Below are 140,652 nucleotides of genomic sequence, written 5' to 3' on the forward strand. Positions count from 1 at the left end.
GTCCTGTGATATTAATTATTGTCTTTTACCAATAAAAAAAACACTTATAATCATACTGGGCATCTCTGTGAGAACGTTTTATACTATTTACTCAAACTTTGACTGTTATTTTCTCCACGTTATTTGTAATTTATCACGTCTGTGTGAGTATTATAATAATTTAAAATGTTTTTGTGCTAATTTGAGTTTTTTTGGTTTCTGTTTTTGTCTTCTGTATTTAGTGCATATTTGTTAGTGGTTGAATTTATTTTCATTTTAGATGATACATATATAATTTTGTGTTCATTTTTTAGTGTGTGCTCATGTCTCTTGTAGCTGTTGCATGTGTGTTACTGGTTGATTTTATTTATTTGTTTTATGTTAATTTTACATGTTTTAGTATTTCATTTTACATTTGTATAAAGCCATTTAATATCTTAGCTGTATTTTGCATGCCTTCTTGTAAATAGCTTGTGCCTTATTCTCTTACATATTTTTATTTATTTAGATTATCCATTTATTTGTGTTTTTTACATATTTATTGTAGTTTGTATCTACGTGTTGTCTTACTTTTACTTTTAGTCATTTTGAATTCATCTGAGGTTCATTTGAGGTGATCTGAGCATCACTTTCAAGTCATTTTAATTATTGAATGATTTTCTTTTTTATCTTTAGGATTTTTGACATTTTTCTTCATTTGCAGTTATTTTTTATTGTCTGATTATTTTACATCACGGTGCCTGTAATCATCTCATTTTCTACATGTTTATTAAATTCGTTATTTTACGTGTGTTTGAGGTATTTCAGCATTTCTTTGTGATTCTTGTGGGATTTCGTTTCTTTTGACATTCTTGTTTTTCCTCGAAGTATTTCTTGTTTACCATATTTTTGTGTCATTTAACATTCCTATTAGGCTCATTTAATAATTCTTAGATTTATTTTAAATTAATTTTCCTCTTTTTTACCTTACTGAGGGCAGTACAGACGCTCATCCTGACAGTCAGAACCCAGGGCAGCATAACGCTTACCTCATCCCGCGTGGTGCATTGTGGGACTTATGTAAAATCAAGATGTCAGCCGCCTGCGCGAGAACGCTCAGTAAGGTCGGTTTGTTTTTAATGGAGGCTCCAGCCGCCCGCCGGTCCGGTACCGTCTCCTACCTGCTGGGGAATGTGGGCGCACACGGGTCCAGGAGGGCCTACGGTACCGGCGGGGCGGAGTTCCGGTCCAAACTGTTCTCCTCTGTGCGTACAGGAGGAGGCAGGGTGCTCGGCTGCGCCTTTCTCCTCGGTGGAGGTTTGGGTTTATATCAGACACTGAAGCTGTCTGTGCAGCAGCAGCAGCACCTGGCTGAGGAGCACAGGAAGGTGAGTCCGGGACAGGTAAACCGGGTCATGGTGGTTCTCACCGTCTGCAGACGGGTCACCTGTCTGAGCTGCTGCAGCTTTAATGTGTAGAAACATTAGTTTTCCAGGCTGCTTGAAGTACTTTCCAAAGCTCTTCTTTGTTCCGTTCTCCGTCCAGATGATCCCACACTGTTTCAGTAATGCTGAGGTCCGGGTTCTGGGAAAGACCCAGCCCTCCATCAGACCTGTTACCACTGGTCCTCAGTCCAGTTCTTGTGTCATGTGGCATTCCTCAGCCTTTTCTCCCCGTTTCCCTCCCTAAGAATGGCGTGATAGATGATAGAAAGACAACAGAAAAAATCAGCACTGGTTCCTACCAAAGATCTGCAGAACAACATCTCTGAACACACAACACGTCCAGCCTGGAAGCAGATGGGCTACAGCAGCAGAAGACACACCGGGTGCCTCCTGCCAGCTAAGAACAGGAAACTGAGGCTACAATTCACACACACTCACCAACACTGGACAATAGAAGATGGAGAAACGTTGCTGGTCTGATGAGTCTCCATTTCAGCTCCACATTCAGATGCTCGGCTCAGAATCTGCTGGAAACATCATGAAAACATGGATCCATCCTGCCTTGGATCAACGCTTCAGGCTGCTGCTGGTGTAATGGTGGGGGGAGATTTTCTTGGTCCACTTTGGGCCCCTTAGTACCAACGTGGCCTGGTTTAACCAGCACAGCCTACCTGAGTATTGTTGCTGACCATGTCCATCCCTTTATGACCACAGTGGAGCATCTTCTGATGCTACTTCCAGCAGGATAATGCACCATGTCACAAAGCTCAGATCATCTCCACCTGCTTTCTAGAACATGACGATGAGTTCACTGGACTCCAACGGCCTCCACAGTCACCAGATCTCAGTCCATCACACCAAGGATTAAAAAGGGGGTTCAACCCAGTACTAGAAAGTGGACTGACTGTATCTTCTGTGGTTTGTTGCAGGTTTCAGGAGGTGGTCTGAATTTGACTTTGTACCAGTACAAGACCTGCCCGTTCTGCAGCAAAGTCCGAGCCTTTCTGGACTACCATGGTCTGCCGTATGAGATTGTGGAGGTGAACCCGGTGATGAGGCAGGAGATCAAGTGGTCCACCTACAGAAAAGTGCCCATCCTGATGGTGGATAATGAGCTGGTGAGACTGGACTGCAAAATCTTCACTTACCAAACATCCAAATCTGAGTGAGAAACATTTCAAATCAGACTGTAAACGTTTTCTTGTCATTATCTTTGTTTTCTTTTTGTTCTTCATCTTTCAGCAACTAAACGACTCATCCGTCATCATCAGCTCCCTCAAGACTTTCCTCATCAGTCAGTAAGTTGAAGATTCTTTTGCACGTTGTTTAAGGCAGAATTAATTCAGTCCTTCAGTGAAATGTCTTTATTTGTGTTAAAATGATTTTTTAAAGAAGATCAAAGCAGAAATTCCTAAAAAGTATCTTGTCCATGAAACTCGCAGCATTAAAAAAATCTAGCTAAAATGTACTGTAATTACAGAATCTTTTAATAAAAGTCTTTCATAAACGACAAATTATGAAGAAAAATAAACATTAAATGACACGTTTCAAGCAAAACAAAACAGATAACGCAGTGAAAAACACACACACCTAAAACCCGAACAAACCAAAGCAGGATTTAATAAAAGCGGTGATTCTTTGTCCAGGAAGAAAAGCATGGCCGACATCCTTCCCTGCTACCCGGAGATGAAGTCCAAAAACGAACGGGGGAAGGAGGTGACGGAGTACAACAACAAGTACTGGCTGATGCTGAGTGAGGCCGAGACTGCTGAGATTTACCCCAAGAAGGACACGCAGAAGTAAGTTAAACCTGTTTTCATTGCTGTCGCCTGTTAAACCTCAATGTAAAAGAAAGAAATCAGGGCTTATACACACAACCACGCATACATGTACAAAGCAGAGTTAGATTCAAACATTTCTAATTAATAATGTTAGGAAGTTAATTAAGACAAGCTGAGTGTGTCTTAACACCTAAACACTTAATGTAAAAATAATTGTGGGCCAAACATTAAACCCTGAGGAACTCCACATGAACACACATGTAACAGAGGTGATTCCTTATGAAGTCCGGCTTTAGTGATGAGTTCTGAATCCCTGTTCTGACAGTGGAAATGAGTCCAGACCAGCATTCGTTTCCCTGCACGCAGCGAACAACTGATATCCGTTTGACAGTCTGAGCCTCTGCTACTAGTTTCCTCTACAACGTTCTCAGAAGACGTCCATGTCAGATATACGCAGTCATGTGGACGGATCCTGAGGTTTCCACAGAATCGCAGGATTTGACGTTAAAAATGGAATCAGTTGTAAAACTTTTTCCCCGCCAGTTTAACCCTCGCGTCCTCCTCAAATCTACACCCTCTAATGACCTTAACGGCCAAAAATGTCCACAAACAAAAACTGCGATCAAATGATCAAACATAAATATTTTATCTGCCTCCTTTTTTTTCCCCATAAATCACTTAAACCTGCTCACAGCTACAAAACATTTTTAGGATTTTTTTCCATTTAAATGCCTCATTAATTGAATTGTTGCTTAATGTGTTACAAAAATGAATTATTTTCCATATAATAAATATCAGGGGGGTAGGTCTTTGGTTGGGATTGGAGTCTTGGATATTTTAAAGATAAGCAGAAAAATCTATTTGATTTCATTCATATTGTTTATGTAATGTTAATATTCCCTTTGGGGCCAAAAATGTCCCATTGACTTCTATTAAAATAAAAATTTTAACCTCACTATCTTTCCAGTTTAAAACAATTTTTTAATCTCAGAATTTCATTTGGAAGAAAAATTGTGATATTTTTACTAAATTCCACCAGATTCAACTGGTTTGTCACTGAAGGCAGAAGAAGAAAATTCTTGTGTTTTAACTGGTTATGTCATGGAGCCATGTGACCTGCAGGGGCCCCAGCAGCAGTGTGTGTTGGTGAGATCATTTCTGACTATTAAAATGTCAGAAATAAAACGATCTTAAAAACATGAAATCTTGGGTTGTATGTCCTCCCCTCTCCCTCTGAACACCTCTCCTGTCCACCAAAGGCCTGTAAGCCCCCAAAAAACTTAAAATATAAATCTAAACAGGATATTTTCCTATTAAACAGCAGAAATCTTATACACCTACCACACGATTAAACACATTCCCTTGAAAAAATGAAGTCACATAATAAAAACCAAGAATTCTGGGGGAAATGGAAAACACAGAATTTGGGAAAATTGAAAAAGATTTGATTTGGTCTTAATGTGGTTTTGGTGCAACAATCTGAACGAGACATAAACTGGACCATTAGGAAAATCCCTGGATTCTGGTCTTGTTCTTCACCACCCATGTTTGTGGAATGAAGAAACCAGGACTTGGCTCGCAGACGACAGGTTAGTGAGACCAGGCATGGAGGGACGGTTTGCACCGGGACTCTATAAAAACGCATTAAAAGCTTCAAAGGATTTTTTTGTCATTTTCAGAGAGGAGATGAAGTGGCGACAGTGGGCTGATGATTGGCTTGTTCACCTCATATCTCCTAATGTGTACCGAACCACCGGTGAAGCCCTGGCCTCCTTTGACTACATCGTCCGCGAGGGCAAGTTTGGCACCGTGGAGGGCTTCTTTGCCAAATATGTAGGCGCTGCGGCCATGTACGTTATCTCAAAAAGACTGAAAAACCGGTGAGTTGATCATCTTTAAATTGTGGTGACTGTAAGTCCACGTCTGAATGTGAAGCGCTGATTTTTCATCTCTGACCCAACAGACACAACCTGCAAGACGACGTCAGGGAGGATCTCTACAAGGCTGTCAACGACTGGGTGGCGGCCATCGGCAGGAACAGGAAGTTTATGGGTGGAGATCAGCCCAACCTGGCAGATCTGGTGAGGAAGGAAGCCGGTTTCCTTGATTCCTATTGATAGTCACCAGGAATCTCTCAACTAGTTTTCAGTTCTGAGAGAACGACACATTACACCAGAGTGTCAAACGTACATTTCTGACCCTGTGGGGTCAAATATACATAAAATATACATAAAATATACATAAAATATACATAAAAATGACGCAGAACATATGAGCTGTAATTGCTTTAATAAAAGCAGCCGTTATTCCTAATTTCTCAACGTGAGGTTTAATTTTTTAGATCTTAGATGTTAGATCTTGAAAATTACTCAGACCATGATGTGAAATACTTATTTTTTTTTAGATACCTGGGATTAAATGAGCCCGTTTACGTGACCATAAAATCTGATAAGGGGGAGTAATCAGATTACTCTAATAATCTGATCTGACTTGCACATCTGAAATACAATATTTGAAAAATCTGTGTCTACGTCTACTTGTCCATTACTGGACTGATTTCAGAGTACAGGCAGGTGGCGTTAGCTGGCGTTAGCTGGCGTTAGCTGGCGTTAGCTGGCGTTAGCTGGCGTTAGCTGGCGTTAGCTAGCGTTAGCTGCTAATGTAAGCTGCTCTCTGCACATGCAGATGTAAAAGGACAAAACAAATCAGATAAACATGTTTCCATGGATAAAAACTTCAGGTTATTGGGGAGAAATCTGCATCCATTAATCCAATAATGGCCGTTGTCTGGTGAAGCATAATCAGATTTTTCTGTTTACACGATCCCTTCGGTTACCTGATAACTCCAGAAATCAGGTGATGATGTAAACGAGCTCAGTGTTTGGTGATTATTTAGATTCATTTTGATCTGTAATTAAGTAATACACGTGTAAATGAGTAATTATGTTAAATAAATAAAATATAGAAATATAAATTAAATTAAAAAATATATAAATGAAAAATGTAACAAAAAAATTAAACATATTTATAGTTGAATTTAAGCAATATATAATATTGCCTTACTATTTTAATAGCAAAGTCATGAAGGTATATCTCTATAGATACAAATTTAAATATAAAAATAGATATTTTATATATAAATATAGAACAAATATATTGCATATATAAAATATATAAAATATTAAATGAAAATGAAGTAAAATCATTTTAAATAATTAGAGTAAAATCTGCAAATAAATAAATATAGAACAGAAGTAAAATCTCGTTTAAATTTTTTATTTTTCTGAATAAATTTCAGGTTTATTAAAAACATGTAGATGATATACATGGAATTCTTTGCAGTAAAACAATAATTTAGAGTTTTTATTATTTATAGGTTATTATGCTGTTATTTTACTGGTCTGACCCACTGAAGACCAACCTGTCCTGGATGTGGAACCTGGACTAAAATGAGTTTGACACCCCGGGTTGGACGGATGAAAATCTGAGTAAAATTGAACTTTAACCTCCTTCCTTTCGTCTGTTGACCACAGGCTGTGTTTGGAGTCCTCAGAGTGATGGAGGGCCTTCAGGCTTTTGACGACATGATGGACAACACCAGAGTTAAATACTGGTACAGACGCATGGAGAGAGCAACCCTCAATCACGAGGGTCAGTCACAGAGCTCTTCCAAACACTGACCGCTGGACCTCAACGTGCACGGTGACCCGCATCAGGAACCAAGGAGGCTGCTTAGCAACAGTCATCAAGGCTCTGATTGGCTTCTTTTGAGGCACCTGCAGACATTTGTGCTGATTTTAAAAAACAGAAAAGAATATGAAAATGTCATTAGTGACAAAGCTGCTTTGTGGGACGTCATCAGGTTGTCTCTGGTGTGGAGGGACCTCTAGTGGCAAAGGCTGGGAACTGCATCCATTTCAACACGGCTGATCCTTTTAGGAACATGTAAGTCTGATTGAATAAATGGGTCAGGAGCTTTTTGATTTATTGTTACTGGGGAAGGAAAACGTACTTATTTGTCCCTTCTAATAAACACTGTACAGAATTTTATTTGTCAATAGGAATAAATACATCTTTGACCGTGCTGTATATTAGAAGCTGCATCCTGTTGCTTGTTTAAAGTACAAAGGAAGAGTTTATGTCCACATTTCCCAGCGACAGTTTGGATGTTGATGTAGAAAACAAACACTTCTTACACAGTTTTACATTTGCTTAATATTCCCCTAAAACAACGGTTTAAATAAAAATGCTGTTGGCTTCGTCTAAGAATTAAAACGGTTCATTTTTGCTCTGCGGGGCAAAAGCAGTTTAAAAACTTACATTTTTTTTCACATCTTCTGTTTCATGTTTATTCTGAGAACAATTTTTCTCCAAACACAAGTATCCTTAGTTTCTGTGCAGGAACCACGAGATCAGTGTGTTTGTATTTATGTCGGTGGTTGCTTCACTGTGTAACTGATGTAGGATCAGTCTGGCAGTGAAGACGAAGCAGAAGCTGCTGGAATGTAATTATTAATATATGCAATCTGTCATATGCAGATTTATCGAATTAACTATTAAAACATCTGGGTGCGTAGTTTTAAAAAAAGGAAAAATAAAAAACAGAACAAAACTGGACTTCTGGGTTTTATTTCAGACGATGTTCTCTAAAGTTTTTCATTTAACTTCATGGGATGACGTTTAAGATGCTGTTCATCAGCCTGGAAGCAAATGTGAATTTTAATGAATTAAAGAGAATTTATCATCAGAAATTCATCAAAAGGCAAAAAAAAAAAATCTGAAATTTGCACTGACATTTTTCAGGTTCAGTTTTGCTTCCCAATATACCTTAAAGAGATGTAATAATTCAAGAATTAAGACACACAGACCGCCAACGCTCATATTTATTTTTAGAAGAGAATCTTCTCCCTACGCTGATGTCGGGCTCTGAACTTTGCCCCTCACAAAATGTCCAGAACAAACTTGTTTGAAGTGTGTTCTGTACACAAATTATACACCAAAACGTACGTATTTCTCTCTTCTTTCGCCCAACGTGACCCTCATTTCATCAGTCAACTTCCATTGTTCATTTTTTGTTTCTGTTCATTTCCAGGCAGGTGGGGGTCAGCTCGCCATGAAGCTACACAAAGAATCATAAAGATAAAACGTGTTCAGCAGACGTTTCCACTGCGCACAGTTCAAGAATGTTTTTCATTCGATTTGTAGCTTTTGAACAGTTTTTTCCTTCTGGATGTTATTCAGATGGACCTAATGCTTGTTGCCCCTCCTCCATCCTCCTCATCACCATAGCAACCAGATGCTCCTTCTTTCTAGCTGACAAATTTCAACATGGCTGCCCCCATAAAATATGCACTACGGTAAACATTGTGTCATCAGAACTCGTAGAACATGAGAATTATTAAAGATTTTTAGCCCCAGATCATCGACGGGGGAAACAGGAAGAACATTTATGACAGATTTGAGTTTATTGGAAGTTACAACTACTTGAACTCTGTTGCATTGGAAAAATCCCATCATGGCTACCCTTCTGGGGCTTGAATTTAATCCGGTTTGTCTTCCTATTTTCATATCGTCTTATCTCTGGGTGTCTCACATGGATTCATTGTTGAGCGATATGTCAGAAAATGATGCTCAGTAGACTTTTAATACAAGTTAAGGTAAAAAAGCCGTAACAGAGAAAAGCAGCGATCTGAATTTCAGTTGGGATAAAGTTTTAGATTTAACCAAAGCCTGACATTCAGTTTGGAAACTTCCAGAAAAAGATGACGCTTATTAATCCAACATCAGCATAAAGCAGAACTTTATTAATGTGCTACACTTTCCTTCAGCATGACTCAGTTTGCTCCTCCGTGTCCTCCACTCTTCGCTGACACGGACATAAAGTTAAACCGTGGCTGAATCATTTTAATGGAAACCAGAAAAAATAACAGATTCATTTAATTTGATCTAAACCTTCACATCAGCTGGAACAATTTTCATGTGTGATTTTAACAAAATGAACAGATTTTATTCCACCAAGCAAAACTAACACCTCATCACGGCCTCTTAACCGGCAGATCCCAGTTTATTTAGCTTCACACACACTTAAGATGCAGAAGAGGCTTCACACACAGCTGGATAACGACCACCAGGTCCCTGTCCAACAGGATGGCTGCGCTGGAGAGACGACGTGTCCAACATCATGCTTTAATGGACATGTTAGTGTCAGACCCTGGACATGTCAGAAAAAACTTGATCCTTCTGTACCCATGAAAACATCTTTTTGCCTTCACCTGAAGGAAGGTGCATAAATAAAAAGTTAAGCGAGGCCTCCAGTCCATCACGAGGTCATCTCTTTGAGATGAGAATAAAAATGAGGAGCAGCGCTGCGTCCTCCTTCCCAGCATCGTCCTCCTCCCCCGGCATCCTCCTCCTCCCCCGGCATCCTCCTCCTTCCCCGGCATCCTCCTCCTTCCCCGGCATCCTCCTCCTCCCCCCAGCATCACCCTCCTTCCCCAGCATCGTCCAGCGGTGTTGCCAGCCGACGCAGCCGCTCCCTCATCACGACCTCCAGAACGTGGAGCTCAGCTGGCCTTTGGGTGGACTGATCTGTCGGCTCTGCAGTGACGTCTGGAGAAGGAATAAAAATGATAATTATACATTTAAAACGTTCCAGATTTTCTCTTTCCAGGCTCCCGTTAGTGCAGCGATCGTGTCCAGGACAACGTTGTTCTGCTAGTTCCTACGTAACTTATAGTATTTGTAATTTAAATATAAACTAAAAATGTTTTTTAAAAAGTCCAAATCTCCATCTGGTTCTTATAAGCTTGAATTTTTAAACTTTGTTTTAATACTGTTTTTTTTTTTCCCTTTTCTTTGGTTTTTAATGTTAAACGCTGCTTCTGTAAAGCTCCTCCAGTCGTTTGCTACAAATAAACTTTTAGTTGTGAACTAATACTGAAGCCATTCATTTAATTTTATTTATTTACTTTAACGTATTTATTCATTTTTATTAGTAACTAATTATTTAATATCCAACAGTTTATTTTATTTCAGTTTTTTTCTTGTTTTCATCAAACACCTGATAAAATAAATATATGTATCTCGATGGGGAGAAATGTGCGATGACTTCATCACAAAATTACAAAAAAGTGAAATTTTCCCGTTGAAATGAATGAAATTCTGTTTAAATGTGTGGAAAAGCCCACCGAGCTGTAACTCAGGCATATTCATACTTCACTACAAAAATTTAATTCAAAGTTTTTATGCGTCACAAAAGATAAAACTTTTAGACAAAGTGCATTTTTATATCCATCAAATTAATTTTTGCAAACATTTGAGATTTTTTACGGCAGGACGTCACTAGTGAGGGAAATTTAAATTTTGGGCCCTAAAAATCATCCAGACGAATTCTTTCACACCCGTTTCTCCACATGAGAAGAATAATCAGGTTTCTCTGCATTTTTCTCCTCTTTCATCCAATATTACAACATTACAACCGGCCGCATTTCTCACGTCGCCTCCGAGCCCGGATCGCCTCCGAGCCCGGATCGCCTCCGAGCCCGGATCGCCTCAGAGCCCGGACCGCCTCCGAGCCCGGATCGCCTCAGAGCCCGGACCGCCTCCGAGCCCGGATCGCCTCCGAGCCCGGATCGCCTCCGAGCCCGGATCGCCTCCGAGCCCGGATCACCTCCCCCCAACGCCCGCTGAGTCGGGGCGACGTATGTTTGAGCTCACCTGCTCAGGTGGAGAGGACTTTTTTTAACCCACTAAACAAACCTATCTAGAAGACTGTAGAAGCATAAAAATGGTTTGTGTGTTTTCTGGGTCTTTCAGGACGCTGCCGTCTTGTTTAAATGGAACATCAGTGAGAAACATTTCAGCTGCGCAGCAAAGCGACTACAGGCTGCTGGATTCTTAAAAGGCTGCTCGGTTCGGAGGGTCGTACCTCCAGAAACTGCTTGAGCCTGATGACTGAGCCCATCTGCCCGCTGGCGGTCACCGCTTCGATTCTGGAGGAACAAACATGTAAGAGGCGAGTTAGATTTCTTACCACGGCGGATCTCACAGGCTGGCTCTGCCTTGAGTTTGTACCTGGGGAAGTACTCGTCCTTCAGCAGCAGGATGAGCTTCCAGAACTGGACCTGATACTGCTTCATCAGAGCATTCCCACAAACCTGAAGGAGACACGAACGCTGTTAAATCTGTAGCTTTGGCTGATTAGAAACACCTTTCTGCACCGCTGCAGTCGTCGGGGGGGACGGCACAAGGCAGAGCCCCTCTGTGGACTGCACCGCTGCACACTCACCTCCAGAAAGTCAAACAGAAGCGTTGCTGTGATGTCGGCCAGAGGCTCCATGTTGAGCATCTGAGCCAGCCACCGCCAGCCGTGGTTCAGGCCGTGAGGAACAGGCTGAACAGAGGAGAAGTTTAACAGGAGCATCAACCTGTGAGTCTTATCAGCAGGCGGAAGAACAGGAAGGAGATTTCTTACCCCTTGCTTTGAGCCGTAGGGCCACCTCAGCTGGATCACAGCAGCGTAGAGTCGGATCATCCCCGACATCCTCTTCAGAAAACTGTCCTGACCTTCAACTCCGCCGTCGTCCACACGGTAACCAAGAATCCTGCAGAACCGAGCACAAAACACTGTGACGACTGTCCTGCCCGTCGGAGCTGAAACGAGGCTGCAGCAACACATCGCTGAGCCAGTCACCTCTGGTATTCCTCCACGGGCGTGCCGTCTTTCATCGGGGGGTAGTGTGGGACGGCGTACGGGCATTTCTTGTGCAAATGAGCGAGGATGAGGTCTCCCACTCGAGGGTGCAGCTCCCAGATGCCCGAGGCCACCACGGCGATGGGGAAGGCGGCCTCATGGTGAGACGCCACCTCCTCCTCACCTTGTTTCTACAAGGAAAACAAAAAAGAAGAAAAAAAACTCGTAAAACACACTTTTAAATATTAGTTTTGTAGGCAATAATACTTGTAAACCACTTTGATTTGACTTTTAAACCCAAAAATATTTATATTTCTGTCTAGAACAGTAGAAAAGCTACAGGGATTAATAACTGAAATGAACAAATATTCCCCATGAAATAAATAAATTTACCTGAAAACCCTGAAAAAAGCCCAGAACCAGACGGACTCACCACGAACTTTTCAGCCAGCTTGTAGCCGACGAAGTCCAGACCCTGTGGATGCTGGGACGTGGAGACCGACCTCCCCCCGGACACCACCGCCCGTCCCGACAGCAGCTTGTCGATCTTGTCGAAGATTTCTCGGAGCTGCGAGCCCGAGTTGCTGGAGATCTGGCTGACGGGGATGGTGGCGGCTTTCTGGAGCTCCAGCTTCAGTTTCTTGGTCTGAGTCCAGAGAAAAGACGTTACGAGGCCCCGAAGTACCGAGAGTCATCGTTAACTACAGAAAGGTTTTTGGTATTTTTGGTATCTGTCTGTAACTTTTCTTCACACAGAATTAAATCCAAAATCAAATTTTCTTTCTTTAAAAAAAAAACTGACTTCATATGAACTTCATGTCTGTTTTAGCCTGAAATGAACGTTGAGTTTCACCAAACTGAATTTCTATGACTGAACAGCCTCACTGAGGAAGACGGAGAATAAACATCAATAATTATTTACCAGCTACATAATAAATAATAATAATTAATAATAATAATAAATGAATAAAAGAACATCACAGTGTGTGATCGGGGAGGAGAAATAAGATTATATTTACCTCCTCAAATTTGTATATTTATAAGTAGGATTATTTTTTTTAAAAAGTAGACATAATCTGGATTCTACGAACTGGGCTGTGTTCAAATGTAAAAGAGGAAATAAAATAAAATAAAAGTACTTTTTTCCTGATATAACAAGATGATTTAACATGATTGACATGGTTTAAGTATTTCCCAATTTTCTGAAGTGAGATAAAATAAAATAAAATAAAACCCTCACTGAAAATCATCTGTATATTAAATAATTTAAAAAAAATATAAAAATCTGCTGTATTCAGAAAAAGAAATTTATCTTTATTGAAAACAAAACTGAGAAAAACAAAGCCTTTTAAAAGATGTTTGAAAATGATTTTCAAGGGAAAACAGGAAACTTCCATAGAATCCGGAGATGAATGTGGGAATCTCTTATTGTGGTTTGGTGGAGAAGAGAGATTCCCAGACCAGATTCCCACCAGACGGATCGGAGGTTGGGGTTTGTAAAGAAGTCGGGATGAAAGAAGTTTATACATAATTAATCTGATCTGAACTGCAATCAACAAAAAAAGAAGAAAGAATTTCCAGTTTTTCTGCATTGAGACACTTTTTAAAATAAAAAATAAAGAAATAAAATAAGGAGTAAACATCCATCCATCTCTCATCTGCACCGCTTAGTCTAATCCAGGGCTGGAAGCTGGAGCCTATCCCAGCTTTCAGCGGCGAGAGGCAGGCGCACCTGGACCGGTCAGTCCAGCGCAGGACCAGCAGGACCAGCAGGACCAGCAGACACCAAATATTAAACACTACACATGAAAAAGTTTGCTAAATTCAGTGTGTGTTAAAAAACATGTCATTAATTCAGACAAAGAGCTTTTTATCTTTTTTAAAGACTTTTTCTCACGACAATTCAGGACACGGCTGTAGGATCTGGGATTCTGGGATCTGGGAATTTCTTATCCGGTCTTGGTGGAGTTATGATTGTTTGTGATCACTGAGCGCGCAGACGAAGGAGAAACCTGCTAAATGTGGATGGAGGCGAGTTGAAACTGCAGCCCGGATGTTGGTGGAAGAAGTTTTTTCTGAGCTCTCTGGTTATTTCGTTCCAGGAACCAGGCCAGTGGCAGAAAGCCGAGGACTGGTTAGAAAAACTAGTTCTGCTCTAACAAACACATCTTTCCATAGACTCTTTCTATAAAACTTCTGCTTTTACCTGGAAGATTTTCTTCTACAGATCAAATAAACTAAAGCCAGAATAATTGTCTTTTCTTCGTGACGTGCATTCACCCACCTGTGAATCTGCTGGAGAGTTGAGCTGTTCGAAGGCCTGAGCGCACTGAGAGGCCGACTCCTGCAGCTCCTTGAACCATTTCAGCGTACCGTCTTCAGCGCTGTTCTGCAGACCTGTTGGAGGGTGTAGAACCAGCACTTTAACCTCCTAACACCTCATACCACGAGGCAGCTCGCTGCTGCTTTCATTCTTATGTTTCTCAAAGGTTTCCTCCAGCGTGGCTGGAAGCTGACGCTCCTCAGCTCGTCACCTTTTCTCTGGACTTTTTCTTTGGCTGACTTCTCAGCCGCCTTCTGCGCCTCCTGTTGAGCCTGCAGCTCCTCCTTCTTCCTGCACTCCTCTTCCTCCTCCTGCTCCTTCTTCTTCTTCTCTTGGGCCTTAGCCACCTCCTCCTGCATCTGCTGGATCAGTGCTCTCATCTCATGGAGGGCTCTCTCTGCCACGCTCATGTCCTCCACGCTGGGAAACTCCCCCTGGTTAGAGATCACGTTCAGGCCGAGGTTCTTACAGCTAGACAATCATTTAATCCGACCAAGGAACTAGAAAGTTCTGCTGACCTCTGCCGTCTTTCTCACCACCTCCGACACCTGGGAGCAGAGCTGGTTCCCGCGGACGCTGTAGGAGCTGAGGCTGGCCGGCGGGAGGTCGGTGCCGCTCGGGGTGGACGGCTCCAGCAGCTGGTTGAGCTGCAGGATCTCCTCCTGGATGCTGTTCAGGTTCCGAAGCCTCTCCCGGCCCTCCGTCTGTCTCTGCCGCTCCAGCTCCGCCTCCCGGAGGCGCTGCTGCTCCGCCTCCCTCAGACGCAGGTTCAGGATCTGGCGGACGAATAAAAACCATAAAACTGCTAAAGAAACTGGTTCAGACACAGACAGTAAAATCAGAAAGACTAATTACATTTCAGGAAAATGTTAAAAGATGATGGAACACCGGCAGGACCCGGATGTTCTCCGTAGAGCATTCAGTACGGTGTTTTTGTTAATGGGACCTTCGGCTGATCATACCTTCAGTCTGTGCCGCTGTTCTTCTTTCAGCTTCTCCTGACGCCCCATGCTCTCCTTAGTTCTGTCCAAACCGGAGAATTCTGATGATGCCCATGATTTCAGAAAGAAAAATATCATTTTTCTTTTCAAGCATGTTTGGGTTCTTACTCTCTGTCCATCATGTCCCTCATACTCTGGAACTCCTGTCTCTGCTTCAGCTCCATGAGCTCCTCGAAGCGCTTCAGCTGCTCCGACTCGGCGCTCGCCACCGCCACCACCATCTGCTCCTGTGTCTCCTGCCGAAGCCTGAGCGCCAGCTGAGGCAACAGATTTACAATGTAGGTCAGTTAAACTGTAGAGCTTTTAGGCCACGTGTCAACATTTTCACTCATTAATCAAGAAATTCTTAGGAAAACATGAAACTTTAAGCAGGCCGACTACTGAGTTCCTGATAATCATGAACACTGAAGTAAACAAACCAACAAGAGAAACTGTTTTAAAGAAGATAAACTGAGTGTTCGAGGATGTGGCATTTAGGAAACTGAGCTGGACCTTAGCCTTTTCTCGCTGGTCCTCCTTGAACCGGATGATGCAACCTGTCGTCTCCATGGCTCTGGGCGAGAGCAGGGAAATGGCGCGTGGTGATGTGGGACTGGAAACTTTGCTGAGGTCATTCTCTGGGGTTTCATCTTCTGCCTTGTCATTAACAGCCTGCAGCACGTCCAAGTGAGACAAGAGACAGAATGAACTTAAAGCTGAAGAGTTTATCATGAACTTTATTGAATAATTCCTGAACCTAAACACACAGAAAAGTCTCTTTAGGGAGATGAGTTTGTATTCAGGATAGCAAACTTGCCTGATCGAGCTGATTCTTTAGAGATGAAGTTGCAGAAAGTGCAGCATGCCTCCTGTTGAGGTCAGTGATGGATCCTGTGGAGGACAATGAGGCTGGAGTCTCCTCTGAGAAAACGGGGCTGGAGTCCCTGGAGCTGGAGTCCACAAAGGAGGACTTCTGAAGGGACAGTGAGCTGAGACGCTCCAATACGGCCACAGACTGAGGAGACAAGCTGAGGGCCTCTTTACAACCTGCCAAAATATGCTGCGATGACACAGAAAGGTTTAAACGATGGCGTCATTGTTTGTGTCAGTGTGTGCGGCTGGAACCTCTAATGTCCCTGCTTCAGGATCAGTTCACAAATATCTTTCTTTCTTTCTTAAATCACACCTTTGAGTCTGGGATTATTTTAAAAGTTAGAGGAGTTTCAAACTCATTTTATTTTTCAAAGTCAGGTTTAATCTTACATTTGCCACAAAAATCATATTCTCTACTAACATTTATTATTTGTATATTTACATTTAGTGGCTACTTTATCAGGTCCACCTGTTTAACGGACGTTAACACAAATATGTAATCAGCCAGTCACATGGCAGCCACTCAGTGCATTAAGGCATTTCCATCTGCTTCCAGGCTGGACGTGTTGTGTGTTCAGAGATGATGTTCTACAGATCTTGGTAGGAATCAGTGCTGATTGGACTTCCTGTTGTCTTTCTATCATCTCCAACCGGTCTGTCCATTCTCCTCTGACCTCTGACATCAACCAGACTTTCTAGTCCAGACAACTGCTGCTCTGGATATTTTCTCTTCTTCAGACCGTTCTCTGGAAACCCTGGAGATGGTTGTGGGTGAAAATCCCAGTGGATCAGCAGATCAACTTCCGCAAGTCATCTTGACCACGTCTACATGACTATATGCATTGAGCTGCTGCCCTGTGATTGGCTGGTTAGATTTTAGGTGGACCTGATCGAGTGGATGGTCAGTTCATGTTCAAAGTCAGGCTTTGGATTTGGCAGATCCATCCTGCTCTTCTTTTTTTGTTCCTCACTGCTTGAGAAGAGTGGATCTAATAAAACACCGACAAAAATCAAACGTGAAAAAAAAAAACAACAACACTGCAGACCACATGAGGATATCTTATAGAAGAGGACGGTTTCCTAAACACACCTTCAACTCCAACCCCTAACAAATCCTATATTTGTGTAATGCTCTAAAAAGACACCAAACATCCCCAAAAAAGTACTGAAAAATAATCTTTGATGAGGTTGATGATGCTAAACTTTAAAAATTATATAAAAGTTTTTTTTTTTTTTTTAATGTAACAGACATGCAACAGTTTTAAATGCTTTGTCTGTGGGAAACCAGATCATCATTAACTCATGTTTTAACTTGTTTATTTATGTCATTAGATATTCTGACCAGGGGTGTTATAGAAAAATCAATTGAATCACTCGAGCTGGTTGATAAATTCACAGAAGTTTCTAGCTGGAGTAAAAAAACAACTCTAATCTTTAAACTACAACTTTCTTTTTTAGCTTTTTATAGACTCGTTAGAAAATACAATCAAAAATAGAAATAACAGCAAATACAGAAATTAACAAGACATTCTGATAACATTCATAAAAAGAAAGAAAATTATGTGTCCTCAAATATTGTTAAAGTTCTTTTTTCAAAAGGTTTTCAGGTTTTCTGTTGAGAAATTTGCTTTTGTGTTTTTTTTTTACTGAAAATAAAAACATTTATAAAAATGGAGGCATCACCATCTTTGTGATTAAAATTATGGAAACCAAATATAACATTTTTGTAGTAAAGGAGAAAACCAGAAAATACAGAATCAACAATAAACTTGTGGCGGTCCCTCTGGAATTTATTTAAACTACAGCTTTGGGTTGTTTATGCCGACGATTAATGACGTGTTATAGCTGCGACTCATAAGTTGTTGTTTTTTTTTAACATGAACAACATATACAACAAAAGTGGCATAATAAAATAATGTCTTATAGATTAGAGCCCAGACAAGACATGTATAAACATGCTTATAAAAAGGAACAAATATAAATAAAAGGACAAGTAAATAAAATAAAATTCTGCTAGGGTTTTTCATATGGATTTAGGTCCAGAGCCAAGTTTTTAAGTTCGACTCATAACAAGTAAATGTAGCCGTCTAATACACGCAGTTAGTAAAGTTAAACTATAACACGGCCCACCGGTGTGTACTACGCAGCTTAATGTAACAAAGAGATATATTCTAAGTATTTTAAAATGTGAGGAGCAGGCACTTTTTTCGCATGTTTAACTGATATTTTCCACCACTGCTAACATCTCAGTACCTTTAATGTAGCACAAACCGTGGTGCTAACCAACACGCAAGGCATTCCCTGCGGCTTGATATTATTAATTACACAGTTGCCTAAATTGTTAGCTGAGCTCTGGTTTATTTATCGAGGTAAACTAACCCAGTAACAGCAGTCTGGCTGATGGTAACTATCCACCGGGTTAGCTAGCTAAGGTTTGGGTTAACTGGCGCCGACTCACCTCGCCACGTTCCGACCAGAATGGATCAAACGTGATTTTTGCTTTTGGGGAATTTTTTAAGGCCTGTAAAGTTTCCCATCGTAGACTTTCAGAAGGCATCACGAGTAAAACGTTGACTGCTGACCACTGCTAGAAATCGTTGAGCTAAATTTCAAATCGCCATACGACGTTACACAAAATATAGTCCGATGAGAAACTGCCTTCTGCCTTTGTAGTTCCGACCTTTTCTGAGCCAAACACTCGTCGCCTTGTTTCTTTGTTGTTTTCAACAGGATTCACACAGATGTTGCTCCCTTGGCTTCATAATTGGAAAACTGAACTTTTACCAAAAACTATGCAAGCAAGGTGAAACACTGACAACCCACCCCCGCCAAAAAAAAAGTCAGAAGTCAGAATGAGAAACGAGACTCTTTAAATCTAAAACTGTTTGTATGAATCCTGCCTTAGTGTCAAGGTATAGATACGAATTTAGCAAATATTAGAGCAAAAGAAAAAAAGAAAAAAATTTCTCACTTTCTGCTTTACAGATGAGTTTTCAAATTCAACTACGTGAAGAATCAGTTATGTGTTAAACGGTTTAATACAAAGATTATTAATACTATCATTTGAGAATTCTGTTTTATTTACTCTATAGACAGCATAATGAATAAATGTAAAGCATACAATGTGATCTGAGTCTGCCACAGAGCTTTAATGATGGTAAACGCCAGTCAGCTTGCAAGTAAAGAGTCACCAAACACATTTCCGTATGATGTTTTGAGAAAGTGGACGTAGTTCTGCAGACTGCGGTTTGTAGAGTCCGACTGCTCCAGCCTCTCCTTCATGTTCTGCAGCTGACTCTGGAAACGCCGCTCCATCTAGAAAAGGAAAACATACTGTTTTTGGCATCTATAACCACTTTGTTGTTAAGGATTTAACAGAGATGTATTGCATTCACTTAAAAAAAAAGTTTTTTCTAAATTGATGAGATAATGAAAAATAGAAGCAGGGCTGAAGCACGGAGGATTTCATGTGAATTCACGCTGCTTCTGTAGTCCGTGTCTAACAAACACAGACTTCTCATGACAGAAAGCAGCTTGATGAGAGTTCTACCTCTTCTTTGTTTCGTTGTAGTTGGCTCAGCTCTGTTTTGGCCTGACTCAGCTGACTCTGCAGGTCCAGCGCTTTGGACTGGGACACTCGCTCTTTGGCCAAGACTCTCTGCATGCTGTCATCAACCTGTAGGAAAGTTATTTACAAGCTTTTCAATTCAGATGCATCTTAACAGAGTTTCAGACTCTGTGAAGTTTTAAAGCTGGTAGTTGTGGCTATGTAGTTTCAGACCTGTCTCTGCGCATCATCCAGAGTTTGCTGCAGCTGTCTGGACAAGACGCTGCACTCTCGAGACTTCTCCTCCAGCTGCTGCTGTAGGCTGCGGACACTGCCTTCCTTTAAGGTGAGATCACGGGACATCTCTTTGTTTTCCGTGTTTGTGTCCTCGAGCTTCCTACAAAAACAAAATTCAAATCAGCTACAGCAGGGTTTCCCACACACACACCGGTGTGGAGCACCACAGACTCCGCCCCCAACTCGATTTTAAAACAAAAACAAAGCGTTAATGGCGGTAACTAATTTATGTAATTAACTGCGTTTGTGATCCAACTCTAGTCCCCTTCCTGGGGGACCGGGGGGCGCACTCACCAGGAAACGCCTGCCACAAATTAGACCATAAATCTTTACAACTAAAGCGATCATCTAATGTAAAAAAAACAAACCAACAAGCAGCCAGTGATGTGCTTTACCAGCAGGTTTTACTTTGGGTGATGCTGCTGTAGGACTTTTATCACTGCTGCACACACACTCACACTTCAATGATAAAAGGAAAAAGCTGTTTTTATCCAGATCATCAGTTTTATCAGTTTCTTCATCAATTTCGGCTGTTTAGCTTCAGTCGTCACATCTGCTGCTTTTAGGACAGAAATTATCACCATGGTTACCTCTTGTTCTTCAGAGTCTGTGGTCAGCGAGCTGATGCTGTATGAATTCTGCCTTAAGATCTGAATCATGATCTAGAACAACATATAGAAGTACATTACATGCTGCATTTACTGACCTTTGGACATCTGATGTTTACCCAAGAGAAGGTCAGTTAACAGTAAATATTTGTAGCATCGGCTCTGTTAATACAACACATTAAAAACGGGCAAATTTCAGTCAGTCACAAATAGTGATTAATCATGATTAATTCATTTGAAAGCTGTGATTAACCATCTCTTAAAAATGTACTTTAAAGAATTAGGATAAGATAGCCTTAGATAGTCTTTATTGTGTGAGGGTAAAACGAAACTGAGGGTGCTCACACGGAGCTACTGTGCACCATCAGCAGCTGACTCTGAAGAACAACAGAGAAGTTATCATGGCAGCTCAGAAAGTGTGTTTTAACGTGGTCCGCTGCACACGCCTTCCACTGATCACCGCAACACCGTGACATGCGATTCCCTGACCGACGCCAGGGGAGCGCCACAGATTCCTGCCTGGTCCGTGGGAAACGCTGTGCAGCCTGGAGATAGATGCAGATGGATTCCTCTGCCAGCTAATCGAGCTGCATTTTACATTCAGGTCTGTTCAGATGTGAATTTTGACTCTTTTGATATGAAATGTCGCCTCTTAGCAGGAAGCTGGTTTGGTTTGTTGGAAGGTACAGAAACTGTCACCTCACCTTGAACATAAACCAAACAAAAGAGATGACTGGATTTTAGGCGTGAAGCAGGAGTAAATAAAGCACTATTTACATCCTGGAAGAAGAGGGGAAGGTGGTGGAGGAAAATACTGCTCAAAAAAATAAAGGAACACTAAAATAACACATCCTAGATCTGAATGAATGAAATATTCTTATTAAACACTTTGTTCTTTACATAGTAGAATGTGCTGACAACAAAATCACACAAAAATTAACAATGAAAATCAAATTTATTAACCCATGGAGGTCTGGATTCGGAGTCACACTGCAAATTAAAGTGGAAAAACAACTACAGGCTGATCCAACTTTGATGTAATGTCCTTAAAACAAGTCAAAATGAGGTTCAGTAGTGTGTGTGGCCTCCACGTGCCTGTAGGACCTCCCTACAACACCTGGCCATGCTCCTGATGAGGTGGCGGATGGTCTCCTGAGGGCTCTCTTCCTGGACCTGGACTAAAGCATCAGCCAACTCATGGACAGTCTGTGGTGCAACGTGGCGTTGGTGGATGGAGACATGGATTCAGGTCTGGGGAACAGGCGGCCAGTCCATAGCATCGATGCTTCGTCTTGCAGGAACTGCTGACACACTCCAGCCACATGAGGTCTAGCATGGTCTTGCATGGAGGAACCCAGGACCAACCGCACCAGCATATGGTCTCACAAGGGGTCTGAGGATCTCATCTCAGTACCTAATGGCAGTCAGGCTACCTCTGGCGAGCACATGGAGGGCTGTGCGGCCCCCAAAAGAAATGCCACCCCCCACCATTACTGACCCACTGCCAAACCGGTCATGCTGGAGGACGTTGCAGGCAGCAGAACGGTCTACACGGCGTCTCCAGACTCTGTCACGTCTGTCATATGTGCTCCATGTGAACCTGCTTTCATCTGTGAAGAACACAGGGCGCCAGTGGCCAGTTTTGGTGTTTTTCTCTGGTAAATGCCAAACGTCCTGCACGGTGTTGGGCTGTAAACACAACCCCCACCTGTGGACGTTGGGCCCTCATACCTCCCTCATGGAGTCTGTTTCTGACCGTTTGAGCAGACACATGCACATCTGTGGCCTGCTGGAGGTCATGCTGCAGCCAGAAAGCAGGAACTGAGAAGTGGTCTGTGGTCACCACCTGCAGAAACCTCCTTTAATGGGGTGTCTTGCTAATTGCCGATAATTTCCACCTGTTGTCTTTTCCATTTGCACAACAGCATGTGGAACTGATTGTCAATCAGTGTTGCTTCCTAAGTGGACAGTTTGATTTGTCAGAAGTGTGATTGACTTGTGTTGGTTAAATGTTTCCTTTACTTTTTTGAGCAGTGTATATCCCTGTTAGCTCAGCTGAACCACAGACTGGCATCCAGAAAAAGGGGCAGAGCAGACTCCTTCTACAGGAAGCTGGTGTCTGCACTAAGACGCTTCATTTTTCTACAAGTCTGTGGTGGAAAGTATCATTTTCTTTTCCAAGGCTACTTAAAAGGTGCATTAAAAAGCCTGGACTTCATCAGGTTTTACTTTCGGTACGGTAAAAATCAAGCTAACATGTTTTCTATTTAGCACAGCTTCTTTACTCCTGACTTGACTGAAGATCATCTCCAGGCGTTGAGATAAAGCAGATTAGAAACCAGTGGACAGATGAATGTATGAACACAGAGACAGTCCTTCTGCCACGTCTGTTGCAAGTGTGGAGCCATAGAAAGTTATTAGAGTAGTAAAAACTAGTTTTTTACCTTTCTAAGCTGTGAATTTTCTCTTTGAGGACGTTGTTTTCCTCCTGCAGCAGAAGGTTCCTCTGCTGCAGCATTTCCAGCTGAGTTCCTTGTTGTTCCACCTGAAGAGGAACAACATCAGTGTCAGAAATAAAAGAACTGATCCTGCTTTACTGCTGCTGACAGCATGCAGAGGCATTCCTCCAAACATCTGTCAAGTTAATGGACTTGCTCAAGGGTTCAAGTTCAAAACATTTTAACAAAACATTCAAATTTACAAAGAGAAATGAAGAAAGAGCAACAGATGCCTATTTGATATTGTTCAGAACAGCTATGCCAGAGGGAATGAAAGATTCATTTGTAGACATATCTCAGGTCAGTGGGACTTTGTAACGTCTGCCTGAAGGAAGCAACTGAAAGGAGGTGTAAAGCTGGTGGGGGGTCCTCTGTGATCAGGGCGGCTTTCCTGGTCACAGACAGCTCAGACAGAGGTGTTTGGGGTGGGCTGATGATTTCACTGGCCTGAATGATTTCATGGTTGAGATTTTATTGTGTTTGATGGTGAGGTGGTTGAATGTTTGCAGACACCAGGAAGCAGCGATGCTAACAGGTAGCATAGCAACACGATGGGAGAAACTCAGCTAAAAGACTCGACCAAGCACTGGCATCCAAACCAAACACAGTTCAAACTCCAAGCAGTTTTATGGGAATAAGAAAACCATGAGAACAGCTCTGTCCACTTTAGAGCTTCTGCTCATTTCTCCACACAAACAAGGAGACAGGTGACAGCAGAGACTCTGCTGGTTCCAGAGACATCCGTCTCATGACGGTGGGACAGAAACTCTGGAGCTAGCAGCCAGAACCAGAAACCAGGTCTTACTGTTGATGTTTTCTGGTGAAAAGTTTGATTCCAGCTCTAAAAACTCTGCTTATGTTTCTCCTACAACTCTGCCTTTGTTTGAAATGAACCATGAAGGTCCTGCTGGTTTCCATGGAGATGAAGGAGGTTTATAGTGAAGGATGCTCTTCCTATCATATCTTGGGCTTCACTTCTTTCTGGGTCCTCATGGTGTTTCTAAGGTGAATGTGGGGCTATCCCTGGATCCTCCTGACTCTGACCATTGATAGAGGCGTCCATCATCATCATCATCATCAGTATCATCAGCATCATCATCAGCATCATCATCGGCCAATGGCTTCCTGAGATATTTACCTGCGTAACACCTCAATTAAACACCTGGAAACCTGCTCAGGTTCACTTTTACCTTCTACTGATCTCACCAGATATTACTTTACTCATTCCTAGTACTACTTTACTCAGTCCTAGGATTACTTTTCTCATTCCTAGGGTTACTTTACTCATTCCTAGGATTACTTTTCTCATTCCTAGGGTTACTTTACTCATTCCTAGGATTACTTTTCTCATTCCTAGGGTTACTTTACTCATTCCTAGGGTTACTTTACTCATTCCTAGGATTACTTTTCTCATTCCTAGGGTTACTTTACTCATTCCTAGGATTACTTTACTCATTCCTAGGGTTACTTTACCACTTCTTTGGACAAGAAAGAAGGCAGAAAAAATCGGCCACATCGAGAACAAAGTGGTAAAGGAAACTAAATCACACATTTCCTTTGTTTTGTTTTTTTTACATATCAATCATCCTCTGGTTTTTCTGCTTTATTCTTTTTTGCTGCCATCTGGTGGTAGTGTTGGACACTGAGCATTTTTCAGAGCACTGAGCACGGTATGCCTCGTTGTTGTCGAAAGCTCAGATTCAGAAAACTTTATTGACATAAGAAAATTCACTTGCAGCTTAGCACAGACACCAGCATTCAAAGTGCCGTGTGGCAGACATAATCAGTACGCAGCACCCATGAGCTTGTTGGAGGACACATAAACTAGATTAAGTGCATTTATTTGTCAAGCACTTCACCTCTAAACCTAAACCTGAGAGTTTGAGTTTCTGATGCACCTTGTGTCTGACTTCGGACAAAGCGGCGCTATTCTCCATGTTCCTCCTTTCGTGGGTGTCGGCTTCCTGCTGGACATCTCGGAGCTGCTGCTCCGTCCTCCTCAGTCTGTTCGGCAGCGTCTCCAGCTCTCTGAGCCGACCCAGCAGCTCCCGCCTCACTTCCTCCTTCTCCCTCTCCAGGCTCACCTTCACCTCCTCTGCCTCCTTCTGGAAAACTTCCAGCTTCAGGCAGTATTCCTCCGCTTCCAGACGAGCCTGATGGACCTGCAATGAAACCTCCAACTTCAGTTTGTTCTCATGTTGAGATGTTTTCACACATCTTCCAGTCGAGGAAGCAGTTATGTGTGTGTGTGTGTTATCCAGAACTTCGGCATGAAAAAAGACCCCACGTCTCATTCAGGTTTTAAGTTGGACTTTACCTTCTTCTTGTTTTTCTCCACCAGGTTTTCATACTTTCTGATCAAGGATTTCAGCTGACGAGCTTCAGAGTGAAGTCCTCTGAACTTCTCCTCAGATGACGTCAGCTCACTCTAAACACATTGTACGAGTAAATGACATAAAAATAAATTGGAAACAAGGAGCTCTAAATGAGTATTTATTTTCCAAACATGCACAACGCGATGATTAAAATCACATTTTGTTTTTCTGGAGGTACCTGGAGTCTTTGGTTATCCAGCTTGGTGGAGGCGTTCTCAGCGCTGAGTTGGTGAAGCTGGTTTCTGAGCTCCTCCCTCTCCACCCGACTCTTCTCCCTCATGGACTGAAGCTGTGAGTTCAGTTCGGTCACCTGACTGTAACAGAAACTTGTGCGTTAGGTTGACGTTCGAAATCCTGAATTTATTACTCAAGACACTTTAAAGACCAAATTGTTTTTCCACCAACATCTAACATCTGATTTCCTTCCATCAACAACACAGTGACATTACAGACCCGCCTAATAGTACCAGGTCAGACCTCCTCTTTATTCCCGGTGTGATAGGTGGAACCAGGAGGTGGAAACCTTCCTCAGAGGTTTTCTCCATATTAACATGACAGCATCACACAGCTGCTGCAGGTTTGTCGGCTGCATCCATGATGAGAATCTCCCGTTCCACCACATCCCAAAGCTGCTCTACTGGACTGAGATCTGGTGGCTGTGGAGGTCGTTGGAGTCCAGTGAACTCATCGTCATGTTCTAGAAAGCAGGTGGAGATGATCTGAGCTTTGTGACATGGTGCATTATCCTGCTGGAAGTAGCATCAGAAGATGCTCCACTGTGGTCATAAAGGGATGGACATGGTCAGCAACAATACTCAGGTAGGCTGTGCTGGTTAAACCAGGCCACGTTGGTACTAAGGGGCCCAAAGTGGGACAAGAAAATCTCCCCCACCATTACACCAGCAGCAGCCTGAAGCGCTGATCCAAGGCAGGATGGATCCATGTTTTCATGATGTTTCCAGCAGATTCTGAGCCGAGCATCTGAATGTGGAGCTGAAATGGAGACTCATCAGACCAGCAACGTTTCTCCATCTTCTATTGTCCAGTGTTGGTGAGTGTGTGTGAATTGTAGCCTCAGTTTCCTGTTCTTAGCTGGCAGGAGGCACCCGGTGTGTCTTCTGCTGCTGGAGCCCATCTGCTTCAAGGATGGACATGTTCAGAGATGCTGTTCTGCAGATCTTGGTAGGAACCAGTGCTGATTGGACTTCCTGTTGTCTTTCTATCATCTCCACCCAGTCTGTCCATTCTCCTCTGACCTCTGACATCAGCCAGACATCCTGGTCCAGACACCTGCTGCTCTGGATATTTTCTCTTCTTCAGACCATCTCTGGAAACCCTGGAGATGGTTGTGTGTGAAAATCCCAGTAAATACTCAGTCCAACAACCATGATCAAAGTAACTTAAATCCTCCTTCTTCCTCATTCTGATGCTCAGCTTGAACTTCAGCAAGTCGTCTTCACCACGTCTGTGATTGGCTGGTTACATACTTGTGTTGAGGGAGTTGAACATGTGGACCTAATAAAGTGGCCGATAATTAGCTGCTTTGGTTTTGACTTAATTCATTAAATGATGGATTTAAATCAATGTTGAACATTCATTCAGTGGTTTATCAAAAAACACAAAAACATTGTAATTTGATTTGATTTGTCGCAGTGCAAGAGTAAAATTCTGGAAAAAAAAGGTTCATGTTTGTTTTTTTGTTGTTTTTAAAGTAAGACTCTGAACTAAATGCACTTACAGTCTGAGAGCAGAGATCTCCTCCTCCAGCTGACCTTTAGCAGCTGCTTCCTTGGAATGGCGGAGACACCAGTCACTGGATGTGGACAAAGCTTGACACAGCTTGGATTCCTTCAAGATAAAACATGCATTGTAGTATTTTCCATTATATTTCAGCCATGCCATTTTGAGAAACACCCGTTTGTCTGTGTGTTGGTTACTTCTTATAAACATGTCAACAAGCAGAAGCTAAAGAAGACCCAGAAAACAACCAGACAGGCAGTGTTGTGGGAGTCCTGATGTGCCCACAGAGGGAAGAGCAGGATGATAAGACAAGACACGGCCACAAGTGGTACTTGTTTGTATGCAGGATAAACACTGAACTACAAGTTTATTTCTACAGATTCTCTTCCACTTTTAAATGCATGGTTCAGCCAGCAGGCCCTTGCTGTGTGCTCAGACTTTAAGCTGAACCGTCTCAGAATGCTGACCTTCTCCTGAAGTTTCTGGGAGAGTTGCCTGGCGGACTCCTCGGCTTGCTCGGCCCGGTTTGTGAGCAGAGACAGAGTCTCCTGGTCCTGTCTCGCCTCCTCGTCCTTCCTTTGCTGCCTCAGATTCTGCAGCTCCTCCTGCAGAACCTGGAGCTCCTCCTGCTTCTGCTTGTGGCTCTGCTGCATGCTCTACCTCACACATGGAGAGAAGCAGTCAGTCAGGCTACCAAAGCTCCTTCATGCTGCTCACTTTTCACCAGTCTAACAATCAGAATCAGCTTTACTGAATCTGTACATGTAAACGAGCTGCTGTAAGACTGGAATCTCCCAGTCTGGGATCATACGCCCGATTCTGTCATGAGATTTGTCAAAGTTAAATTAAAGCTGCTGTGATTGGACAAAATTGCAAGAAAGTCCAAAATTCATGAGGATTGGCTGAACCTGTGTTAACTGATGCAACACTGTGAGCTCCTGGAGTCTGGGAAGAGGAACTCGGTCTGCTTTGCAGCCACATTTTGGAGCAGCAGCATCAGAACCAGACACTCAACAAACCAGAAGATGATAAAACAGGCAGGTTCTGTGCTGGGGACTGACCTGGAGTCTCTGGAGCTGAAGAAGAATGTTGCACAGGCTGCTAAATGTAAAGCACATCCTCTATAACAGTAACTAAACAAGGCTTCTTCAGTCAGAGGCTTCTTCACCTCTCCATTTATGCAACGTTGTTGTTGTGTGGATTGTTACTAACAATACAGCTGAATCTAGCAAAGCTCATGTTTTTTGTTTCTGGTATTTGTGTTGACAGACCTGAATCTGAGCAGCCAGCTGAGCCTTTTCCACCTCCTTGTGGTTCAGCTGGGACTTCAGGTGGCTGCAGGTGGACTCCAGGATTTGGGAAAGCTCCTCGGTTGTCTTAATGTTGTCCTGCCATGACAGAGAAAAGAAAGGATCTCACGTGGCTGCCTCGGAGTTATCAGTCTCTTTATGAGTATATGAAGCTGATGAACAAGTTGTTGAAACAAGTAGCTCCAATCAAACGGTAAATTACAAACCTTTTCAAAGTCCAGATGCACAGCAAGCTCAGAGACCTCCTTCTCTTTGTTGGCGAGTTTGGCCAAAAGCCTCTGTTAGAGAGGAAGAACGATTTTACCACTGAATGACCTCATGATGACTGCCAATGGTAATAACTCACAATGTTTTCTGCTTCACTGTCAGCCAGTCTCTTTCTGAAGGCCTCTTTCTGTCCCAAGGACACCAGCAATTCTCTCTGTGGATATCACAACAGTCAAAGTGAACCAGTAAAAAAAACAAGTCTTATGATCTCAAATTCAGCCAAAAAGTCTTTCTGATCTTGTTTTGAGATGATTTATTTGGCCGCAGCAGAATGTGTGAGGTTATTACCATGTCTTTTGTTTCTTACTTAGTTACTAAAATAAGTTTATTACATGGCTATAGAATTAAATCATCTTACTGACCATCTGTTTGAGATAACTTTGTATCTTTCACACCTAATTTTAGCTGTAAAACCTTCTTTTAGACCTCCCTGTACCCATTCACACACGGCATAAAAAGGAGCTGTATTAATATGAGGAAAGAACAAACACTTGGTAAGAAATGATGAAAATATCTAGACTTTAGACAGATGAGAAAAAGTGGAAAAACACTCATTTCAAGTCTTTATTAAGTAAAATTGACTTATTATTATTTAAAAATCAAAATCTTTTTGAGATTTTTTCTCTCAGAGTGAGAAAGTGTGTGAAAGAAGCATTGATGGGTTAGTTTTGAGGGATTTTCACTTAATGACGGACTTGAAATGAACTTATTTTAAGATGTTTTTAACATGTCTTCATGTTTCAGAAAATTATACCAAGTGTAATTATTTTACTGCACTAGCAGATTATTTTGCTTAATTATAGGTTATCTTCTCAGTTGAAGTGTTTTTGTAAAACTCATATTAAGACAGCTGATTTTAGCGGTGAATAACTGCATGTTGACGTTTCTCCGGCTGGTGTTCTGCTCTCCTCTACCTCCAGCTCACTCCACTCTCTGAGGAGGTCTCGCAGGCTGTGATTTGAGTTGACAAACATCTCAATCTTCTCCATCAGCAGCTCCTGCTGTCGTCCCAGCGAGGCTGCGTGCAAGCTCGACGTCCGTTTACCCTGGAAAATAAAAACACGATCATGTTCTCCACTTAGTCATCTTCACTGTCTATTTATCATCCTATAAATTGATCATTTAAAGCAAAATTTACTTTAGAGAGGCTGTCGATTGCTTCCTTCAGGGCTGTCAGCTGATTAGATACAGCTACGCCATCTATTTCTGCTTCTACTAGCGCCCTCAGGAGCACGTCTGTATCTCTGTGTTGGTCTCGAGCATCCAATCTATAAATACAGAAAAATAATTCAACTAGAAAATTAACATTTGCATTCAGTCTTTAAAAGGGGGACATATTTTTTAAGACTGCACAGAAGGGTTAGTATCTCAATAGTGATGATGATGGCCCTTAACATATTCAAAGCAAAATTCTGAGACAAAAACTTTGAAGTATATAAAATTCGGGAACAGAGACGAGTTTTTAAGTGAATAAAAGCTGCTGTTTAGGACTTAAAGAGCATCAGTGTATTTTACTACGGTGGGAATCTGGTAGGTTTTTATCTCTCTGTAGAAGAAGCTCTTACATCTTTGAGCGACGGAGGTTTTCTTGCTCTCTTAGCAGGATACTGAGGTTCTGAGATACTCCAGCCAGCTCTTCCTCCTGCTCCTCTGCATCTCTCTGATGTCTGCTCCTTCGGTCTGACTGATGCATCACTCTGCTTGTCTAAAAAAAACATTGTTGTGAGAATTCTTCATTTAGCAATTGGTGAGAAATAAATACACAAAGCTCCAGCTGCCTTTTGCATCTTTATTATGCTGCAGCAGGAGATCTGGTTCCACAGAACGCCAGAGAGTCTGTAGAATCTGTTTACTTCTCATTCGTCTCCAAGTGCATTTTACTTTTTTTCTTTTGCCAGCCAACCAAGAGTTTTGGGAACATGGACAGTGGATGCATGTAAACAGTTCAAAAATAGTCTAAACCAGGGCTTCTCAATTTGGTCCTATGAGAGCTGCAATCTGGCTGGTTTTCAATGTATCCCTGCCCCAACACACTTGACTCAAATTAACTAGTCATTGAGCAGAGCTAAACTGACCCATTTGATCCAGGTGTGTTGAAGAAGGAATTCATTGAAAACCTGCTGGATTGTGGCCCTCGTATGACCGAATCAAGTAGCCCTGGTCTAACCTAACGCTCACATCAATAAAACTGCCCCTGGAATCGGATTATAGCCTAAACAAACCTTCATCTGGAGTCAGACTGGGTTCTGCAGCGTCTTCAACACAAGTGCTATCTCTCTGGCACTACTTGCAAATAAACTTAACCTTAGTATTGGTATACAACATTGAATTAATATGAAGATGTACATAAAATGATCTGAAACAAAGTAAAAACGGAACATATGTTCAAGGAATATGCGCAAAGAAATGCACTGTGTCTGATTTCTGGAATAAAAGTTAAATATTTAATGTATGTATTGCTGCCTAATATACATGCTGCATATCTTATATTCCAACTGAGTCACTGCAATATTTGCTCGAATATATAAAGCTGTCTTGCAGTTTTAGAGACATACTTTCTTTAACTATGCATGACAGTAAGACATAAAGCAATACAAGGAGACCTGAGGTGTGTAGGAGCCCACGTCTCTTCTGCAGGACAGTCTTCCCGGAGGAATCCAAGGCGTCCGGGACTTTGGCCTCCCTCCATCTCTTCTTGCATCATCTTTCGCCTGATTCTAAATCGAAAACAAATCCTCATGTATAACTTTTAGGCTTTCTTTTGCAGCTTTTGCCTTCTGATATTTTCATATATTTATCCACAAAAAAGTACCTTAAAAGGCATGAAAGTAAATTATGATAAACCAATCCCTCCAAGTTAATGCAGTTTGGTATTACTGGAAACGACACTGTAGTGGGGATTATGTTTATTTAGATTCTGATAACAATTTATCTGCTTTCAAAAGTAACACCAAAACACAGAATTTTTTTAAAGGGCATTTACCTGCGGAGGTTTGCTAGGACTCCTCCTCATATGAACATGTACAGGTGTTGTCTCCGGTACGTGAACGTGAACGGGTGGCGAATCCCGAGTTTTCATTATTCTTTTCTGAGATCTAACAGCAGCGTTTAAAGCATGTTACGGCTCAGTTAAAACCTAGCCAAGCAAATACGAAAAGGATTTGGGTCATTTTTGCAGTGCCACACGATGTGTCCCCAAGACAAATCTCGACTTTTGTCTGTGGAACAGGACGGTTGTTTAGCTCGAAAAACGAGTTCTTTGATTGGCTGGTTTGCAATATCTTCATTCGTGATTGGAAGAGCGGGTTTTCATTAAGCGTTGCCCCTGGTAACCATGGCAAGTAACGGATAAGGCTGATGCGGCTTTCAAGTACCTCGTAAAGAGAGGAAATTTAGGTTATTTGGAATGTCCACCATTGGGTCCAAGTGCAAACCTTATTAGTAAACATAACAAAAATGTATGTTTTTTTTATTGTGATGAACGTCTTTAGCCACCGTATATCAAAATGACAACACAAAACCGGACTGATATAACAAACTGATAAGTGAGTGTTGGATGTTTCTGTTACGTCTGTCGGTGTATATGGAATTTCCTGACTCCCTCCGGCTGAAATTTAAGTTATTTTTGCTGTTCTCAAAATGTTAGATTATCAAGTTTTCAATATTAAATAATATTAATAAAACAAAAGAAATATTCGATTGTACTAAACATTCGCCGTAATGTAAATTACGTTTAAACCTTTGTACCATATTGTGCGCACTTTGGGTAACGGATGGTTGAGATGACTGGCCTGAATTTCCGGTTTCATTAAGGGCATTTCCCAGCGTTGGCTAACATTAGCAGCATGCTAACTATTATAATAATGATGTTTTATTTTTGTGACGAAAGTTATTACATGTGTTTACACTTAACATCAGTGCATTGAATTACACTATGTGATTAATCTGGCACGTTTAAATTTTCAACTCCCTCGAGCTCATGCAGTGCACTGCGTCAGCTAAAAACAAAGCTGTTAGCCGTTTAAGCTAGATAGTGTGATTACATTTCCGCGTGCATGCAGTGCAGCGATGAGGTACACAAGGAGCCTGCTGGTGTTCGTAACGCAGCTGGAGATTTTAATACTAAATGATGTTTTCTTAATGCTGGTCTTCTACCCAGCCACAAACCACCTCGCCCAGTCGTGTGCAGCCGTGGAACCAGAGCACGGAACCAGCACCGACACGTTGATACTATGCAGAGCATGTGGACACGAGCTCGCGTCCGGGACTGACATTCACTTCGTTCCCAGCCGACTGGCGCTCTCCAGCCGCAACGATACGTTAGTCAGTGGTCGACGAGTTAACGTTCAGCTTTTTGAAAACCCCCACGGACTCCAGTTTGAAGTTATTACATTCAGAAAAGCAGACGTAACCAAGCACTGGCCGGCAGACACTCACTTCTCCTGGTTCCCAGGGTTCTCGTGGACCATGGCTACCTGTCCCAGGTGTAAGTCTCATTTAGGTGGGTATGGTCGAAATGAGGCAAGGTGCGAATGGTTGCATTTAAAAGCTGTCTCAACGTTTAAAAGCCAACGTTCAAAAGAGACAATTCTGTTTAATAAGAACTGGCAGTGCTCGAGGCGTTTACCTGTAGACTTAAATTTAAAATGTTTCAGCTTCCAAAGACACAAATGGATGCTGCAATTTAACAAAGTTTTTACCTTCTGACGTAAGACAAATAAATATAGCAGGTTGCCCAACAATTCAAGTTGTTTTTAAAAACATAATTGCAATTCGTGTCCTCCCTCCCATTGTTGCAGTTTGCCCCATTGGAGACAAAGGGAATTAAGGATTTAATAATCAGGAATCAAGCATGTGAACAGTGATCACCTTTAAGTTGCATTTGATTTAATGCATCTGAATAAGTTCCCATTTCCATTAACTGACTTCCTATTCCTCCAGGTTGGGCCTTCCAGCCCAGTGACTGGCCAGACACCATCACGAAAACCATGTTTGATGAGTCGGAGAACACCTTCTTGGCTTTAATCACCCACCAACTACTAAGAGAAGACTTTGCATCGAGCCTGCTGATGACTCCAAAATCCTTTGTGAGCTGATGGACTGTGTGGTTAAACCCAGGTGCCTTTGCCTTTACTACTAACAGTTTATTTTTTAAATAAAAATGTCCATGCACCCACTTTTAAGACTCATTGTGTATACACAGTTAAGTTTTATTATTATAACAAAGCAAGTTGTACACCTCAAATTTAAAACAGTCCCCACCCCACCCTAGCGGAAAAAGGAACGGGTGATTAAATGTAAATTCTGAGATAACACTTCTTTAACTTATGAAGCGGTGGGGGTCAAAATTTACAAGTTTTTTTGTTTTTTCTCTTTATTAAAAACGTCATTTCAAATCTTGTGGATATCTGTAAAACAATGCAATGAAAAAAAAAAAACCCCATAGAAATGGTGTCAAAATAATCACTCTCCCCGATAACCAACAGACTCCTGCCCCCTCCCCAGCTTACCCTATATTACCCCCCCTTCTAAACATTACAAGTCAAAGGAACGAGCAGATATTCGTTAACCACAATACATTTTAAGGGCACAGTGTCCCACTGAGGGGTGAAAGGGGAGGAGCAAAAAATAAAATAAAAAAATTGGGAAGAAAATATTGAAAGGTTTGCTAGAGCTAGGTCACTACACCATGGCTTTAGTTGATTTACCACACAACCTTGAAAAAAGGAGGACATGTGCGAGTTGTCTTCAGATTCTACTCAGGATACCGTGCTTTCTATTTTTTTTTTATTTTTCTTAACATTTTTTTGTTTTTAAATTCTGAGATGACTTCAGGGATGGTACTCACAATTCAAGGCAAGTGTCACTGGCCTTGGATGAGTCAAAGGAGAACATAACATGGCACCAACAGGCGGAGAGGCTTCAGAATGTAAAGTGAAGCACATACAGATATATATAAAAAAAATAATAAAAAAAAAAATATTGGAAGAGAGAAAAAAAGTAAAATCTTTGCTCCCAAACATGAATGGAAAAACAAACGGGGAATAGAAGGTGAAGGTCTGTGTCTTAGTCATCTTCTCCCTCATCATCCTGAAAGAGTGTTGGGAGAAAAAAAAAAAAAAGTTAATTTCAATTCAGTTTAGCTTTATTCGTCAAGCACAAAATTACAACACATCTCTAAACAATTGTTCATTCAGCTTACCTCTCCATCTTCTCCCTCATCTTCTTCCTCTTCCTCTCCATCTTCATCTCCCTCCTCATCTATATCCTCCAAGCCCTCCTCATCCTCTTCATCTTCCTCTCCTTCACCCTCCTCATCATCCATGTCAGGAACCTAGGGGATGAGGACTATCTTGAGAACACTTCTTGCCTTTAATTAAACTAAGTCTAACAAAGTTTGCTAATCTGGTTTAACAATGTTTACGTCACAAACACTTAAACCTGTTTAATGTTGGTCTTAAAAACACACCAAGTAGTACTGCAGGGGGTTTGGCCAGATGTCATCTTTGATGACCTCCCCGAGCTCGTCGGCGCCAGCATCGGCATGATCGGTGAACCAAGTGAAGAAGCTCTCTGGTTCTTCATGTTGCCTCTTTCTTCCTGCTTTGTTCTGTGTCTGGCCGGAGCGTTTGGTCAGGTCCTAGAAAAAAGAAAACCGCTCTGAACTTATTCATCGTTCACACGGGTGAGGTCAGAAAGAATCTGCAAACGGGATCTTAGTCCAGGAGAGAAAATTCTCACACCTTTCCTGATTTCCATTTGATTTCTGTTGACTTTGAAGATGGGTCTCCGCTTTCGTTCAGATGGAATTCTTTGGAAAGTACTTTGTTTTCAAAGTACGGATTTTCATCGAAATACTAAAAAAAGAAAAACAATTAGATTGAAAACAAATAAACAAACCCATACTGTGTGAACACATTACTACAACACTTACAAAATCTATTCTGTAGCCCGACTTGATGTCCTCAAACTCTGTCACCTCCACTCGGCTCAGGTAATGAAGCGCTTCCTCGTCTTCCTCCCCCAGTAGGGCAGATACTGTGAAGATGCAGATTAGAAAATTAATTAAATTGACTTTCTATACAACACACACTGGCGATCACAACCTGGCACTGAACCGCTCACCTTGCGGATGGTTGACAAACGTGGTGACCCAGAAGTTGGGGATTTTGGCGATCAGTTCTGACCTCTTCTGAAAGAACGGCTGACGGAGTTTGTTGTATTTCTGTTCTACTTTCAAGATCTCCTCACTGGCTTGCTCATTCAACCTTGAGAAGGGAGAACAAAATATGCTTTACATGAAGAGTTTGTCAAATGACTCCCTCTCAGATGGCATCAATACTTTAGAAACAGAGATACCCCAAAGTTAACCATGGTTAGCTGAAATTCAAACCAAAATATCAGCTTTAAATGAAGACTTGACATTATAATAAAAAAAAAAAGGGGGGGGGGGGGGGGGGGGGGGATTGGACCTCAGGTGAGATTTTTCCCAATATATGCCCATTTACTTGAGTTATGATTTATTTGCATGATTATAAAAACAAAGATAACTTACTATATTAAATATGCCTAGTGTGTTTCTAACTTATGGAGTCAATGTTTACCTCTACCCACCCTTATATGGCAATAAAATATTTAGCTTTCTCTTGAAATGTATCCCAACAGGCACATATTGATAGGCAATACCCACAATTCACGTTAAAATTACAATACAAATAATAAACTTAACTGTTACATATTAGGACATGTCTTACCTGTCAATTTCATTTTGAACTTCATCGATGTGTTCAATAGCTTCTTGCTGCTCTTTCTCTGTGAAAGGGGGAAAAAAGTGAGACCAAAACCCCAAGGACATGACGGAAAACTTTGCATATTCAATTGTGAATCAGTTCTCCATCACAAAGTTACTTGAATCTATAACTACTACTTTCAAAACTTAAATTTTTTTTTATATATATATGCGCAAGCAAATATAGTTTGATAAAGTCAGCCGTTTGTATGCTTGTTTTCAACTATTAGTAAAACCATGATATTTATTTAAGATTACCCCGGAGGTTAAGGTAATATAAACGGCCAATGGCTGCAGCGCTAGCGGTTCAGACGCTCACCGTTTCCTGCCGGCTGCTACCTACAAGGCCGCGTGGTTTAAATGTGGGACAGCAGACTGCACACTGAGCTATGATAACGTGAGACCCCCACGCTAGGACACTTGACAGGAAATACCTCCAAGATGTAAAACCACCAATACATGCTGTTATCGGCATGCAATAATTAGCAGCCATAGTTTATTCAGGAGCTGGCTGGTTTAAATTCAGTAATAAGTAACAACATGTCGTCAGCTAGTGTTAGGTAACATTACAATAACAACACTAGCAGGCTAACTGTTATTGCCCAATTTAACTGCTGCAACATTTATGGATACAAAATGTGAATATTAATACTAATTTGACCGGTTTGGAATATTTGTAAGAGCACACACAGAACAGGAACCCTCCAGAACCACAAACGGTCACTCAAAATCAATCGACATAACTGGCCACGCTGATGATGCTAAATGGCTAACATGGCCTCTCAGCACTAAACAACAGAAGGCAAGAGTAGCGGCATGCTAATAAACGCGTTAGCTACAGAGCTAGCGGCTATTAGCGAAATGTGAAAATACGCAGCAGCAAAACACGCACCGGGAACGTGAAGCAAAGGCAGAGCAAATTACACAATACGCTTCAAGTGAAATGCATCTAACGGCAATATAACAAATGTTAGAGAAGAAAGTGAAAATGGCGCTGAACAGGAGGCCGCCATTCCCTTACCGGAGGTCTCGTCCGCACCGTCATGGTTCGAGTTCAGCTCCTTTTTACTCACTTTTGCCGCCGAGGCAGACATGTTTTCGTAAGCTGGGAGAACTTAAAGATGTCTGAGAGAATAGCTGGTAGTTTTTTAATCTCCTTGAACAGGAGAGCGTTAATTCGCTGTAAAGTTCAGCGTGGAGAAGCCAACAACGTGCTGCTTTCCACACAATGTAGCTGCCGATGAGCGAGGAAGTCACAGCAAACCTTGCTCACGCGCTCCTTTCATTACGAACGCGCCTCGCCGAATGGGGCAGAGGCGAGCTCCGCCTCTCAAAATAGGTCTCGCTTTCTTGCTTCCAATTTGCTCATTTAGCACCCTTTCCTCTCTTAAAATCACCCCCAAGGTAAATAAAACCTCAAATTAATACGCATATCAATATAACATGCGATGAAGAAATTCTGTCCGATGAAAAAATTTGATTTGATCAGGCCAGACCAAATCTTCAGTTGGACCGACTCGCACTTGCGCACTTATAAAAAAAAAAAAAAAAAAGCTGAACGTCAGTTTAAATCGGAGCCTTTTCTGTGGCCAGTAGCTACTAATTAGCTTGTAAATGTTTTAAAGGACGAATAATTATTACATTTTGGTCAATGTTTTATCCATTATCGGTCTCAGTTCAGTTTATGTTTACAATCTGTCATTTGGTGAGGAACTAACCTCACAGTTACTGGTCGTGATACAGCCCACAAACAGATTTTGAAATAGGATTTTGACCTAAAATCTTTTTTCAGATTAGTGTAAATTACAAAATTTAGATTAAAAATTGTGTTTGGGCTACAGCACTTTGTCTTTTTGACAACTATGAAACCAAATGCATCTATAATTATGTATTAGTCTAAAATCTTAGTATTAAACATAAGCATTTTCATATTTTTTATTTAAAAGTATTCATATAAATAATTGAAAATAAACTAAATAATTAAAAACTCTTCAATTTAATTGATTAGACTGAATTGAAATAGAAAATTACAAACCATTTATTGTGCTTTCCAATAGAAATGTATGGTATAAATTTTTTATTCATTAAATGTTTGCTTTACTAGCATTTAACTTTTCAGTATTAATTTAAGTACTTTTTTTTATCTATTTTTATTTTTATTTACCTGTGTTTATATGTAATTATTACCCTAATTCACACCCCCAATGATTTTTTAGTTTGCCTTGTTGAGGGGATTTATTATTTTATTTTATTTTATTGATATATATTGTTAACTTATTTTTATAAAATTATTTTCACTTCATTCTTGTTTTTACTTTACATTGTTTTTCTTTATGTATCTATGTATGTATGTTTCTTATCTATCTATCTATCTATCTATCTATCTATCTATCTATCTATCTATCTATCTATCTATCTATCTATCTATCTATCTATCTATCTATCTATCTATCTAAAGATAAATCATAAATCCCCTCTGTAAAAACCTATATCTCGTGCGTTCGTCACACTGACATCATATCCTCTAATGTTGCGGTTACGCTGTCCTCACAAGACCTCAGACGGTGGAGGTTTCAAACTTATCCACCTTGGTACCTGGTTTTGATCGGTTTCATGGAGGCTAATCCCTGGCTTCATGGGGATAAAAGGGTGGCTTGTTAAAATACTTTTGCGGTTTTACTGTAATTTGGCGTTGTGGAGACAGAGACAGCTTCTAACCCAGAGCTATGAAGCAAAGCCCCCCTGTTGTTCAGCACTTACCCCCCGTCCAAAGAACCTTGAATTATATTTTATATTGCCTCATTTAGATATCTGTTACACAAACCAAAGAAAATTTGTGCCCATTGTCAAAGAGAAAACTTAGTTTCCTTATTTAATGAAGATTTTCTAAATGCAAATTCACAACATCTGCAATGCAAAAATTCTTTTGATGTAGGACTAATCAGCAAGGTGGGCTTCATTGGGTTTTATTTATTAGTTATAATTTTACACTCTACCTTTTTTGTCTCCTCTGAAGTGTGTCCCCGTGTCTATTTATATTAATTCCTTTCTGTTTGTCTGTCTCCTCTGTCCTCTGGCAGGGCAATAGAGAGCGGGAGGACCACAACAACCACAGAGCTTTTGCGTGTCCTTGTCAACAGTCACAGTGGGAATTCACAGTGCTGTCAGTAAACCTAGCCAGCGTTCTGCTCAGGATAACAGGCAGGAAGAGCAGCTACTGCTACGTTCCCACCTCCTGGATGTATATCAATTGCAGCTGATATTAATATCTCCTAGACCCTATTTGTGTATGAGCCAGTGAAACAAATCTCTCAAACACTGCAGGCTGGTCTCTGCTTTGTCCCGAAGGAAGCAGCAGCAGCTCTGTGTTTGTCTTTTGGTTGGTGGCAGAACAGGAACATGTGGTCACGCAGCAGCCAATGCCGAGCTGAGAGCAGATGATCAGAGCTGTCAGATCAGCAGCAGCAGCAGGACTGGCAGCGAGGAGTTCTGCTGCCCCTCTGCAGAAAGAAATCCCCCCTAAAAAAGACAGGACAGAAAAGAGGAGGTGGAGAGGCGGGGGGAGTTGTTTGGTTCTGGAGTAGAAGATGAGGATGCGGTGGGAAGGGGATGTTGCAGAAGTGGCTGCAGAGAAGCAAAAACAAACAACAGGACATGCTGTGAGATTCAAGTCTCAGGATGTAGGCACTGTATCCGAAGAGTCCTCAGTCAAAGTGTGTCTGTAAACGCACCATAACATCAGAGGACTTGTTGTGTTTCAAGGAGAGCGAAGGTGGAGAGGTGGCCCCATCACTTCCACTTAGGATGACAAATTAGTCTTTATTCAGCAAGGAGCGAAGGATCACCTCGAGGTTGGTAAAGTGCTAAGTCATACTGTTTTCTTCCTGGCTTGAACATGTTGTTCTCACTTGTTCCATGTCTGCTTTCACACTTGTTCTCATGGGTTTGGATTCGTTTTGCTGAACTGTGCCAGTGTTAAGTGGCTGTGTTGTTTGTGAGTGTGCTCCCGTCCCAGCTGAGCTGTCAGTGTTGAAGTGAGACTTCCTGCTTCTCAATGTGATGTTGTTATCCAGGATCAGATGTTGTCCACAGCTCAGCAGATGCTGCAAGATAGCCGCTCCAAGATCGAGCTGATCCGACTGCAGATTATCAAAGTCACCCAGGCTGGCAGCGGCATCGGTGGGGATGGTGGCGGGAACCAAAACAGCCCCACTCATAGAGGTCAGTCTTGGGATAAGTAAATTATAAGCTGCCTTCAGAGGGTCACAGAAGGATATTTAACCCATAACCTCTGTTTCTGGTTAATTTTAGTCAAATAAATTACCTTGACAGGTGCATGTTACAGGAAGCAGCCACCCGGGCTCATTAAAACATAAAAATAAGTGAAAATGTAATACAACAACACGGCCTTATGATCTTTAAAGTTCAAATCTCTGACTTAGCCATAACAAATGTGACAGGTTCCGGCACAAATGTGCTGAGTAGATCACCCATCACCCGTCATGCCCTGCAGGCACAGTTTGCTATTTTTTCCATGTGGCAGGAAAAAATTGATTTGTCTCTTCAAGATATCAGTGTTTATTAAACATATTAGAACAACATGTTTGATTATTGGAGAATCTGTTATAGATTAAAAATATGTGAATTTTCTGCTGTTAATCCTTTTAATGAGTTTTCTCAAACTTGTGCTCAAACTTGTGCTCGAGATTTGTTAAACCCACCCCCCACTGATTATCAGTGGAAGCTATATTCATATATTATTTGTGACTATAGCCCTAACCAGTGTCTTTGAATCTTATTTCCTGCCAGCTGTCAAGTGCAGAAAGCAAAACCACTAACAGCATTTATTGAAGAAGATAGTAAAAATGACATTTACTTCTAAACTAACAAAATTAATTCCTAGCATGTGAAATATGACTTAGGTACCACGGACCAGTCTGTCCCCTGATTGATTCCTTATTAGGTTACAATTTCCTGGGGAAAATGCAACTTTAGTTTCAGCAGGCAGTTTAATCAGACGGACCGTTAAATGTGAAAATGCAAATGTTGTGGCAGGTGTGGAGCCAAGGGGTGGGCAGGGGTGGCCATGGTCCCTGCCCATGTTTTTATTCATTGCTTGAAAGTATCCGACACAGCATAAAGGTAATATTTAGACCACTGTCTGGCATGTGATAGCATCTCAGATAAAATGGCTCAGTAGGCGCTAGAATTATTGATCACAGGAATGAAAAGAGGAGCTGTCTGAAATGATTCCTTCATACTGAAAATTTCCTGTTTCCTCTTCCACTTTTTCTCAGAGATCTCTGCTGTCAGTGTCAGTCCTGCGGACGCTCATTTGGCCGAGTTGCAGCACTACATGCAAAGAGAAACAGATGCATTGATTCTGGCCAAAGATGTGGTCAAACAGCTACAGGGGATCCCAACGATGGACCAGAAGGCTCTGGCTGAAGTGCGACTCAGTCTTACTTTCAAGTATTAATACATAACATGGACAGAATGCTGATTTGAAGGTTTCAGAAGTGGAGCTTTAAGATTTTTAGGCCACATCCAACATCACAGGGTGTTCACATTTTGAATTTAAAAGAGGAAATATTCTCCATGGAAATAAATTTAGATTAGATACATTTGTAAAAGTCCTAAATCTAAACATGTTTGTTGGAAGTGAAGCAAAAACTCAAATTTAAGAACACAATGTGTGTTTCTCGCTCAGGCTCAGTCTCGGGTGCAGGAATATTCCCAGAAGCTGGATCTTCTGCATCTATCACTGGAGAAACGCCTGAAGGAAAAGCACCAGAAGCCTCTACAGCAGCCTGCAAAGGGGCTCGACCTTTCAGGGGGACCTCCATCACCCCTGAACCCCATACGTGGGTGTCCCCTCTCCTCCTCGCCGTCCATTTTGTCCATCAAACCTGCATCTTTAACCGGTATCAACACAAAATGTCTTTTTTTTCTATCCAAATGTACCTTAACCCCACATACCTGACTGAAGAAATAAAGGGCAAAAAGTTAAAATGTTTAGAATTAATTTTTTTTTTAAACTTTGCTCACACTCTCTAGGAGTGAGTGTGAGTGTTTGTCTTGCTGTGTTGGCCCTGCATGGACTGGTGACCTGTCCAGGGTGTACCCTGGATCTTCCCTGGTAATTGCTGGGATAGGCTCCAGACCCCAATACCCTGTGTTGAAGAAAATAGAAAATGAATAGATGGAGAATAGAATAATTTGCATAAACTGTATGTGCTATTACTATGTTTATTGCCATGCAAAAGAAATCCACCAGAGGGCAGAAGACGAGCATTAGCTTAAATACAACACGTTTTTTTTTTTTTTTTTTTTTTTTACAAGGTTTTACCATAGAGTGATGCAATAGGTCTCAGAAGCTGTATCTGTCAGCTATGATATGTTAAGGAGTTAAAGCCCTAAAAGTCTGAATGGTGGAGTTTTTATTTATTGTTTGGGATTGACTTTGAAATATTCAGAATTTATATTAGTCTAAATCATTAAAACACCTCCAGACAAGCTTAAAGGAATATTTGGGAAAAGAACTGAGGAAAATTTACACAACTGTTAAAACCTGCTGCTCCATTTCATTCCAGATAAATGAATTATTCATTCATTAAAGAATCTTTAATCCTTGCACTACTTATTTGGCAGTGGCCACATTTTTAACAGGTTTAGCTGACTGCAATCAACTTAAATGAATTACCTGGGAGGGTGCTAATTTAACACTGTCTGTTTTCCCTCTGATTGCTGCCTAATTACAGTTATTCCCAGGAGACTTCAGAGCGGAAACTAGTGGAAATCATTATTGACCTGTAAAACACAGATTCTCCTGCACAGCACCATTTGTTCAGCAAACTTCTAAAACAAATCCTCTCTCAAGGAATATTACTAAGTTATTTTTTTTATTATTAAGTTATTTTTTGCCTGTCTTCTAACATGTCATCCCTGCAGCCTTATGGATGGCCCGTGTCTGAACATGGTTTACCATACGCTGACCTCTGGCTAAGGATAATCAGGACATTTAATCTGGTGGCTTTGGACAGTTCAGTTGTAAGCTGGTCCGAGAGCACAAAGCAGGAAAAAAAGCCTTTTGGTTATGTAATGAAGGAGAAAAAACGCCAGAGTTGCTCTCTTGGTGGCGAATAATGAGAATTAGAGTCAGAGTGAGGAAAACACTTGAGGTGACTTTGAGCTTCCAGCTGTTTAAACGAGGAAAATGAAGAGGTTCAGCGTGAATCTCCAGAGAGGGCTGATTAGAGGGCTGAGTGCAGGAGATTTATTCATGCTGACAAATGAAAGGTTTATTTTTTGCAGGGTTTTGGTCAGCTGCTTTAACTGAGGAGCTTGAAACGAGCTTGGTTGGATTCTGTTGGAGCGGATTTAAGAGCAGCTTATGTAGTAAGAACTGCAGGATGTCTGTAAACTGATTCCTAGTCTAAATGAAATTTCCGTTGTTATTTTTTTTAAGGAAAACTTGAAGTCAGTCTTCTTGGATGTGAGGATTTATTGAACCCAAACTCGGAGCAAGAAAACCCTCGGAGTCCCACTGAAGACAGTTCACAGAGTCCTCACAAGACCTGCAGCTTCTCCAGTGAGTTGACATCTTTCATTTTTGATTTACTTTTAGATAAAATTATTTTACTTAAAGGTGATTCTGTTTTGTCTAGAATATTCTTGTAAGAAAAACTAAAACCATGAGAGATAATTCAGTAAAAAGAAAGAGTTTTGCAGGTCTGTCATTTCTGCACGTTTAAATGACTTTTTCCCAACTCAGTACAGAAAACTTACAACTCTTGTTAGCAGAGGCCATAATTCCCTGTATTGTTTTGGAGGATGGGAGAAGGCGAATAACAGCTTTGAAATAAGAACGAGCCAGTGTTTGAGTCTGCAGGAGGATGAGGCGGGCCATCCAACCCAAACAGAACAATACACAGTGGTGTAAAACTGTTTTAGGGTTTATAATGCATCTCAGTGTTCCATGGTTGGAACGTATTCAGGTTATGAAGAAGCATTGCAAAGAGGATGCATCTAAATCAGTGGTTCCCAATCTGGGGTCCCTGGACCCCTAAGGGGATCTACAGTGGGAGTCTACAGTGGGTCCTCGAGGTTTTGACTGTTCAGAGCCAGTATGATTTAAATTAAGGACACAAGTTTTTCTATTTAGAGGATTAAAGCAGCTGGTTTTAATGACCAATTCGTAAACAGTATACAAGCCTTATGTAATCAATAGTCATCTGATTGACAGCTTCAGGCTAGGTAGGGGTACGAGCCAGGCTGTCGCCTCAGTCCTGCTCTCTGCAGCTATTAGACAGGACAGGGAGCTGGAAGGAATCAATACTGAGAAAGAAATTCATAAAACTGGACTTTTTGCAGATGATGTTGTAGCATACCTCCAGATCCCAGACGCAGCTTTTCCTAAACTCATGAACATTCTGGACGACTATGGTCAGATGTCGGGTATTCATTTAAATATTACTAAAACGCATGTTCTCCCTATTAATTACACACCAAATATGAAAATTAGGCAGAAATATAAACTGAATTTGGATGCTAAAGCCATAAAATATCTGGGTGTCTCCATCACACAAGATATGAGGACGTTATATGATATAAATTACGACAAAATAAATAACAGGATTCAGAAGGATGTAAGAAAATGGTCACTATTAATAATGGACTTTAATTCTAGAAGTGAAGTGATGAAAATAAATCTGCTGCTCAGGTTGCTGTATCTTTTTTATCTTTACCAGTTAGGATCCCAGATTCTCAGTTCACAGCCTGGAATAAGATGATATCCTGGTTTATGGGCAAGAGCTCGACCGGGGGTAAAATTTAAAATACTCCAACTTAACAAGGACAAGGCTGGTCTAGCATTGCTTAATATTAAAGAATACCATTATGCTGCTCAAATGCAAGACATTGTTTATTGATACGCTCCAGAGTACCAGGCTAAATGGAAACGTACTGAACGTAACATGGACTGATCTCAACCTCAGACTAGGCTCAGTGTGCATGATTATCCAAAGGGAAGGGTTCGCATAGTCAAGGAAACTTTAATAATATGGAAAGAGATTGTTAAAAAAGTATAAACTGGAAGGTGACAGTAAACTCTAAAGTTTAGACCTGGACCATGGATAGCTGTATCTACACTAAGGAAAAACCTTTAAAACATTCGGACAGATCGAAAGGGAATTCAGTTTGGAGAACAGGGACCTGCAGCTGAGACATTTTTACGATAAAAACACTAAATCAGGGATCTCAGCAGGAGGTACCGAGCCAATCAACACAAACATCCCTAGAATAACTGTGTCTAAGCTGTATAAGAGTTTACAAAGCAAAATGGTATAAATGATACGAATGTTAAATTAAAATGAGAGCATGAAATAAACATTCAGTTGTAAGCAGTTAGGAGCAGAGCAGCAATGCCGGAGACATGAATCACTCACGTGTTATTTGGTCATGTACAAAACTGCATCCACTGTGGGACAGAGGATGTATTTGATGTCAAGATCCCCAAGGATCCCAAAATAACATTCCCGGGTCGAAACCGGAAGCCATATCTCAAACTGAAAATGTTTATCTCTTCACATTTTTTCTCTTCAAAAAGGTAATTACAAGGAACTGGTTGAAACGTGATCCTCCAAGCTGCAACCAGTGGAAGGGCATTGGAGAGGAAATACCCTCCATGGAGAAACTGGCCCACCTCAGATGAATAAAGAAAAAAAAGAAAAACTATGTGCTGGTAATTACATTAACTTTGGTTTTATCAAAGGGAAAGGAGTCAGCCAGAATGCAGCATTTATGGTGAGAATCCAGTTCAATTCAACTTTATCTTTAAAGCACTTGAAAACAACCACAGTGGACCAAAGTGCTGTACAAAAGTAAAAGCACTGAGAATAAAATCAATCAAAGCAATAAAATCTAATAATAAGACAAGATAAAAAGTAAAAACAGAAGCAAAATGTCAAAAACTCCAGAGTGTGAAAAATCCAAGGAGAACAGGTGAGTTTTAAGAAGACACTTAAATCTGTTTTTAAGCAGCTAATGAAGCATAAAACTGAAGCTTGGTTTCAACGTGGGGCGGACGGGGGGTCCACAGGTTTTTGGTAGTTGCTTGAAGGGGGTCCTCAGGGAAAAATAGGCTGGGAACCACTGTTCTAAACGATGCCTCCCTAATCCAGCTCAGATGTACGGTGGGCGCTCTCAGAGAAACACAAGACTAGATTCTAAAGAAAACCCAGTTTTTAAGTTTGGGGTGGTTTTTATTTTAGTACTTGTTTTTCTGTTGTAGTCTGTTCTTTAGTTTCTGGTATTTTATCATATTTGAGTTCTCCGTCCTGTTCCTGTTTTATTTTGTTGAGTTACTTCCTGCTTCCTGATTCTGGTTCCTCGTTATCACAACAATCCTGCGTTTGGGTGCAGCTTCCTCGTCTCCTGCTGCCATGATCTCTGTCCAGCCATCCTTCCATCCGTCCATCTGTCTGTTTGTCCGTCTGAAAACCAGTTTTACAGATATATATCTGTATACAGGTTCAAGTTGCTCTGTGCTACAAAACACGTTTGGAATTTTTTAAGATGTTTAATATCTTTTTACATGTGTTAAGGCTCATTTATGTTCTATGCTAAATGCGCATACCCATGCAGACGGATCCTTCTATCCATCTTCTGCATCCTTTATGTGCATATTTTGGTTAATTTTCGGAGAGCTTGTGGATACATAGCCAGATGTTGCAATCGAAGCAGTACCACTGGAAAACGTAGGGGCAGTGTTGAGCAGTTTAGCTGAGAAGAAGCCTGGTTGTAAATGGCCTCGACGACCTTCACTATCTTCTCTGCTGCTTCTATGTCTCTTTCAGAGGACGAACATCATCATGATCTCCTCCTCTGTCACCATATTGCTATTGTCTGAAACTGACGTCAGAACTTGGAGAATGAACTCTAATGTACAATAACAAAGGACAACAAATCAACACCACCAATTTATTGGTTTCACCATACTTAGTGAAAATATTAAACATGAACAAAATCAGCCATTGTCACGATGGCTGAAGATTTCTGCTTTGACTCTGCAAAGCATGGACTGACAGGTGAAGTCAGACCTGTATGCTCTACGTAGACCCTTTAGAAGAACTAGCTTTAACAAATCCAGAGTACTTACAAGGTGGCCCTGTGCAGCTAATTAGCACGTGTTATGAGGAACAGATAAAATGAGAGGCTTGCAAACTATGAGGAGAAGTCAGTGTAGGTTAGGTGGAGAACAGGCCATGGGAGGCAGTGGGAAACTTGTTTGCTTGCTCCCAGGTGAATAAGAACTAGCCGTGGAAAGCACTTGCTCAGAAAGCACCAAACCCGGGAGCTAGCAGAATGAAGTCTCAGTGAAATCTCAGTCTCAGGAACTGGACTAAGTACTAGGGCTGGGTGGATCGATCCAAATACTGATATTATCAATATCAAGGCAAGAATCGGCATCGATCAATACCAGCGTGATGAGATCGATCATTTTTTTACAAAGTGCTTTGGGGGCAAAAAGCAAGAAAGTGAATGAGAAGCAACCAATAACAGCGATACCAAAATTTACAGTATCGCTCAGTCCTACTGAGTCTGTCCCATCATCTGGAGCTAACTGTACTTTATATATGTGCATATACTGTATACGTTCAGCTCTCTAAAGAATCACAATCTTCTTCAAAGATTTATGGAAGTTTTCTTTTCTACTGTTTGTTGAACCTATAGTCAGAACATACAACTGGATATAAATGTTCAGCTGAATTACGCCAGTATCTGTACTGGTCAATTCTCAGCAGAGCTTGTGTCAGCTGCTGGTGGGCGGGTGGGTGTGTGGGCAGACAACGGATCAGCGTATTCTTAGAACCTCAATCAGTGGGGAAGAAGACGAAGTCAAATCCAGAGCAGCTGTAAAAAGGAACGAGAAGTTTTAAATGTACAATTTAGAGTCAGACGTGAAATTGAAAGCATTTATAAATGTAGAAAAATTAACTTTAATCTCTTATAGTTAATGTTCATATTGTGTTTTATTACATTATATCCTTAGTCAAAGATATTTAAAGCTATTATTTAGTAAATTAATACAAAAGGTAAATATTAAACAAGCACTAATGCTTTTTATTACCCAGTTTGTTGTTCTGTTCAGGCCTGTTAGCCTCTGGCTTCAGGGTGGTGTCAGTAATGTGTTACTGTCTGTCATACAGCAGAGATCAGTGCCGTGCTGCGGCTCGATGGAAGAGTGGTTGGACGGACATGTTGGGCGGCCATTGGCAGGGTGAGCTGGGATCAGACCTTCTACATCCAGCTGGAGCGGGTGAGTACTTACAGACATGCAACCAGACATGCAAACTGCTTTAGAGGTCTGTGATGGTGGTGGTGGTGGCCTCCCACTTCAACTTTGGGACTTCCAGTCCCAACTCGGTACAGATGTTTCTGTATACTATTCATTCACATGGTTATGATGCTCCATGTATGCGATGTCTGCCACCTTTGATACCACTTATTCACTCTGTCGGTGGTATATGGCATGCAGGGGCTTTTGCTGTATCCTACCAGCCCTTGCTTGGTTTCAGCTCCGTGCATATATTCGATTAGTTCAGGAGCTCACCACAAATGCTGACTGATGGTCCCATGTCTGTTGACCTTCTATTAAACAAATGCTTTAGTCATCTTGGAAGAAATCTACTGTATGTATCTAGTTACCATCTGAAATTAAAATAAAAAGAAAATGTCATGCAAAAGAATAAAAATTGCCAAAATAAGATGGATTAGGGATATATAAATAAACAAGGGGTCATTAAACAGTCTAGTTCGATGAACCCATCTCATCTCCTTTTATATGGACCCGGCACAAGTTTAGAAAATGTGTCTCCTTTTGTTTTTATGTAATTTATCGTCTCAACCCAAATATCCCAGAACATTTAGATTATGGATCAATGAAACAGCTTTTCTAATTCACTGGTTCCTACCAAGATCTGCAGAACAGCATCTCTGAACACACAACACGTCCAGCCTGGAACCAGATGGGCTCCAGCAGCAGAAGACACACCGGGTGCCTCCTGCCAGCCAAGAACCGGAAACTGAGGCTACAATTCACACACACTCACCAACACTGGACAATAGAAGATGGAGAAACGTTGCTGGTCTGATGAGTCTCCATTTCAGCTCCACATTCAAATGCTAGACTCAGAATCTGCTGGAAACATGAAAACATGGATCCATCCTGCCTTGGATCAACGCTTCAGGCTGCTGCTGGTGTAATGGTGGGGGGAGATTTTCTTGTTCCACTTTGGGCCTCTTAGTACCAACGTGAAGAGCTTCCTTTGCTCGAGCAAGAACATTCAAGTTTATACTACCACATGCTTATAAAGTCGCATTTCATTGATTTGTTGGCAATCATCAGACGTAGCTCCATCTTCACTGTTTAAATGAAACTGCATCATCCTCCCTCATTTTTACTGCATCAGCAACAATTTCCCAGAAGTACAATTTTCTATTTTATTTGTGACGTTTTTTATACATTTGATTAGATAAATGATCTGAACATAAATTTCTCTACTTCATATAGTAACGAGTTGTATTTTTTGTGGACAACAGGAGCTGCTGTGCAGCGTTGTGCTCTGTTAATCCTGCACCGATTTGTTGTAGTTTTATCAGGGACCAGTAGGTGGCACTATTACACCACTCGGAAACTCAACTAGAGCCCAGCAAAAGGAAGTTTAGTGATCGGCTACAGTACATTTTACCTCTAAACCCAAAGATTTGGGGTTTTGAGATCAGTCAAAGCCCAGAATCAAGGTCCAGTATTAAATGATTACATCTCATAAGTTGTTGTTTGTGGTTACAGTCTCGAGAGCTGGAGGTATGTGTATTCTGGAGGGACTGGAGGGCGATGTGTGCAATTAAGTTCCTGCGACTGGAGGAGATGATGGACAACTCAAATCACAACCAGGGGTTCAGCCTGGAGCCGCAGGGACTCCTCTACACCAAGGTTTGTTATAAACTGTTATATTTTTATTTTATATTCTTTGGTATTATAAGTGTGGGGAACAAATCAAATGAACCACACATGGAATAATAAAAAACTACAGGTTTAATCCTCCACGCGTGATTTCTTTCTATTCTTCTCACTTTTAAATGTCTACTTTTCTTTGTTTTATGGCCTTCTTTGATTCCTTTCCCCCCAAATTTCTAAATAAATGCATGTTTTTCTAGGAAAACCCCAACATAAATTTATCTATTTCCTTTGTATTTAACAGTTTCAGTTCATCGATGCTGTGGTGGAGCGGCAGCCCAAACTGAGACGTCAGCGATGCATCTTCACCAAAGAAAAAGGTACGAACATCCAGATGGATTTAATCTGTTTATTTCCATTTCTGAATCATGTCCCGGTTTGTCTTTCTGCCACAGGGAAGAACTTTCTCCGAGCTGCCCAGATGAACATGAACTTTGCCACGTGGGGTCATCTGATGATGAGCATCCTCCCTCGCTACAGCTCATTCACCACCTTCAGCTCGCATCTGTCCACCACCTCCGACTCGGTGGCCGATGATGCCTCGCATCCGGTTGAAAAGGAGCCTCAAACCACTACTTCACTGCCAAGGTCAATAAATATCCAAACCTCGTAACTTCATCCATCTTCTGCCATCTGTTTTGGTTGAACGTGACTGTAAAGAAATCCTGAATTCCTTCCTCCTGCACCCTATCAGATGAGCATCAACAGCTGACGTCATTTATGTTGGATCATGTGTCCCGTCCCCTCATGGATGTCAGGGCACTTCTGCAGGGGATGGAAATTTGTTTGCAAAGCTGCCTTTGCAGCTTCCTCTCCCTGCCCCGCCTGGGAGGCATTTTAGGAAATAGAATTGCTTGCAAAGGTTTGGGTACCCCTGGTCAAAATTCCTGTTACTGTTCACAGTTAATCAAGTAGATCAAATGACCTCCAAAGGGCAGAAAACTCAAGATGATGCACTTTTTGTGTTATTTTGGTTTTGTACACTTTTACAGTGGATAAAGAGAACAGCACCCTGCAAAAGTATGGGAACCCCAGGAGATTTGAGCTTTTAGATAACTTTAACATCTCTGATCTTAAAGGTGCAACGTCTGATCACTTCACTAAAATAACTGTTTCATTTTTATTCTCTTAGAATGAGACATTTATATCTACTTGCTGTGGGTCCACATACATGGCAGCTGCCATAGCTGTGCCACCATTTTTACTACGGTGTCTCGGAATGGACAAACAACTCTTGGTGTGAAGTGAAACCTTCTAAGGTCAGGGATCCTCAATCCTGGTCTTCGAGGGCCGGCATCCTGCAGGTGTTAGATGTGTCCCTGCTGTAACACACTTGGCTTAGGCTCAGAATATGCTAATTACCCAGTGATTTAAGTCAGGTTCTCACACCTGGCAGTTTGACACAGTTTCTGAGGCTTCATCTACACGTTTAGCTACGCTGCTCTTTCCTTAAATGTGTGACTCTTTTTTTATTTTCTTTATTGCGAATCACATTGTCAGTTTTATTTATTTAACTTCCCATCTCTCCCAATGGTTGTTTCGTTTGGCTTGTTGAAGTCTGAAAGAAAAGTTTCCATAACAAAGATTTCATCTACTATTATTTTATATCACTCCTATCATTGAATTTGATCTCATAACACCTTTAAATCTGATTTTATACAAGAATGGCTGTGAGTTAACAGTAAATCTGAGCTGCTGTACAGGTTTTACACTGACTACTATAATTACGATTGTCCTTTTGCTGAAATGTGAAGGCTGTACTCATATTTGTGAGATACTCTGATTTTACAGCTTGTTAAATACTTTTACTTTTCATACTTGAAATGAAATTAGCTGCAACTTGTTCAGACTTTTAGTGATGATGTATTTCACTCATATTAAGTAAAACATCTTGGTGTGTGTTGAACTGCAGCAAAGCTCCGGTAATCAGCTTCCCCGAGGATCCGCCGCCTCCCGTCGGTCTGGACCAGGGGGATAACCCCCCCGGCATCGTCACCACAACACACAAGATGTCACCTGTGCCTGCGCTGCAAGAAAAACTGGTAGATGCTTGCTATTAAACCTGCTGTACATGACACCACACTACGTTTTCTGTAATTCACTTTTTAGGGATTTTCAAGGACCCAGTTCTGTATTATAAGATCAGTTTCCTGGATTAGAGGGAGGAGATTGATTATCATGATACTATCCAGCTGTGGAGGGATCTTTACACCTAGATATGCAACTCCATTACATCTGATCCTTTCAAAGCTAATCTTGTCTGAACAAGCATCTTCTTTAGGTTTTAATGCTTTAGACATACAAGCAATACTCCTTTCATCCTGACTTTCACTTCGTAACTGGCTGGTAAAATGTTCCATCTTTGTTTGCAGTTATCCATAAACACCACTGAAGGAAGTGAGGATCCGCCTGTTTCTGCTCCAAAGTACGTCTGCACACGCGTCCACACAGAATTTATCTTACGTCACATGAAAGCCACGAATGAAGCGTGACATCTGCTCTGTGTGTTTTCTTTTACAAGGATGCAGATGGAAGATTTCAAATACATCTCGGTTCTGGGACGTGGACACTTTGGAAAGGTAACGAATGAAAGTTTTTCTCTTAAGCCACCAAATGTTCCTCTTTAAGTTTCTGTTTTCTGTGCAGGTTCTTCTGGCAGAGTTTAAGAAGACAGAAAAACTGTATGCCATTAAAGCCTTGAAGAAGAGAGACATCGTGACTCGTGATGAGGTGGACAGGTGTGTGAGCAGGCCTTCTGTGTAAAGTAGTGCCCATAAAATCTGCAGCTCTGGAAATGTGTGACAGAAGCCTGAATTCAGGGCATCATTTGCTGATTCGAGGTGTGTTCCTGCAGCCTCATGAGCGAGAAAAGGATCTTTGAGATGATCAACGCCTCCAGACATCCGTTCCTGGTCAACCTCCACGGCTGCTTCCAGACCAGCGACCACGTCTGCTTCGTCATGGAGTATTTACCAGGCGGCGACCTCATGATCCACATCCACAACGATGTCTTCTCCGAGGCTCAGACCAGGTGTGTTTTAAGATGCTGCACGTTTGTCTTGCTTAGGATGATTTTTAAGCTTTTATTCTGCTTTGATGCATCATTTCGTTGTAACGCTCAGGTTTTATTCAGCGTGCGTCGTGCTGGGTTTGGAGTTTCTGCATCTGAATAAAATCATCTATCGGTAGGTGAGACTCACCAAGTTACTAAAATACGAAGTAACTTTCCATTTACATGCTTGTTTTTGTCTTTATAGAGATCTGAAGCTGGACAACTTGCTGATGGATGCAGACGGATTTGTGAAAATCACAGATTTTGGACTTTGTAAAGAAGGTGAAATAATTACACATCACCTGATTTTAAACCCAGCGAGGTTCATTTTTGGTTCATTTCTTCAGGACGGCTCAGATTTTAGAGGTTTTTATGAAGATAAGTGAGAGATGTTAAGATGGTTTTGATCCACAGTAACAAATCCGTGTGCCTTTTGGCAGGAATGGGTCACGGAGACCGAACCTCAACTTTTTGTGGGACTCCAGAGTTTCTGGCCCCAGAGGTCCTGACAGACGACAACTACACCCGAGCGGTGGATTGGTGGGGGATGGGCGTCCTCATCTACGAGATGCTTGTTGGAGAGGTTGCTCCTTCTGCTTTGATTCTTGCTATTTGTCTTTCTGTTATTCAAATATTTGAACAAGGTGCTGAGTATCATCTACCTTTCAGCTGGATGTCTAACTCAGCTTCTCTCTGCTGTCCTGTTAGTCTCCGTTTCCTGGTGAAGATGAGGAGGAGGTGTTTGACAGCATCGTCAATGACGATGTGCAGTATCCAGCTTCTCTTCCTCCTGATGCTGTCTCCATCATGCAGAAGGTAATGGGATGTTATCTTACCTCCAGGGTTTACTGAGCTGTCCTACACATGCTGAATATGCATAAAAGCTGCTGATGTGAACTCGGGATCATGCCTCATTAGAGATGTAGTGGTAAAATGTTGAGGGATCCTCAATCCTGGTCCTCCAGGGTTGGTGTCCTGCAGGTTTTAGAAGTTTCCCTGCTGCAACACACCTGATTCAGACTCAGACTTCATGTCAAGTTACAGAAGTCTGCTAATTACCCACCGATGTGAGTCAGGTGTTCTTGTGTTTCTATGCTGAATCAGCCACGCTGCGCCTTCAGAACAACCGCTGTGTTTATATCCGTTAGCTAACGTTTGCTGTGACACGGTGTGTAAATCATGTCACATGCTAGCAACGTCCCTGATGACAACGCTGTACAGTGTCGTTTCTCAGCCTGTGGATGCTGCTGGGCAGCGACAGCTCCAGAAATAAACATAATAAATGTCACTGTGCCATCAAACAAGTTTTAAGGTGGTAAAGTTACGTAATGCGTCTGTAAGGTGATACACAGAGCCAACAGCTCCTTGACCCCGTGCCCTTTGCTGCATGTCACCACATTTCATGACCAGCAAGTCCTTAAAAAGGCCAGTAGAGCCCTAAAAATCCTTGAAAGAAAAAAAAAGATAAATGTAAATTACAGCCTGTAACGGAAAAAATACAACAAACACCAAGAAGGTGAAAACTTTGTATTGTATAATCATTTTGTGTTATACCCATTTGGTCTTAAATTTATATATAATTATGTGGTTTTAGAATATAAAGTCTAATTTAAATGTGGCTACCAGATGCAGCGTAAGGCCTAAAGGTGGTGCTTTTTTACCAGTCTGAATATTAAGTTGGCAGGAATTTACTAAAATTTAACCAGTTGGCTCTTTTAATGTTAACAAACTACGTCTGTTTGCAGCTGCTGAAGAAGAACCCGGTGAAAAGGCTCGGAGCCGGAGAAAGAGACGCCAACGAGGTCAAAGGAGAGAAATTCTTCGAGGTAAATCCCTTTTCATTTCAGCCGCTCAGCCTCTAAGCTTCTTCACAGGCATTTTAAGTTTTATTTTAAACATTAAAACAGTCCTGATTCAGCCGGATGGGATTGATTTGTGTTGATTAGTCAGCGGGTTAACTTGTCCAAGCAAATCAAAGCTCCAATAAACACATTAGCTCATTCCTGGAAGTCATCGATGCAGTGACCTTTGCAGCTGAACGCTGTTGTTGTGATCATGTGTCTACGTGTAAATGCAGTCAGTAAAGATGACTTTGTCAAACTCAGACCATCGACTGGGAAGCCATGCTGGCCAAGAAAGCAAAGCCGCCCTTCCTGCCGTCAATCAAAGAGTCCACCGACGTCAGCAACTTTGACAGCGACTTCACTCGCCTCCAGCCCGTCCTGTCGCCGCCCTGCAAGCCCTTCAGCCTGTCGCTGGAGCAGCAGGAAGCATTCGCAGACTTTGACTTCTGTGCTTTGCATGGGTGAAGGATGGCATTAGTTTACCTCAGCAGGTAACATCATACAGGCATAATCAGCCCTCCTCTCGCAAACTAAACACATTTTCTCGAGTGCAGCAACGTTTCCTTTATTTAACAAACACAAATTGAATGGAAATTATTTTAAGTGTCTTCACTTACAAACTTTACTGTATTTATAAAATTAAAAAAATAAAATTTTAATGCCAGAGAGAGGCTTGTTTACCTCCTGTTAAATGCATGCTTTAAGATCTGAGAGGAATCTATGGTAGTGGTCTGATTCTCCTCTTTAAATAGGAAACAAATTTCCAGCATCCGCCTCAGCATCAGTGGTACCTTCACAAAGATGAAGTCCTCCATACCATCACAGCTACTCTGATAACAGCCTAGGTCATCTTTCTTATTGAATGAGATGTGGACTCATCTGACAACATAACGCATGTCCACCGCATGTCTGTCCTTCTGAGATCAGCTGGTATCCAAAAAATGTTAACTGTGTTGAGTGAAAATGGTTTCCCAAGTAGTGATGTGTAGTTCGTGAACGAGTCGACTTTATTTTGACTGGCCAATCACAAGTGAGGAAATACCAGGACCATACCATTACATGAAAGAAGGAAAGCGAGTATAGTGGTACAGCCCAGATAATAACGGAGAAACTGGGAGCTCCATTTAATTGTAATAGTGTTAGGAAAAAGTGGAGAAATTAGTGAATTAAAGTGTCATAATGTTCAGACTTTGGCTTTAATTTATTTTATTTGTTTGCTGTAAATCTGTCTTAATTTACCTTTTTAAAGGTTTGATTAGAATATTAAATAGTAACTGTACTTTTAACAGAAAAATTTGAAAAAATTAAGACTTTTGGAAAAATAAAGCTGAATAAAAAATTGCTTACCAACATAAAAACTATTCACTATTATTCCCTATCCATTTTACTATTAGACAAATTAAGCTAAAATATAAGTTTGAGTGATACTAAATAAAGAAGAATTTGGGAGCTGGAAGAGGCGACTCTTTTAAGGGAACCAAACCAAAAGAACCGAATCTTTGAAAAGACCCACATTTCCCATCACTACTTCCCAGGTCCTGCTGAACCCTTGTGTCTGTGTAGACCAGGTGACACGGTTTCTGTCCTTGGCCTTTATAAACTGAGATCCCAAACTCTCTGATTTTTTTTTCCCCAGTATTATGTAAAAAAATATTAAAAGACCAAAATTTGTACAAACTTTTGGGCTCGTGTTTTGGCTCTGATAGATACTTGTTGAGTGGATTGCTGGCATCAAATTCTAGATTTTTTAATGTTTTAAATTATAATAAAGTTGAACGGTGAAGACACTTAAATGTTAACCATTTTTATTAAATTTCTTTCTGCTTATTTCATTTGATTTATTAGTATTTATGCATTTATGTTTCATTTTTTTATTTATTTTTATAATTGAATATTTTATTGAATTTTATTTTATTCCAGTCATTTTCTTTTTTGTTATTTTTTACTTTTTATGTATTTATTTTTTGTTAATTTAATTGTAAATACATTTAAGGGTTAAGGAGGTTAGAATATTTGTTCTTTTGTTGTTAAAGAGCCAAATGAATGAACAAATCTTAGATGTAAGTTTTATTGCATTTTAAAACAATTACTAACATTAACATTTGGTTTAATGCTGTATTACTTTATTAAAAATACAGTAAACTTGAACAAGGTGAACTACTATAAGCCCTTTTATGGCCCTTCCTGTGCTCCTTGTAGCTTCTTATTCACATTGATTATTACGTATTTGTAAACCACATGCACTGATTAAAAACGGTAGTAGTAGCAGATATTGTGAAATAAGCATAAAGATTGCTGAGAATTGTATTGATAAACTTCAAAATGCTGGACTTTATCCTATTAATCGATGAGAATCTCACTCGATGACCTTTTCATGAATGTTTCCTGCCCTGGTGTTGTCTGTACTTTCTAATGAGCCAACTCTTCATGTTGTAGCTCAATCATTTACTAACAGGACAATGCTGTCATACAATAACAGCGACTGTTACCACTGACCAATCAGCAGTACTAACCGGGCAGCACCTTTATTTTAACCGAACTGAGGTAAACTTTGATCTGCGGTACTAACAGATCTTTATCTCGACCGTCTCCTGCTATCAGAACACGTTTTATGACATTTGCTTCTTTGAAATTAAACTAATTCAGCTGAGGTGGATTCAGGATACTTGAGTATATTTTTGCATCTTCCGGGCATCTTTTTAGTCTCCTTAGTTGAAGAAATATTCATAAAATCCTGACTCATTGCAGCCCTTTTTACTATCAGACGAGTTCAGAAAGGCTGAATTAGTACAAGGTGACTGCTCATTGTCCTCCATTCATTTACGTTACTAACGTCTTCGTTACATGACCATTTTTCCAGTTTTCCAGCTCACACGTTGTTAGCTTAAGAAGCGGTAGACCTCCAAGTTGCCTTATGTTGACTCAAAAATGCATAAAAAGGTTAGCGTCATACCTCTTTAAAGCTATGCACATAATTCAGTTCGCAGTGCTTTTGGCTGCCAGTCATGAACCCCTTTTTATGCATTTAAGTCATGCGGTGAAGGGGAAATTCTAAGAAAACATGACGTTACACAGGAAAAACTGGATTTGCACAGAAAAAAACTAAATTTCTATCAGCCAGCATCGAGAAGCTGAAAAGTGTCCCATCCAGAACGCATCGTTGTCAGCTTGTCTTGTTTAAATCATTTTAATAACGGCCTGGTGAAAGTCATTTAGCTGCTACTTTGCAGTACTATTATTTTACTATTTCAGTTATGTTGACTCAGTAATGTAACTAAAATCAAATGTGATCAATTCTCAAATGAACTACCTGTTAAAGCCGCTTCAAGTCTCCTGAATAATGAAGACAGGTTCATCTTTTTTATTTTATTCATTAACAATATTTATCTTTCAGAGGAATACTGTGCTGCCGTTCCTATGCATCACTGTGACAGGCTTTGCTCACTGCCTTGACGAAAGAAACAAGTTAAAGACATTAAATCCAACATTTCATGTATTTGTCGGTCACTTCTTCGTAGGAGTCTCCTTTGGCTGACCAGTTGCTACAACACAGGAAGAAATGCATGGCACTGTGGGGAACTTGTGTACTAGAAATTCTGCAGTCATTAGCATTATAAGAGAAGCCATACGTAGCGTTATATAGCCATAATAGTGAGAACGTGTCTTTATTTTTACTTAAGCAAATTATATGCTGTGATGCTGAGATCTAATGATGACGTTGTAATAAGAGACCCGGGGAGGGGCGGGGATAATGCATGAAGCTACTTAGACAAACAGAAAAGCCAATATTTTCTCCCATGTTCTCATTACTGAGCCCGTTTACATGCACATTACAAATCTGATTATTTTTTCAACCTAACTTGTTTACTTGAAGCAGTGGGAAGTTGGTCTATAAACAAAGTAAAGCATCACATGTTGTCTATTCTGCAGGCTTATTAGCTTCCACGTTAGCAGCTAACACTTAGACTGCGGGCCCGGTGGTTTAACAAAGACTGGCTGTTTTAAAAATAACAGGATAGACCAGAGTTTTCTAATATTGCATTTCAGAAATACACATAGATGTGTAAGATCTGATAATTAAAATGATATCAGATTTGATGTTCATGTAACTGAGCTTAACGATGGAAGCAAATATTGGGTTTTAAAGAGTAACTTAACTCAGTACAATGAATTATGTACAACACAATGTATTATAGTATTATTTGGTATTGTCCCAACATGTAGGCACAGCAATTGTCTTCCAAAAGTGAGTAATTCTGTCCTTTTGATCCCACTACTAATCAACCATAAATTAGGATAAGAGCAGGCCAATATGTAAAGAGAGAGTTCTGTCCGTCTTTGACGCCCTTTAAGGACGAACGTTTGGCTCGTTTTTCAGAGAGCTTGCAGATGTGTACCCAGATGTATCAAACGTAGCAGTGGTGCTGGAAACTGCAGGGGCAGCAGACAGAGCTGCAGGGTATTTACTGGCCCCACAGACAGACCACCACTGTCTACTGCATGGTTTCATGTCTCTTTCTGAGATCTTGTCCATCGTTGCTATGTTAGCTATTGTCTGAAACTGACGCTGGAACTGGGAAGTGGAGTTTCCACTGGATTAGACGCTGCCTCTGTTAGCATGGAGAGCATAGGAATACTAGCATGCTGAAGCTAACTAGATTAGCTACAATGTTAGCTTATCTTACTTAATTTAATATGCTACTGGCACCAACCGCTGACAGCCTAAGGTTCCCGTCATAAACTAGAAATAATTATAATAATTTAACACAGCTGCCAAGAAAGTATCTGTACTTACTGATGGGTAAACCACAGTTCTGTTTAACAGTTGTTTTTTTTTATCATGACAGTATTTACAGAACATTGTGTATGTGAATAAACAAACAAACATAACAGAAGTTCTGTTTAACTGCTTTGGTGAACCTGTGGACTGCCATCTGCTGGAGAGCATCTTATGCCAACAATTTATGTTTATTTTACCAGGAACCACATTAAATACACACTTTTTTTTCTTTTCTACATAGAAACTCTTTAAAACCCTGTAGTTGCCAACAGGGTACCCCACACTCTACCGCTAGCCAGTTAAGACAAGCTAACGTTGTAGCTAATCCAGTTAGCTTTGACATGCTACTAACTATCCATCCATCCATCCATTATCTTGACCGCTTATTCCATGTGGGTCGCGGGTGAGCTGGAGCCTATCCCAGCATTTTAACAGGTGAGAGGCAGGGTACACCCTGGACAGGTCACCAGTCTGTCGCAGGGCGCTACTAACTATGTAGATGATTTAGTAGGTCGTCTATGTACATCATGTTGGAACTCAGAGGTGAACGCTAAACTCTGTACTGCCCTCTGGTGGATGTAATGGCTAACAACCATGCAAACATAAAGGACAGTAATGTTTGAAACGGACATGTCTATTTATGTACTAAAGGGGGCATAAAAGTGTGATAAACAAAATAAAATGAACATTTACCCTGTAGGATGTTTGCCAGCTAAGAAACGGTAATCCCAAGTCGAGGCAGAGGATCACCAGCTTAGGGATGCCAGTTGTTAGCCTCTCCAAGCTAATGCATACCCAAACTATAGATAATCAATCCTGTGTTAAAGTTACTTCCCAGATAGAATAAGTAGCTGTGCTCTAATTTACCACTGCTGACTATTCAGTTGCTAAATTTGGCTTATTGTTGGTTAGATCAATAGAACAGTAGCTGCCAAGTATTTATCTTCTTCTGATTGCCCAATAGTCTTATTTTTGGACTGTTTATTTTGCCATACATAAATGCCCACTAAATAAGAAATACTTCGCAAAGACAGCAAAATAATTATTTTAGCCAGAAAAAAAAGAACCTGTAGATTAAATCTGGATGAACTGTGTACCTACAAAAAAGAGGAGTGAAAATCCAACTGGTGAGAGGGTACTCCTGATTTTAAGCTATATTATAAGTTAAGTTGCTCTTTAAATAAACAGAAATACTGGTCAGAGACTCAGAGCTAATGAGTTTAATTCTTCAATAAGACCAGTATTTCCATTAATGGTAAGTCCTGCTGAAGTGTCCCTGAGTTTTGTCTTGCGGTGGATAACAGGCAGCTGAATGAGGAAGCTGTTCCAGGACAGTCGGGTGGTTTAGCTGTTGTAGCACTTTACGTTATGCTGCTGAATATTACGTGTTATATGTGTGTCAGTCCTGTATTTATGTGTGTATGTGAAGCATCATAAGTAGGAATGTCTGTACAGATGTACTCTATAACAATATGCATATCATACATGTTTTAATGTACTCGTCAATAAATACAAAGAATAATACAGTAAAAATGTTCTGCTTCTCTTCTTATCTGAAGATGCCTGTTTCATTTTAACCGAACACAATAAATAATTTACAGTACTTCAATCAGCCCTCATCTGTTTAATAAATGTTGGGAAAAGGTCTTCCAGCTTTCTGAAGGTCTTTCTAAGTTTTTCTTGGGAACTTGGTTAATTTTTCACTCATTTCCAGTCCAGTCCTTCTTCCTAACTGTTTTCAGAGAAAGGTGTTTTTTGTTTGTTTGTTTAAACTACTTAACTCTGACCCATGATTCATTCCAGCATAAAAAAGGCTCCTCAAGGGACAAACCAGTGTTGTGTCGATACAAAACAGACAACAATAGTCTGTTAAGGCTCTTTGTTATTAGCAGACCGTCTCAAACACATCGTTTGTTCCCTTTTCTTTAGTTCCACCGATAAAAACCAACAGAAATAACAGTTTGACATGAAACAGGATTTTAGCAGCAGTGTGGTTCCCAAAGAGCTGTCGGCTGAAAATGTGGCGAAGCTCAGCAACATTTAACGAAACTGGACACGTGGAGGACAAAAGAAGAAGACTCAGGACTAAAAACTATCTACAGCAGAGGAACAGAATCTGAAAGTGATGTCCTGGAGAAATAGGAACAAACCCAGCAAAGACCTGAACCAGGACCTGAGAGATGCATCTGGACCTTCAGCTGAGCCACCTACTGTTAGCCAAAGCCTCATCAGAAACGGTCTCCATGGAAACGTGGCTGTCAAGAAGCCGTTCTTAAGGAAAGGAAACCGGGAGAAAAGGCTCAGGTAGGTCACATGACTCAAGAACTGGACTGAAGATCAGTGGAAATGGTGTCTGATGGAGGGATGGATCCTCCCCAGAACCTGGACCTCAACAGGTCTGATGGAGGGATGGATCCTCCCCAGAACCAGGACCTCAACATGACTGAAGCAGTGTGGGATCATCTGGACAGAGAACAGAAGAAAAAGAACTTCGGGGAGTGCTTCCAGGAATCTGGAGAACTATTCCTGAAGACTACTTAAAGACGAACATGGCCGTGACTTCAAATGCCAAACACAGCTGTGAATGTACGGTGGTCATCAGTGGCCAAAATTCTTCCAGACATGAGCACGTTTTATTCTGTGAGTGGGTCCAGTGGCCTCAGGTGCTGCGATGACTGCACTGCAGGTAACTAACAGTGAACATGTGTACCGTCTTCTTCTATGGTCCTTTCAAGGTGTTACTTATCCCGAACAGTGGTCCCACAAAGCTGGTACAGCAGTTTTAACCCTCAGAGGGTTTTTACTTTACACACATAGTGGTTTGTCCAATTAGAGACAATGTAGTAAAAATGGTGAAACCAACATGGCAGCTGTCATGTATGTAGACCTACAGCAAGTAGGAAAAATGTTTTATTCTCTCAGAATGAAGCATTTTACCTACTCGCTGTAGGTCTCCTTCTATTGGTATCTAATCACTTTACTGAAACATGTTTTAGTAAAGTGATTGGATACCAATAGAAGGATAATTGGTAATGATATATTCATTTTTTCTGTTATTAATCTTTGATTTTTGTTTACATTAGCTTACATTACATTAGCTTGTCTTTACAAAGCTAATGTAAAGCTACTCAGACCAAATTCACTTTCAAGCTCATCAGAATGGAACTAAATGTGGGAATTTTGCCTTAAATACTGTATTTTCAGACATGTTTTTATGTCTGAATAAATTACTACACTTTTTTTCCAAATTCCAGCCATTAAATAAAGAAAACATTTTAGACAGTACTGTACATCACCAGCACAGAGACTTTCACAGATTTACAGGCAGTTAGTTGTAAAATGTGTCGTCAATATTTGCAGAAGCAGTGAGTCCAGACCGGAGTAAAAACACAGCTTCTATCACATGGAAGAGGTTTCGTTTGTTTCTACAGCCATTTTGTTGGATACATTCAGCGGCTTTAGTGTTTGGTTTTACACCTTTTAGTTACTACAAAACAAAGACCAGAGTGAGTGAAATGATGCTAGATGAAGTATCAGGACATCAGGGTATCATTTAGTTTGAGTAAACACTGTCCTGAGCGTGCACTTGTCAAAAGTCTTGTACCAACAGCTTGACATTTCTTAAATGTCCGGGTTCAAGTGGTTAAACACCAACACTAGCTGGTGGTGTTGACGTGTGCTGGACTTAAATGTAAACACAGTCAAAGGTTTGTGTTCAACGTTTGGTTTTCTCCCATCAATCCATGTTAACTTACACATCTTCCAAAGCTATAAAACAGATAAAAATTATTTAATTTCAACATGTATCATCAATGCAAAAGTCTAAATGAGGTCAGACTGGGTTTAGGGTGCTCCTCTGGTAGACCTGCTCCCACATCACTGTCCTGCAGATGCAGAAGAAATCCCACAGGTTGCAGAGAACGCCGCGGTCAAACGGGTTCTCCTCGTCTCTGCAGTTCTTCAGATACGATATCCTGTGGCGCGATATGAACTCCCAGGTGGTGCAGCTGACTGAGACCAGGTAGAGGTGGGAGCCCACCAGCAGCGCCACGACCACAGAGGAAACCCCGATCACGGCCAGCGCCACCAGCAGAAACCCGTTCACTCTGAACCACGTTTCCCAGGAAACACTGGGAGAAATGCCCGACCTGGAAAAGAGGACACACCTCTTTATGTAACAGGATCAAGTTATGAAAGTTTAATATGGTTTTCTTTTTCTATCCTTCAGAGAGCAGATCCAGAACCTTTAAAGATCCAGAACTTTGTTTTCAGAGCTCATTAGATTAGGTTTAAGTGATTATTTTCATTATAGCGTACACTGACATTTAGTTTTATCTCCCATCTCTTTAACCCGTCAGCTGAAGTCTTCAGCCCCCTTTTTCTTGTTTGCTTCGTAACAAACAAGCCGCCAGGGAGCATTATGCAAAAGTATTTTGAGTTTGATGTCATGACGTAAATGAAAAGAATCCTGGGGTAGGAAGTTCACCAGCAGTGTTTTCTATGGGAGGGAATAAATTATCAAAAATCTTCTGCATGCGCACAAAAAACAAACAAAAAAAAATCTGCAAGGCCGGACTTTTCCTGCTCCAGCAGCCAGACTAATCATCAGGCGGAGGTGTGACCACATCACCTCTATCTCTGCTTCCCTTCACTTCTTTGCTCGATGTTATGTTGATTTAAACCTTTCTGGACTTGTCCCTTTAAATCGATCTGGTAGGAGCCCTTCCAACCCGACCAGAGACCCACAGATAAAGCTTTGGTATCAGCAGTTCACAGCTTTTGATAAAGAAGAACTTTTTCCACTTTCCACTTCAGCTGAGTTGAACTTATGTAACTCTTAGACTCTTCTTCTTTGTGAAACCCCTTGAAAATGTTTGATATGTTATTTGTTTTTTTATGTGTCTCTATTTAATCTGAACATGAAAAACTCAGCTAAGAAAAGTAAATGAATCTTCTGTGCTGTGATTTAGGATAGTTATTCTTAATCCTGGTCCTCGGGAACCCTTGCCCTGCCTGTTTTAGACCTGCATAATACTCATAATTTGTAAACACAGGACCACGAAAGCGCCCCCTGTGCATCGTTAAGGTGGGTCGGGGGAATTTAGCCTGATATCCGATCTGTGAATATCAGAGCCCGATACTGGATCGTCCCAACCCGAGGTAGCAAGCCTGTTAATGAGCCGCTCATTGCAACCATGTGTTAAAGTGTGGAAACATCTAAAACATGCAGAGCTGTGGTACGTCAGGACCAGGATTGAGAAACACAACTAAAAGGATGATTTCTGCCTTACAAATGTTTACACACCTAAAAATGAGAAATTAAGCTCTTAGTTTATTCCACTCATATACGTCTAAACAAACATTTTTCCAACACTGATTAATGGTTCTTCCTCTTATTATCTCAAAACTCCCCATAACTATTCCCAGATCAGCACCTGCTCAGACAAGATCTCTGACACCTTTAACTCTTCTTTACTTTAGTATTGTCTGACAAATAAACTGTAGTCTTTATTCTATTATTTTAATCTGTCTGTCTTTTCCCCTCTGGGTTATAACTTTGTTGGGTAAAGCAATATATAAATAAATTCTTCTTACTACTGCAGTTAGGGCTGCCATATTTAATGTTACCTTTATCAGAGTCTTTTAACTTTTGATATGATTTATTTCTTGAAGGAACGGTTGCTCTCGAATTTCATCGTGTTTAATGTTGTCGTCAAGTTGTTTTCCTGGTTTTTAATTCTCTGCTGCTAAGTTAAGAACTATTTTTCATGATTATTGTTTTTATTGAGACTCATCTGCAGCAAGATGCAAGTTGTATAGGCCATCATCTGTTAGCTGAAAGGCTGGACTGCTGATCCCTGAAATAAGGAGGTCACTTGAACTTTCAAATTGTACTTAAGCAACACATGACAGCTCACTGTTTACACAATGTAAACAATCATTTCAGTGGAGTGGGTTACCTAATTCAGCCAAATGTTGGACAGATAAACCTGCAGAGCAGAGTACAGCGACACCACATGATAGTGCTCCTCTGGCTCATTACCGCAGGGCAAACCGAGGCCACAGATATTCATTTTCCCAGCTGATAAGGTAGCTTATCTTAAAGCTTAGAGGAGGGGGGTAGAGCAGACGTACAGTGCGATGCGTAGAGCCCAAAGCAGAGCCAGCAGCTGCACCAGCAGGTAGACGACGAACCAGCGGTGGTTCCTCTCCCCCACACAGTTCTCGATCCAGGGACAGTGATGGTCGAAGCGCCGCACGCAGCGTTTGCATGTCTGACAGTGCTTTGCTCTCATTGGCTGCTGCTCGAGACACAGATGGGAAGACAGAAGGGACATTTGTCACTTCAAAAGAATAAATACTATTAACCAAAGCTAATGTGATCTGATGAATGAGAATTTTAGAGCCACAAACGATTATTACAGTAGAAAAAATGCTGGTTAAAAACTCTGAGATGTGATGTTCTTCATCTTAAATGCTTCTAAGCTTTCTTTTCAGGGTTGTAGTGACTCATACACCAACGTATGTTATCTTGGGAACGTGGTTACAAAAGTTTGGGAGCCACTGTTCTAGGACATTGGTTCCCAACCTGGGGTCCCCCAATAAGCACAGGGGGTCCCTGAGGCTTTACCATTAGAGCCATTGTGATTAATGTCCACAAATTGTTCAGATTTAATGAATAAAAGTAAGGCTGTATGTTGTTCATTTAACTTTGGCTTTATCAAAGTACAGGACTCAACCAGAATACAGTATTCATGGTGAGAAAGCATAAAACCAGCATGGTTCCAACACAGGGTGGAGCAGGGGCTCCACGGCATTTTCCCCGAGGGAAAAAGGTTGGGAATCAGTGTTCTAGGAGACGATATAGATCCATTAGACACAAAAGGAATTGTTTTAAACTTTCCTTCCTTTAATCTTCTGTTTCACTGCTTAACAAACATTCTGCTTCAAAGTTCCTTTAAAGTTTTGTGAATATTTTAGTTGCTCTAATTGGTTTGCTGTTTATTTTTTTATTTAATTAATTTAATTCTTGATTTATTTTTAAATTAGTTTTATAAAGATGTTATTCGTGACACCTGTTTTCATGCTGTTGTTGCACTGATGTCCAAGACACATTTCCTTCTGGGACATTTAAGTTCATCTTAGCTTGTCTTTCATTTTTATGTAATCACAAGTAAAAATGGTTTTACTGAACTTTTCCATAAAAAAAGAAATGTTCTGTCTTCTCTTTAGTTGTTATGATGTGCACTTCAGAGCCATGGTGATTTCAGGCCACTGAATAAAAACCGACTATAAGTATAGAGAAATATCTAAAATCTGAGATTAGAAAAAAAGGATTATGTAAAAAAACCTGAATTATTCTCCTTGGTAGCAGTAACTGAAGTGACTCTACAGTGCATCCCTGTTTAAATATGTTTAAAACAATAAAAATGAACCAGAATATGAACGGAAACATGTGGCTACAGATGCTGATGAATGCTGGGAGCAGCAGCTGGTTACCTGCAGCAGACAGTAGCCACAGCGTCGCAACCGAGGGGTCAACGACTGAGGAATCATCGACTCCATTTCTTCATCCGAACCCTGACCGCCCTGCGTCACACAGACAGATGTGGGTCACACATGTACACACCTGCATGCACACCCCCCGTTACCTTTAACCTATAGTGCTGTTACATGGCACAGAATGGGTGAGAGCTTTTACCACAAACAGAGATGGATTCTTTTCCAACAAATCTGCCTTGTTTTGTGACCTTTTACATGGACCTCACCTTCACTGTGTCAGCCAGAACAAAGCCAGGATCCATTAATGAGACTGCGAAGTACAACAGTACTGACAGCATGACGAGCAGGAAGAAGAACGCTGGCAACAGCAGCTCTCCGCGCTCCTCATATTTACGCAAATCTGCAAACACAGACACACATCAGTCAATTCAAGAAGAAGCAACCATATTTTTTCTTAGGGTTTTTATTCTTCCATTAATCAATTTAGTCTGTGATAAGTTTTTTTTTTTTTTTGGTTGTTTTTAGGATTATAGAGAGCATCATTGATTTCTAATGTATATATTTGCTGTGTCTTCCAACAACCTCATGTACTGGGTCTTGATTCATGTCTACACATTGCACTTTGAATGTTTGATGTATGTGGTAAATAAATAGGATACATTTTTCTGAATCTAGGCTCCCTTCCATGTCCATATGTAGTCTTTAATGTGTTATGAGACTAAGCACAAGCACAGACAACCATCAACACTGTGGCTGAAGATTTCTGCTTTTTAATCAGCAGCAGTAAAGAGTCTGGCAGCCCTTTAGTTCCACTTAGACCATTTAGAGAAACCAGCACCAAGCATGACTACTTGCTTTAATCAGCCATTAATAAAAAGAAAACACATCTTAATCTGTGAAAAATAATAGTACAGTTGTAAGATCATTTCAGTTGTAAAAATGAATTATTTTCTTTTGAAATCTGCACCTAAATATTTAGTGACTTCCTCAAATCACTGTTTGTGGTTCTTCCAGCAGCTAACAGGCTAAAGTTCCCAGTTTAGATAAACTTACCAGTGTTATGTAGGAACAGTATGAGGGTAATGACCCATGTCAGGAGGGTGTGTGTGGCTCGGACCAGAAACCCGGTTCGGAACACGTTCTGCATGTTTTACTCCAGCTATCTTTCACTAGCACAGCTGCTAGCTAGCGCGCTAACACAGCAGCTAGCGTACGAAAACAAATAAAAACACATTGAAAGCTTTACACTATTTCCGGGAAAACATTCATATATTAAAACATGTTTTTGGAACTAGTTTTCGCTGTTAATAAGTATTACACATACGCGTTTGGCCCACCGCCTTTTCCAGAACTTCCGTGTTTTGATACGGTAGCCTGCGCAGGACAAACTGCGCGAACTCAACCCTCAAATTAAACATTTTACTGTATGTATTAAGTCCTGTTACATAACATTCACTGTTTAAGAATTACTTTCTTATTTATTCCTGATACTATTTTTCAGTCATGTAAGAGAAACATTAAAAGAATCTAGAACATTCTGAGTTCACAAGGATATTGCTTTCATAAACATGCAGATGTTAAATAAAAAGTATGTACTTAGATGTTTGTTCTCTATCTGTGAAACAAAGTCTAAATAAAACTGTTGAACATGTCGACCATTTGACCAGTTTAGTAAAGCACTTGGAGTAAAACTGGCATTTATCTCTCTCTGCCAAGCAGCAGTTTCTGGAAAAGTCTCAAGGCTTCTGGTAAACAGCTGATTAGCTTAAAGAGCAAGAAGTTCTGTCATCAGATAATTATAGCTTAACTTAGTTTGAGTGGAACATTTTAGGACTAAGTGGGTAATTTCAACAGCATTATTATTTATTTATTCATTTGTTGTGATTCGTAGTTTAATGCCAGTTTTACCACCTCAGAAAAAAACCTAAATGAAAGTTTGGAAATTTACTTTTATAGTAATTGTTTTACATGAAAACATCAAGTAAACATATTATTATAAAAAAAAAGTCTAATTTTCAGTGGTAAATTATTCACTGCCCGTCTTCAGGTTTAGGGAGGGGATTTGGGGGCTTCTTGTAACTGGTGAATGAGCAGTGGTCCATACTGAGGGGCCTAATTAGCCACACATCTCAGCATCTGAGTGGATATCCACGGCTTTTATGGACAAAATGGGACAGAAAGGGGATTTAAGTGACTTTGAACGCGGTATGGTTGTTGGTGCCAAACTGCCTGGTCTAACGTCTGACATGTTTCCTACATGGAGGAAGGCTGTCATTGTGAGATCCTTATTTATGTACCACAGTCTAAACCAACATGCTTCCATCCATTCCTCCTTCGTACTGTTCGGGACCCCAGGTGGCTAAAGCCTCTCAGCTATCAGAGAAGCTGGGTACACTCTGTACATGTGGGCAGTCCTTCATGGAGGCGCCCATCCAACACGAGGCCTCACCCCAACAGTAACTTGGCATATATGAGTTTGGACTGGAGGAGGAAACCTGAGCAACTGGAATAAACTCACTCTGATACATGGACACGAGAAGAGGGAAAGTATTAATATCATGTACCAGCGTGCTGCAAATGAGTTTAGCACGTGAAAAGAAGAAAAAAACATGATAACTTTAAACATATTATTAAAGGATATTTTGGCCTTTTAAAAGGTGTATGACATTTCTTTGTGTGTGTGTGTGTGTGTATATGAATTCCTGTTTTATATCTTACATGTGACATAAAAGTTAAATTCATTACAAAGACTATTTTTTTACCAATAATATGAACACGCAAAGACAACCGTACATTTACTTATTGCGATTATTAACTTATATAACATTAATATATGTGCAAATTGTAAAATTTGAGTTGAATTTAACCACATTACTGTAAAATAAAGCCTAATCTACAAGTTTCAGGCTGAATTAAATCTGAATATATATATATATATATATATATATATAGATGCTCCATATTAACATGACAGCATCACACAGTTGCTGCAGGTTTGTCGGCTGCATCCATGATGAGAATCTCCCGTTCCACCACATCCCAAAGCTGCTCTACTGGACTGAGATCTGGTGGCTGTGGAGGCCGTTGGAGTCCAGTGAACTCATCGTCATGTTCTAGAAAGCAGGTGGAGATGATCTGAGCTTTGTGACATTGTGAATTATCCTGCTGGAAGTAGCATCAGAAGATGCTCCACTGTGGTCATAAAGGAATGGACATGGTCAGCAACAATACTCAGGTAGGCTGTGCTGGTTAAACCAGGCCACGTTGGTACTAAGGGGCCCAAAGTGGACCAAGAAAATCTACCCCCACCATCACACCAGCAGCAGCCTGAAGCGTTGATCCAAGGCAGGATGGATCCATGTTTTCATGATGTTTCCAGCAGATTCTGAGCCGAGCATCTGAATGTGGAGCTGAAATGGAGACTCATCAGACCAGCAACGTTTCTCCATCTTCTATTGTCCAGTGTTGGTGAGTGTGTGTGAATTGTAGCCTCAGTTTCCTGTTCTTAGCTGGCAGGAGGCACCCGGTGTGTCTTCTGCTGCTGTAGCCCATCTGCTTCCAGGCTGGACGTGTTGTGTGTTCAGAGATGCTGTTCTGCAGATCTTTGGTAGGAACCAGTGCTGATTGGACTTCCTGTTGTCTTTCTATCATCTCCAACCAGTCTGTCCATTCTCCTCTGACATCAACCAGACATTCTGGTCCAGTGAACATTGAGTCAATAATTTTTCATTTTAAAATCTTTTAATCTAATAAAATTAAAACGAGTCAACTTTATTTGCATGCACACGTTAGATAAATTATTCCTTTTACATTCATCATAAACTCCCAGCTCATTTAAAATGGTGTTGAATGACTGATGCAGTATCACTTGGTAAACTTTTCTTTAAAAACAAACATTTCCTTTTAAATCAAATGGCAAGAATTCCAGTTACATCCAGAGCAGATTTATTATCCAGCAAGTTTACCTGAACTGTGGCGTTGCCGGCTGTTCTCTGCAAGCTGTTAATGTTTGAATCCGTTAGTCAGACTTTGCTGATCTTCCACGTACCAACAGAACACGTTCAGTTCCTCGTCTGAGTTCAAGCCAAAGAAAACCCGACACGCATCGCTGATGTGAACTTTCATTTATTTGCTTCAAACTGGTCCATAAAAATAATGCTATAACTCATTTTTTACAAAAGAAATTATTCCTGCAACAGTAAAGTCATTAAGAGGCCTTTCTAGCATCAATTAAAGTGCATCGCTTCGCTCTTTTCTTCAAGCTCCTGCTTATAAATGTGATTCTCTGTGAACAATAATCCTTCCCTTGAACCCTGAGGTGAACATTAAAGACATTAAACCTTTAAAAAGAGTGTTGAAACACATCCAGATTTTACAATCTGAAGGTGAACGTGTCAACAAGAAGACTTTTCAGTAGTTTTAGAAAAAAGGAGCAAACCTGCTCAACATTTCACCACACAGCCACAATTAGTGTTCTGACAGATGCTAAGGCAGAAATATGCAAAAATGGACTTTCAGACAGCAGCGTATCAATAAAATAAATACAGGATGGATGGAAAAGACCAGACCATTCAGTCTGGACACGGGCGGAGAGCAATCAAACTCTTGTGCAAAATTCTTTTAGCTTAAACAACAATGGCTTCTGTCTGGAAGCAGAACAGTTAAAGCTTGCCGAGCACGTTGCTGCTGCAGACTCGGTCTTTTTTACACCTGAGCGCTGGTGGCGCACGTTAAACGGACCTACTGAAGCTTCCAATGTCACACAGGAAGACCTGAGCCTTTAACTAAAAATGAACAAAATTACATTTGGTCCTTGATTTCCATTCAGTCACCTTTCATTTCAGCTCACAGTTTCTCTTAAAAACATAAATAGCAGCAATGTGAGCTCACAGAGTCCATATCCTCCTCCTCCTCAGCCTTCACCGTCTTATGTCAGCCGACATTCACAGAATGAGATGACTAGACGAACCTCCAGAGGGGCCAAATGGTCCCGGGATTCCTAACGCGTGTGCATTGTGGGGTGGGGTTACGCCACGTGGCGATGACTCAGCGTGATGTTACTCCCAGCTGAGTCTTCAGGTGCTCGTACACCACGTAGCTGATGCTGACAGCAGGGATGACTTTGAGGAAGTTGGGGGCCAGGCCTCTGTAGAGCCCCGTGGGGCCCTCGTTCTGCAGGATCTGCCTGAAGAGTCCCGTCATCGTCACCTGCTGGTTGCCGTCTACTGCAGCTGTGGGGATAAAAAAGAGATGAAATTAAATTCTTTTTAAAACGAACGTTTTGAGTTTATGCTGCAGCTCTCACTTAAATTAAAATATTTTTTGTAGTTAAGCCTGGAAGCTTCACCTTGTGCTTGCATGCGGGTTCGGACCAGAGCCAGAGGGTAGCTGGCGAGCTGGCCGCAGGTGCTGGACACGGTGCCGCAGGCCAGCAGGACGAACACGCCGGGGTCCGAGCTGGTGGTGCCGTACTGCTGCAGGTAGGTGTTCTTCAGCGTCTGGAGGAAGGAAATTGCAGGTTTCAGTTTTTACCGACAACATGCTGCCATGCTGTAATATAAACCCCACATTATTTCTAATATAGAAAGTATATAAATATTTAAAAATGATCTATAAAATTATTTGCATTACTCGTCCCGTTGATGACATTTTTTTAAATGATAAATATTAAACATTGTGTGTTACATCGATGCGGTAGAACTGATACCTCGTACACCGCCAGGTCGATGCCTGCGTACGGGATGATGCCCAACATGTTCGGGACGTAGCCTTTATAAAACGCCCCGAGTCCTTCCTGCCTGAAAATCTGCTTGGCGCAGTCTGAGATTCCGGCGTACTGACCCGTCTTCCTCAGAGCAAGACGTGTTTTCAGAACCTGGAAACGGATTAAGACAAGTTTAAGTTTGTTATCAAGCCTTAATCTCCCTGACCTGTAGGAGATGGAAATAAACAGATAATCACCTCCATGGGGTAGATGGCGCTCTGCGCGAGCACTCCAGCCAAAGAACCTGCAACAAAACGCTCCAGGATGCTCAGAGACTCCTTATCCCCTCCGATCAGACGCTTAATCTGGAGGAGCCAATTAAAGGAAGCACATCAGCGAATGACATCAGAACAGTTTCCTCGTTTTATTTTAGAATCACTCCTACCTGCTCGTAAGCCATGAACTTCAGGGCCGACTCAGGGGCGATTTTGATGACGTTCATGCCGTTGCCTCGCCACAACGATCTTGTTCCACCTTCCTTGATCATCTGCATCAGCCCGCTCATGATGCACATGTTGTTTGTTCGGGCTCCATGAACCTGAAAGAGAAGACGGATAAAACAGATAAACAATCTGAATTTTAATGATCATTAAATTTAGTGATAAATCAGGAATGGCGCCACGTAGGACACAACTGGGTCAGATCTGTTAAACTGTTGTGAAAACGTCCTGATCGATCAAAGTCTGCATGTTGCATCTGACGTAAATCAGGGCCAATGACAGATCATGAACACGGTACTGTTAGACCTTAATCTCCCTGATGACGGTAAGTAGTGAAGCAGCCCAGGGTGTGACTGCAGTGTGTGAGCCGTCATTGGCTGGAACAGGCAAACACCACGTGGACTCTGCTCTCATTCATCCCGTTCTGTTAAACATTCATTTGTTTACAGCCCTTAGGTAACCCGTTCTTAAGCAATGCCTCACCTGCATCATGACTTTGAGCCGGTCCAGAGGGGCCGTGAAGGTCCTTGAAACCGCTCCAGCTCCTCCACCTGCAACCAGGTGCCTCCACCACATCCCGGTCTGCTTCTCCTCCGAGGTGAACTCATCTGGTACCATCAGGTTCTCACCTACATCAAATATCTGCCAGGAAGACACTTCATTTTAGATTTACACCAACTTTAAAACAGAAGATAAAGAAATTTAAGTCCCAAATAGCTTCTTAAGACTTGTACTTGACTTTTTAAATTGAATTAGAAACCCCCTAAACATCTCCAACAATGTGAAACTTGCTATCATATTAACTTCTGCAACTCTCTTCAATGCACGTCTTTACTTTTGGACACTTTTGGAAGCTGCATGTGACTGCTCATGCTCGAAGGGGTTTGTTTTCTCAGGCAGTGCAGCCAGATCAAGATTTAAGTAATTACAGTGGATCATCATGACTGATACTGATATCCATCCGGCTCCTTGAGGGAAGGAAAAACAGCGCGACTGACTGTTTCATGATGATCTGGGTCAGGGACCGATAGCGTCTGATATCCGATCAAAAACAATAATACACATTAATGACCCTGTCCTCGATACGTTTATAACCACCGCAGTGGAGAGTCACACCAGCTTTCTGCTGTGGAAACTGAACCAGAAACCAGCGACACAATTTAACATCTGACTTTGTACTAACTGAAACACTCCTACAGCTCATGTTTCATCAGTAATTTGCAATTTGCTTGACCTCCCAGGGGGCACAGTCCCTCCCTTCTTCATTTCTGGCTCTTCAGCCTGCAGGACTGAAAATAACCCAGACACCTGAGACCACACCGTCCTCCTGGAGATGAGCTGCAAGTTCGCACTGGTTCTGACGGCTGCTCTCATTTACATAACAGTCAGACAAATTGGAAAATCCTGCCAGAATAATCCTTCCCGAATGGGCCCCAATTCTTTTCATGGCCTAATAGAGCTTAATTGATGACGCACGGCCTCTATTGATGGAGCCTCTCAAGGACTTTACTTCTTAACTGACCCGTTTTTTCCAGACAACAGGAAGGTGGCGAGGTGCAACACTGAGCCGTCTGACGAGTTTCTCATTGAGTGATAACACTATTGACGGCATTGATAGTTATCTGATCCTGGACTCTGAAAATGGGGCATCTGAAAATTTATGTAACACCTAAAGTTGGAGTTACCCAATTTTTGCCTTATCTAAACTCAACTAGTCAACTTCAGTGTGAAACATAAAAACACAAAAAGTGGTTTCAGTGCAAAAACATGAACCAACCGTGGAGTGTTTCCAGTAGAGGATGATTTCAGGGATGTTCTCAGTCTTCTCCACCATGGGGTAGTTGCTCCAGTCTTGAAAGCTGATCGTTATCATGCCATTCTTATCCATGCTTTAGAAAAAAACAAAAAAGAAATTTAGAGCTTTTTAATCTTAACAAAAAAAACTAGTGAATGAGTAGGAGGGTTAAAACTTTACCTCTTGAGGGCTTCTTCTGCATGTTGTGGGGAAATGTGCACACCGAGATCACGAAGAGACTGCAAGAACTCCTTAGGATCAATGTGACCTTAAATAAAAAAAATAGCCACCAAGTTAAAAAAAAGTCTCCTAAAGAGAACAGAAGCAAAAGAAAAACCTCTTGACTCATACCTGCATTCTTTTTGTCAAGACTCTTTACCACAAGCTTCAGGTCTTTCTCATAGTCTTGCAGATAATGAACAAATTCCTCAAAGTCCAGCTGTCCGTCTGCATGATTTTCTTCCCTTTTCTGCAAAGTTTTCTGCAAAGACAGATAAAGCATGAGGGCTAAAATAAGACATCCATAAATTATAATTTATTGGAACAAATGCACTAATACTATTTGACAGTTTCAGGGGCAAATCAGTTTAAGCTTGACGATGTTTTCCTGTGGTATTCACAGCTGTCATCTGATACACACTAATTTAATTGCTTATGAAACATGTACAGCAAGTTCAAAATGTTCTCTATGTCAGAAATGATTAGTCATGTAACTGTAAACCAGCACTGTAAGACAAGAGATTTAGGGGGGAAGACTGATAACATTTTATGAGGGATCATGACCCATTCATCAAGCCCTCAGCTCCCTTGGCTTTCCTACATGAGCTCAGTGTCTCCTTGACGCTGGTGGTATTAGTACATAATACTCCTGCCTATCTTTAACCTCAAGTGCAGGCTGACCTGCCAGCGTTTTAATCCTGTCTGGCTTCAGACCTGCTGAGCTAAAACAGGGACATTGGCAGTACTCCAGTCTGCAGGCCAACACCGACACCTGACCTGCAGACCTCGCTGCAAGCACATGAATATCATATAGTAATAATTCCCTTTCTGCTTAAACCCTGCAGCATATATGCACAAATCTGCCGTTGCACCCAAGTTTCATTCAGTGGCCATTCTGCGGGTATTTAAATGGTCTTAATCATTCTGAACCTGTAACCCTGCTCCCACTAACAGCAACTTATTCGTCTTATTTGCAGCATTCACACACACACAAAAAACAAACAAACGAGTAATTTATCAACTAAAAACTAATCGTAACCATATTTTAGGAAGGTCAGCAATAAACCAGCATCTCAATGGTTGGATAAGAATGAGTCAAGAGTTTGTAATTTCACTTCGTTAGTTCCAGGAAACCGCTTTAAGTGCGTTTCACAGCTGTTAACTCTGCAATATTAAGTATGCAATGCATCTTAAATGTACTTTCAGTTCAGAATGAATTAAATTAAAACTAAACATTTTGTGCAGGAAACTTTTCGGATCCCACCAGTTCAACAAATTCCTTTTTAGGGTGGAATTTCCATGCGGCTTGAATGAACCGTTTACGGGAAGCCCGCCTGGTTTCTTAACCTTCAGAAATCTAAGTCTGTTTTTGTTTGTTTTGACCCACGTATAGTTGAAATTACAACAACAATAAATTATATATGATAGTTTTTATTTCAGCGTTTTAAAAGCTTTAAAAAAATAGGTTATCGCGAATTTTCTAGGAACCGGTCTTTTCTGAACTGCGGCCTAGTCGTAAAGGCTTGAACTACACGGGGATGAAGCTTCCGCCCGCCGAAATGAAAGGATTTAGTTACTTTTCTAAAGTAGGTAATCAAGTTAGTAGTTGAGTAGGGTGCACTTTTAGAAGTTTAAAATACTTAAAAGAGCATTTATTTCTTACCTTTCGCCATTTTTGGTAGGTTGAAAACTCCTGGGACGGAAGGAAGACGCTCAGTTGGTTAAACAGAGACTTCAGCTCCGACGGCAGTCCGTTAGACTCAAAATATTCCACTTCAATCGGGTCCATGTTGGACACGGGCACGAAAAGGCACAGACCGAGCATGTTTACACTTAATTTAAAATAAACTACTATAAATAAATAAATATGACACCGAGGTGCGGACCACTCACGGGATAATACTGAAATGCCGGTAAGGAAGCGCCCGGCTTCTAAAGAATGTATTTGAGGCCACGCCTCTTCCACGAATCGCTCTGCGTATTAGCTATTGGATTAGTAGTAGTGACGACATTTTACTACTGACGAATCACAGAAGCCGCCCATTGATGGGCTCGGCAACTTGCGTAAAGACATGGGGAAATGTTGACCAATCCTAATCCTCGTCTCTTTTCTGGCACGCGAAAGATTGGACCAATGACGTGTGTTTTATCTTTTAAACGGTGGCAGCCAGTGAAAGGGAGATTTCTGAGCAGGCTATAAGTAAATGAATAATTAAACAGATAAAACGAATTATTCCAAGCATAAAATAAAGACATCTCTGTTATTGTTGCAGACAATAACTAATAATTAAGTCTTATATTATAAACCTTCTGGGACCTTTGACCAAGTCAATTTACAAAACCCAATACTTCCATTCTAGTCTGGTTAAATCTGGGTTAAATAAACACAAGTTGTACAATGTCTGTTTGTCATTGTTAAAGTTTACAGAAACCATCATCTACTAGGTCTGTCTTCGTTTGTTAATGCGTTTTAATGCTATGTTCTTCTACTTTGCAAAAGATAGTAGTTTGACTGAAGATAGGACATTAGCAGCAACAAAGTCATTCCCAAAGAGCTGTTAGCTACAGCCTGGCATATCTCAGTATGGTGTGTGTGTGTGTGTATCCTTCTGAAAGAGATGTCCTGAAGAAATAGGAACAAATCTAGCAAAGACCTGAAACAGGACCTGAGAGATGCATCTGGACCTTCAGCTGAGCCATGTACTGTTGGTGGAAGACTCATTAGAAATGGTCTCCATGGAAATGTGAAGCCGTTCTTCTTTCTTTCCTTTTTTAAACATTTATTTACAACACATAGATGAAAACAAAATACATTAATGTTGTGAGCAGGAACAGGAAGAAAAAAGAAAAAAAAAAAGAGAAGAAAGAACAAACAACCAAATACATAAACAGCAATTATTAATGTGTGTTATGTAGAGAATTTGTTATGTGTAGCTCAGCTCATCTGAGGGATTTTGCATATGACTGATTCTTCTTCTTTTGTCCTCCACGTGTCCAGTTTCGTTAAATGTTGCTGAGCTTCGCCACATTTTCAGCCGACAGCTCTTTGGGAACCACACTGCTGCTAAAATCCTGTTTCATGTCAAACTGTTATTTCTGTTGGTTTTTATCGGTGGAACTAAAGAAAAGGGAACAAACGATGTGTTTGAGACGGTCTGCTAATAACAAAGAGCCTTAACAGACTATTGTTGTCTGTTTTGTATCGACACAACACTGGTTTGTCCCTTGAGGAGCCTTTTTTATGCTGGAATGAATCATGGGTCAGAGTTAAGTAGTTTAAACAAACAAACAAAAAACACCTTTCTCTGAAAACAGTTAGGAAGAAGGACTGGACTGGAAATGAGTGAAAAATTAACCAAGTTCCCAAGAAAAACTTAGAAAGACCTTCAGAAAGCTGGAAGACCTTTTCCCGACATTTATTAAACAGATGAGGGCTGATTGAAGTACTGTAAATTATTTATTGTGTTCGGTTAAAATGAAACAGGCATCTTCAGATAAGAAGAGAAGCAGAACATTTTTACTGTATTATTCTTTGTATTTATTGACGAGTACATTAAAACATGTATGATATGCATATTGTTATAGAGTACATCTGTACAGACATTCCTACTTATGATGCTACACACACTCTGGACTCTGGTCTGGGCCCTGGTCTGGACTCTGGTATGGACCCTGGTCTGGACTCTGGTCTGGACTAGGGTCAGGACTCTGGTCAGGACTCTGGTCTGGACCCTGGTCTGGACTCTGGTCTGGACCCTGGTCAAGACTCTGGTCTGGACTCTGGTCAGGACTCTGGTTAGGACCCTGGTCTGGACTCTGGTCTGGACTCTGGTCTGGACCCTGGTCAAGACTCTGGTCTGGACTCTGGTCAGGACTCTGGTTAGGACCCTGGTCAGGACTCTGGTCAGGACTCTGGTCTGGACTAGGGTCAGGACTCTGGTCTGGACTCTGGTCTGGACTCTGGTCAGGACTCTGGTCTGGACCCTGGTCTGGACTCTGGTCTGGACTCTGGTCTGGACCCTGATCTGGACTCTGGTCTAGACTAGGGTCAGGGCTCTGGTCTGGACTCTGGTCAGGACTCTGGTCTGGACCCTGATCTGGACTCTGGTCTAGACTAGGGTCAGGGCTCTGGTCTGGACTCTGGTCTGGACTCTGGTCTGGACCCTGATCTGGACTCTGGTCTAGACTAGGGTCAGGGCTCTGGTCTGGACTCTGGTCAGGACTCTGGTCTGGACCCTGATCTGGACTCTGGTCTAGACTAGGGTCAGGGCTCTGGACTGGACTCTGGTCTGGACTCTGGTCTGGACCCTGATCTGGACTCTGGTCTAGACTCTGGTCTGGACCCTGATCTGGACTCTGGTCTAGACTAGGGTCAGGGCTCTGGTCTGGACTCTGGTCTGGACTCTGGTCTGGACCCTGATCTGGACTCTGGTCTAGACTAGGGTCAGGGCTCTGGTCTGGACTCTGGTCTGGACCCTGATCTGGACTCTGGTCTAGACTAGGGTCAGGGCTCTGGTCTGGACTCTGGTCTGGACTCTGGTCTGGACCCTGATCTGGACTCTGGTCTAGACTCTGGTCTGGACCCTGATCTGGACTCTGGTCTAGACTAGGGTCAGGGCTCTGGTCTGGACTCTGGTCTGGACTCTGGTCTGGACCCTGATCTGGACTCTGGTCTAGACTAGGGTCAGGGCTCTGGTCTGGACCCTGGTCTGGACTCTGGTCTGGACCCTGGTCTGGACTCTGGTCTAGACTCTGGTCTGGACCCTGATCTGGACTCTGGTCTAGACTAGGGTCAGGGCTCTGGTCTGGACTCTGGTCTGGACTCTGGTCTGGACCCTGATCTGGACTCTGGTCTAGACTAGGGTCAGGGCTCTGGTCTGGACCCTGGTCTGGACTCTGGTCTGGACCCTGGTCTGGACTCTGGTCTGGACTCTGGTCTGGACTAGGGGACCTGAGTCTTGGATCGAAGAGCTCTGCTAGGTTTATATTCTCTGAACATATCACAAGGCAGCTAAACTCTTTTCTAAGGACTTTTCTCCGTTCATGGAAATACTGGTCTTTTTGAAGAACTGAACTTATTAGCTCAGAGTCTCTGAACAGGATTTCTCAGGAAGCCGTCCATAAGGAGGGAAACCGGGAGAAAAGGCTGAGCTATGCCACATGATACAGGACCTGCAGTGGTAACAGGTTCGATGGAGGGAGGAATCCTCCCCAGAACTCACAACTCAAAATTAGCAATGTCCCTTATTTTAGCAATATTTCGTAGGTGAAACAAAGTTCTAGAAACTTGTTTTATATGTCAGTCAAAGATCAAATCTTGATCACAAAATACAACAAAAAATAATAATTATATGTGCAGCTGTTCTTTGTTCTTTTCCCTTTTCTCCCCGACCATCGTCTGACGATCCCTTAGATGTGTGTTGAACAAAGACTTGACCCCAAACACTGAAGGAACATAAACAGGCTCCAACTCGAGCTGCGACATTAATATTTGCCCACATGTTGCTTCAGTACTAATCCATGACGTTAGATTTCACTGCAAACAGAGAACAGTTAATGTTGTGAATATGTTTATATTTTTACTTAGGAGGGTTTAGTGCAGGTAGAAAGCAGGCTGACATCACAGAAAACTCTACAGAGTTCATGTTTTCTCAGGTGTTGTTGTTGTCGTGTTCCTGCTCCTCATTACAACCTCGGAGGCCAATAAGCTTGGCTGATGAGGCCTGTTGGAAATAAACCGTCTCAAGGATGATGCCAAGAACCAAAGTCATGCTGAGGATGTGCCAAGATCCACCACAGAGGCCAAGAGGAGAGTCGGTCAGCTGACCTTATCCGAGTTTATAACACACACACACACACACACACACGAACAAACACAATCCTTTGCATGTCACAGAAGGAGCTTTTAGCATTAGTATACGCTTGCAGACGGCCTCCTCCGGTGTGTGAACTATATTTGATTTCATCCTGCATCAGCGTTGAGTGTCAGCCTGGAGTATGTGGACATCTCTTATATTTATAGCTGTCTTGCAGCAGCAGGGATTTTTAATCCTCATGCTGTTTTCAATCCTGAACTAACTGTCTGGAAAGGAAAGACTTTAACACCTTATGACCTTCTCCAGCATTTTTGTACAATTTTCTTGACTTTTCTTTCATTTCATTTTAATTTGGTGATCATTTTTGACTGTGTGATGGCATGAAGCCTTCTTCTTAGTCATATTTTCTAAATCCAGTGCCCTTCTCTCACAGTTTTTATACTCTGTTGATGCTTTTTCTTCCCTCTGGTGACCCTGTGACCAAAAACGTCCACTCACAAAAAAATTAAGATGTTTTGTTGTGTATACGTAAGTGTTAAATAAGTTTATAATAAACATTTAATCAGCAACTATGATCATACCAAAAATACCAGAATTTCCCACCTCTGCCTTCAATGGGAAACCAGTTGAATCCCAGTAAAAATGTCAAATATTTCTACTTTTCTCTCCAATGAAATGGTGATATGAAAAAAATAAAGTATTTTAAACTGTAATGAAATGCAACAGAGACAAAAAAGTCATTTTAATGAAAGTCAGTGGAGCATTTTTGGGCAAGCAGGTTCCCAGACGGAGTATTTGAACCTACATAAAAAATAAAAATGCAATCAAATCAATTTTGCAGCTAAGTTTTGACAAATCCAAGAAGCCCTGATATTTATTTGGAAAATTATTGATGTTTAGTTTTTTTTAAATAATCAATAATTTAAATAATGAAACTGGCATTCAAAGGCTTAAAATTCATTAAAATTCTTGAATATTTGGTCGTTATAAGCAGGTCAGAAGCTGTAAAGTGATTTATAAAAAAGGAGAAAGAAATGTTCATGTATGATGATTTTATAGCAGTTTTTTGTGCATGTACATTTTTGCCACAAAGGTCACCAGAGAGGATAACTGACATGACAAATAAAATACAAATACAACCGGATTAATAATGCTGCTAATCCCACCACCACAGACACATCCTCTAATATTTATCACATGAAAAAAAAATACATTTTTGTTTTAAAAAAAAAAAAAGAAGCAAAACTTCAGGTGATCAAACTGGCAATTAAATCTTAAAAATATTGAATGTTTGGTAGTTTTGAGCAGGTCTGTAATAATTTAAGTTATTTTTTAGCAGAAAAATATACAGATGTATGATAATTTTATGGCAGTATTCATGTGTGGACATTTTTGTCCACGAAGGTCACCAAAAGGGTAATAAACCAGAGGAGTGTACAAAGATTAAGACTGTGGATTAATAAGTTTATCTTTAGCATTTAGATATTTGCATTGCATAATACAGTACTTTTATCTCTACTCCACAATAAATCAATCCTCCTCGAGCCAAGAAACACTCATACAGGTCGTGTTATGAGCCTCTGATCTTTCACTGTGCCAACTTTCGTAGAATTACTGAATGGTCAAGCTGTCCTCTGCAGCTATGCTTCTCAAGGTTTTGGATTCCAGAGACCTTTAACTTCTTCTAAACATCAGCAGCTGGAGTCATAGAAAGGTGCGCCACCAGCTTTTTCTTGACCTTCTCTTGTTCTTTTTCACCATTCAGGTTATGCAACAGAACAGTGAAGAATTTTCTATGATTTCTCCACAAAAGATCATAAAGTTGATGACGTTTATAAAACTTCTTGATGACAATCTGCTCGAAATATGTTGACAGTCTATTTGACAAACTCTCTTAAGGCTAAATAGATAAATAAATATAGAAGCCGATACAGCAGCAAACTAAAAAGAAGTTGGAATAAAAACAAACAAAGAAACAAACAAACAAAACAAAAACAAAAACAAAAACAAAAACAAAAACAAAAACAAAAACAAAAACAAAACAAATGTTGACAGAATACACCAATAACATCATTCTAGAAGGTTCTTCAATCAGTAGACTAACTGGCCACAGGTGAGGGTGCCATGATTAAGTATAAAAGAGTCACTCACCCATGTAGTCTTTTAATGGAAGGGTGGTTCATGGCTCACCACTTTGTGCCAAACTAAGTCAATTAAAAAACAGGTTCTAATAAAAATAAATGATGAAAATTAATTAATTCAATTAAAAACTACCAAAAAACTTTAAACATTTAGCTGTGCACGGAATTAAGTTTTCAGTTCTTAGCCAATTACTTTAAATTGCATTCTTTAAAAAAATCTAGAATAATTATGTATATTTTATTTAAATAAACAACAACATTCTGTCAATATTTTCTTTTTCTACAAAGAACAAAGTAAAATTTGCCCTGAAATCATTTTAAATGATCAACTTTAAACTATAATGTGGCAGATTTTTTTTACAGTACTTAAATGTTTAAATTATCTTACCTTCTATTTCGTTGTTGACATCCTTCTACCTCCTTTCTTTTCTTGTGACCAGCTTACTTCTTTCTGCCGCCACATTTTCATCGTTCCTTCTGCACTTGCTTCTGTAAATTTTGCTCCTCATTTAGCTGCACTTTGCTCAGGCAGCAGCGTGCACACAGCATCACACGGCCAACAGATGGATCACACACTATAGGAAAGTGTTAATTGGAAATGTAGTGATTTGTTTCATTCCTGACCTGCGTCATGAGTTAACAGGGGTTCATTTACAGCCCTGACTTTCAGCATATACGGAGCAGGACATGGTGAAAAGATTCAGGGGGTCTGACAGTGTTAAAGCCAAGGACAGAAAGCACAGTTGGGTGGTTGGTACATCAGCCCTGTGACTGGACTACAGGAGAAACTTTCATGCCACTATGATCAATGCAGCCATGTGGGCTCAGCAGGACCCTGAAAACCATTTTCACTAATTTTAAGTCCACTGTTGCATCCAGAAATGTAGGGCAAGGTATATTTATGTGTATGTCACATGTCACACACAAGACGACCCAATGTGCTGAACGCACCCTATAAAACCTGAGACTGGATTATGCAAGGAGGAAGCCATATATCAACACTGCCGTGTTCCCTGGAGACCAGCTCCTCTCTGGTGGACAGGAAGACAGTGTTCGGTGTTCAGGTGAGTGAAACTGAGACCTGATTCTACCAAAGATGAGAAAGGTCTTCCAGGATGTTAAAGAGAGCTGTGACGATGTGGAGGACATCAGTGTCAATGGCAGAGGTGGAGTCTCATAGACCCGACTGGGTTTTTTAAGTCACATTTTAATTTTAATTGTCAATATTCTTGCCTGTGTTGAACTTTTGGGATCCAGGCTCCCTGGTTGATATAAACCTGTACTGCTAAAAAATTAAATGAAATTAAATGAAATTAAATGAAATTAAATGAAATTAAATGAAATTAAATGAAATTAAATGAAATTAAATTAAATTATGCAAAAACAGTGTAGTTAGAACGGGGGTGGCCAACATCCGTCCTCGAGAGCCACAGTCCTGCAGGTTTTCCAAGTTTCGCTGCTCCAACACACCTGACTCAAATTAAACGGATCCAACAGCCTATAAGGACCTGCACAATGATGCCTTAGTAAGTCAGGTGTGTTGAAGCAGGGAAAGGGTTAGTTGGCCACCCCTAAGTTCAAATTTATGTACATATACAGAGCTCTATTAACCTCACCCCAAACATTCCTCTAAAATTCAATAATTGTGAGCTATTTTATATCATGTCATTGTCTTGTTTTTATAGGAGTTTCATTGTGAAAAAACAGACAGAAAATGTTTTTAAAAATCTAAAGAATGAATCAAAACTTATGATTAACGCTTATAAAATGGAAAACATTATATATATTTATTTATTTATTTGACTTTTTCTGCAGGCACCATTTGGGTCCAAAGGTCCTGATTGTTTTTTTATGTAAACCTGTACAGCTCAAAATGAATAATGCATCAAGATAAATGTATTTCCATTCATTTTCACATGTTTTTCTTTTTTTTTTTTATGTTAATGTTATTCTTGCACCTTGGTTAACTTTGTTGTTTTTAAAGTGTGTTATAAATAAAGTTGTAGCTGCAGTTTATTTACACTGACAAGGCTGTCCCTAGGGTCCTAGGTGTGTGTTTTTCTTGGGAGACCCTGGAGAGGCTCCACCATGTTAATAAGCGACATATCAAACTGTTGGAGCTGCTCCTCCTTCAGCTGCATCTGTACCATCAGAACCAGAAATAAGACTGAAGTCTCAGCAGCGACGTCATAAAAACGGTTTTAATGGAGCCTGGAAGTTTGAACCTTCACCATTCTGTAAATTCTGAAGCTCATCACCACCTCGGTTAAAGTTTGGTGTGAGCAGCACAAACATGTTGTTGCTTCTAGATGCGTCACACCGCTGAGGTTCAACAGGACTGTTAGGAGACAAACACATCCTGTCTAACAGCCTGAAAGCAGGTGACAGGTGAGGTTGGGGCGTTGCGTCATCGTTCCCTGGAACATGGAGTAATAACTAGTAACAGGGTTGTTGTTGTCTTCCCAGGAAAAAAGGCTTCACAGCTGAGTCACGCTCCTTTGTTCGGGTTTTTGGGCGGATGCAGTGTCTTATTTGCAAACGTTCACCTGGTACATCCCAACATCTACAACCATGTTGTCCCACAGAGGAAACGCTCTGTGCCCCGTAAGTAACCCCAGATAAACAAACCCAGAAAACAGTCCGTTTTTAACCAGTTTTTATGTTTTCAGGTTTTATTTTGATACTAAACCAAATGCAAAAAAAGCCAGAAGGAAACAAAAAAACTGAAATTTGACAGAAAATGTAAGTTTGTATAAAATCTTAAATAAAATGTTTAATTTTAAACATAAAAAGTAGAAAAGACTCTGAGTTCTTTTGTGTTCATAAAGGCAAATAGTAAAGATAGAACTATTTATTTATTTATTTAAGAATCACATTATGAAATCATTGTTAGAGACTTAAAACAAGACTCAGTCATGCCTGAAAAGCTTTGACTAAATGCAGCCAGATATAAATACAACAAAATACAAACAAACAAAAAAAAAACAACAACAAAAAGCAAAGAAAAACAAACAAACAACAAGAAAACAAACACAAACATCTTAAAAATCCTGGAGTATCACATCAGAGAAGAAACTGAGTTCATACTTTGACCAAATATTGTTTTGGTTTTATTTCTAATTTACTTTAATCAACAAAGGTTCTTACAATGAAACCAAAATAAAGCTGTATTTTCTGAAACATCTGGTACAGTTTTCTTACTCTTGGTGCTTTTGTTTTTCTTTTTGTTTTTCTTATCGATAATAATGAACACATACTTACTGCTGGATGAGGTTTTGTCCAGGATTCTGCTGCCCCCTGCTGGTGAAATGTGAAACAACACTTATATAAACAATCATGTATTCATTTTCAGACATTTAAAGTGTAGATGTGTCCTGCAGAGAAACTGTAAAGAAAAGTCAAGTTAGTGGGTTTAGTCTCCTTCACCATCAAAAGAAACCAGAAGAAACTCTGACCCAAAGAGGTCCGATAGACCGAAGCTGCAACAGGATCAGAGATCTGGTTTCTGAGTCAGCAGCTCGGTGACGGGTGGCTCAGAGGCCTACTTTCCTCTCCAGCGTAGAAAGATCAGCTGACACCTGCTTTGCAACCCTTCCAAACAAGCCTTGCTGGTTCAGTCTTTTTCTAACTGGACTGTCATGAGCTTTAACATTTAAGCTGCTAACTGAGGCCTGGAGGGTCTGAAATGTGGCTCTTGGGTTTTTTTGGGTTCAGTTTCTCTGAACATTGCTGGGATGTTCACTCATCGTAAGATTGGCAACGTAAATAAATGCCTGTAAACATATAAAAGATTGAGCCAAGAACTCCTCTACAACACTTTGAAAGACTGATAACATCCCACAGAAACTGAGAAGGTGGTTCTAGTAAAGTTATTTAAGCTCAGTGTTTGCTCAGTTAATAGTGACACAATGGCATTTGTTGTGAGTTGTTCCTCATCTAAAGGTTGCATTTCCCTCAGTTTAAGATCGGGTAAGGATCAGATTTAATTTTTCAAATGTTGTTCTAAAACGTAAAACCTTAGAAAAGGCTGTAAGTCAGTAAGTGTGGTTATTTGTTAATATTACATAAGCAAAAGTACAAATGTGTCTTCAGTGAAATACCAGTAAACACTGGGGGCTGATTTAAGGGGTCACAAGATGGATCTGGAGATTTCAGAAGAATGAAAGAGAGACGAACAAAAGACTGCTTTTCTTGTTTTTATAAAATATAGATATATTCATTACTGAACATTTAAATCTAAGTTGTCAAAATGAAGAATTTCTGGAAAGTTTGGCCAATAAAATCTGGATTTAACTTCCTGCTGATGTTTAACCAATCAAACATTTCAGTCATCACTTGGTGATCCATTTCTCTAGATAAAATGATTTTGTTTGCTTCAATGTGTCAACAAAATACTTCTTTTCATATCATATGAGGTCGTTTTTGAAGTCATGAACGTCAAAGTAGAAATTTTGGCCACAAGGAGGCGCTGTTTCCCACCGAAGCTGCAGCTTTACAAGCCTGAAGGTCCAGAGGACGCAGTCAAGTTACTGAGGATGAGTCAGTCAGAGACCGGAAGTGTGTCAGTCACAGGGTGTTTGTCTCTTTTTCTGTTTGAGGAAAAACACATTTTCACAGATAAGTTCTTTTTCCTGCTTCCAAATTCTAATAATGGATAATGGATTGGATTATTATTTAAATTATAGATATATAAGCTAATGATGACTATTTTTGCTGCTGCCGGAAAATTATATTAAACATCATTTCCAATCTTACATGTTTCTGCTATTAGTTAAATTTTCAGGTATCACACATCAACCAGAGGAAGGCCTAGAAAATGTTTGATAGAGGGGGTGGGTAGGGGAGCTGACTGGGAGAAATGGTGGTATATGTAAAAACTGATAATATAATAACAAATAAAACAACATTTGCAATAGAAAACTGTTATTTTTCAATTGCTCACTTAAAATAATCCTGCATTGTCTGACAAAAATCACTGCTGCACAAACAGCTATACTTATTGTACCAAATTATATAAAAAAGTTGCTTTGAGCCAAATTAGCTGTTTTCCCGGTTCATTATTATTTCCTCTTTAACTTTGCACAGTCATCAAATCTGGTGTTTTTATGACTTTTGTTGATGGAACATAAACAGTCTGGACAGACAAATATTATCACCTACATGGGCAGCTGGTGAAATGATGCTGTATGAATGCTGCATTATTATCACAAACATGGCAGGACTGATGTAGAACATGACTATTTTATTATATTTTACTATTTGCACTGCACCTTTGTTTGTTTTAGGGAAACACAATTTAGTTGATGATGTTCAGGTACTCGAGAAATGATAAAACAAGCTTTTCTGTTCTACAGAAGCAAATTACGTGCTGCATTCACTTACACTTATTAGAAATTTATTCAGGCAAAGATCAGATTTGTTGGATTTTAATGGTGTATTTTTGAGGTGGCACCTTGGGGACCCACACAGATTGTAGGGGTGACAACTGCCCCACAAGGCCACCCCTCAAACCTCTCCCATGCTTACATTAAACAGAAGCAACTTCTCCTGTCTTTATGTTTTTCTTCCAAGCAGCCACACTTCTTGTTTTCCTTGTAATATGTAAAGAGAGGAGGGTGACTTTTTTGTGTTTTCTTTTTCTTTATAATATCTCGTTTTCTTAGTTGTGCGCTGATGTTAGCGTTTATTTTGACAGACCCTAACCGGAAGTTGCGCGGTAGATAGAGTAGTTAGCTTTATGATGCTAAAGTTCCTCCTCTCGGTACTGCAAAGAAAAAAGAGAGTGAATCTTCTTTTTGCCACTTCAAGTCGTTGGCCAGCTTCTGGTGAGACCCAGAAACCCCGAAATGTCTCCAGGCGAGTCTCTTTGACTTTTTAGTTGCCTATATGAACATTTTCTTCACTTTTGTGTGTGTTATTAACCGAACTATTTTGTTTGTTTCAGATTTCGGTGCTGAATCACGCGCACTGAAACGTCGACAGCAGTAAAGGCACAATTTTATCTTCGTCTGGGCTTAACAGCATTTCCAAACCTTTTGTTAGCATAGTTTTATGCGAGCGAGGGTAGTTAAATGATGGCCTTCTTCGTGAAAAAGAAGAAATTCAAGTTTCAGACCCATCTGACGCTGGAGGAACTGACCGCTGTGCCTTTTGTCAACGGAGTTTTGTTCTGCAAGCTCCGGCTGCAGGATGGAGATTTTGTCGCCACTTCTTCCAGGTAAAAACAGCCATAAAACAGCCTGAAATCCAGCTCCACACCATGCAGAACTGTTTTAAAAATCTTGTAATAGTTTTAGTATAAGTTGGGAACACGTTTCATTATTAAAGCCCTCCTACAGCTGCAGTTGGTTTATGGATTTAAACTAAGCACAAAAACACAGTAAATGAACGTAAAAAGCTTCTTGGTAATAAATCTTATACCGTTAAAAAAAGCAGTTTATTTTTCTTTTAATGGAGCCACATTCGTGAGGAAAATGCATGTGTGGGATGAGCAGCAGAGGTGATGATGTGGGTTGCTCACAGGGAAAAACACAAATAGCTCCATCTTCTTGGCCAATGCCAGTCAGAGATGGTCGATACCAACATTTTCCCTTTCAGTACGAGAGCAGGCGTTACTGCTACTTATTCATCAATACAGCCACTTTATTTTAGTTATTTATACCCTTAAAGGAAACCGTACGATTGTACGGAGCACATTATCATCTTTATTGCAAGGGCAGTTTGAAATATGAATTATTGGATAATGAAATGACTTAAAATGATAAAATATATTGGTGAGTAAATGCAATAAAAACAATATGAAAATCAGTATAAAAAAATAAAATAATTAGACAATATTTAATATAAATGATTTAAATAGAACAGTGTTCAAGAATCTGCATTCAACCATTAAAATATTAAAATGCACCGCTGTCATCATGACATCCGATAGGCTGCCATGATCATGTATCACAGAAGACATGAAAAAAAAAAAAGACACTTCCTGTCATGATTTTATTACCAAAAACTTTTCACTCTCGAATTCAGGAGAAAGTCTCTGATCAACCCTGTTCTGTATGTTGTAAATACTCTCCCCACTTTTGGTATACGATGTACATAACAACACAGCTGTGTGTATTTTTTCTCTTTTTTTAGTGTTAGTTTATACATTTATAGTTTTTATATAAATATGTTTTTGTGCGTGGACACTTGACCGGCTGATTCTCTGCTGTACGACCAGTACGACCATGAAGCTGCTTCTTCTTTGGGGGCTGGCGTTGTCATCCTCGAGGATAGACTTTGGTCCCAGACTGTGGACATGTGGGATTACCACTGGCTGTAGAATATCGTCTCGATAATCATTCAAACTAAAATCTTTCAGATCCAGCCCCCTCCCAGTCACTACAGGTGTACCCCAGGGTTCTGTCCTGGGGCCCCTTCACAGACTTGGACTACTTTATTCTCCATTTCATTCTCTAAAATAAGATTTGTCTTTGCTCCGGCATAAGAACAACATGCACAAACAGAAACAAAACATAGAAATGCAAAATAGATATAACACTACCTGGTCTGGTTTATTCCATCTACAAAACAGGAAGTGACTCCGCCCCTCCCTTACTCCCCAACTGCCTCCATCCATCTGTCAACAGACTCGTCACCTTGTTGTAATCCTCTCCTCTTCAGCCTCCCTGAAAAGTCCCTCCATCTTCTCCAGCTGGTTCAGAATTCTGCTGCACATCCCACAAATGCATTTTCCTTTACTAACACAGCAGGGAAATTAACTGATTTATTAAACTATATCAACTGTATTTCCAAGAAGCTTTACTCTCGAGGACCAGACCTCGACCCTGCTTTAGCTGATCTACGGAAGTTTTCCAGCATTTCTATCCGTCCAGGAGGTTTACAATCCAGCCACTAAATGTAGTTTTATTCAGAGACTCTATCTGGTAAATCCACAATGATCCATGATAACAGCATTATTTATCACATTTCATCATAAAAACATCACCATCACTACTATGTTGCTAAGAGACCTCTATTTAGACCTGGACATGATGATGAAGCCACTTCCTGTCAGACTTTCCACCAATCAGAGAGCTTAGATTGACGGTAACGTCCAATCAGGAGCAGCCAAAGATCAACCAGTGAGCAGAAAGTTCTATGTGTGTGTGAAAAGAAGAAAAATAATGCTCCTCTATGGCTGGAATAAAGCCAAGAAGACGTTTCTGATGCACGGTGGCGCCACAAAGCAGCTGAGCTGGAGTTGGTTTAGTGAGGATAGCAGGTAAATAGTAGCAGGAATAACTGGAAATGTGGAAAAAGTGGAAACATGGAAATAGTTTCTGTTGTGTGTTTGTTTCAATAACAATATTTTTTCTCCTGAAAGCCAAGACTTGAGAGAACGATGAGATGAGAAAAGGTTTGGTCACTGTTGGTCTGTGTGTTATTTCTACAAAGTTCTGTTAGTAATAAATTCTGCTTTCTTCTTCTGGTCGACCTTTATGCTGCTAAATCTATTCATACATTCATTTTACATCATTTTACCTCATAATCTGACAACTGCTACACACTGGTTTATACTGGGATTAAAAGCTGTTACACACTGGTTTATACTGGGATTAAAAGCTGCTACACACTGGTTTATACTGGGATTAAAAGCTGCTACACACTGGTTTATACTGGGATTAAAAGCTGTTACACACTGGTTTATACTGGGATTAAAAGCTGCTACACACTGGTTTATACTGGGATTAAAAGCTGCTACACACTGGTTTATACTGGGATTAAAAGCTGTTACACACTGGTTTATACTGGGATTAAAAGCTGCTACACACTGGTTTATACTAGGATTAAAAACTGCTACAGACTGGTTTATACTGGGATTAAAAGCTGCTACACACTGGTTTATACTGGGATTAAAAGCTGTTACAGACTGGTTTATACTGGGATTAAAAACTGTTACAGACTGGTTTATACTGGGATTAAAAGCTGCTACAGACTGGTTTATACTGGGATTAAAAGCTGCTACAGACTGGTTTATACTGGGATTAAAAGCTGTTACAGACTGGTTTATACTGGGATTAAAAGCTGCTACAGACTGGTTTATACTGGGATTAAAAGCTGCTACAGACTGGTTTATACTGGGATTAAAAGCTGCTACACACTGGTTTATACTGGGATTAAAAGCTGCTACACACTGGTTTATACTGGGATTAAAAGCTGTTACAGACTGGTTTATACTGGGATTAAAAGCTGCTACACACTGGTTTATACTGGGATTAAAAGCTGTTACAGACTGGTTTATACTGGGATTAAAAGCTGCTACACACTGGTTTATACTGGGATTAAAAGCTGCTACACACTGGTTTATACTGGGATTAAAAGCTGCTACAGACTGCTGCTACAGACTGGTTTATACTGGGATTAAAAGCTGCTACAGGCTGGTTTATACTGGGATTAAAAGCTGTTACAGACTGGTTTATACTGGGATTAAAAGCTGCTACACACTGGTTTATACAGGGATTAAAAGCTGTTACAGACTGGTTTATACTGGGATTAAAAGCTGCTACACACTGGTTTATACTGGGATTAAAAGCTGTTACAGACTGGTTTATACTGGGATTAAAAGCTGTTACAGACTGGTTTATACTGGGATTAAAAGCTGCTACACACTGGTTTATACTGGGATTAAAAGCTGTTACAGACTGGTTTATACTGGGATTAAAAGCTGTTACAGACTGGTTTATACTGGGATTAAAAGCTGCTACACACTGGTTTATACTGGGATTAAAAGCTGCTACACACTGGTTTATACTGGGATTAAAAGCTGTTACAGACTGGTTTATACTGGGATTAAAAGCTGTTACAGACCGGTTTATACTGGGATTAAAAGCTGCTACAGACTGGTTTATACTGGGATTAAAAGCTGCTACAGACTGGTTTATACTGGGATTAAAAGCTGTTACAGACTGGTTTATACTGGGATTAAAAGCTGCTACAGACTGGTTTATACTGGGATTAAACGCTGCTACAGACTGGTTTATACTGGGATTAAAAGCTGCTACAGACTGGTTTATACTGGGATTAAAAACTGCTACAGACTGGTTTATACTGGGATTAAACGCTGCTACACACTGGTTTATACTGGGATTAAAAGCTGCTACAGACTGGTTTATACTGGGATTAAAAGCTGCTACAGACTGGTTTATACTGGGATTAAAAGCTGCTACAGACTGGTTTATACTGGGATTAAAAGCTGTTACAGACTGGCTTATACTGGGATTAAAAGCTGTTACAGACTGGTTTATACTGGGATTAAAAGCTGTTACAGACTGGTTTATACTGGGATTAAAAGCTGTTACAGACTGGTTTATACTGGGATTAAAAGCTGCTACAGACTGGTTTATACTGGGATAAAAAGATGCTACAGACTGGTTTATACTGGGATTAAAAGCTGCTACACACTGGTTTATACTGGGATTAAAAGCTGCTACAGACTGGTTTATACTGGGATTAAAAACTGCTACAGACTGGTTTATACTGGGATTAAACGCTGCTACACACTGGTTTATACTGGGATTAAAAGCTGCTACAGACTGGTTTATACTGGGATTAAAAGCTGCTACAGACTGGTTTATACTGGGATTAAAAGCTGCTAAAGACTGGTTTATACTGGGATTAAAAGCTGTTACAGACTGGTTTATACTGGGATTAAAAGCTGTTACAGACTGGTTTATACTGGGATTAAAAGCTGTTACAGACTGGTTTATACTGGGATTAAAAGCTGTTACAGACTGGTTTATACTGGGATTAAAAGCTGCTACAGACTGGTTTATACTGGGATAAAAAGATGCTACTGACTGGTTTATACTGGGATTAAAAGCTGTTACACACTGGTTTATACTGGGATTAAAAACTGCTACAGACTGGTTTATACTGGGATTAAAAGCTGCCACAGACTGGTTTATACTGGGATTAAAAGCTGTTACAGACTGGTTTATACTGGGATTAAAAGCTGTTACAGACTGGTTTATACTGGGATTAAAAGCTGTTACAGACTGGTTTATACTGGGATTAAAAGCTGTTACAGACTGGTTTATACTGGGATTAAAAGCTGCTACACACTGGTTTATACTGGGATTAAAAGCTGTTACAGACTGGTTTATACTGGGATTAAAAGCTGTTACAGACTGGTTTATACTGGGATTAAAAGCTGCTCCACACTGGTTTATACTGGGATTAAAAGCTGCTACACACTGGTTTATACTGGGATTAAAAGCTGTTACAGACTGGTTTATACTGGGATTAAAAGCTGTTACAGACCGGTTTATACTGGGATTAAAAGCTGCTACAGACTGGTTTATACTGGGATTAAAAGCTGCTACAGACTGGTTTATACTGGGATTAAAAGCTGTTACAGACTGGTTTATACTGGGATTAAAAGCTGCTACAGACTGGTTTATACTGGGATTAAACGCTGCTACACACTGGTTTATACTGGGATTAAAAGCTGCTACAGACTGGTTTATACTGGGATTAAAAGCTGTTACAGACTGGTTTATACTGGGATTAAAAGCTGTTACAGACTGGTTTATACTGGGATTAAAAGCTGCTACAGACTGGTTTATACTGGGATAAAAAGATGCTACTGACTGGTTTATACTGGGATTAAAAGCTGTTACACACTGGTTTATACTGGGATTAAAAACTGCTACAGACTGGTTTATACTGGGATTAAAAGCTGCCACAGACTGGTTTATACTGGGATTAAAAGCTGTTACAGACTGGTTTATACTGGGATTAAAAGCTGTTACAGACTGGTTTATACTGGGATTAAAAGCTGTTACAGACTGGTTTATACTGGGATTAAAAGCTGTTACAGACTGGTTTATACTGGGATTAAAAGCTGCTACACACTGGTTTATACTGGGATTAAAAGCTGTTACAGACTGGTTTATACTGGGATTAAAAGCTGTTACAGACTGGTTTATACTGGGATTAAAAGCTGCTCCACACTGGTTTATACTGGGATTAAAAGCTGCTACACACTGGTTTATACTGGGATTAAAAGCTGTTACAGACTGGTTTATACTGGGATTAAAAGCTGTTACAGACCGGTTTATACTGGGATTAAAAGCTGCTACAGACTGGTTTATACTGGGATTAAAAGCTGCTACAGACTGGTTTATACTGGGATTAAAAGCTGTTACAGACTGGTTTATACTGGGATTAAAAGCTGCTACAGACTGGTTTATACTGGGATTAAACGCTGCTACACACTGGTTTATACTGGGATTAAAAGCTCCTACAGACTGGTTTATACTGGGATTAAAAACTGCTACAGACTGGTTTATACTGGGATTAAACGCTGCTACACACTGGTTTATACTGGGATTAAAAGCTGCTACAGACTGGTTTATACTGGGATTAAAAGCTGCTACAGACTGGTTTATACTGGGATTAAAAGCTGCTAAAGACTGGTTTATACTGGGATTAAAAGCTGTTACAGACTGGTTTATACTGGGATTAAAAGCTGTTACAGACTGGTTTATACTGGGATTAAAAGCTGTTACAGACTGGTTTATACTGGGATTAAAAGCTGTTACAGACTGGTTTATACTGGGATTAAAAGCTGTTACAGACTGGTTTATACTGGGATTAAAAGCTGCTACAGACTGGTTTATACTGGGATAAAAAGATGCTACAGACTGGTTTATACTGGGATTAAAAGCTGTTACACACTGGTTTATACTGGGATTAAAAACTGCTACAGACTGGTTTATACTGGGATTAAAAGCTGCCACAGACTGGTTTATACTGGGATTAAAAGCTGTTACAGACTGGTTTATACTGGGATTAAAAGCTGTTACAGACTGGTTTATACTGGGATTAAAAGCTGCTACAGACTGGTTTATACTGGGATTAAAAGCTGCTACAGACTGGTTTATACTGGGATTAAAATCTGTTACAGACTGGTTTATACTGGGATTAAAAGCTGTTACAGACTGGTTTATACTGGGATTAAAAGCTGCTACACACTGGTTTATACTGGGATTAAAAGCTGTTACAGACTGGTTTATACTGGGATTAAAAGCTGTTACAGACTGGTTTATACTGGGATTAAAAGCTGCTACACACTGGTTTATACTGGGATTAAAAGCTGCTACACACTGGTTTATACTGGGATTAAAAGCTGTTACAGACTGGTTTATACTGGGATTAAAAGCTGTTACAGACCGGTTTATACTGGGATTAAAAGCTGCTACAGACTGGTTTATACTGGGATTAAAAGCTGCTACAGACTGGTTTATACTGGGATTAAAAGCTGTTACAGACTGGTTTATACTGGGATTAAAAGCTGCTACAGACTGGTTTATACTGGGATTAAACGCTGCTACACACTGGTTTATACTGGGATTAAAAGCTGCTACAGACTGGTTTATACTGGGATTAAAAACTGCTACAGACTGGTTTATACTGGGATTAAACGCTGCTACACACTGGTTTATACTGGGATTAAAAGCTGCTACAGACTGGTTTATACTGGGATTAAAAGCTGCTACAGACTGGTTTATACTGGGATTAAAAGCTGCTAAAGACTGGTTTATACTGGGATTAAAAGCTGTTACAGACTGGTTTATACTGGGATTAAAAGCTGTTACAGACTGGTTTATACTGGGATTAAAAGCTGTTACAGACTGGTTTATACTGGGATTAAAAGCTGTTACAGACTGGTTTATACTGGGATTAAAAGCTGTTACAGACTGGTTTATACTGGGATTAAAAGCTGCTACAGACTGGTTTATACTGGGATAAAAAGATGCTACAGACTGGTTTATACTGGGATTAAAAGCTGTTACACACTGGTTTATACTGGGATTAAAAACTGCTACAGACTGGTTTATACTGGGATTAAAAGCTGCCACAGACTGGTTTATACTGGGATTAAAAGCTGTTACAGACTGGTTTATACTGGGATTAAAAGCTGCTACAGACTGGTTTATACTGGGATTAAAAGCTGCTACACACTGGTTTATACTGGGATTAAAAGCTGCTACAGACTGGTTTATACTGGGATTAAAAGCTGTTACAGACTGGTTTATACTGGGATTAAAAGCTGCTACACACTGGTTTATACTGGGATTAAAAGCTGCTACAGACTGGTTTATACTGGGATTAAAAGCTGTTACAGACTGGTTTATACTGGGATTAAAATCTGCTACACACTGGTTTATACTGGGATTAAAAGCTGCTACACACTGGTTTATACTGGGATTAAAAGCTGCTACAGACTGGTTTATACTGGGATTAAAAGCTGCTACAGACTGGTTTATACTGGGATTAAAAGCTGCTACAGGCTGGTTTATACTGGGATTAAAAGCTGTTACAGACTGGTTTATACAGGGATTAAAAGCTGTTACAGACTGGTTTATACTGGGATTAAAAGCTGCTACACACTGGTTTATACTGGGATTAAAAGCTGTTACAGACTGGTTTATACTGGGATTAAAAGCTGTTACAGACTGGTTTATACTGGGATTAAAAGCTGTTACAGACTGGTTTATACTGGGATTTAAAGCTGCTACAGACTGGTTTATACTGGGATTAAAAGCTGTTACAGACTGGTTTATACTGGGATTAAAAGCTGCTACAGACTGGTTTATACTGGGATTAAAAGCTGTTACACACTGGTTTATACTGGGATTAAAAGCTGCTACAGACTGGTTTATACTGGGATTTAAAGCTGCTACAGACTGGTTTATACTGGGATTAAAAGCTGTTACACACTGGTTTATACTGGGATTAAAAGCTGCTACAGACTGGTTTATACTGGGATTAAAAGCTGCTACACACTGGTTTATACTGGGATTAAAAGCTGTTACAGACTGGTTTATACTGGGATTAAAAGCTGTTACAGACCGGTTTATACTGGGATTAAAAGCTGCTACACACTGGTTTATACTGGGATTAAAAGCTGTTACAGACTGGTTTATACTGGGATTAAAAGCTGCTACACACTGGTTTATACTGGGATTAAAAGCTGTTACAGACTGGTTTATACTGGGATTAAAAGCTGTTACAGACTGGTTTATACTGGGATTAAAAGCTGCTACAGACTGGTTTATACTGGGATAAAAAGATGCTACAGACTGGTTTATACTGGGATTAAAAGCTGTTACAGACTGGTTTATACTGGGATTAAAAGCTGTTACAGACTGGTTTATACTGGGATTAAAAGCTGCTACACACTGGTTTATACTGGGATTAAAAGCTGTTACAGACTGGTTTATACTGGGATTAAAAGCTGTTACAGACTGGTTTATACTGGGATTAAAAGCTGCTACACACTGGTTTATACTGGGATTAAAAGCTGTTACAGACTGGTTTATACTGGGATTAAAAGCTGCTACACACTGGTTTATACTGGGATTAAAAGCTGTTACAGACTGGTTTATACTGGGATTAAAAGCTGCTACACACTGGTTTATACTGGGATTAAAAGCTGCTACAGACTGGTTCATACTGGGATTAAAAGCTGCTACAGACTGGTTTATACTGGGATTAAAAGCTGGTTTATACTGGGATTAAAAGTTGGTTTATACTGGGATTAAAAGCTGGTTTATACTGGGATTAAAAGCTGTTACAGACTGGTTTATACTGGGATTAAAAGCTACTACAGACTGGTTTATACAGGGATTAAAAGGGTTCATTTTAACTGCACTTTTATATTTATAATAAACAGGCGAGAAAAATTCTTGTACGGGTTAAACTGCTTTTTCTTTGGTGCATTTAAGTTTTTAAGTGTTTTTACAAAGTTTTGATTGGTTAATGTTTTTATCTGAGTCATGTTTAAATGCAGGGTGTTTCCATGTTAAATGGCCTTTTAGTGTCACTACGCTGGCACTTCTCCTGGACTAAACCAGAATAAACACAACATAACCTTTCAGTTGAGCTCATGACACTTAAAACAACAGACTCTAAACCTCAGAAGGAACTAGATAGTAAAAATGACTCTGCATACTTCCTGACAAACATTTTCATTATTTTTTCTCCTCTTCGGTCCTTTAGATGAGATTGTATTGACTTGAAAGGCCATGACCACGTCAGGAATACCACTTTTTAGATTTATAGGACTTATATGATGAGTAGAAGTGATTCTTTTTACAGATCATCCCTTCTTTCTGTTTCACTCTGACCCAGTAAACTAAGCTCATCTTGTAAAACAACACGAGGCGCTGTGTTAGCAGGCGGAGTGTTTTATAGGCAGATGATCTCTGAGCTGCTGCAAACCCATTTCCCAGAACAAAGGACGGTCCTGATTGTTCCAGCTCCAGTTTTAGATAAAAGAAGCCCCACATTCAGGGCTTCAGCTGCTTCATGTTTTCCACGTGGTGTAAAAGGAGAATAGGAAGAGTTTGTGTTTTTTCCTTGTTTGTACGTAGAGTTAAAACAGGCCGTACGTCCCTGATCTGTCAGATGTGTACGGAGGCGACGTTTTTCCTCCCCGTCCTACGTAAAACGCAGGCTCACGTTGCATCGTCCCGTCCCACAGTGTGACTGTGAGGGAAAATGTAAACACTGGAAGATCTTGATCAGGTTGATTTTGAGCAGATGTTTCCGTTTTTTTACCTTTCATCAGTGAGGAGCTGAGATAATCTCCCTGACCAGAGACCAGAGACCAACAATCACAGCTGTGCTGGAAAAGCAGCTAATGATTATTGTAGTTAATAATTAACCTGTTGAATGTGCTTTTTGGGCACAATTCAGCTTGTAAAAATGTGAGACTAAGACTACAGAAGAAACAGATTAGTCCAGGGGGTCAAACAGCCGGCCCGCGGGCCAGAACTGGCCCACCAGCGGATCCAGTCTGGCTCGCAGGATGAATTTGGTAAATATGAAAATGACATAGAAGATATGAAATATGAATAGTTATTAAAAATAAAAAATAAATGACATTTATTTAAAAGATTTATAGAATTTATTACATTTCTTCAGACTGTATAAACTGAATAAAAATTTTAACAGATTTATATATAGATATATACTGAAAATATATTTAATATGTACAGTATATTTAAAATATAATCTAAAATAAATCAATAAAAAAAAATATGTACATAAATAACTGAGGCTAAATACAGTCTCACCTGCTAACTGCTGGGATAGGCTGCAGCTCACCTGCGACCCGTAATGGACTAAACGGTAGAAAATGAATAAAATATTGTTGAATCAGCACTTTTATTTTTCCTGAAATATCAGGTTGTTCTTAATATTTCCTAACAGGATAGTTTGTTAAATCTGAACAGACATGTCCTGCTGTGCACTAACACACAGGGAAACGTGGCTTTTTAGGTTATTCTGCTGTTTTCCTGGTCCGGCCCACTGAGACCAGACTGCACGGTCCTGACGTGTGTTCAGTCTTTCAGAATAATGCAGATTGTTTTTCAAGCGCTTAGTTTCGGCCTTTAAAGATCGCAGCAAACGTCCTTCAGAGAAAATGATTGGTCAGTGCTGTGATGGTTGCATGGCTGGTGTGCTTAAACAGACCTGCTGCTTAACTCACGAAGTTTACTTTCCAGCTCTTAATGGCATCAAACTGACAGTGTAATCTGCAGGGAAAAAAACCTCCCTGCTTGTCCGCAGTGATATCTGAGGTCTTCCTCCTCTCCAGTGGTTATATAACAGCTCAGATTCCTTCCCTCCCTTCTCGGTTATCATCTCTGCAACTGAAAACAAGGCTCCGTCTGAGGAGACGGCGACGGCACAGGGCGGCTCCCTGCACTTCGTATTGAGATTAGGGTTATGTCACAGATCTGACAAACGTGGTCTTTGTACGGGGCCTCGGTCTTGTTGTGGGTTGGGAACAGTGGGGGCAATCAACGGTGAGCTTATCCAGCAGACCGTGCTGAAAATTCTTGGAAGTCCTGTTGGGCTTTGAGTCTGGCTGGAAGCACAGAGGGTCACGTGCTGTGAATGTGACCGTCCAGTTCTCAGACCAGGTTTTCTTTGGCCTGCCTGATATCAGCCATCAGTGTCATCCACTTTTAATGTCGCTGCTGCTGCAGAAACTTCACGTTGGAGGAGGAATTTCTCATCACTTTGTTCCCTCTGTGTCAGTAACTGGTTGTAGTTACTGTGCATCTTTACCTCTTGCATTTACTTGTTTAACGTGGTGGATTTCCACACCGTTACACACAACGTAAAAAATAGTAGAATACAGGTGAAATAATAATTATTATAATTTTGATGATTACAACTTATGAAAACCCAAAAATAAAAATCTCAGAAAATTAGAATATTACATGAAATCAGTAAAAAAGGATATTGAATGTGAGCATCGGAAGAGTCTAGTCCTGCATATGGACTCAGTTCTTGGTCTGAGTCCTTCTGCATGGACTCCTGTCTCCATGGATGTTACCAGCCTGTGGTCCTGCTGGGTGGAATGAAGACCAGGATGCTCAGTCCTTCAGCTCTCCTGCATCGCTCCGTCTCATGTGTCTCATCTTCCTCTTGGAAATGCTCCATAGATTTTCTATGGGGTTCAGGTCTGGAGAGTCTGCTGGCCAGTCCAGCCCAGTAATCCTTGGTCATTGAACCAGGTTCTGGTTCTTGGGGCAGTGTGGGCAGGTGCCAAGTCCTGCTGGAAAATAAAGTCCACATCGCCACAAAGGAAACATGAAGAGCTCTAAAACCTCCTGGTAGACTCTGTGTGGACTCTGGACTTAATAAAGCCCAGTGGACCAGCACCAGATGACGTGGCTCCCACATCACCACCGACTCTGGAGACTTCCTGCTGCACTTTAAGAGTCTTGGGTTGTTGCCTCTCCAGTCTTCTTCCAGAGTCTGGAACAGAAACAGGCCAGGGTGCAGCTGTGGCGTTGCTTTCCATGTCAATGAAACTGCAGCAAGTTATTCAGACCTTTCATTTTGCCTCCTGCAGGGAACGGTGAAAATACAAGAAGAGGCTGCTTTGTCTTTTTCTTTTTTTTGCTCTTTGCAGGGTTATAGTTGGTCTGAACTGGCCTTAATGCACCAAATGCAGGTCTTACAGTGTTCCTGCACCGTGCTGGTGTCCTGACATTTTTCTACTTGTTGCCGTGATACTTCCGTCAGCTGTAGCTGTAGCATACTTTGATGAGGTCGTTTAAACTGTCGAGACATGCTGCCTACATTCACTTATCCAAAGTTTGCTTTTTGACACTGGTGATATTTATCAGGACCGTACTGGTGAGGTACTTCAGGTAGTTTAAAGATGATTAATCCACAAATATGTGGATTAAAGTCATTAACACAGCTTCTGATTTGTGGAACCTTTATTCTATGTATGAAAATGCATAAAGGCTCATTTATTTATGCATCGATGTATCAGACCTGAGGTCATCTCCAGAAAACTATTTATTTGTTTGTTTTTTATTTTGCATGTGGTTTACAGACTGCTTTAGAGGTCTTTTCTGCACAATAAGAATGAAATGCATGATAAAACCTTAAAGATTTCTTATGTTTTGCACTTAAAAGGGTAAATTTATCAACCCTTTCATTGACTTACTTGTGAGCAGGTTAGACTCTAATTCTCCCTCTTATTCAGGTTTTGGTTGCGCTGTTTTAATAATCTAACAGGAACAGCTCCGCACATTTAGAATAATTAGACACAGCTAAACAAAAAAAAGTAAAAAGAATTTCATGCATGTTAAGTTTTTACATAAACTCAGCTTGAAAGAGTTCAACAACCAAGAAGATCGACTGAAGCAAATGATGCAGAAACTTTCTCGTCTTTAAGATTTCTGCGTTTTCATTCATCTGAGATGGTTTTCTCCTTTTCTTTTAATTTCCTTGCATGTAGGTTTTAAAGAATGTGCAGCTAGTTTCCAGAAACATAAACTCACCCAGCCCCTTTTTTACAGCCTTTAAAAGGAAATTTCCCATGAATTCTGTATTGAAAACACTCAAAACTTGGCTCATACTACGTCTAACTTTTGCCTCTGCACATATTTTTCAAAACTTGAGAAAGTGTTAACATAAATAGTCATAAATATGACTAAAACTGACTTACAGGGTTAAATCATGGCTGTTTTTGTGAGAAAATTAAATGAAATTTATTTCACAAGTGAAGATATGAGAATCGGAGCGATCAGGGTGAGGTCAGCCCACCACGTCGAGGATGTGGTTCTACTCTGCAGCTTTGGAAAGCAGATGGTATCCATCTTAATCTGGCAGAAAGGCTTTTCTGCTGCACAAGTTCAGAATTTATTAGCTAGAACTTGCTTTTAGTTAAACATTTAAAGTTTATATTGTGGAGCTTTTTAAGCAGTTTTTTTTTCTCTGGCTTTTTAACACATCATGAGGTCAGTTTTAAACTATTTGAAAGCTCAATCATAGATGTCCAACATGCAGCCCAGTATTCCTGTACGCAATGTGGTCTGATAAAGGAGGGCTAGAGTCGAGGGGATTTTGGTATTTTAAGTTAGATTAAAATCAGGAATATCAGAGCAGATGGAGGGTGTGATGGAATTCAGAGAGGTGGGTGTGATTGTTTTCTGAAACAGAAGAAAATATGTGAGGGGCCAAGATCTGAATAAAAACACGAAGATGGTTTAGTTTACTTCTGCTCAGATACTTGCAGAACATCAGGAGGCAAAAATATCCAGCAAGCAGCAGTTGTCTGGACCAGGATGCAGCAGAAGACACACCGGGTGCCTCCTGCCAGCTAAGAACAGGAAACTGAGGCTACAATTCACACACACTCACCAACACTGGACAATAGAAGATGGAGAAACGTTGCTGGTCTGATGAGTCTCCATTTCAGCTCCACATTCAGATGCTCGGCTCAGAATCTGCTGGAAACATCATGAAAACATGGATCCATCCTGCCTTGGATCAGCGCTTCAGGCTGCTGCTGGTGTCATGGTGGGGGGGAGATTTTCTTGTCCCACGTTGGGCCCCTTAGTACCAACGTGGCCTGGTTTAACCAGCACAGCCTACCTGAGTATTGATGCTGACCATGTCCATCCCTTTATGACCACAGTGGAGCATCTTCTGATGCTACTTCCAGCAGGATAATGCACCATGTCACAAAGCTCAGATCATCTCCACCTGCTTTTTAGAACATGACGATGAGTTCACTGGACTCCAACGGCCTCCACAGCCACCAGATCTCAGTCCAGTAGAGCAGCTTTGGGATGTGGTGGAACGGGAGATTCTCATCATGGATGCAGCCGACAAACCTGCAGCAACTGTGTGATGCTGTCATGTCAATATGGAGAAAACCTCTGAGGAAGGTTTCCACCACCTGCTTCCATCCATCACACCAGGGATGAAGGCAGTTCTAGAGGAAAAAGGGGGTCTGGCCTGGTACTAATAAGATGGACTTAATCAAGTGACTGATAAGTGGATTATGGTTATTAATAATTATTATAATTCTTTGAGAGCTTGTTTTATGGTGTTAGTTAAGGTACATGGTAAGGTAACTTCACATTGCTGAGTCATTATTACCATGTGGTCTGGCTGCGTTCATCATTGTGTCACTCAGTGTTTTCCTGGCAGGACTTTGTCAGGATGTAGTTCTGAGAATCCTCAAGAGCGCTGTGAGCCTTGTGGGTGGAGTTGGCAGAGCTTCCTGGCTGTCAGCATCACCAGCACTTGACTTTTGTGATGTATGAAGCTTTGTTGAAATCTTTTTCTTTGTGTCCACATTTATTTATTACATCTGTTTTAACTCATGGGATTATGATGGCAATGGTTCATTTATCAGAATTTTAAATTACAAAATCTGGTTGTACATTTCTGTTAACACATGCAGCTCATATGTGGCAGCACCTTGTAAGATTAACTTTATAGTTGCTGTTGGATCAGAGTTTCAGAGTATTTAAATGTAGTCATAGATGGACGTTTGGCCTGTGAGACAAGGGGAAGGATGCAGGAAGAAGTCCAGAGAGGGAGCGAGTTTGTGAGGAGAGTCTGAAATCGACTGGGAGAAGCAGCTTCTCAGCAGCTGTTTCCTGTTTTCATCTAACTTTTCCAGCCGTTAGCGTTTTGTTGGGATGTGAGGAAAGGTGAGTGGGGGTTGGTTTGGACATGATTCCGCTGCTGTCTGACCAGGTAATCAAAATGAACTTCCTCCACACGGGGCACTTCCTGTGAATTAGGTTGTTAAGGGTGACCTCTTTATTCTATGATTTCTGTCATTTTTATATATTTATAAGTGCTTAACATCATTGTGACTCCAACTTTCAACCTCATGATAAAAGAAAGAGTTTCTATCAGTGACCATTTAAACTGAGAAAGCTGAAACACTCCCTGATCCTTTCAAGTGTGGCAAAGTTGTCCTCATCCATCAGTTTCTGCAGAGCTCAGCAGTGTGCTTGGGTTATAAGATTGTGAGCACAGTGAGTCAGCTGAAGGTAAACTGGGTCATGCCTCGTGTGGTCTGAATGTACAGTAGGAATCAAATCACAATGTGGACAGTGATGTAACCATGAGGATGTACATGTTGTCTAACTGGGGTCAGTACACTTTGCACTGTGCACTGATGTTTATCTAATATGGCTAAAAAATGCTACGTCATGGTTTGCCAGCTCTGCTCAAACACAGCTACATTTTTAATGCTAATGTCTGCTTTGTATCACATTTAGACTGATTGTGACACATAATGTTCCTAAAAGAAAGTTTCATTCATGTTTGAAAATGGTCCATTAATTGATTTAAATTCAAACAAGGCCGTAAAAGTAACCCGGAGGCCCTGGGGCCTGTGCCCTGCTGGCCTTTGGTTGACCCATGCCTGTTATGGCCAGTGGCCGTCGTCCATGGTCCCATCAGGCCCATGCTCCATGGCTGTGGGGCCTCATTCCTTTGTTGGTTTCTGACCGTTGTAGAAGTGCATATGCTGGGCGATATGGCCTAAAAATAAAATCTCAGATTTTTTTATAACCAAATCCAATTTCCAAATTTAATAGATTTTTTTTCTTTTCTTTTACTAAACATAAATAAACTTATTAAAACATTTATTTATTTATATCAATGAATGCCAGCAAAAATAAAGCATACAATGTCATAACCTTTCCACCATATAAATGGCTTCATATCTTACATAGAAATATGCGACACAATGCATCTGTGATCTCTTTCCATCTGGATCCTTATCATACAGGATCCACTGCAGAAATAATTCCCCTGATGAAGGTTGTCTGTTAACAAGAGTTTGTGGGTTAAGTTGACTTCTGCATCTCGTAGAGAGCAGCATTTCTCACTGTAGTTATACGCACAGCTAAATCCCAGGCATGAGTGAAGGGTCACTTCACTGAAAATCTGTCAGACAAACACCGTTCTGGTGTGGAGGGAAGGCTAAGTCTGCTGCTAACTAACTATGGCAGAAAATCCAGATTTTCATAAAAATAAATCTCCAGAAATGGAAAATTCGATTTATCGATTTTATCAATTAATCGCCCAGCCCTGCATTTGCATGATCACACACTTCATTCTGCGCTTACACTCGACGTGCATGCTTGTACAGGCCCTGTGCATCTTCTTGGTGCAGCACCACCTCTGGTGGGAAGTGTAACACATTATTTAAAAGGTCAGATTTGTTTGAGAAGTGAATGCAAACTCTGTTTGGAAGAATGTTGCACACCACAACTGAACAGAATCCCCAATCGGACTGAGTCCAGCAGACTATCCTGATGTGAATGGTTCAGTTCCTGCATTTGGCTCACTTGAAGCGAACTGAGAGCTACGTTTGTAGGTGGACCAGCGTTCGCGTCTTTGATGATTGCTTCGTTTACATATTCACCTATTCCTATTCCGGTTGGACTTCACACTCGGCCATCATGTCTGTTAGGGTAATGGTAAATGGTAAATGGTCCTTATTTTATACAGCGCTTTACTGTACCTGGAATGATACCCAAAGTGCTTTACATGATACAGCCCATTCACACACACATTCACGCACTGATGGCGGAAGCTGCCATGCAAGGTGCTCAACCACGACCCATCAGGACGTATGTGCACACCACAGATAGTCCAGGTGCTAGAATCATCCGCATCACGATGCATCTAAAAAATGACTTTTCCTCACCCCCCCTAGAGGTTGTGTAGGTTTAGTACCACTACTGTTTTTGTATTCATGTTTTTTTTGTCTTATAGGTGCTCCTCATGATTGTCTGCTTTGTTTTCATGCAGGGGCCTTTGTAGCTGGTTTTTCTGTTTTGGTTATACAATTGTTACAGATTCCTTTTTGTGTGTGTTTTCTTCTCGTCCTCATTTTTTCACGCACCCCCTTCTCTTGTTTCCATGGTGATCTCACTTGAATCATGATTATCTGTTCAGTTCTGTTGAACTCTACTAGTTTTTCAGGCCGAGTGGGATCTTAGCTCGACACTTGCCGATGTGTCAAACGGCTTTGATAATGAAACGTATTTATTTATTGGGACGTAGGGAGGATGGACGTTCTGTTCAGTCTTTCTTTGATGTTACATCAGGTTGTTTAATAGTCGCCGGTCGACCCCGTGTCGTTGTGGGTACAGGAACATCCTCATTGACTCCTCGCCTGTCCTGACGTCACCGCCCCCCTCTGCAGGATCCGAGTGCTTCCTCAGCACTCCGCTCCACTTTGCTTATCCCAGCCTCGCGATACGACCCGACCTGGCCGGCCACTGTTTGTCTTTCTTTTGCAGCCGCGGCCTTTAGGAGCAGCCAGGATGAGAGATAAGATCCCACAGCGCTGCACTGATGACATGTTGGCTTATCGCATGCTGGGGTCCGATGGGGGCCATGCACATTGTGGACGGCTTGTTTATATATCAGTCTTTCAAGCTGAGTTTTAGTTTATCTTCTTCCGCCTAACCATGCTGGAGAGTGTGCCTTTGTTATTGAGTTTTAGCCTCTTTAGTTTCAGCGTCCCCTCACTTTAGGACACAACTCGACTACTGGACAAAGTTTAAAAAGGTGTTGTCTCCCCAGAAAAAAATCGGCTTCCTGTGCTCAAGTTAGGCTTGAGAGGTTTTAACATTTGGTTTATAACTTGCAAAGAACATGAAATGGCATCAGAAGATGGGAAGAGCTGCCAAAAAACAACATAATTAAAACAGATTTAAATCATCAGTAAATCTAAGGAGAGAACAAGGAGGACTAAACAACTTTCCTCATTCTTATTTCCATCGAGTTTCCTTTAAATCGTACACTCCTGGAAGTTTCTCATGTCTGGATTTAACCTCCTTTGAGTCCATCTTTGCCCCACTTTGTGTCTCCACTGTAGAGCAAACTGTTTCCTCATCTTTTGCTTCTTGTCCCAGATGTAAGTTTACCCTTCATTTCTTCCTGCTTGCTGATGTGTTGTCTTCTCTGAAGCTGTTTGTAGTAAGAAATTCTCACAGCTCAGATTTGCTTTTCTTACAACCTCCTAATTTATTTTGGTTATGACCCAGATAAGTGAGCGTTTATTTCCATCTTTTTTGGCCTGACCTCTTTGGGGCTTTTGACATTTTTTGTTAAATCAGTGATTATCAGATATAAATCAGTTATCAGTGATTGTCTGCAGAGTTTTTCTGCAGATATTTTGTTTTATGCGTTTTCACTTATTTTGGTAGATGGTGGTTCTGATGTGCGATGCCTTCCCGAGCTGCTGCGTCTTTAGCCTCGGGGTGATTTGGGAAGGTTTGCTCAGTTTTCAGCTGTTGGAAATTATGTTTTGGGGAGGAACACAGACATTTTCTGTTAAAAATGCTCCTGATTTAGTTCAGCAGCATGTTGAAAGGATTTCCAACAGGACAACATGGAAGCTTCAATGATGGCCTTTGTGTTGTAGTTTTTTTTCTTTCTTCCTCTTTCTTCTGTTTCCTCTGGTTATGTGAACTCGGTTCAGCATCTGTGTCCCGTCAGTGTAGCTTGTTTCATTGTGCTATGCTGCAGTCATGGTGTTTTTTTTGGATAAATCAGATAAATTTATGAAGTTTTGGTCAGCATTAAATTCTTTAAAGCTGTACAGGATTCCTTTTCCTACACGTTTAGTGTTGACAACTACAGTTGATGCTGAAGCCAGAAAGCTCTACTTGAGATGGTCGAAATAATCTGTAATCCACGTGTTTTTTAGGGTTCAGCTTTCTTTAACTTGTCCAGTTCCAAGCTTTCTTGGCTATAGTGCCAAGAAGATGTGAGTGAGAGCTACCAAATTAGAGGAATGGCATTTTATCCATGCTTAGATATGCCAAGTTTTCAGCCAGCAGCTCTTTAAAATCCTATTTTCTGTCTGTCGGTCTCAGATCTTTGTTGTTTTTCACAGATAAAATTAAAGAAATGGGTATAAGTGACGTCTTTGTAACAGGCTGCTTGTAACAAAGAGCCTAAAGATCCAGTTTAGAACTGGTTCTTCGCTAAGTTATCTGTGATGTGTCGACACCACACTGGTTCAATGGTCACTTCAGTTAGGAGCCATTTTCTGCCTGAATGATTTGCAGGTCAGGTTTTAAAAAAAACATGTTCCCTTTAAATGGCCAGGTACAAGAACTGGGCTGAAAGTGAGAGAAGAATCAGAAAATGCCCCCAAAAGTCTCTAGAAGACCTTCAGAAAGCTGGGAACTACTGATCAAGACCACTTTAAAAGATTATAACAAAGTCTGGCTGCTGTGTGATGCATCACTTCCACTTCTCTCTTCATGTTCAGATTTGTTTGTTTGTGAATCAACAGATCCTCCTCTCAGGCTTCATGTGCAGATGGTTTGTTAAAGCTGAGATTTAATAGGAGACATCTGAAACCATGTGAGTCCCTGCAGCTTTTTCATTAGAAAGCAGTTGACGTCTGAGGCACAACTGAGAGGCCAAAGTCAGCGTGGGAATAATGAATGCAGTGTGACCAGAACCCAGTTAAAACCCTGACTACAGGATTCCCGGTACATGTCCCCCCGCCCCCCCCCCCGGCCGTAGAGCTGAGGAGATTCAAAGGTTGCAGGTGAGATTACAAACAAACAACAGAGGGCTTATAAAAACGTCTGAAGCTGAAAAGTGGAGGCTCGTGTGAGCGTCTCCTCCTCCTCTGAGCTGCTGGCAGCTCTTCGTGGATTTCAGTGTGAGGTTTCCATGGAGCCTGAACAAAGCCATCTGGGCTGAGGAATGTGGTTTGGGAACGCTCCACCTTACACGCTGGAGGACCAAAAGTGTGGGATTCCTGATAAGAGCTCTGTGTGTGCTCTTGTTTCACTTCATGGAACCTCACTTGTTTCCAGGGAAACATGAATTAACAAATATCCTCCCAAATGAAGACATTTTAACCTCCACTCACGTTAACTGGAACGCCTGAAGACTCTTTGTTTTAGTTCGTGGTATTTTCATGTACCAGCTTTTTTAGTTTGAGTTTATTTCATTTGGCTGGAGCAGGATAAGCTAACAGTCTGTCATAGTACTGTTAGCATTAGATGCTCTAGATGCCATGTAAACAACTTTATACTTCTGGTATCTGTTATTGAACTGACAACAACAGTGAAGTATTAGTACTTTATGACTGACAGTGATCATTTGATTCTTTAGCAGTTGACTCTTGAGCACCTAGAGGATAATTTTAGCTCCATAAAACAAACAAATATAACCCTGCACCCCTCCAGAATCCTGTCTTCTTCCTCTGCAACTGGCTACCAGCTATAAAAACAACAACTAACCTTAAACATGCTCAAAAAAGGATTCTCACAGAAGCAGAAATCAAGAACAAAGACGAGAGGGAAGAAATAAAGTGGTGAAAATCTCAACACATTGTGAGGAGGTGGTGGATAGTTAAGAGGGGGATGGGAATGTGAGCAGCTGCTGCTGTTAGTGTGTGCTATGTTGTATATGCATGGTTGCGTCATTTGTACCCCCCCATGCATGCTAAGCTTTACGAATAAGGTTTCAGGGATGCCGCAGATCTAGAAATGAACCTCTAAAGTTATAACTCAATCTGTTTATACTTCACATAAAATACTAAATATTTGAGCCTCTGGAAGTAGATTAAAACTAATTCTTAATAAGATTCAAGTCTTTATGATTTGCAGTATATCGCAACTGTTAAAACGTAGTGCCTCTGAGTCAATAAAATGAACATATGGCTGAATGTTTTTTGGATGTTTTATGGTAGACTGTAATATTTGGGTCAGAAAAGGGGGTCAGGTTCTGCAGAAGGATTGGAAGTTGACAGAAAATCGGCTTGTAAATCAGCCGATCTCCCCCAGTGCCGCCGCAAGCATCATCACAGCTTTAAACTCAAGCACGCTGCATCTACTCTGTCCAAAAGTGTAGTTCACAATGTGAAGGAATCGAGCCAAAATGGCTAACGTTACCCAAGCAAGATGCTAGGCGTAGTCTGATTACTTTCACAGTTTAGATGTGATGTGTTTAGCTTTAGGCCGAAGTAAAAAATAAAGATATAAAATCTATAAAAGCTAAAAGAACGTCTCTATATTTACAGAAAATGAGAGAATTCCCAGCAGATTAATAGTTACAGGGTCGATAAAGTGCATCCTAGTGCAAGGATGAAGGTCTGTGTGTGTGTATGTGTGTGTGTGCGTGCGTGTGTGTGTGAGAAGGTGTGTATCTTCAGTGGAGGGTTGGGTGCATGTGTGCAGGTACTGGGGGGTAAGTGTTAAACGACAGGGGGGCTTTTCTTCAAAGCTTTGCTGTCTCTGAGTCTTTGTGGTGGTTTTAATGTTCCTGTACTGCTTTCCTGATGGAAGCGGCACAAACAGGCATTGTCCTCACAAAAAAATGTAAGATTCAAAGACATTTGCAGAAAAATACACATTTGCTGAAAAGTACTGCGATGAAGATGAAGAACTTCTGTTTGAAGATGAATAATGCAAAAATACTGAGGATCACGTCCCAGTTTTGTAAAGAAAATGATGGGATTCACAGAACAGGAGCTTCTCGTGGTTCAGCAGTAATGAAGACAAACCACCATGTAGTCACTTTGTTTCCCAAATGTAGATGTAGTGTTTTAGAGCTTTGAGGACAACTTTCAGCATTCTGGTTGGTTTATTTTGGTCCGTCTTTGTTTTAGTGTAGATGCTCATAATTAACTACAAATTACACAGAGGGGCGCCTTCTGTTCAGACTTTGACCTACAGTAGGGGGATCCAGCTCCAGGCCTGCAGGTTTTACATGTTTCCTGCTCCAGCACACCTGCTTCAAATTAAATGTCTCTCCTCAACAGCCTGTTAAGATCTGTCCAAACATGTTGAGCCATTCATGTGATTCAGGTGCTGCAGCAGGAAGCATCCAAGACCTCGAGGACCGACTTCGAACACCCAGGTCTCCGTTGATGGTTTTTATCAAGTATTGTCTGAATTAACCCTGAATTTTGTTCCGATTCTCTTCTGTTCTGATTCTCTCCTGTTCCGATTCTCTCCTGTTCTGATTCTCTTCTGTTCTGATTCTCTCCTGTTCCGATTCTCTCCTGTTCTGATTCTCTCCTGTTCCGATTCTCTCCTGTTCCGATTCTCTCCTGTTCCGATTCTCTCCTGTTCTGATTCTCTCCTGTTCCGATTCTCTCCTGTTCCGATTCTCTCCTGTTCCGATTCTCTCCTATTCTGATTCTCTCCTGTTCAGATTCTCTCCTGTTCTGATTCTCTTCTGTTCCGATTCTCTCCTGTTCTGATTCTCTCCTGTTCTGATTCTCTCCTGTTCTGATTCTCTCCTGTTCAGATTCTCTCCTGTTCTGATTCTCTTCTGTTCTGATTCTCTCCTGTTCTGATTCTCTCCTGTTCAGATTCTCTCCTGTTCTGATTCTCTCCTGTTCTGATTCTCTCCTGTTCCGATTCTCTCCTGTTTGATTCTCTCCTGTTCTGATTCTCTTCTGTTCCGATTCTCTCCTGTTCTGATTCTCTCCTGTTCTGATTCTCTCCTGTTCTGATTCTCTTCTGTTCTGATTCTCTCCTGTTCTGATTCTCTCCTGTTCTGATTCTCTCCTGTTCTGATTCTCTTCTGTTCTGATTCTCTCCTGTTCTGATTCTCTCCTGTTCTGATTCTCTTCTGTTCCGATTCTCTCCTGTTCTGATTCTCTCCTGTTCTGATTCTCTCCTGTTCTGATTCTCTTCTGTTCCGATTCTCTCCTGTTCTGATTCTCTCCTGTTCTGATTCTCTCCTGTTCTGATTCTCTCCTGTTCTGATTCTCTCCTGTTCTGATTCTCTTCTGTTCCGATTCTCTCCTGTTCAGATTCTCTTCTGTTCCGATTCTCTCCTGTTCTGATTCTCTTCTGTTCCGATTCTCTCCTGTTCTGATTCTCTCCTGTTCTGATTCTCTCCTGTTCTGATTCTCTTCTGTTCCGATTCTCTCCTGTTCTGATTCTCTCCTGTTCTGATTCTCTCCTGTTCTGATTCTCTTCTGTTCCGATTCTCTCCTGTTCAGATTCTCTTCTGTTCCGATTCTCTCCTGTTCTGATTCTCTTCTGTTCCGATTCTCTCCTGTTCAGATTCTCTCCTGTTCTGATTCTCTTCTGTTCCGATTCTCTCCTGTTCTGATTCTCTTCTGTTCCGATTCTCTCCTGTTCAGATTCTCTCCTGTTCTGATTCTCTCCTGTTCTGATTCTCTCCTGTTCTGATTCTCTTCTGTTCTGATTTTCTCCTGTTCTGATTCTCTCCTGTTCCGATTCTCTCCTGTTCCACTCTGACAGGCAGAGAAATGCCACCGCAGCCACGGAGGAGGGTCTACTTCCCTTATTACCTGGATTTGTCTGTGCAGAGAGCTGGACCTCATTTTTGTTTATTTTCTTGCAGGTGTTCCACACAGGACCTTTTGCTGGTTGTTTTCTTTGGCTCTGCTTTCTTCTTGTATTTGTGCTTCTTTGGCATTGAACCTCACAGCTAACATTGAAGAGGTTTTCTGTTTTTTCAGTACAGTATATGAGGCAAAACAATTAGTGCAACTTTTAATGAACTTAAAGTGAATATTTGGTCTGAGCATTACAGTCTGAACCGTCTTAGACAAGCTTTCTGTAATTTCTTCAAGTCGTCTTCTGGAATAGTTCTCCAGGCTCCTGAAAGGGCTATCCAAAGTCTTTTTGTTCTGTTCTCCTGGGTTCTGGGGAGGATTTCCTGTTTCCACTGATCCTCAGTCCAGTTCTTGTGTCAGGTGGCATACCCTAGGCTTTCCCTTCCTTAAGAACAGCTTCTTGACAGCCACGTTTCCATGGAGACCATTTCTGACGAGGCTTCAGCCGACAGTATAGAATAGAATAGAAATACTTTATTAATCCCTTCAGAGAGCCCTCAGGGAAATTTGGGTACCGGTAGCAATACAACACCAACAGTAAAGCAGGACAAGCACAAGACACAATATATACAAGTACAAAGCAAAATAGAGGCAAATAGAATGCAATAAATATAACAATAATGAATGAATGAATGAATGAAAGAATGAATGAATGAATGAATGAATGAATGAAAAATACTTTATTAATCCCAAAGGGAAATTCAATATTGTAGTAGTAGTAATTTTTTTTTTTTTTTTTTTTTTTTTTTTTAACAATCACATTAATTAATTAAGGGCTTTGTTCTTCAGCCTGATAGCTGCTGGAAGGAAGGATCTTCTGTATCTCTCTGTCTTGCATCGGACTTGAACAAGCCTCCCACTGAACACACTCTGTTGTTTCGTCACGGCGTTGTGTAGAGGGTGTGAAGGATCTTCCATTATCTTCGTCAGCTTGTACAGAATTCTTTTTTTGATGATCAACTCCAGCGGCTCCAGAGTTACTCCAAGCACAGAACCGGCTTTCTTGATCAGTTTGTTAATTCTTTTCAAGTCTCTGGTTCTGATGCCGCTGCCCCAGCAGATTGCTGCAAAGCTGATTGCACTTTCAACAACAGACCTGTAGAACATTTGCAACATTTTGGTGCAGACGTTAAAAGATCTCAGCTTCCTTAAGAAGTAGAGTCTGCTCTGACCTTTCTTGTAAATGTACTCAGTGTTGCTTTTCCACTCAAGTCTGTTGTCCAGCTGAACTCCAAGGTACTTGTATTCCTCCACCACCTCCACCTCCTCTCCCATGATGGAAACACTTCTATGTGTGTTCTTGTTCCTCCTGAAGTCAACAATCATCTCCTTTGTTTTCTTGGTATTCAAGATGAGATGATTGTCACCGCACCATTTCACAAACTGACCGACCAGTTCTCTGTACTCTGCTTCTTGTCCATCACTGATACACCCAACAACTGCTGAGTCATCAGAGTATTTCTGCAGATGACAGAACTCAGAGTTGTACTGGAAGTCTGAGGTGTACAGCGTGAATAGAAATGGTGAAAGTACAGTCCCTTGTGGTGTTCCAGTGCAGCTGACCACCATCTCAGACACACAACCTTTCAGTCTCACAAACTGTGGTCTGTTTGTGAGGTAGTCGTAAATCCAGGTGGTTGTGGAGGGATCCACCTGGAATTTCTGCAGCTTCTCACACAGCAGAGCAGGCTGAATTGTATTAAAAGCACTTGAGAAATCAAAGAACATGACCCTCAAAGTGCTGCCTGACTGGTCCAGATGAGAGTGGGCTCTCTGAAGCAGGTATATGATGGCATCTTCAACCCCAAGCCCATTACGGTATGCAAACTGTAATGGGTCCTGAAAGGTGTTCACCTGCTTGCTGAGGTGAGCCAGTAAGAGTCTCTCCAGGACTTTCATGACGTGAGATGTCAGGGCGACTGGTCTGTAGTCTTTTGGTTCAGCTGGTTGTGGTTTTTTAGGCACTGGAACAAGGCAGGATGTTTTCCACAGCACCGGGATTCTTCTCTGACTCAGGCTGGTGTTGAACAGGTGCTGGAGAATCGGACATAGCTGTTTTGAGCAGGTCTTGAGAACTCTGGGACTGACACCATCTGGACCTGCAGCCTTGTTCTGGTTCAGTTTCACCAGTTGTTGAATATTATCTAATAACAATAAGATAAGTTAATAAAACAATATAAACAAGCATTGCACACAGTAGAGGTGGAACAGATTCCCAGTTCACTATTGCACGTATAAGTTATAGCAACTGTTTGTATGGGTTATTGTGCATGTGTTGTATCAGGCGGACTGCACACCTCCCTCTCTCCCCTCCTTCTCCTTCTCCCCCTCCCTCTCCCCCTCCTTCTCCACCTCCTGCCTAATGCAGAGTTGTACAGTTTGATGGCTCGGGGGACAAAGGAGTCTCTGAGCCGGTTGGTCCTACTCTTGGGGAGGAGCAGCCTGTTACTGGTCAGGCTTCTCTGTGCACTGATGACAGTGCGCAGAGGGTGACTGGCATCATTCACAATAGCCAGTAGTTTTTTTAGTGTTATCCTCTCTGCCACTGTCACCAGGGAGTCCAGCTTCATGCCAACCACAGAGCCCGCCCGCCTGATGAGTTTTTCCAGCCTGTTAGCACACCTTTTTGTCATGTTACCCCCCCCAGCAGACAACAGCATAAAAAAGCGTACTAGCCACCACAGACTGATAGAACATCCACAGGAGTTTCCTGCAGATGTTTAAAGATCCCAGTCTTCACTTTGGCCCTTCTTGTACAGGTGATCTGTACAGCATGTCCAGTCCAGCTTGTTATCCAGCCACAACCCGAGGTACCTGTAGTTGTCTACAATCTCCACCTTGTCGTCCCTGATGGTCACTGGACGTGGTTGTGGGCTGGACTTCCTGAAGTCAATAACCAGCCCCATAGTCTTTGAGGTGTTAAGTTGGAGATGGTTCATCTGACTCCAGGTGACAAAGTCACTGACCAGATTCCTGTACTCATCCTCTCCATCATCCCTGATACACCCCATGATGGCTGTGTCATCTGCAAACTTCTGGATGTGACACAGCTATGAGTTGTAACAGAAGTCTGAGGTGTAGAGTGTGAAGAGGAGGGGGGCCAGCACCGTCCCCTGGGGTGCTCCTGTGCTGCTAATAACAGTGTCAGATGTGATGTCCTTTAGCCTGACGTACTGCGGTCTCTCTGTGAGGTAGTTACCAATCCAGGACACCAAGCAGGGGTCCACCTGCATCTCCCTCAGTTTGTCCAGAAGCATCAGGGGCTGGATTGTGTTGAAGGCACTTGAAAAATCCAAGAAGAGGATCCTCACTGTGCCCCTCCCCTTATCCAGATGTACTTGGACACGGTGTAGGAGGTAGAGAATAGCATCCTCCACACCCACACCTGCGCGATAGGCAAACTGTAGGGGGTCCTGGGCCTGTTGCACTTGGGGCTTGAGGAGATTGAGGATGAGCCTCTCCATCGTCTTCATCAGCTGGGACGTAAGTGCCACCGGTCTGTAATCGTTCAGCTCACCAGGGCGGTTTTTCTTTGGAACTGGAACAATACAGGATGTTTTCCACAGGGTAGGCGCTTTCCCCAGCTGTAGACTGTAGATGGACCAGCTGAAGGTCCAGATGCATCTCTCAGGTCCAGGTTCAGGTCGTTCCTGAATTTGTTCCTATTTCTTCAGGACATCTCTTTCAGATCCTGTTTAATGGTTACATACAGGCTTTTTTATGCTTGGATAGTCACAAGTCAGTGTTTAGTTGCTTAAACAGAAAACCAAAACACATCCTTCTGATGATGAATCCATGCCTGAAAATAAGTAAAAAAAACAGCTAATGTCAAATTTTACTCCTCGTATTAGAAAACCTGCAAAAATATTTAAAAATGTCTGGCTGCTTGGAAGTGAAATGTAGAGAAATGAAGGATGTTCCATATTTTGTTTTTGGTCTAACTCTTTGGTTTGTGTGTAAATACTTAACATGTAGCAGTATGTTCTACAGTTGTGCTTTGTGTTTAGTATTAGTTAAGATATTTTATCATGTTTACTTTGTGTTTATTTGCAGGTGGTCACAGTAAACATTACTGCTAAATATCAACGTGTTCATCCCAAATCTGCTGACAGGATTCGTGTCGCCCACAAACTTTTAATTTGGAGATAAAAACGTCCAGGTTACTAAGAATACTGATAAGATTCTCTAAATGGAAAACGTGATGTTGCCCACTTCTACAGATGTCCCCCCAGGCTGCAGAAAATCACATTTTCATGGGAATGTTATTTTAGCAACATGTCACATGTGCAGCGCTGAAGAGTTTTCAGAAACATGCCAGAGATCTGCTGCTGGTATCTGTGTACGTCTTCATGAACAAACGGATCAGTGATATGGATTGTTTTTACTCCTTTTTTCCTCTCTCCCTTCCATTAAACAGGGTGTTGCTGTTTCTCACAAGGCAGAGTGTTTTCACAGAAGTCTGTCCACCATTGTTCTGTTTCCTTGACAGGTTTTCTTGTCAGTGAAGCTAAATGTCGGTGTACTTCCATCACTGCCTTCGGGTCATTTTGTTTCAAGATCAAGAACTTCTGTTTATAAAATGTCCCCATCGAAATGCATTTAAAGTGATTTAGAGAATCAGATGTCGCTGGAGCCGCTCTGTAACTCAGCTGGAAAAAGTTGCTCATGATGTTTTCTCAGTGATGCTCTGGCTGTAACCCTCAGTGGACGCACTGGTCATAAGACTGTTAGACAGAAATGACACGACTGGAAAAAAATGTTGTTTTGTAGCCTGAATATCTAGCAAAAAAAAAATAAGGGGAAAAATAGAAGAGTGATCTTCTGTAAAGGAGGTTTTGCTGTAATTAAACATGTTTCAGCATCAGCTCCATGAATCTTTCTTTAAAACAAAGTCTGGAAGCTGAGAACTGAAGAGTTGGCAGAAATGAACAGTTCATTAATTGAAAGATGCTTTTTTCTTTTAGAGAGGAGGTTCAGGAGAACTGTGTCCGCTGGAGGAAGAGGTTCACCTTTGTGTCGAAGATGAGCGCCAACCCCCACACTGGAGTCCTGGATCCATCTGTCTGCAGGGTGTCGGTCAGGAAGGTACGACTCCCAAAGGGTCCTCTCACATGCTGCCACCGTATGCTGCTGAGGAAAGAATGATGGCGTTATTATACTTAACACTGATCTGGTTTTAGCTTCTGGACAACACAAATGCAAACAGTGGAAGTTTGCTAGTCATTGAAGTGCGTTTTGATTTTTGGTAAACACGAGTAGAACAGGCAGAAATCAGCGGCTCTTCTATGGTTAACTGCACCTACAAACATCCAGAGAACTGACTCACTTAGCATATTTCCTCAAATAAAAACTGGAATTTCAGCAAAAACTGGGCATTTACAAGATACAAACGACTGAAGGAACACAAATACCGGATTAATCCTTTGATAGAGGGAGATGTTATCATACGTTTGTGTCAATCTTGGATCTGTCTGCATGTGATACGCCGGCATGTCTTTTTAAAGCAATGAATTACAGATGTATGGATCACTGATCAGAACAGAAGGGTCTGTATCCATTTAAATCCAGCATTATTGTTGCAGGAAGTATTTATACACTTCTCTCTTCCTACAATGCATTGTGAAAACGTAAACTTTTTCAGCATTATCGCTGCAGTACCAGAGAGGAAGGAATGATGCTTCAGTTTTGTGCATCTGTAGGAGATTAAGAATAAATCTTTAATGCTGGGCAGTAAACTGGCTTGTACTGAAATCTGCTTTTTATTTTTGTTATAGTCTGAATTTCTCAGTTTAAACAGCTTAAACCACATTTGGATTGTGGTGCAGCAGGAATCTGTTTGAGGGGGGAACGTTTTCACTGTTGCACCAGTAAACACGCAGCAGAGCAGCTGTGTTACTGGAAATGTTGAGTTGTGAAAAGGTGAAGCTGGAGCAGACGTTGAGGTTGCAGTTGTCTGTAGATACTTGTGTTTTAAAGGTCAGACGTGGACCAAACAAAAGTTATGGAGAAGCAGAAATGAAGGTGTAGTAGCAGAAGTGGACTTTAAGGAAATTTGGGCTAAGTTTTCCATATCCTTAATTCATGTGTGTACACAGGTATAATAAGGTCTGAATTGACTGCATGCAAAGATTTCAGGTCCAGAGGTGCCCAGATGTCCATCAAGAGCATTACCCTTTCTGTTATTAGTCAAACTGTACCATGCTGATTTCATCTTAGAGAAACTATAACGGCATCATGGCATTGATAATCTCATCTATCTCCACATCCCTCTACAGTCACATTGGACTAACCACTGACAACTCAGATATTTATTTGGGCTGTAACAAGCAATCATTAAATTATGCTTTATTTGTTCCTCCATTAATCTGCTTGCAGTGTTCCCAGTAAATCCCATAAAAGATCATGAAAACCATAAAAATCTTTGCTTCAAAGACAAAAATAACATCTATAAAAGCAGTTTGTTTCTGTCTTTGGAAAAAAAACTAAACTAAAGCAGACTGCTTACCTTTACCTGCTGACCTTTTAGTTAATCCTGCTTACAAACAAAGCGTAACGTCCTGAGAAGTAAAACACATTCAGTCCTTTCTGAGATGATAAAATATTTAGTATTTTTCCTGAAAAATGTGTTTGATTGTCAAATTACTTGTTAATCACATTTAATTTTTAACTCAGATTAATAAGTTTTAGAGTTTTTGTAGAAACTCTTCCTTTAGCCCGGTTTCCACCAGCTGCTTCGGGTCCGTTCGCATTTTTTAGTGTTTCCACAGGCAAAAACAGGGACGGGTGTCTGAATTTCCAACTGACCTGTACTAGTTTTTTGGAAACCCTATGTAGGGATCGCACTCTTACCGATCCGACCCTCCAGAGTGGCGCTTGACACGCTGCAGTTCGCTGATTGGTAGAAAGAATCGTCACTTCCAGCGTGACTCTGACTTCTTTAAAAGAAGAAGAAAGAGCACAAACATCTCTACGTCCACCTTCCTCTTCCTTTATTTCTGGTCGTTTTCTTCTTCACTATAATTCAAGGAAGACGTCGTGCTGCTATGACATCACACTGTGACGTCGCTGACACGTCTATCTGGCTGAGTCACCCTTTACCGGGTAAGGAAACGCATCACAGCTCAGGATTTACTGAACTCAACTGTCCTCTAAACCGGAGCTGTTGGTGGAAACGCGGCTTTAGTTGGAGGTTTTGTTCTGTTTTCTCAGGGCAGGATTTTTGCTTTGTAACGATACTCAGATCTACAGCATCAGAGGTTTGACGACTTTCTCATAGGAACATATCGGAGAGTTTCAGATTAGGTTTGAAGTAAATCTCTCATGCAAACGTTGCCTCAGCAGCACAGTGTGGTCCCAGTCTATAATTTCATCTCTGTAATCTGTAGCTTCTGTAATAAAAGGTTGGATCTCTGGCTTCATTACTGACTTCCTGTTTTCCCTGCAGGAACTTAAAGGAGGAAAAGCATATACAAAGGTAAGGACTCGTGTCTCCTTCTCACTTCTACCATTTATAAACACATAGAAACAGTTAGAGACGAGCTTCTGTAAACTTTAACGCCACGTCCTGTAAATATTAACATTTCTCACAAGCACGCCTCCAGCTCAGAGCAAACATGAACCTAAAACCTGTCCATCTTGTGTTCACTTTTTCCCCGGAATCTTGGAAAACATCCTGCCACCACCTCTCGAACCGTAACAGTAACTTCTCCTGATGGATGAGTCACGTCTCATGAAAGGAGCTACAAGGTCGAACCCGTCATGAACGTAAACGCCTGTTGATCCGTGTACACGGCGGCCTGACAGGAGCCGTTTCCTCTGGGTTTTTTCCCTGTTCTCCATTTAGATTTCCTTGAGTTAAATATACTCGTACTCTGCTTCCCTCCTTAGAAGTTGGTTTCCTTAAATGTGCACCTATAAAAACAGAAGCTCCCCTGGAGAGAGGGAAACCTGGACAATAAAGAATTGCATCTTTTAGCTTGAGAGAGCTGCTGAGTTGTTTTAGAATAACACAAATGGAGTTAAGACAAAGGGCTATTACCTCCAGGGAAGGGAGCGCCACTGGAATGAGATTCCTGACCTGCACTTCGGAGGTCAAATTTCTAAATGTGCTGCAAGTGTCACATTCTTGGATGATTACATCGTTGACAGAACAGAATTTCTGCAAGAGAACAAAACGTTCAGTTTGATTGCAACCAAGCAGCTAAAATATTATTCTTTGTTCAGTTACTATGAGATTAATATTACTAGCCTAGTACAAAGCTGCTGTTTAAATGTTGGTATGTTATACTATTAGAAATACGTGGCTGACTATACAACATATTTTAACTGGAATTAATGACATCGAGCAGGAGTCTTTGTGCTGATGAAGCTTCAGCATTTATTGCAACGGCCAGTTAGGTGAACCCAATTTACTGATGCAGCTATTGTATTAATTTCTTTTTTTCCTTTTAAATGTCTGTCAAAACTACAGCTAAACTTCGTCTTGGAGTTGCTACATTTATCCATTCGTTGTGCTTCCTCTCAGCTTTTTTTGGAAAGATGGCATAATCATCAAGCTCCCAGGATTATGAAATGTAGTGAGCTGTGATGTTGTGAGGCTCCTTTATTATCATATTAATGTTTTTCTTTGTGGTGTCATGCAACTTTTTTCTTTTTTTTTGTCTTTTTTTTTTATTTGTTTGGGACCAAGCACAAATAAACATTAATCAACAGTAAAAACAGTGATCCCACCGGCTGATTTCTATCTGTTGTCCCAGGGCAGGTCAACAAATGAATGTGGTTAAATTACAACATTATAAATACCATAAAACAGACAACGTCCCACTCCAATAAAACTCATAAAAAATCTAATTGATAAACCTACTCCCTGTCCTGGGAGCTTGAGGGTCCTGTGCAGTATCTTAGCTGTTCCTAGGACTGCTGTCTTCTGGATGGAGATGTCTGATGGTTCTCCAGGTATCTGGTGGAGCCACTCCTCCATTGTGGGGGACACAGGTTGGCCTCCACCATTTTATCGGCCTGTGTCTGGAAATCCCACAGGATCTTAGCCCTCTCATTCTCCAGCACCTTGGGAGGTGTTTCCCATTGTGACCTAGAGGTCTCCCGTCCATGTTCTGCACAGATGTTTCTGTACTGCTTGGTTATGGGGTTCCATGTATTCTTTGCCTGCCAGTATCTTGCACCCTGCTGTTAGGTGCTGGATCGTTTCAGGGGCCTCTTTGCACAGCCTGCACCTGGGGTCCTGCCTGGTGTGGTAGACCTGGGGTCGTAGACCTGGGGTCCTGCCTGGTGTGGTAGACCTGGGGTCCTGCCTGGTGTGGTAGATCTGGAGTCCTGCCTGGTGTGGTAGACCTGGGGTCCTGCCTGGTGTGGTAGATCTGGGCCTCGATTGCCCTGGTACTCATGGCTTGCTCCTGTGCTGCCATGATTAGCTCCTCTGTGCTGTGCTGTCCTTCAGTCCAGCCCTCTCTAGTCTTTGGTAGGACTTGTTCCACCACTTCAGCTCTCTGTCGGTGGTACATCCCATGCAGGGGCTTGTCCTCCTATGATGGTTCCTCCATTTCATTCTGTTCCAGGTTCCATTACCTGCCGCATTCACTCAGTGCTTTATCCCTTGTATTTGTGGAGCCTGGATGTTTTATCTTGGATAGTGGCCATAATGCTCACTAGTCGTCTGCCTCCCTCTTTGCACTTTAGTGTATAGTCTCTGGACCCTGGATCTGGGGTGGAACAGCTTCTGTGTTTTAACATCTGTGGTCTGAACTTCCTCTTTTAACCAGCTTATGATCCCAGCAGGTATCTGATCTCTGGCAGGGTATCGCTGTTAATTTCCCGGATCTTGTTCTTGCCATTGAGCTGACTTCTCAGGACTTGCCTTACTCGTTGCAGATATTTGGCTGTGGCTGCTTTCCTTGTGGCTTCTTCGTGGTTGCCATTTGCTTGTAGTATGCCAAGGTACTTGTAGCTCTCCTCAGCATCTGCTATTCTGCCCTCTGGGAGTGCAATGCCCTCTGTATGGACTACCTTCCCTCTCTTTGTTACCGTTCGGCCACATTTCTCCAGTTCCGATGTCCCAGCTGTAGATCCTGGTGGTGTAGATCACTGAGTCAGTGTCTCGCTCACTCTTGGCGTACAGCTTGATGTCATCCATGTAGAGGAGGTGACTGATGGTGGCCCCACTCCTGAGTTGGTAGCCATAGCCAGACTTGTTTATTAATTAGCTGAGGGGGTTCAGGCCTATGCAGAACAGCAGCGGGGACAGAGCATCTCCTTGGTATACACCACATTTGATGGAGACTTGTGCAATTGACTTGAAGTTGGTCTCAAGGGTGGTCTGCCACAGCCTCATTGAGTTTGCAACAAAGGCTCTTTGTGTTATTGATCTTGTGCAGCTTCAGACATTCCAGGATCCATGTATGTGGTATTGAGTCACAATATTCAGGGCACAGGTTGGTCCATCTGATTTTACAGCCTCGGGCGACAGTTCTATCAACCAGCAGCTGGTGTTTTGCTCCTCTGGTACCTTTATCAAGGCCTTTCTGTGTCTCTGTCATGTACTGATCCATGGGCCCATTTACCTTAGCCGCTATGATGCCCGACAGGAGCTTCCATGTTGTGGAGAGACAGGTTATCGGCTGGTAGTTGGATGGGACTGAGCTTTCAGTATCAGGACTGTCCGTCCCTTCATTGCCATTCAGGGTGGGTCCCATCCCTCAGCAGTTGGTTCATTTATGCCGCTAGGAGCTCATGGAGCGAAGTTAGCATCCGATATATAAAAACCCAACTACATATTTTTAACTCAGTCATTCTAGTTTAAAATGATTCATTCTGAAATGTCGGCATCTCATTTGGGAGAAAAGTAATGACATTTGATATTTTTTACTGGATTCCAAGAGATTCCGCTGTTTTCCTATTTTAGACAGTAAATCCTCTTATTTTTCCAGTTATATTATGAAGTCATGGAACTACCATAATTACATTATATTAATGTGTAACTAAGAAAAATTATTGTAGAATCTGGACCTAATTTTCTCCAGAATTTCAGGTTGTTCATAACTTTTTTTCTTGAAGAATAGATCATGAAATGTAAAGATCTTGATAATGTACCGGTACCTTTTTGCTCTAAAACAACGGGGGGAAACTGGGAGGTTTCGTTATTTCTAGGTTGTCATGCTGTTGTTTTACTGGTCCGACCCACTGATGATGAACTTGAGCTATATGTGACCCCTGAGCTACGATGAGTTTTTAATTCCACTTATGAAACTTCAAAAATCACAAGAAGACAAAAACAAGCTAAAAATATTCTCATGAATTTTGGGACAGATCCAGTTTTTTTTTTAAAGTATAAAGACTCATCCACCAAAAGAAAGAATAAATAGTCACATTGGGCTCTTTGCTTACTTCATGTAACATCCAGCTATCTGATGCATCGATACTTTAACTTCATCCCTGTTAACCTGCGTGTTTCCGGGTTTATTCCACACGTTACGACCAGCTGCTGAATCTAACCTGAGCAGTGTGGCTACATCACACTGTGTGAGCAGGTGCCAGCAAATGTTTCATCAAAGCAGCTGTAAAATACAGGTTTCACTTTTGGTCCGGTCTGACATGTGGTTTTGTACCCTGTCATATACTAAAGCTGCAGAAGCTCGTGACGTTAGCAGTGTTAAGTGATGGGTGTCTCTCCTTTCTAAATACACAGCAGCAAAGCCCTTTATTAGTGAATCCAGAATTAACTCTGCTTTAACTCCTCCTCACCCTCAGCTGGGCTTCACAGACCTCAACATGGCAGAGTTTGCGGGTTCTGGCTCCACCGTGCGATGCTGTCTGCTGGAGGGATATGACACCAAGAACACACGGCAGGACAACTCCATACTGAAGGCAAGGAAATGAGGCAAAAACAAGACGGGAGCTTGATTAAAGCTTGACCAATCAAACTTCCTGACGTGTCTGAAGATAGTTTTATCATTGAAGTTGCACTTTGACCTGCAACATTTGACCTTGTGATTGTTTCCAGTCCACAGATGAATTTGGAAGCAGCCAGAGAGGAAAACCAGGTCGTCAGTTTTTCCCGTTGTCTGGAAGAACTGATGAAAGACTTCTGCTTTAGTGTTTGCTTCAGTCAGAACTGAGTTTTTAGAGCTGATAACAGCTCCAAAGCGTCCAGATTAGGCTCAGCTTGTGTGTTGGCTTGTGTCTGAAAGATTTGTGCTGCCAGTTTTTAAAAGCATGAGCATACTGTCTCTGTGGGTGGAGGTGGTGCTGTTCAGAGACTCAGCAGCGCCACCCACAGATTATCATGTTAAACTTCTCTTGAGAGCCAGTGCCATTGGCACAGGGTCATTTCATTCCTCTGGAAAACTTCAGCGTGTAGATGTGCGTAACTCCTACGTCAGTGAGCTTATTGGGAATTTACTTCAGTATTTTTCTAGTTAATCTTTCTCAGTGATCAACCAAAGATTAGCTGGAAGACGCTGATCATCGGCTTTCAGCTCCTGGTTGATTTTTTTCTTCCTAACTTGGTTTATTGATGTTAAAATGACAAAATAGTTTTTTACTGCTTTAGAAAACATGCAGATGAGACGCTGCAGAGCTACAAAGGGAAACGAGCCTTTCAGTGTCTGAGCTGTAAACAGCTGGGACATGAAGAAGTCTTTCATTTGGACCATAGTGACGTCATGGCTTGTGTCTTTAAGGTGATCATCGGAATGACTCTTCTGTCCGGAGATCCGTGTTTTAAAACGTAAGTAACACAAATGATGACACTTTGGATTTATTTTCTGTGTGGCAGTAATCCACCACTGGGTTGTAAATATAAATTATAATAATATAAATGAGGCATCCATTTTCCAATGAATGAGCATCTGATTAACCCCTAATTAGATTAAATAAAGTAAAAAAAAAAAAACAAAAATAAAAAACAGACATCACTACTTTGTCTAGAATAATAAATAAATCTGTCAGCACCAGTGTAACCAAAGAACTATACACGTACTGAACATGAAATTAAATGAAAAGGAACATGGTTTTCATTAAAACTAATTAATACCTCATCAACCCCCCTCCCTAACTACAGGAACCCCACCTCCACTGCCTCTGGTTGGCTATCAGTAAAACTGGGATCAGCTGAGGGTGTTAAAGAGAGAGATGGAGAAGAGAAAGCTGGTCTAAAGAGATGGATGGAGAAAGATATAGATAGATAGACACAGAGTTCCTTTCTGGTTACCATGGTTTGGTCTTTTATTAATGACCCTGCAGAGGGCGACGCTTCATTCAAAGCTCATTCAGACCACCAGACCCACGGTTTTCAGGGGGAGGACCACCAGTAGCAGTGGTCTCTGACGTTGTTTTAGTATCTACAGAGCAACATGTTTACAGCTCAACACGTTTAGAACAAACATTTCTTCAAAGATCCTCCCACTCTGAGACATGTTCTGGTTCTTTGTTTCCACCTGCTGCAGGTTCGCTTTGCTGGTAAGATGCTGCTGTTTAGATGTAACAGGGCAGAATTAATGTAGATCACACACACACATTTATGATAATCACAAAGATGATGCATATTGATTATTGTGTTATTAATAAACTGAACAGGGCCAGTACATACAGAGACAATTCAGCTGCTTTATGTAAACAGGTTCATAACAAGAGGAACCAGAAATAAACCAGGACGGTGAAATAAACTGACAGCAGATGTTTGGTCAGGACAGAAAAAAGTACATAAAATAAATATTATTTTCCACTGATCTGTGTTAAAAATGCATTTTCAGTTTGACTCTACAAAAAAAATTCCCTGATCAGATTCAGGATGGAGATCCTGGGTGAGGCCGTGGTGAGCTGGGCCTCCTCTGACTGGTGATCCAGTACAAACTGGATTCATGACGCGTTTCTGTTCCTCAGCATATCATCAATATGAACGTCACAAAAATATGTGTTACACACCATGACTCTCCACAGTGTGTGTAATGTCTTTAATGTGTGTGTGAGAGAATTATTCCTGCTGATCTACAATAAAGTAAAGTCAGCAGGTGAAGCAGGCAGTACTCTGTCTGGTTTCATGCTGGTGGATGAATAGTGAAATAAGAAGCTCTTTTTAGTTCTTACAATGTAAATGTGACTCCAGAGGAGTCCGTTCCTCACCAGCCATGAACCCACCACACGTCACTGACCTCCATCAGCTTTCTTTGTTCAGCTGATGAGAAAATGAAGCTCTCGTCTTGCTCTCTTTTTCTGCTGCTCCTCTTTTCCACCATCCACTCGTCAGGGCTTCCTACGTTCCTCAGGACCTCCCACATAGCCAGGCTATGTAAGCCTCGCTGGGATTAGACTCTAGTAGATGAAGCTGAAATGTGTTATAGGCTCGACACACGGGAGGTGGCGTCGCTCCTTCTCCATCATTTTCTATGGAACCTGTGTATTGAGGTGAAAATCGCTGTCCTCCTCCAGCCAAGCGACAGGCGACATCCGTGAATGTGAAATGTTGTGCTCGTTCATGTAGACGTGCACACAACACAAGAAAATAGAAAAATGTTAAATTTTTGTCGCCTGGCCGTACAGCCAACCAACGAGGGGCTTGATGGACGGACCAATGAGAGCAGGCTGGACGGCGCCGTCTGCAAACACTTTGAACATGAAAGAATGGATCATTTTAGCTGAATAAAAGGCAGCCGTGTGGCTACAGAGTGAATTATCCAAACGCAGGTTCTGGATCGATCTGGATCAGCCTTGAGGTCCATCAAATGATGATATTCATGATGCTGTTTCCTATTTGTAAACTCTGATGAACCCAGAGTTGTTTTTCTTTTATACAGTAAACAGCAAGATTTCTGTCAATTCGTGCAAAATCTTCTCCATCTGTTAAACTGGTTGTTAAACTGGTTGTTAAACTGGCTGTTAAACTGGTTGTTAAACTGGTTTGAGATGTAAATCCCCACCAATATCATAACCAATCAAATATCTTGGAGAAAAGCGACCTTAGAGCGCGATGCACGGCTGCTGTCGTTGGTCGCCTCCTGTGTGTCGAGCCCATTAGTGGAACGGCTTGAGCCTTAATTCAGAGATGCTGTTAGTTCAAGCTTTCCTCATACAGCCTGTCTTTCTGTAGCTACGTTCGTGGAATATCCCCCCAGATCGAACTCAGCTTGTCATACATGTTCATTGTCGCTTCCTGCAGAGATCCTCTACAGCGGAGCTTCTCAAACCTTCTGGCCTGAAAACCTTCCTGGCTTGTATTTACATGTAACCCTTTTACCACCAGCTCGTTGTAAAGAGGGAGCCTTTACTCAAAATACAACCTTTTTTCTCCTCTTCAAGTAATCAATCTGGTAAAAGAGACATTCTGATGTATAAAACTGGGTCGAGGGTCTAATATGATTCTCACTTCCAAATATGGCAATAAAGAGGTTTCCTAGAATCTGTGTCACTGTCCAACATCAATTAATGCAAAACATATTTCAAGTAACCTAAACTACATATCTATTTGTACAGTGTAAACTACGGAAGAATCGAAATGAAGTGAGGAACACACAATTGCATTTAAAAATGTTCTTGTGTATTAAAGAATGATATTTGAACAATAAGAATACAACAACCTAAATGTTTTTCATACCTAATCGTCACCATGAGATAATTAATGAGTGTGTAAAGACACCGATGAAATAGTTACAGCTCCGCTCCGACATTTCAATGCTCCAGTTTGATCCTTTGCAGCATGATGATTCATTCAGGACCTGCAGACGGTGACCATGTCTGTTTGTTTATTTGATCCAAAACACACCGGCCAGGGCAAACCCACGAGACACACACACACACACACACTTCTAAGAGCTCTGTCCTGAACATCAGCAACTGTACTGGGAAACTAAAACACTGGAAGTTTAAAAGGGAGATGTTTAACTGTAATTAAATCTTAATACTTGGATAAAACTGAAAAGAAAAAATTTAAGCAAAGAATAAATCATTTAAAATAAACTCCATAAAGATAAATTTTCTTTCAATAGTTGGTTACAACACTCTAAATAAAATGAATTTTTTAAATAAAATAAGAGAAATAAAAATGAAAACATTAAAATGAAACTGGATCCTCGTTTTTAAACGTTTTTAAAGTCATTTTTATTTTGTCGCTCTGACTCTTTTTCCCCTTCGGCCACAAACTGCTGGTCTCTGCTGGTTTAATCTGTTCCAGACTCAGAAACTCTGTCTTGTTTTGGTTTTAATTTCCCTGCAGACCTCCGAGCACAGCAAAGTCCATCTCCGTCCCGGGACGAGAGCACACCCTGCAGCTGGACTGCAAGGGGGAGGGAACGGCTGGTGGAGCGGGGCCAGCTGGAGGCGTTTCCCTGGGCCGAGCTCCGAAGCCCCGGCCTTCCATCGTCAGCTCGGGTATGAGGCGTGTCCACGAGCAGATAACTGGTTTTTACTAGAAGCAGGTTCACTACGGGGCTGGATGGAGCTCAGAGACACGGCCCAGTTTCTGAAGGGATGAAACTGTTTGATCAAATTAGTGTGATTTGATGATGATGATGAAGATGATGATGGTCCTAAGGGTTTACTAGATAAACTCAGGCTAAGTGTTTTGTCTAACTAGAAGATTTTTAACAAAAATATTCTGGTCCCTGACTCGTGAAAATAATTCCAAATGCCAGAATAACAACATTCCTGGATGGATTTCTCTGCCGTCCCTGTCCAGCATCTTCGACTCGGTTACATTAATATTTTTCTCCTCTGATGCCTTCAGGTCTCCTGGAAGAATCGGAGGCGAATCAGAACCAGTCCGGTCCTGCAGAAGCCTTCCAGTCGGGTCACTCTCGTAACTCCAGCTATGCCAGCCAGCACAGCAAAATCTCAGGTACAGGATTCACATCCAGGGGCTGTTTTTATAAGACAGGACGGGGAAGAAAGCAAAGTTTTCACAGTTTTTTTCAATCAAGATGGATGTGTTGATGTGGTTTAAAAGATGCGTCACTGAGGAATTTCCCTGAGGAAAATGCGAACATTTGAATATTTAGATTTCCCAGTTTGACCACTGCTGTGTAACCTCTTTTCTCAGGAAATACAAACCAGCTGATCATAATTCCCCCATCACACATCCCCATAAAGCACTTTCCATCTGATCGACCGTCCATTCAGAATGAAAATGCACCTCAGCTGATTGAGAGAGGTGGTTTAAACTATGTCATAATCAAATCAGCAGGAAAAAGCAGGCAGCAATAAGCAGGTATTCACGCATTCTGCTTGTTTCAGTGCTGGAAGTCGTTTCTGCACATGCTTGAACCACAGAGAAGGCAGCAAAACACAGCTGGACTGTAGCAAATACGTTTAGTTGGAAACTGCAGAGCATCCATCTTCATCCTACCTGCGCTCTGACTTCTCTCCAGCCAGAGGAAGTCGGCCCTATTTTGACTCCAATAATATATTGTTGGGTTTCTTTGCTGAATCAGCAACGGTGCGTTAAAAACGGCCGGTGTGATGATATCCGCTTGCTAGCGTAACGCGTTAAATCAGAACTCAGCTGTCAGTCACACGGCGTCCCAGACGAAAAATACGTGATGCATCTTTAAGAATTACGGAACATCTTTATGGTCTAAAGCCTAAAATATAAATAAATAAAACAATCTTATTGATGTTTTTCTCCTGAATTAGTACATGTCATCATAAGCAGTTCAGTCAGAGTTGGTAGCATCGCACCGTTGGCTCCTCAGCCAAACACACCAGATGTCTGAACCTGCGGTTCCTCTCGTACTGAGCAGGATTACTACAACACATCATCAGTAGGGTAAAACTAACGGTCTAAACCCAGCTCACGTTCCCTATTAGTGGATGAACAATCCAACGCTTGGTAATGATAGGAAGAGCAGTTCTCCAAACGGTAGTTTCAGGCAGTGGCCGGCGTCAGCAGGTGGCTATAATGCATGCACATCCAGATCTTGTTTATTAAATATATATATATAGATATAAAACTTATTTTCTTACGAACAAAATTTTATTAACGAAACAAACCTTTTTCTAGGTAAAAGTGGTCAGAAAGTCCATCCACTTTACCGCCCGACATTTGCCCCAGTGGGTGTGACATACGACCTCGTAGGTGGGCGTGTCCGGGCACCCACCATGCACCTATATGTGTTTAAAGAAAAAGTTAACCATCAGGATCGTATTAAATCTTTCCATCACATAAACAGCATCCTGTAACCATGGCAGCTGGAATCTGACCAGATAAATAAACATGTAGATGGTGACAAACAGGAAGTCAGAGTCCCGGCGGGAACACAATGAAAAAGTCGGGTTTTTATCAAATATAAAAGATGAAACAAAGATTAATTCAGACTCTGATACGGTGACGGCTGCTTTACTCATCATTTTAATCCGAGCTGGTACGTTGGCGTAACATTTCCCTGCAGCAGTGGACGGGTCACAGAATGAAAACCTGAATAGGAGTTTCATTCTTTACCAGCCAGGATCTGCTGGTTTTAGTTAAAAAACATCCCTCTGCTGTTGGCTCTGACGCCCCCGTGTGCCCCCGCCGTCCTGCAGGCTACAGCACCGAGCACTCCTGCTCCTCCAGCCTGTCCGACCTCACGCATCGCAGGAATACCTCGACGGGAAGCAGCACCTCCGGGGGCCTGGCTTTCACTGCTGACACACCTCCCGAGGCCGACAAGGATGCCGGACGTCCAGAAAGACCCCCTCGACCCCCGCGGCCTGTGCTGCCCCCTAACAGGCCTCCCAGGTACAGACAGGAATAAAACAATTGTACATCTAGCTCTGCACGGATTTATTAATTCATTTATGTCTGTCAACTGTTTTCAGGAGGAAGCAGAACTCAGTGGAGAGTCACCCCTCCTGGGTGAACGACACCCGCATGGATGCTGACGACATTGTGGAGAAAATAGTCCAGAGTCAAAACTTTGAAGATATCCACAACACTGAAGGTAGAGCAGAGGGCAGACGAAGCTGCTCCCGATGAGCCTGCAGGATGTGATGTTACGACAGCAGCTTGCAGGGATTACATCACAGAGCTGAAGCAATGAAACTTAAGGGTTTGGTTATGAGAGCGTGGGTTTACCAACATGCTATTGCTACAGGAAAGAGCACACTTCACATTCTGCTGTGACTCTCCCAGACTGACCTGTTGGTACATCCACAGATTTCCACAGAGTCCGTTTCTGGTTTCTGCTTGTAAAGTCCGATTTTAGCTTTGAGAAAGTTTAGTTTTTCTTGACAGGAAGGTGGTGATTTTATTCTCTGTGATTTATAAATCCCGACCCTGGAACCTGTCGAAATGTTTTCAGTTTTTCTGGTGCCTGTCCTGCTAGGGTTGCTGGGTTCTTAGTTTTCTTTAGCTTCATCTAGAAGATGTGGATGGAAGAGTTCACTAAGACACAAGATTATATACTAGTTTTAAGTGTTTTCAAAAGTCAGGCTTGACCTGGAAAAGATTTGAGTAATGCGACTCACCAGCAGTTTCTGGTCAGGACACCTTCATCTATTCCATTAAAACCACTAAGTGTTGTGTTACACCGCCACCTTGTGGTGACTCCACACACTTATTTACTTTACCCAACCAGTGGAAACGTCTGATTCTCATTTCAGTTTAGTTTAGATGTGAGTTCAGCTGCTCCTAACCTTAACCCATACCTTTAAAAACGATGTCAAAAGATCTTTAGAAGATATGCAAGAAAGATTAAAACTCTGAATCAGAGAAATCCCTCAGTTCAGTAATAATAATAATAATAGTAATAATACATTTTATTTCAAAGCGCCTTTTAAGACCCCCAGAGACATAAGGATTGCTGAGGTGCAGAGCGACTGAAGGCTGGGCTCCCCATGGTGCTGAGGCGGGCAGTGAGGTGGATGGAGGAGGAGGATCTAAGGGAACGAGATGGGGAGGGTATCGGACAGATATGGAAGAGTGAGGTAATGGATGGCCTTGAAGGTATAGAGAAGATGATTTGGTGGATTTGCTGTAGGATAGGGGTGATATGATATGAGACGGTTTGATCCAATGATGATCAGCTGAGTTCTGAACCAGTTGAAGCTTATGGAGGAACTTCTGAGGAAGGCCAAACAGGAGAGAGTCGCAGTGATCAGTCTGGGAGGTAAGGAGACTGAACGAGGATAGCGGCAGCATCGGGGGGTGAGGGAGGGGCGGAGTCGATGTTTTATAGATGGAAATCTGCAGACCGGGTGATGTTACTGATGTGAGACAAAGCACTGACGAGGATGACGCCCAGACTCCTAACCTGAGGGGAGGGGAGAGTGTGGAGCTGTCAGTGGTTCCGTATCAGTTCCTGATATCTGGAACTATCTGCTGCTTCTGGCCAGTTTCTACACGAACAAGCAGATGGAAACATGGAAAATCTTGGAAGTGTAGAAGATCTTGGAGGGTGGAGGGTGAAAGCAGTTGGGATTAAAACCCTTCATGCATCGTCTCTGCTCCTGCAAGGGCACTGTTAGATGTTTTTATAGTGTTGTTGCTGTGTGTGTTTGATGTAAACAAACCATGACCGCCTGTTTCACTCTATCATGGCTTAGAACAGGGATCACCAACTCCAGACCTCTTGGGCAGGTTTTAGATGTTTCCCTGCTACAACACACCTGATTCAAGTAGAATGGTTTTCCAGCAGGTCTTTGTCAAGCTCTGCACCGGTCCCCTTAATTTGAGCCAGGTGTGTTTAACAAGGGAGCGCTACAGTCACACAACAGTGTGCTAACGTTAGCCTGCAACGTCGCTCAGACCAAAGCGAATCATTGTGGGAGGGCCAGCTCCACTGTTTCCTTTTCTAATTTAAATTCACGCTACTGACGTAAAACCAGACGAAAACACTCCAGTGTCTGGCTGAAGGAGTGATGGTAATACCGGCTTTCATGGATCGAGCAGATTGGACGTTTACACAATGCCAGAAAAGTTCAGGGGAGACAAGACGAGTTTTAGTCTGGAAATACTGGTGAAAACGTCCTGAGCTGCAGGACGTGAAGCCTCCTGCTTTCTGCTGACCTTCGCTCTGTTTCCTGCTTTTCAGACAGCAACCTTCGTCTGTTCGTCAGCAGAGATGGAAGCACGGCGCTCAGCGGCATCAGGCTGGGAAACAGGTGAGAAGTCGGCTTCTCCTCATGTTCAGCGTCTGCACCACTTCCTCCATACGTCTGTCTGCCGCCTGCTGCTCTCACTTCCACTCCTCCACATATAACTTTCATTTCACCGTCACAGAGACACGGGTCATTCCAGGAAACCAAGATGAGTTTCTCTGTCTGAAACTTTCACACCGTGGGCTTAAAATACCTTGTTTTTAAATTTGAGTCATTAAAATTTTATAAGCAAGTTCCTTTCTTATTTAATTTCATTTTAATAACATTAACTAATCAGATTAAAGCTGAACTTCATCATTACACTTTGGGTTTAAATCTTTGGGAGAATTGGCTGATTTAAACTTGAATTTACATCATTAAAATTTCACAAAGTTATTTAACTTCCGCATTTTCATTCTGTGCTTACTTTATTTTATTTATTTTTTAAAATATTTTATCATAATCTTAAAATTGTTTTATATCTATTTACTTCTTTCATTTAATTTACACATTATACTATCAAAAGTATCACAGAATTCCATGATGACAGTTATCTGAACTGCTGTTGTGATAACTGTTTTGCCTCCTTTAAATAGTTTCTCTTAATGTGTAAAAATGTCTGGATGATACAGGAAGGATGTGTTATCGATCAGAGTTTTAATTGTCATTTTTCCTCCATTTGAGCTAAAACAGAGCAGCTTACACTAAATAAACCCTAAATTGATGATCTAACTCATGTATATTAAATATAAAACCACAGAACCGAGGGAATGAGGTGACTTATAAATAAAAAGACAAACAATATACTTTCCAGCTAACATAGAACGTTCCACGTCTTCATAAAAGATGCATCGATCAGTGAAGAGTTAATCACAAGAACAGATGAACGTTAAGAGTTTGGTTGCCATGGGGACAAAGGTTGCTGACCTCTGCAGCCTGGACAGCGAAGCTGGCGTCCTGAGGGGAGCCGCCCGTGGATGGTTGTGATGGTCTGACATTAATCAGGATGTGAGTTTCCTGAACAATAATTAACTGGTTCCTTCACTCTGATCTTTCAGGGTGTCTGCTGGCGGCTACGAGCCGGTGGTGATCGAGAGCCATTAAACCTGCAGGAGGATCTTCTGTCCCTGGTTTTACTGGAGCTTCAGCTGGTCTGACGCCATGAGAGGAAAACCACGTCATTTGCACTTTATGTGAAGTTTGTTTCAGGACCTGTCTACACTCTGGTCGGCCGTTTCTGCCACGTAGAAGGTGTTTGTTATAAAAGCGCCCGTTGCTGCAACACCGACTTTCACATTTCACACCATCTTTATTCTGTCCACGTGTCCCAGCGTCAGGTTTATTCTGTCCACCAGAATCATCCACGTGTCCCAGCGTCATCCACGTGTCCCAGCGTCAGGTTTATTCTGTCCACCAGAATCATCCACGTGTCCCAGCGTCATCCACGTGTCCCAGCGTCAGGTTTATTCTGTCCACCAGAATCATCCACGTGTCCCAGCGTCATCCACGTGTCCCAGCGTCAGGTTTATTCTGTCCACCAGAATCATCCACGTGTCCCAGCGTCATCCACGTGTCCCAGCGTCAGGTTTATTCTGTCCACCAGAATCATCCACGTGTCCCAGCGTCATCCACGTGTCCCCAGCGTCAGGTTTATTCTGTCCACCAGAATCATCCACGTGTCCCAGCATCATCCACGTGTCCCAGCGTCAGGTTTATTCTGTCCACCAGAATCATCCACGTGTCCCAGCGTCATCCACGTGTCCCAGCGTCAGGTTTATTCTGTCCACCAGCATCATCCACGTGTCCCAGCATTGGGTTTATTTTGTCCACGTGTCCCCAGCGTCAGGTTTATTCTGTCCACCAGCATCATCCACGTGTCCCAGCGTCATCCACGTGTCCCAGCATTGGGTTTATTTTGTCCACGTGTCCCCAGCGTCAGGTTTATTCTGTCCACCAGAATCATCCACGTGTCCCAGCATCAGGTTTATTCTGTCCATGTGTCCCAGCGTCAGGTTTATTCTGTCCACCAGCGTCATCCACGTGTCCCAGCATCAGGTTTATTCTGTCCATGTGTCCCAGCGTCAGGTTTATTCTGTCCACCAGAATCATCCACGTGTCCCAGCATCAGGTTTATTCTGTCCATGTGTCCCAGCATCAGGTTTATTCTGTCCACCAGCGTCATCCACGTGTCCCAGCGTCAGGTTTATTCTGTCCACCAGAATCATCCACGTGTCCCAGAATCATCCACGTGTCCCAGCATCATCCACGTGTCCCAGCATCATCCACGTGTCCCAGCATCGGGTTTAACCGAGGCTTCCTGCCCAGCCGAGCTGGTGGATCCTATTATAAACTGCTGCTCTCCAGAGCTGCTTTCATTGCTCATATTTGCTTTTAATGCATAAATAAATGGAAAGTTTGTTTTGTGTGAATACGAACATTTCAGCACATCAGTTTCTATTAACAGGAAACGGTGAAACTGGTCCACAAATGGGCGGCAGAGAAACTTTAAAAGCTAAATGCTACTTCCAGCTGATCTTCTGTAACTAAAATAAATGCAGTTTCCCTTAATATTTTCACTAAAAACAAACCAGATTCTGGTTGTTTTCCTGCTGTCAGCAGCTCTTTTTGTTTTTTGCTTTTTATTTAATTTTTCACTACAAACTGGAAACCTGAGAAATCAGAAGCAGCATCTGTTAAATACAAACATCTGGACAATAGAAACGTGTGAAACAAGGAGAAAAGGTTGGTGGTAATTAGAAATAATGATTTACAATGAATAAATACTAATTTAAATATGTGAAAATGACATATTTAAGTATAAAATGCTAATTGTTGCTCTGCAGCCGGGACATGCTGAGGATTCATGGATGATGCTGGTTTAAACTCTGTTGCTTGTAAACGTGCATCAGCAAAGCATCGAACTTTAGGAAGTTTTCTACGTGTACAATCCCTGCAGAGCCAGTCGGCCACGTCGTTGCTGCAGCATGGTGAAAATAATCCTGCTGGCTCGGATGTCAACATGTCTGCAGCGACGATTTCCAGAAAAAGAACAGGAGAAACTGTCTTTCTGTTTCTGTTCTGTTCAGTTTACATGTGTGTTGCACATTAAAAACTAAACCAGCTACTCCTACGTCCAACGCTCCCTGTGACTGGACCACTAGCTGAAGCTTTGATGTTTTTCCTGTTGAACGGGTGAATCAACACAGCCACTCTGTGCCTGTAAACTCTCTCTTGAATGATCCTAAAGCAGCATGAAAACTGTGATGGTGAAAAGAGAAATGTTTGTAGTTTAGTCTCAGCTTCCATGTGAAGCTAACAGCATCCAGCGCCACGGTGCTGCAGCCGTTGCTCCATCACCAGGGAGAAGCCGGGTCTATGTCGCCCCCTGCTGGAGCGACAGCGTGCATGCTCCTCAGGTCGGCGTTTCCATTGTCTACGTACATGTTTGTTTTTTATGCCACGTTATGATGAACAAACACAGATGGGGGAAAACTCAGACCCCAGAGGATTGTTCCAAATATAGGAAAAAAACGGTTGTCTTGGCAACCAGCTGGCTGGGGGTTTTATTTTTTATTTTTTGGTCATTTTAAAAGCAGAATTCTTCACCTAAAGAAGGACGAAAAGATGCATGTTATCCTGTAAGGACCTTAGAATTTCTTCCCTTCATAGAGTCAGATTTAATAATTACCAGCTAATCCAGTAGAAATATCAGACTGTTAGACCCCGCCCCCACACTGGTCGTCATAGCAAATTATTTTACTGAATCCTTTTAGGTTTTGTGGTTTTGACCAAACAAAACGAACCATGTGACGATTGTTTGGACTGAACAGGTCCAGGTGTTTTAATCTTGTGTTACGTCTAAATATGTCCCCAGTTTGCCACAGAAAAGTCAGACGTGACGTCGTTGTTAGTAAACTGGTGTAAAGCTGCAGTTTTTCTTCTTCGTTGCTCCTCATCTTCGCACCACGCTGGCTGAATCCAGCTCCTGGTTTATTAGTCTCACTGCTGGGGAGGAACCACTAAAAGTTTAGTCTGAATTTTGGGTTTACATCAGCACGTCTTTAAAGCATTTATTTAAATATTTTAGTTTCTTTTATTTGTGATAAGCTATGCAGCAACGTTTTTATCTGCTTTTAGTGATGAAGGAATCTGTTGTAACAGTGTGCCTGAATTAATGTTGGAGCGCTTGTCTCCACTTAGTTAACACTTTATTTTTTCTTGATTATATTTGTTCAGAAATGACTTATAAACAATAAAAAACTAATTTGAGATTGTCATTGTTTACATGTTTTTATTTTTTAAACATTTATATTCACCGATCATCGTTATTAAAAACCATTTCATTCTTTTCTGGGTCATAAAGTATTAAAAAAAAATCCAACCAGAACAAAGCTCGTTCAACGCTGTCGAGTTAGTTTTACTGATAGATGGTGAGTTTTTCTCCAGTTACAGGTGGACATTGCTGTCACATAGAGGGACACTCGTGGAGGGAGTCGAGCTTCTGGAATAAAACCTCCCATTTAATGAGAGTAGAGAGTTTCACCTGGTTACCTAAACCAGCTCCACATTCAGCTCAGGCTGAGCTCCAGCGTGTCGGACCAGTAAAATACCAGCATAATAACCTAGAAATAAATTCCACCCTTTGTTACAGGAGCTTTATCAAGATTACAATTAATACAAAACATGAACAACCTGAGTTTTCGTGAGGAAAATAAGTGCAGCTGCAGCAGTAGTTAATTTACACTTATTATTGATCTACAAAATCACCTGCATATTAATTTATTTTCGATTTTTATTATATTTTATATAAATGGTAAAGTTTCACATGGAGAAGTTAGGAATTATAATGTCTTCTATGTCATCTTCACGTGTCTTTATTTATCCTGCGGGCCAGATCGCGCCTTTGACAGGCCACTTTTCAGCCTCTTGCCGTATGTTGGACACCCCTATGGGCTCCAGCAGCAGAAGACACACCGGGTGCCTCCTGCCAGCTAAGAACAGGAAACTGAGGCTACAATTCACACACACTCACCAACAC

At 41.2% G+C, this 140,652-nt stretch overlaps 9 protein-coding genes across 20 annotated transcripts; 4 read left to right on the forward strand and 5 right to left on the reverse strand.

Annotated features, from left to right (window-relative positions):
- The first annotated feature begins 1,023 nt into the window (after nucleotides 1–1,023).
- On the forward strand, nucleotides 1,024–6,982 carry ptgesl (prostaglandin E synthase 2-like). Its single transcript, XM_041998931.1, has 7 exons — nucleotides 1,024–1,346; nucleotides 2,333–2,521; nucleotides 2,646–2,701; nucleotides 3,050–3,202; nucleotides 4,864–5,064; nucleotides 5,148–5,265; nucleotides 6,718–6,982. Exons 1-7 carry the CDS (start codon nucleotides 1,050–1,052, stop codon nucleotides 6,862–6,864), a joined length of 1,161 nt encoding a protein of 386 aa, XP_041854865.1. The 5' UTR covers nucleotides 1,024–1,049; the 3' UTR covers nucleotides 6,865–6,982.
- A 1,985-nt stretch (nucleotides 6,983–8,967) lies between these two features.
- On the reverse strand, nucleotides 8,968–18,797 carry gle1 (GLE1 RNA export mediator). Its single transcript, XM_041998900.1, has 15 exons — nucleotides 18,511–18,797; nucleotides 15,997–16,239; nucleotides 15,693–15,851; nucleotides 15,309–15,457; nucleotides 15,162–15,222; nucleotides 14,718–14,975; nucleotides 14,411–14,633; nucleotides 14,161–14,273; nucleotides 12,310–12,522; nucleotides 11,877–12,067; nucleotides 11,658–11,787; nucleotides 11,472–11,576; nucleotides 11,258–11,340; nucleotides 11,112–11,175; nucleotides 8,968–9,793 (listed from the first exon to the last, which is right to left on the reverse strand). The coding sequence occupies exons 1-15, from the start codon at nucleotides 18,607–18,609 to the stop codon at nucleotides 9,725–9,727; spliced, it is 2,160 nt and encodes a 719-aa protein (XP_041854834.1). The 5' UTR covers nucleotides 18,610–18,797; the 3' UTR covers nucleotides 8,968–9,724.
- A 312-nt stretch (nucleotides 18,798–19,109) lies between these two features.
- Nucleotides 19,110–31,933, reverse strand: LOC121648650 (outer dense fiber protein 2-like). 2 transcript variants are annotated; one of them, XM_041998899.1, is made up of 18 exons: nucleotides 31,678–31,742; nucleotides 31,507–31,582; nucleotides 31,298–31,411; nucleotides 30,260–30,399; nucleotides 29,833–29,962; nucleotides 29,609–29,740; nucleotides 28,774–28,848; nucleotides 28,634–28,705; nucleotides 28,389–28,505; nucleotides 27,585–27,773; nucleotides 27,116–27,225; nucleotides 25,556–25,691; nucleotides 25,320–25,430; nucleotides 24,901–25,164; nucleotides 22,949–23,049; nucleotides 19,834–19,996; nucleotides 19,603–19,728; nucleotides 19,110–19,367 (listed from the first exon to the last, which is right to left on the reverse strand). In XM_041998899.1, exons 2-18 carry the CDS (start codon nucleotides 31,516–31,518, stop codon nucleotides 19,221–19,223), a joined length of 2,139 nt encoding a protein of 712 aa, XP_041854833.1. In that variant the 5' UTR covers nucleotides 31,519–31,582; nucleotides 31,678–31,742; the 3' UTR covers nucleotides 19,110–19,220. The 2 variants fall into 2 exon arrangements, with proteins under 2 accessions (XP_041854833.1, XP_041854832.1); XM_041998898.1 differs by lacking the exon at nucleotides 31,507–31,582 and having other exon boundaries at nucleotides 31,678–31,933.
- Nucleotides 31,934–32,455: 522 nt separating this feature from the next.
- si:ch211-51h9.7 (uncharacterized protein LOC558400 homolog) lies at nucleotides 32,456–33,866 on the forward strand. Its single transcript, XM_041998954.1, has 2 exons — nucleotides 32,456–33,195; nucleotides 33,636–33,866. Exons 1-2 carry the CDS (start codon nucleotides 32,763–32,765, stop codon nucleotides 33,788–33,790), a joined length of 588 nt encoding a protein of 195 aa, XP_041854888.1. The 5' UTR covers nucleotides 32,456–32,762; the 3' UTR covers nucleotides 33,791–33,866.
- A 17-nt stretch (nucleotides 33,867–33,883) lies between these two features.
- On the reverse strand, nucleotides 33,884–37,791 carry seta (SET nuclear proto-oncogene a). Its single transcript, XM_041998945.1, has 8 exons — nucleotides 37,505–37,791; nucleotides 36,449–36,506; nucleotides 35,820–35,962; nucleotides 35,629–35,732; nucleotides 35,438–35,551; nucleotides 35,164–35,334; nucleotides 34,897–35,028; nucleotides 33,884–34,784 (listed from the first exon to the last, which is right to left on the reverse strand). The coding sequence occupies exons 1-8, from the start codon at nucleotides 37,575–37,577 to the stop codon at nucleotides 34,761–34,763; spliced, it is 819 nt and encodes a 272-aa protein (XP_041854879.1). The 5' UTR covers nucleotides 37,578–37,791; the 3' UTR covers nucleotides 33,884–34,760.
- A 1,683-nt stretch (nucleotides 37,792–39,474) lies between these two features.
- Nucleotides 39,475–61,614, forward strand: LOC121648649 (serine/threonine-protein kinase N2-like). 4 transcript variants are annotated; one of them, XM_041998894.1, is made up of 21 exons: nucleotides 39,475–40,334; nucleotides 40,557–40,704; nucleotides 41,781–41,932; nucleotides 42,194–42,407; nucleotides 43,952–44,074; nucleotides 48,693–48,802; nucleotides 50,336–50,479; nucleotides 50,748–50,823; nucleotides 50,899–51,091; nucleotides 52,416–52,545; nucleotides 52,876–52,928; nucleotides 53,025–53,082; nucleotides 53,150–53,241; nucleotides 53,358–53,534; nucleotides 53,626–53,688; nucleotides 53,761–53,837; nucleotides 53,996–54,138; nucleotides 54,264–54,371; nucleotides 55,301–55,381; nucleotides 55,661–55,890; nucleotides 58,794–58,862. In XM_041998894.1, exons 2-20 carry the CDS (start codon nucleotides 40,563–40,565, stop codon nucleotides 55,862–55,864), a joined length of 2,340 nt encoding a protein of 779 aa, XP_041854828.1. In that variant the 5' UTR covers nucleotides 39,475–40,334; nucleotides 40,557–40,562; the 3' UTR covers nucleotides 55,865–55,890; nucleotides 58,794–58,862. The 4 variants fall into 4 exon arrangements, with proteins under 4 accessions (XP_041854828.1, XP_041854831.1, XP_041854827.1 ...); XM_041998897.1 differs by lacking the exon at nucleotides 55,661–55,890 and having other exon boundaries at nucleotides 58,794–61,614; XM_041998893.1 differs by lacking the exon at nucleotides 58,794–58,862 and having other exon boundaries at nucleotides 55,661–56,688.
- Nucleotides 61,615–61,762: 148 nt separating this feature from the next.
- Nucleotides 61,763–69,051, reverse strand: zdhhc12a (zinc finger DHHC-type palmitoyltransferase 12a). The gene is made up of 5 exons (XM_041998946.1): nucleotides 68,736–69,051; nucleotides 67,949–68,082; nucleotides 67,680–67,769; nucleotides 66,315–66,481; nucleotides 61,763–64,327 (listed from the first exon to the last, which is right to left on the reverse strand). The coding sequence occupies exons 1-5, from the start codon at nucleotides 68,827–68,829 to the stop codon at nucleotides 64,012–64,014; spliced, it is 801 nt and encodes a 266-aa protein (XP_041854880.1). The 5' UTR covers nucleotides 68,830–69,051; the 3' UTR covers nucleotides 61,763–64,011.
- A 2,739-nt stretch (nucleotides 69,052–71,790) lies between these two features.
- On the reverse strand, nucleotides 71,791–77,805 carry slc25a25a (solute carrier family 25 member 25a). The gene is made up of 10 exons (XM_041998920.1): nucleotides 77,564–77,805; nucleotides 76,033–76,162; nucleotides 75,862–75,949; nucleotides 75,664–75,775; nucleotides 74,370–74,528; nucleotides 73,832–73,984; nucleotides 73,644–73,751; nucleotides 73,390–73,557; nucleotides 73,030–73,180; nucleotides 71,791–72,913 (listed from the first exon to the last, which is right to left on the reverse strand). The coding sequence occupies exons 1-10, from the start codon at nucleotides 77,723–77,725 to the stop codon at nucleotides 72,729–72,731; spliced, it is 1,416 nt and encodes a 471-aa protein (XP_041854854.1). The 5' UTR covers nucleotides 77,726–77,805; the 3' UTR covers nucleotides 71,791–72,728.
- An 11,999-nt stretch (nucleotides 77,806–89,804) lies between these two features.
- fam102aa (family with sequence similarity 102 member Aa) lies at nucleotides 89,805–138,719 on the forward strand. 8 transcript variants are annotated; one of them, XM_041998925.1, is made up of 13 exons: nucleotides 89,805–90,074; nucleotides 119,519–119,639; nucleotides 121,999–122,028; nucleotides 126,318–126,434; nucleotides 127,250–127,296; nucleotides 130,777–130,931; nucleotides 131,287–131,397; nucleotides 133,080–133,275; nucleotides 133,356–133,477; nucleotides 135,569–135,638; nucleotides 136,673–136,938; nucleotides 136,989–137,699; nucleotides 137,743–138,719. In XM_041998925.1, the coding sequence occupies exons 1-11, from the start codon at nucleotides 89,929–89,931 to the stop codon at nucleotides 136,716–136,718; spliced, it is 1,161 nt and encodes a 386-aa protein (XP_041854859.1). In that variant the 5' UTR covers nucleotides 89,805–89,928; the 3' UTR covers nucleotides 136,719–136,938; nucleotides 136,989–137,699; nucleotides 137,743–138,719. The 8 variants fall into 8 exon arrangements, with proteins under 8 accessions (XP_041854859.1, XP_041854861.1, XP_041854860.1 ...); XM_041998927.1 differs by having other exon boundaries at nucleotides 136,989–137,626; nucleotides 137,670–138,719; XM_041998926.1 differs by having other exon boundaries at nucleotides 136,989–137,553; nucleotides 137,597–138,719.
- Nucleotides 138,720–140,652: the final 1,933 nt, after the last annotated feature.

The sequence above is a fragment of the Melanotaenia boesemani genome, chromosome 11 (assembly GCF_017639745.1).
Source record: "Melanotaenia boesemani isolate fMelBoe1 chromosome 11, fMelBoe1.pri, whole genome shotgun sequence".
NCBI lineage: Eukaryota > Metazoa > Chordata > Actinopteri > Atheriniformes > Melanotaeniidae > Melanotaenia > Melanotaenia boesemani.

Excerpts from the sequence above, each read along its gene's own strand:
- ptgesl (XM_041998931.1), top strand. The coding sequence starts at position 1,050 with ATGTCAGCCGCCTGCGCGAGAACGCTCAGTAAGGTCGGTTTGTTTTTA. Across the intron at positions 2,702-3,049 it reads AAGACTTTCCTCATCAGTCA|GAAGAAAAGCATGGCCGACA; the intron begins GTAAGTTGAAGA and ends TTCTTTGTCCAG. Across the intron at positions 3,203-4,863 it reads CCCAAGAAGGACACGCAGAA|AGAGGAGATGAAGTGGCGAC; the intron begins GTAAGTTAAACC and ends TGTCATTTTCAG.
- gle1 (XM_041998900.1), bottom strand. The coding sequence starts at position 18,609 with ATGCCTTCTGAAAGTCTACGATGGGAAACTTTACAGGCCTTAAAAAAT. Across the intron at positions 14,976-15,161 it reads AACAGCGGCACAGACTGAAG|ATCCTGAACCTGCGTCTGAG; the intron begins GTATGATCAGCC and ends TTCGTCCGCCAG. Across the intron at positions 11,788-11,876 it reads CCCGTGGAGGAATACCAGAG|GATTCTTGGTTACCGTGTGG; the intron begins GTGACTGGCTCA and ends TCGGTTCTGCAG.
- LOC121648650 (XM_041998898.1), bottom strand. The coding sequence starts at position 31,773 with ATGAAAACTCGGGATTCGCCACCCGTTCACGTTCACGTACCGGAGACA. Across the intron at positions 31,412-31,677 it reads GTCCTAGCAAACCTCCGCAG|AATCAGGCGAAAGATGATGC; the intron begins GTAAATGCCCTT and ends TTTTCGATTTAG. Across the intron at positions 25,165-25,319 it reads TGGAGAAAAACAAGAAGAAG|GTCCATCAGGCTCGTCTGGA; the intron begins GTAAAGTCCAAC and ends GTTTCATTGCAG.
- si:ch211-51h9.7 (XM_041998954.1), top strand. The coding sequence starts at position 32,763 with ATGAGGTACACAAGGAGCCTGCTGGTGTTCGTAACGCAGCTGGAGATT. Across the intron at positions 33,196-33,635 it reads CAGGTGTAAGTCTCATTTAG|GTTGGGCCTTCCAGCCCAGT; the intron begins GTGGGTATGGTC and ends CTATTCCTCCAG.
- seta (XM_041998945.1), bottom strand. The coding sequence starts at position 37,577 with ATGTCTGCCTCGGCGGCAAAAGTGAGTAAAAAGGAGCTGAACTCGAAC. Across the intron at positions 36,507-37,504 it reads CGGTGCGGACGAGACCTCCG|AGAAAGAGCAGCAAGAAGCT; the intron begins GTAAGGGAATGG and ends CCCCTTTCACAG. Across the intron at positions 35,963-36,448 it reads GTTCAAAATGAAATTGACAG|GTTGAATGAGCAAGCCAGTG; the intron begins GTAAGACATGTC and ends TCCCTTCTCAAG.
- LOC121648649 (XM_041998894.1), top strand. The coding sequence starts at position 40,563 with ATGTTGTCCACAGCTCAGCAGATGCTGCAAGATAGCCGCTCCAAGATC. Across the intron at positions 42,408-43,951 it reads CAAACCTGCATCTTTAACCG|GAAAACTTGAAGTCAGTCTT; the intron begins GTATCAACACAA and ends ATTTTTTTTAAG. Across the intron at positions 48,803-50,335 it reads TCTACATCCAGCTGGAGCGG|TCTCGAGAGCTGGAGGTATG; the intron begins GTGAGTACTTAC and ends TTGTGGTTACAG.
- zdhhc12a (XM_041998946.1), bottom strand. The coding sequence starts at position 68,829 with ATGCAGAACGTGTTCCGAACCGGGTTTCTGGTCCGAGCCACACACACC. Across the intron at positions 68,083-68,735 it reads ACTGTTCCTACATAACACTG|ATTTGCGTAAATATGAGGAG; the intron begins GTAAGTTTATCT and ends CTGTGTTTGCAG. Across the intron at positions 64,328-66,314 it reads TGGGCTCTACGCATCGCACT|GTCGGGCATTTCTCCCAGTG; the intron begins GTACGTCTGCTC and ends CCTCTTTTCCAG.
- slc25a25a (XM_041998920.1), bottom strand. The coding sequence starts at position 77,725 with ATGCTCGGTCTGTGCCTTTTCGTGCCCGTGTCCAACATGGACCCGATT. Across the intron at positions 75,776-75,861 it reads GCAGAAGAAGCCCTCAAGAG|CATGGATAAGAATGGCATGA; the intron begins GTAAAGTTTTAA and ends TTTTTTCTAAAG. Across the intron at positions 73,752-73,831 it reads AGTTCATGGCTTACGAGCAG|ATTAAGCGTCTGATCGGAGG; the intron begins GTAGGAGTGATT and ends TGGCTCCTCCAG.
- fam102aa (XM_041998923.1), top strand. The coding sequence starts at position 89,929 with ATGATGGCCTTCTTCGTGAAAAAGAAGAAATTCAAGTTTCAGACCCAT. Across the intron at positions 90,075-119,518 it reads TTTGTCGCCACTTCTTCCAG|AGAGGAGGTTCAGGAGAACT; the intron begins GTAAAAACAGCC and ends TTTTTCTTTTAG. Across the intron at positions 131,398-133,079 it reads CCAGCACAGCAAAATCTCAG|GCTACAGCACCGAGCACTCC; the intron begins GTACAGGATTCA and ends GCCGTCCTGCAG.